The following is a 118,203-nucleotide window of genomic DNA, read 5'->3' on the forward strand; positions in this document are numbered from 1 at the left end:
ATATATATATATATATATATATATATATATATATATATATATATATATATATATATATATATATATATATATATATTAATACACCGATGCACGCATTGAATGTTTGTACAATATTTTTTATAATTAATTTGGTTATATTTAAATGATGATCAAAATGTAATCATAAGAAATAATGAGACACTACACTGCAATTTTGATATATGAATTAAAAAAATAAAAAAAAGACTCAAATTGAAATTAAACATATAATTCCATGATTGGAAAAACAAAACTCTGACCACCTAGCTACATGTGACTTACATTAAAATTTTAACACTTTATTAATATATATAACTATTATAACAGACAATGACACTAAAAATCAGATATTGTGTATATAACGTATATATATTATAGATTATTATATATATTACCTGTTTAAATTTTTTAAGGATTTGAACAAATTTCATCAATATTGTTTCCTTTTTTTGAATTTTTTTTTCTTTATATTTATATTTGGGCCAGACGACCTGGTACTTTACCCGGAACCGTTAATCCGCCACCAATCAAATTTCCGCCGTCGTCTACTGGCGCCTTTCTCCATTCTCCTGTGTTTCCCTTCTAATTATTCTCTAATCCGCCATTAGCTTGAGTTGGATTTACTACTTTCTTTCACTTAATTGTGAAAATTAAGGCCACAGTGCGACGAAATCAAGAATCGTTAAATTAAGTTTTTCGATGTGTAATTCTTGATAAACCCTAACTGACTCATGAGCAACGGGACCGCAGAATCAAAATCTACAACTCTCTCTGGTAATATATTTTTCCACAGAATTTTGATCACTGTCTTTGTTGAACTGTTTCTTTAATTCAATCTTGCTTACTTTCTGTTAATTGGTGTATCTCTGTTATCTGGAATCAATAAAAATTTCTTGTTCTTTCCCAATTTCGTCGTCAAATGGAGTAAAACTGATACTTTATTGCACTTAATTGCTGAAATAACACCAAACTAGAAGAATGGGGTAGTTGTATTAAAGGCTCTCAAATGTGATTCTTGGTACTCCTCAATTGGGTGATGAGACTCATGACGACCGAGACTGTTTATCAATTTTTATCTCTGTTTCTTGTAAGTTTTGTTCTAGCAGAATCTTGAAGACCACCCTTGTTTAAATTGTATCTTTAATGCACCTCATTAATCGGAATATTTCGTTCTCAAAACAAATAATAAATTGGAATGTATCGATTGACGGGAATTTTTCTTATCGCTTCCTGATTACTCATAAAATGTCGTAAGATTTTAACTGTTTCTCTTATCGTTAAAACTCAAAACAACCCCAACTTTAGAAGAACAGGGATTGTAATTCTTGATAAACCCTAATCTGGTCGGTTCAGACCGTAATGTGGATCATATACGTGTTTCTGGTGCTCGTGTACCGAATCTTCAGAACCATTCCTTTTGTTTCCATTATTTACCTCATGCTTGTGTAGTTCAATAAACTGGAAACTTTTGTTTACTGGAATTAGAAATTATTCTTGTTGCATTCAAAATTGATAGTTGTTTGGTCTGTTGATCTTACAAGGCTGGAAGTTGAAGGATAACGAGACACAAGACAACATTATGTCTGATAAGTACAACGCTGAAGCCGCTGAAGCTCTTGGAAATGAGGCATTGGTAAGATTGTTTGGTTTGTTTTTTCGTGGGTGCATGGATGTGTGTTTTTCCTCCCACTTGAGTTTGTTTATGATATATGGTATGTGACTTATTGTGTTATTAATTTTTCTTCAGCGTTTGCCAATCTCAGAAGCGGTGCCCATATATGAGCAACTCTTGACCACATTCCCCACAGCGGTAACCCCTTTCTCCATAATCTCATCCTCAAAGCTATATAACATCAATTGCATGGTGAATGTTATAAAATAATACCAGCATTATAATGTAAAATAAGTTTTAGGTGTGATATATATATTTTTTATAAGAAACGATATTTTATTAATAATAACATAAGAAAGAGTACATAAGTGGACTAGTGGTCCACTGTCATCATGAAGATCACAATATCAAATTTATCTTAATCATACACATATTCCCAATCTCTCAATAAATCTAAAATCGAAACATTCTTAAATTCTTGATGAGTTTCAATCCACATTGCAATGTTGATCTTGATTTTTTCCCAGAACTTTTCTGTAGTTTCTTCTTTGTCATAAAAAATTCTTCGATTTCTTTCCAACCACACCGTCCAGCATATGAAATGAACCACCACTTGCCAAAAAATTCTTCCCTTGGTACCAGTAAGCTGCCCCAAATCCATATAGAATAATTCCTTTGTTGACTTAGGCATCACCCAACCAATCGAAGCTCTTGCAAAGCTCTAGCCCACAATTTCTTTGTGAATAAACAGTGGATGAGCATATGATCCTGAGTGTCTGTTTCATTTCTACACAACACACACCAGTTTGGGCACAAAGCAATTGAGGGCCATCTTTTTTGAATCTTCTCCGAGGTCGGTAGCTTACCCTGAGTTGCTGTCCAAGAAAATAGCTGGATCTTTTTTGGGATTGGAACTTTCCAAATAACATGAAAAAGAGGAAAAACGGGAAAGCGAGTATGTGGAAAAAAAGAGTCATAGAAGGATCTAATAGAGAAAATACCCGAAGAATCCCCTCTCAACTCAAGAAAATCATCTACCCCTTCAACTAACCTAAAAGAATCTGAAACCCCTAATAACTTGGACAACTGAACAATCTCCTCATCTCTCACAGCCCTTCTAAAATGAAAATCCCAGGAATGAGTAGACGTGACATTATCAAAAAAGACAAAATGAACTATAGGTAGATTGTGAATTGTTGATAGTTGAAATAAAGCTGGAAAAATATCTTTAAAAGAAGAATCCCCAACCATCTATCTTCCCAAAATCTAACCTTGTTACCTCCTCTGACTCTAACTGAAGCTCTAAGCTTAAAAGTCAGGTATAATCGGGAAATAAACTTCCATGGGCACCTGAACGTGATGTTTCTTGCCAACTCCGCATCCCACCCATTTTCTTGTAACCCGTATTTACTTACGATTATTTTCTTCCACAATGTCCCTCCTTCTTCATAAAATCTCCACCACCACTTTCCCAGCAATGCCTTGTTTCTCAATATAATATTCCCAACACCAAATCCCCCTTTTCCCTTCGGTTTACACACATGGTTCCACGCGACCAAGTGGCTATGAACATCTCCATCCACTCCATCCCATAAAAAATTTCTTGAAATCTTCTCCATCGATTCCGCTATACCTTTAGGTGTGATATATGTTATATATCGTGCAGAAAATATAAAATGTGGATATGTGTATGCCTGATGTTTTCTGATGAATTTTTTGGTGAATATATAATTGAAAGTTCTATTCCATGAATAGCTAGAGGAAAGACGTAAAGAGTTGCACACATTCGATAGAGACTTTACTGTGTACATGTTATGCACTCCAACGTTAATACAGGACCTACTATATTGGGCCTAGACAAAAACAAGCCCGAGAATCATAAAAACAGGTCTACCAGAAGGCAAGCAATGTCTGTTGCAATTTCACAAAAAGTTCCTGTTTCCACAGTTACTGGTCATGGCTGTTTAATGCTTGATATCTTAGTTTTCTTTTTTCAATTCTCTATTATTATTGATGTACAACCTGTAGTCCCCTATTTCTACTGTGAATATCATCTATTTGTTTCTCTAATTAGAAATAGCTATTATGTATCTGGAAGTTTAAATGCTTTTAACCTTGTCGATATACTTTCTTCGTGTTGCATTATTTATTTCAAACTATTGAGATTCTTCCTAGCACACATTTGTTTTTGCTAGATAACACAGTAGGTGACCAAGTTTCCTACACTTACTTGCAGGCAAAATTTTGGAAGCAGTTTGTAGAAGCACACATGGCTGTGAATGATGATGAAGCAACCAGACAAGTATTTAGTCGTTGCCTTCTGAATTGTTTGCAAGTTCCTCTTTGGTATATATATGTTCTACTTTCTCTCTAGTTGATTGCTGTGTTGGCTTTGGGAGGGATCAATCGATAATAATTTTTGAGGATCTTGCTGTTATTCACTGATTTTGTACTCATTATAGTTGTAGCATTATACAATGTGCATCTTATTATTACTGTCTCCTAATTTGCTGCTTAGATTTTATTTACCTGTTTTTAAACTGACTTGATGATGATTACCATGCTTTCACGATGTCAATTTCAGGCGCTGCTACATCCGCTTCATTAGGAAAGTTAATGACAAGAGAGGAATAGACGGCCAGGAAGAGACAAAAAATGCATTTGATTTCATGCTTAATTATGTCGGTATGTTAAATTCCCAAAATCTTCCTGTGGTAATATTACAGTGAATCCACAAAGTAAAGTTCATCTAACTGCTCTAGTCCTGAGTCAATCTTTATCTGAACTGCCTGAAGGCCATTTCTTAAACTTCGTGATGGAATCAACTGATGTGTCCATACTTCTTGTTGTAGTGAGAATTCCTGGGTCTTGTCTAATTTTTTTCAAGGATAAAAATTGCCTGAAATTTCAGCAAGTTTGTTTGATATGACCTTGATGAATTGATTTCGTAAAACTTAGGCTGGACTTGTTTATGCTGTTATTTGATTGCAATTACATGTTGAATATTTTGGTAAAAAAATTGTAAAAAAAAGGTTTGTTTGATATTAGTGATTACAAAAGTTTGTTGACCTCTCAACCTGTTAAAAATGTTCTCTATTCCTATGTTTATTTCAGCGAAATTAAGCTCATTCTATTTGTTTCAGGGGCTGACATTGCATCTGGTCCTGTGTGGTTGGAATATATTGCATATTTAAAATCCTTGCCGGTACAATTATTATATGTCCATGCTCAAAAGTCAAAGTACTTAATTTGCTGTCTCTTCATGCAATAAATTCACTATTTTGTGTGCCCAATTGTATGATAATGGAGCAGGCACAAAGAACTCTAGAGGAATCGCAGAGGATGACTTTGATACGCAAGACATACCAAAGGGCTATCGTTTTGCCTACTCATCATGTTGAACAGCTCTGGAGGGACTATGAGAGTTTTGAAAATTCAGTTAGCCGTGCTCTGGTAGAATTAGTTTCTGACTTCAGCGTAAATGGTAGACTTACAACATGTGATAGTTTTCTTTGTAAAAGCTCCGATCAGAAGTCAGCAACAGGAAATAAGTTGTTTGCTGCTCTTCTGGGTACTCTGCTTGTTAAAAAGCTTACATATCACTATAAGATGATTATAGCATATTGAACTTTTTTTTATCATTCTGATATCATGTAATCATATTGACAGTGACCAGATGTGCACTTTGAGTCAATTTAATGTAATATATCGTGTTAATATTTTTAAAGATCTAATTTAATGTGTTAGTTTGGCAAGCGGTATTTTTTAATTGAAACATACAGAGAGATTACTAACAATTAGGCTTGTATTCGTGGATATAATTTACTTGTAATGCCTTTAATAATTATTTGAGGGTGATATTATCAAAAAAATACGAACACACATGAGTTGTCTCAATCCAAAGTCTTTATTATTGGAGATGATAAGACTACCTTAATGATCGCCATATATGTTTAGTTATAATCATTAAAAAGGAGTACATAGCAAAGAGATCAAGACAGTTAGTATGACAACTTATCCCGCAAATTATCATATCTTTTGGATGAGATTTCTTAGCAAGTTCATATTTTCGTTTTAGCAAACTCTAGGCATAATTATTGAAGAAAAAAGACTGCAAGGGATGTATATTAAAACAGAGTTTTACACACATGAGTATTTGGCAAACCTCTAGCTTTCAGAATCAGAAAATATTCTTAAGATTTTCTTCATTTTTCAGTGGAATCTGTTTAATTTTTTTTTATCTTGAGGTGCACAATGGTGTAAGAGGATCCATATAGCCAACCTGACTTAGTGGGATAAAGGATTATGTGTGTTGTTGTTGCTGTAATGGTATGTCATGCTTTTGAAAGTAATTGTGAAGGGAAGTTGTTACATCTCATGATTAATATATCTTGTAGGCAAAAGGGTTGTTGTCTGAATATCAACCAAAATATAACAGTGCAAAGGCTGTTTACAGGGAGCGGAAGAAGTATGTAGATGAAATTGATTGGAATATGCTAGCTGTTCCTCCTTCAGGTTCTCCTAAGGTATTATTTTACCCCAAATATATATCATGGATGGTTTTCCACCTTTCTTTCTTCTTATTAGAAAGATGGTCTTAGTTACTTGAGTGGTTCTTGGTCAGCGGGCTGAGAAAAATGTCGTCAAAAGGTTCAAACACTTCAACGTGTTGGGAATAGTAATGCATGTATTTATAACTATGTATTTGTGCACGAACCAGCTGATTACATATACATATGTAGAATTTGGTAATGTTTTGGATTGTGGTGTTCAGATTTTCATTCTCGTCAGTTTATTGTTTTTAAATTAAAAATTGGTGAAACTATACACTTTTCAGGAGGAAATGCAATGGATGGCATGGAATAAGTTATTAAGCTTTGAGAAGTAAGCCGACGCCTCTACTGTTGTTATGTTTGTCCTCGTAAATTGGAATTATTAGTAATTATATTGCAGTGTAAATGTGAGGGATTCAAATCTATGTACATTCATCCAATAAATTTAGAGGTTTTATATACATGCAGGGTGCTCAGATTTCACGTTTCCGATTATTTATTTTTTGGCATTGGCGATTGGTTTGTTTGTATCGTTGCCTCGATAGAGGATTATCTTCCCTGAATTTCTTGAACTTAGTATTTTTAAGATGATAATTCTGCAATCTGGCTGTACCAATGGTGTAAATGCTACTAAATACTTTACCCAATTACAGAGTCGTTCATGCTTGGTGACATTTGCGCCTTAGTATTGGATGGGTAGCTTCCTGATACCTTTAGTCAGGCAAAATTTATAGTTAATGGCTTGATTCCTTTGTTCTTGAGCATTTTGGCGTGGAAGAGGTTGAGTCTTTGATGTTTATGATTTATTGCTGTATCTTCTGTATATTTAGACACATGACATAATATTTTTCAGACTTTTATCATTGATTTCATGTTGAACCAGAATGTGCTTTTTGAATCTTTCATCTTTGTCAGTCGTCCTTTTCATCGTTATTAGTGTTTTTCTTTGCAGAAATTAGTTTTTGCTTGTTTTATGTCATTTACTTTCTTTTGTTGCTTGGGATCATTATACGTCTGGACAAATCAGGGTACTAACATCATGAAAGCTAAGTTTAGTTAAATTTGTGTGACTTTGTTTACAGAGGCAACCCCCAGAGGATTGATAATGCTTCTGCAAATAAAAGAATTGCATTTGCTTTTGAGCAGGTATCATGCTTAACCTCATTAAAGGAGGTGCTCATGCCTTCTAGCATTTTCTTTCTTTGTTAGAAATTTCGCATGCTCCATACTGAAAAAAAAAGAAAACAAAGAAGAAATTTCACATACTCTATGTTTGAGATAAATCTCACACTGAAACCTGCTAAATGTTTAGACTTTCTAACTTTTATTTGTTTACTACACAATGACACGTGTTTTAATATGTGCTTTGTTAGAACATCTCCCCAGCTCAAATATTCTATCAGACTACGATTCTGCTGTAATGATGCATGCTGATAAATGAAGAGTGTTTTTGGCTCGAGTCTTTTCATATTTGAATTTCATGATGACTCATGAATTGTTTCATAATTTTGTGTTCTTAACATGGATCTTGTATCACCTTCAAGCATATGAAATAGCATGGCTGTTCTTAATGTTTCGATATTTTCCTGATTTACTTTTACATGCCACTTAAGTGGACTGTGCTTTACACTATCTGTGTTGAGATCCAGTGATTAGCGTGCTTTCCGATTATGGTTTTTCAGTTTCGATTTATGTGTGCTTTTAAAAAAATTATAATTGTTTTTTTTTAAAATAATTTGTAAGTTATGGGCATAGCGAAAAGGGAAGACTACTAACTCGTTTGATTTCTAGTGCCTCATGTATTTATATCATTACCCTGATATATGGTACGACTATGCCCAATGGCATGCAAAAAGTGGTTCCACAGACTCTGCAGTTAAAGTTTTCCAGCGAGCACTGAAGGCTCTTCCTGGTATTTCTCTCAGTTTTAAAAAAAAATGCAATTGTGACTTTAATTTTGTACACGAGTCCAAGAATTTTTTTTTGTTTGGCTGTACGCATCTTGCAAAATTGTTTACATGTACATCTCTAGCTTGTCTCTCTTTCTTATCAAGACCACTTTATGCTATTTCTTATTCGGTATTTTCATTATTGTTTTCATTTTCAGATTCAGAAATGCTAAAGTATGCTTATGCTGAGCTAGAAGAATCTCATGGAGCAATTCAGGTTTGATATATGAGACATGCATTCGCTTGTTTGAAGACATTCAACTACATAATAAATTATAATTGGCATTCCATTTATTTCTTACCGTGGCGCTGCCTTGCAGGCTGCAAAGAAGGTTTATGAGCTCCTCCTTGGGGATGGTTTGAATGCAACAGCTTTATCACATATCCAGGCATGAGCATATCTTATTTCTTTTACTTTCCATTATGTGAAAATGGTGGAGGAAAGAGTCTTCTCCTACCTGTATGTCACTGAGATATGGGCTGATAACAAAACAAGACTCAAAAAGAACTGTCATTTGTTTGTGATTTGGAATCATTGATCAGGTCATATCTTATCTGGTTGACTTCAGTATATGATAGATACTAAGATCATGGATTTAAAAGTTTATATTGTATCTATATTTTAGAATACAGTGATTAACTTTATGTTCCCTTGCTATCGAAAGCCTTGAATCTTGATATGAGCAGAGGTAGGCCATTACATTTCAAACACCTATTAGTTGCCGACTGGTTCTATTTTCACAACTGACGCAAAAAAAAAGTCAGATTCCATATAATTGATTAGGTTGGACTCTGGACATTATTTTAGCTTCCTTGTGGTGAACTAGGTATCATTTTACTGTTACTGATTGTTTGCCAACTCCTAAGTACCCGAGCACGGCTTATCATCTATCAGTGTTTTGTATTTAGTAGCTAGTGCTAAAATGTCGACAGATTGAACTTCCTGAATTGGTTACAACTGACAATGTTTTACTTTGCAGTTCATACGATTTCTTAGAAGAACCGAAGGAGTGGAGGCAGCTCGCAAATACTTTCTGGAGGCTCGGAAATCTCCAAGTTGCAGTTACCATGTGTATGTTGCATATGCAATGATGGCCTTTTGTCTTGATAAGGACTCCAAGGTATACTTGATTTTAGCTTTAACATTTTTAAAATCAGCATTTTACCTTTATTAATTCCTTCGCCTGCATATGCTAGCGTATTTATTTCCTGTTAACTTCTTATTTCAAAGCTGGAGAAAATATTATCACTGAATAAGTTGCAATACATGCATTCAAATTGCCTGCTAGTTTTAGTCAGTTATCTACATTTTTTGCAGGTTGCACACAATATTTTTGAAGCAGGTTTAAAACGGTTTATGCATGAGCCTGGCTATATTCTTGAGTGAGTTCTTTTACAATTTACTCAGTAAGAAGTTAGTTTAACGGAGAACATGCTCTGTTTCAAAGAATGAATGATGTTTCTGCCCGAGTAAAATATGAACATTATACCCCTTTTCAAGTTTAAAGGAACATTATATATGTCGAGTTCTCTAGATAAGGATCGTGTAACGGGTCTCTTGGTAGCGGAAACCTGGAAATCCAGATTCCAATTAGTCTTGTTGGACTTCCGTCCTTGTCGACCTATTGTATGAACACGGGTGAGGCTCGATAGAGAGAACCTCGCGATCTCGGAATATTTGTTTATGCTGGAAAAAAAACGATGATCCTTTTATTCAACTTTGAATGAATATATATACAAAAGAGTCCTAGCTCCACCAAAACCCTAAAGATGATAACCAAATCCTATCCTAAAAATGAAAAGCTAACAAACCCGATCCTATCGAAAACAAATCAAACAGCTAAGGAAAAGATTCTAATCCCTGGGCTTAAATCGGCCGTGCGTGAATCTCTTGTAAATAAAATCTTTCGGCCTATCCTGTGGTGTTTGGCCTGCGGAAATGTTTGTGACATCACCCACCCCCTGAGATTGGTGTTTGTCCTCAAACACAAAAGCTGGAAAACGTCCGGTGAATAATGACACATCTTCCCATGAAGCTTCAGCTGGGGATAACCGATAACCCTTGCCAATGAATTAACAACTCCGTTCTGCCCTTGTGAACTCTCTGATCGAGGATAGCTTGAGGCGTAGGTAGTTGTTCTCCCGAAGGAAGGGCCGGAAGTGTGGACTCACATGTTTCTGCGCCCCGAAATGGTTTTAAAAATGATATATGGAAAACGGGATGCATTTTTGCGGAATTTGGGAGCTCGAGTTTGTATGCCACTGACCCAATACGCTCCAACACCTTAAAAGGTCCATAAAATCGCGGGGATAACTTCCGATTGGCTCGTGCTGATAGGCTTAAGTGGCGATACGGTTGGAGTTTTAACAATACCATATCGTTGATATTGAACTGTAATTCACGGTGGTTGTTGTCATATTGCACCTTCATCCGATTTTGTGCATGTAGTAGTCGTTCCCTGACGTTTTGGAGTACCCTGTCGCGAGACATCAGTGCCTGCTCTACAGCCTCGAGGCGAGCTACCCCTTGACAGTAAGATAAGAGTCTAGGCGGCTGCCGCCCATAAATGACTTCAAACGGAGTGGCACGCAATGACGAATGGAAGCTTGTATTGTAGCAATATTCAGCCCAGGCGAGCCATTCGCCCCACTTCTTCGGGTAGTCGCTTGTAAAACAACGTAAATACATCTCCAAAACTCGATTAACAGCCTCCGTTTGTCCATCCGATTGAGGGTGGTAAGAAGAACTGAAACAAAGTTTGGTCCCTTGTAAGCGAAACAACTCTTTCCAAAATGAACTCGTGAAGGTGACATCCCGATCACTGACAAATGGATTCGGGTAGGCCATGTAGTTTAAACACATGGTCAAAGAATATGCAGGCCACTGATACAGCAGTATAAGGATGAGCGATTGGAATAAAATGAGCGTACTTTGAGAAACGGTCTACCACCACGAATATCACACTTTTTCCATGCGAAGAGAGGAGTCCCTCCACAAAATCCATCGAGATATCTGCCCAGACCTGGTGAGGTATCGGTAGGGGTTGAAGGAGGCCTGCCGGTTGAAGATGTTCAACTTTATTCCGTTGGCAAACCAAGCAAGAGGCCACGAACTCCTTCACTTGGTGTCGCATGCCTGCCCAATAGAAGTCGCGATGCACTCGCTGGAAAGTCTTTTGATACCCTTCATGGTAAGAATTGTGCAGTGCCCCAATAATCCGAGAGATCAATGGGGAAGTCTGGGGTAAAAATATACGTGCCCTATACAGCAACAGCCCTTCCGCATAAGTCCAATTGGCCCGTGGAGTAGCGCCTGTATTGGATGTAATGAGTTGCTGAATTTCATCTGAGTGTGCGTGTTCGGCTTTAATATCGTCTAGAAAATCCCAAGATGGCATGGAGACAGCGGTAGCGCATATCGTCGTTGATTCCCGGCGTGACAAGGCGTCTGCTACGATATTAGAATTTCCCGACTTGTATTCGATGGTGAAATCAAACCCCAATAACTTGCAAAGCCAGCGTTGTTGGGATGGCGTTGCAATCCGTTGTTCTAGAAGATACTTGATGCTGTAGTGGTCGGTGCGAACGACAAAAGGTTGGCCCCAAAAATACGAGCGCCAATGAAGAATTGCACGTGTTAAACCCATGAGCTCTTTCTCGTAGGCTGGCAATTTTCGGTGGTGTTGGGCGAATGAATGGCTGAAGAAAGCAATAGGGCATCCGTCTTGCTGGAGTACGGCCCCAATACCCAAGTCCGACGCATCACACTCCACAACAAAGGTTTTGGAAAAATTCGGAAGGGTGAGAACCGGTGTTGTAGTGAGGGCGTTTTTGAGTTTCTCAAATGCCGTGGTGGACTCCGGGGACCATTTGAAGGAATTTTTCCGAAGTAGAGCGGTTAGCGGTGCAGCAATCAATCCATAGTCCCGGACAAAACGGCGATAATATCCTGTTAAACCAAGGAACCCACGTAAAGCTGTTGGTGAGGTTGGCTGTGGCCAATCTGCGATGGCCTCGATTTTGGACATATCAACTTTAGCCCCTGATTGTGAGATCACATGGCCCAAGTATGCAACTTCCGGTTGAGCAAAGAAACACTTGGAGAGTTTTAAGAACAACTGGTGTTGCTTGTAGCATAGTGAGAACTATGTGTAAATGATGTAGATGACTTTCCCATGTAGGGCTATAAATCAAAATATCGTCAAAAAATACGAGAACAAATTTCCGTAGATAGGCTTGGAACACATAGTTCATGAGAGCCTGGAATGTAGCTGGCGCGTTGGTGAGACCGAATGGCATAACCACAAATTCGTAGTGCCCATGATGTGTTCGGAATGCTGTTAAGGGAATGCTGCCGGCATCCATGCGAATTTGGTGATACCCTGCTCGTAAATCGAGTTTTGTAAAGAAAGAAGCGCCAAATAATTCGTCCAATAGTTCCTCGATGATGGGTATAGGAAACTTGTCTTTGACTGTCTTAGCGTTTAGAGCTCGGTAATCCACACAAAACCTCCAAGTTTTATCTGCCTTGGGAACTAGGATGACTGGTGAGGAAAACGACGAACTACTGTGGCGAATAAATCCCTTGGAAAGCATGTTGGTACATTGCCTTTCTATTTCATCCTTCTGGGAATGTGCATAACGATACGGGCGGACAGCAATGGGGCTCGTCCCGTGTTCGAGAATGATTTTGTGACCGAAGATACGGATGGGCGGTAGGTCCGAAGGTTCTTCAAAGACTGCTGAAAATCCTAGGAGAAGACCGTGGAGATCATGATCCAAATCCTTCTGCACTTGTATGGTGGTGAGCTGGCCACTTGATCTAGGCTGGTTCTTGGCATTTCCCTGAAGAGTAACTTGCTGTCCCTGGGACAAAAATTGCATACACTTTTTGCTGAAGTCCCATTGAATGGGTCCCAACAGTTGGAGCCAATTGACCCCTAGAATCGCCCCAAAACCACCCAAGGGAATAATAACGAAATCGATGCAAAATTTATGTTCTCCCAATCTTAAAACCACGTTATGACATATTTCTGCACATGGGATTCGTCGCCCATTTGCCACCAAGTCCCGGAGAGTGGATTTGGTTTCCATTGAGAGTCCCAGACTCTGAGCCAATGGTTTATCCAGGAAGCAATGCGTGCTGCCCGAATCAATTAAGACAAGGAGTGATTTGCGTGAGATTGATCCCTTGATTTGCATGGTTTGCGCCCCCTGTGGTCCTGTTAAAGCATGAATCGAAACCACTGGCTCTTCTTCATCAAAAGGAGGGTTCTGGTCATCCTTGTGTGTTTCATCCTCTACTGTTTCTATCCAAAATAACCTTTTACAGCGGTGCCCTAGGAGATATAATTCATCGCAATTATAACACAGCCCTTTTGCTTTGTGTTCCTCCATCTCGGAGCGATTTAATCGCCGGATAAATGGACCCGTTGGTGGTTGGGCAGTAGGACGTCGGGTAGTGGCTGTAGTGTTGGAAAAACGCGCACCAAAGCGCACATCATATAACCGCGCAAGGCGCATTGCCCTTGGTAAGTCCAGCGGCAGATGGATGAGGACCTCCGCTGCAATGCCCTCATGTAGTCCGCTAATAAAGAGTTCCACCAGCTGCTCTTGTGATAGGTTGGTCGTTCTCGCCATTAAGTGTTCGAACTTCTTCTGATAGTCTTCCACGGAACTCGTTTGTCTTAATTTAGATAGTTCTCCCAATTTGGTGCAGCGTAGGATTGGGCCGAAACGTAAGTGGCATTGCTCTTTGAATTCATTCCATGTCATGTTGGGGCTTGTTTTCTTCCACCTTCAGGAACCATAATTGCGCATCACCCTCCAAATGAAATGCTGCGATCCCTACTCGATCGTGGACCGGCGGGTTCTGATGTCTGAAGAGAAATTCACAGTGGGTGAGCCACCCGAGAGGATCGGCCAGCCCATCATATCGAGGGAGGTCCAGCCGTGTATAGTGCTGCCCTCCGAAAAAATTTTCTCCCCTCTCTGGTCCGCCGCGTCGAGAATCGCTTGAGCCCCTCGCGTTGCTGTCTATATCATTATTTTGCATGGATTCTGTTCGAACAGCTGCCAAGGAAAGGGATAGCTCTTCTAGTTGTGCTCGAAACCCTTGCTGAATCAGATCCTGTGCTTTCTTGTCCTCTATATACATTTTCATGAATGCATCCAATTGTTTTGAGATGGCCGAGTCACCCATTACAACCTGGCTCTGATACCACTTTGTCAAGTTCTCTAGATAAGGATCGTGTAACGGGTCTCTTGCTAGCGGAAACCTGGAAATCCAGATTCCAATTAGTCTTGTTGGACTTTCGTCCTTGTCGACCTATTGTATGAACACGGGTGAGGCTCGATAGAGAGAACCTCGCGATCTCGGAATATTTGTTTATGCTGGAAAAAAAACGATGATCCTTTTATTCAACTTTGAATGAATATATATACAAAAGAGTCCTAGCTCCACCAAATCCCTGAAGATGATAACCAAATCCTATCCTAAAAATGAAAAGCTAACAAACCCGATCCTAAGAACCAAATCCTATCGAAAACAAATCAAACAGCTAAGGAAAAGATTCTAATCCCTGGGCTTAAATCGGCCGTGCGTGAATCTCTTGTAAATAAAATCTTTCGGCCTATCCTGTGGTGTTTGGCCTGCGGAAATGTTTGTGACAATATCCTTGTTAAATTTAAGAAATCAAGCAAATAATTTTTATCAGCTCTGTTCATGGGCTGGTCTGATGTAGATCTGGCTACACCCAGTTATGTTCGGTCTATCTAGTCCAGGTTGACTTGCCTTCTTGGTAATCTTTGTCTCGGTGTTAAATAACGTTTGTTACTCATGTTATGTTGTTGATGGCACATTTGCCAACATGTCAAGTTGTGGTCATTTAGTTGTATATTAGAAGACACAACCAAGGTTCTAAAATTTGCTAAGAGTTAGTCAGACGCTAGATCAGCGCCTGCCGCCTTGGCGGAGACTAGGCGCCGCTAGGCGGATTCCACGGTATTGACTTGATAAGATGAATATTGGTGTGTTAGGGCAAGTCAACAAATCACATTATTTGTTGTACTTTTGGTTCAAGACCTATAAAAAAATTTCTTTTCATTTTTAAATTGAATTTTTAATTTAAATTAAAAGCCCAATTTTTTCTTTTAAAAAAAGTAATTTTTGGCCGCCTATGCCGATTTTTAGAACACTGTATGCAGCAGATTCAACACAATTAGAGCACTGAAAGTACTTAAAGAAATGTCAAATTTTCATGCTATTTAAACTGTTTGAACAAAATACAGGACAAGAAAAACGAAATATTTTGTATTCAACTGTTTTCTGAGCCCTTTAGGCTATTAGACCATTTTTACGTTATTTGTCATATATAATGATTGAGGCTTTATTTTGATGGTTTTATATTGCAGATATGCTGATTTCTTGTGCCGTTTGAATGATGATAGAAATATTCGTGCTTTGTTTGAAAGAGCTTTGAGCTCGCTCCCACCAGATGAAACTGTTGAGGTTCTGCTGCAGTTTCTATGATTTTCTGTTTTGTAATTTGATACTTTATTGTTGATTTTGAAAATATTCTCTCTAGCAATTTTGAATTAGTTTTAGGGCTGATTAACAAGCTGCTCAAATGTTAATCACAAAGTTGTTATTATAAAAATCTAACCTTCGGCTACAGCAATATGATCTCCACAGCCCAGATTTTCTTTAGTTCCCCACTCTTTTAAAACCAATAATACTGTCTTAAAGCAACCACAGTTCATATTGGATACCTTGCCATGATTTTTTTTTCTTTCTTTTTTTTTTTTTGGTTTTATACTACCGCCTTCAAAATGGATCACCATTGAGGAATTAGATGAAAAGAAATAATTGTTGATCATATTGTGTCAATAAAAGGATGTTATTTTGTTTTAGGTTTGGAAACGATTTAGCCAGTTTGAGCAAACGTATGGAGATCTTGCCAGCATGTTAAAGGTAATTTTATTCTTGTGCATCCTACATGTGAAGTTCTTGTTTCATTATTTCATATATTTATTTTTGTTTATTGGTGGGATGATTTAGCTTTGCATGGCTCAGTGCCATGTTTCGATTCACAAAATATAATCAGGTTTTTTTAGACTAAAGCAAAAAATGATCATTGTTGACTACTTTTATAAGACTGATAAAAAAATGTGAGTTATTATGTAGCCACATATATTTTTATCTGATCCGAGCTTTCATATAAACTGTTATAGGTTGAACAAAGAAGGAAAGAAGCATTGTCTCGTATGGGAGAGGATGGAGAATCCGTTTTGGAGAGTTCTCTGCAAGATGTTTTATCTCGTTATAGTTTTATGGATCTGTGGCCATGCTCAGCCAAAGACTTGGATCATTTAACTCGGCAAGAGGTACTTTGTGTAATCTCAATGATTTTAATATTTACCCTCGCTCCTGTCTCAAAAATACGGTGGAACAAATGAATTTTAATATTCACTTGCATTGGTTGAGAAAATAAGTCTTATCACCTTTTTTGTTCACATGTAAAGAATGATTAGAGTTGCATTCCTTTTCTTTTAGTGGCTCTCTAAGAATATCAAGAAGAAGATTGAAATTCATCTTCCTCCTAATGGAGCTAGTTCTTCAGGTGATGTAATTATTATACTCGTCTTGCTATTCATGGACTATCATTGCACACCTGATCTTGCATTCTTGCTACTGCAAATGCAGATAGGAGCATTTCGGGAACTCCAAATGTTTCAAACTACCTTGGGAAAATTGTGTATCCAGATACATCAAGAATGGTGATTTATGGTCCGACTCAAAGGCCTGGTAGATCATTTTCTTATCATTTTTAGGTCAACCATTTGTAGATCTGTTTGGTACAAAAGCTAGAAGTTTAAAGTGGCGATTTCCTGTTTCTATGATTCAAGTGATTCTGTGAAATCCTTTGTACTTTTCTGTAACAACCTTTACGTTCAGATAAGTGATTGAGTTCCTGACACCGAGTCCGTATTTTTTTCCTCCTTTACCAAAATTTTGGGTAATCTTCCCTTTGCTTTAAAATTGTATTAAAAAAATATGTATAAATATAATGTACATGTAAGATTCATCTTCTCTTAGATGGGGTTAAATTCCAAAATGATTACCAATATCGTGCCTCATTTTTTTAGAAGAATGACTTGTAACCGTGGAAAACTTTACTTTTGTGGATGTCCATGTTGGTAAACTTACTGTTTTAGATTTTAAATTTGATTGTAATCTTTGTTTCATTTTTCAAAAGTTAGTGGATTTCTCAGGAACTGCTGCCCCTGTGCTTCCTGGAGTCCCAAGCACGTTACTTGGTAATACGTTGAGTAATGGAGGAGCATTAAATCCGTTGAATGGCAGTATTAAAGTTTTGCCTCCGGCATTATTGAACTTTGCTGCAAATTTGCCAGCTGTTGATGGTATCTACTGAACTTATCCCTTGCAACTAATGTCACCGAAGGTTATCATCTATTGTTGATTAATCATGAATTGTTGGTGCTTCAATTCTAGGCCCATCTCCTGATGTTGACTTTGTGATATCCATATGTTTGCAAAGCGATCTAACTTCAGCAACTGCGGTATCTGTGGCGCGTCCACAGTTGCAAGTTGGATCTGCTCCAAGTACCAGCAACATATCTGGTTCGAACAATTATAAGCAGGGGGGCAGACTTTCTGGAAAAAGAAAAGATTCTGAGAGTGCGCTAACGATTTACTTCATTTGCTTTCATTCTTGAGGAGAAAAATGACGCAAAAGAATTGATCACAAATATTTCTTATGTTCACAGGGCAAGAAGATGATGACACTTCTACTACACAAAGCCAACCGTTGCCTAGAGATGCTTTCAAGATTCGGCAATTGCAGAAAGCTCGGGTAACCAGTTCACGAGGAGGTGGCGGATCTGTATCATATGGTGGTTCTGCTTCATATGGGAGTGGTTTTTCCGGTGACCTTTCTGCAAGCTCCGGTTAATGGATACTGTATTTTGTTTTACGAAATTGTTGTCTGTAATTTATAGTTAGCATGATTTCCTTTGTATCTGTATCCATGTAAAACATCTTTGGTCGATCAATAAAATAAAATCTTTTTTTTCCTTAATTACACGTTCTCGTTAAATGTCGAGGGATTGTCGAAATGGCCTTAAATTATTTAATTTATCAAATTATTCTGTGACTCACGTCAAATTCCAAATTCATCCTTTAAAATGGTATTTTCCTCTTGATTTGTAATTTGAATGCTCATTTCAATTCGCCTTTAAATCAATGACTTCCCATTATTTATCTCTGTCCACAAAATTTATTGCTCGTCTAACGTAATAGCAGTTGGGGTTGTGTTCATTTTGATGGCAGATTTTCGACAAACATAAAGTATCAATTTCAATTGAAAACTTTTAACCAAAAGAACTTGAAATAATTTGTTACTATCAAAGTTTTTTGAACAAGCGTGCGATGTATGATGTATAATTCATCTATGCTTTTTTTTTTAAGTATACTCATCTATGTTTTTTTTCCACCCTTGAATACTGTGAGCTGTGCAGAGAAAACTAGCAGTATTTGCAAAGTTTATTCAATAAAAAGAAAATGGTTTTCAAGATGAAACTCAAATTACAACAAAATGCAGCACTATAAATAGAAACTTAAAACTTCAGCCTCTCATAATAAAACTTCAACGGGGAGAACGGCATATTCGAACCAAATAAATTGGGCTTAAATTCAACCTTTAATGTGAGTAATATTAAGGCTCAAAGAGTCTCAATTGGCATAATTTGGTCAACCATCTTCTATCCTTAGATTAATGGCTTAAAGCATAATTTAATGATCAAATTATACTCACGAATGCGGCGCGGCGGGTGCAAGGATTAATGGAAATATCATTCTAAGGAAACAAAGGAACAGAAAGAAGTCCGGTATTCTCTGGAATTCCCATCATCAAGTTAAGATTTTGCAAGGCCTGACCAGATGCTCCTTTCACAAGATTATCAATCTGCAAATGGCATCGCACAGTTGAGCCAAAATAGAAGTTCCTAGCAGATCCAGGCTCAGCGATTATTTGACAAAGCTAATTGGAGAAACAAACTCAGAGACAAGATAACTTACAACAGAGATAATTATTGCTCTTCCAGGGATTCGATCAGGAAACACATTCATCAAGCAATAATTTGATCCTCTGACATGTCGAGTTTGAGGAACTTCATTCTTGTTTAACAAAATAACAAATTCTTCCTTCTGCAAAATAAAAACCCATGAAATTAATTTAAGGTGTCAGTCAGTTCAAACAGAGTAAAGGCACATTCTCACACTATATTGTAAGAGAAGAAAAAAGGCGGTTACAATCATCTAGGTATCTCATAAAAAAATTAATAATATTCAACGATTAGATGTTTAGAGGTGTCAAAACTCTTACCTCCTTCCAATTTTAATTTACTTTTCAATTGAAAGCTTGTTTCATATTATCATTCCCTAAAGGAGTCTTGGACTCTTGCAGCATCAGATGCAATCAGTCAAGAAAAGAAATTTTAGAGATGTATGTATGCAATTAATTTGTCATTATACACCTGATAAAGAGTTGGCCCGAGTTACAGTATAGGCATTTACCTCATAAAAGAGATTCAAATGCTCATATAAATCGTCCGTTGATACTCCAGATGCCATCTCCACGTATATAGTTGATTGCATACCACGACTCTTGAAGATAATACAAGTGAGAAATGAGGTCGATAACTCAATGCATCAAACTTTACTAATCAAGGGCAGTTAGTACCATGGAAATTAAATGAGGGGTAAAGCTGACTGTAACTTTGGATTTTGCAGCATCTGATAATCCTTGTTCGATTTCGGGCACTGGAAATCAAAATACGACCAAGTTTAATCTTTTCCGTATACGTGGGATAACAATTACCATGTTCAGCTGCTAAGTACAAATTTTTGTCACAATTGTTACTTGCGTTTTCAGTTACATGGTAGCAAGAGAATGTACAGTGTTTTTAATTTATATTTATCACCCAAAAAACAAAATTTATAAAATATAATGAATTGTGAAGGATTGACAATGCCCGACAATCTGCTGGCAGAACGTGCGGCCTTTGGCGGATTGGGTTACGGGTTGAGACGGGTTTTTACTAAAAAAGGTAAAATTTTATTAACTATTAAACAATTGATTTTCTTCTCCATTCCCAATTTTTGTTAATTATTTAAAATTAATTTTATTTACAAACTATAAAGTTATATTATTAATAGGACACTCAATATGTGAGTCTCTGCCTACTTTAATAATCCCAAGGCATCAGAATTACGACACTGCATACTAAGATAAACTACTTACCATGACGATGTCTTGTTAGACCATAAGAATGCATTCCGTCTGCTATTTCAGTGTACAAATTTGCCTCTTTCGCTCCTCGACCTGCGGCAATCAGGAGGGCATAAGTTAACTAACAACGCAAGTAACAACTTTTTAATGGCAAAGGCTGCAGAGAGCTCGTGATGAAATTCAAACCTGCTCCACTAGCACCAGATTTTGAGTCGATAATAATATTTTTAACTTCGATGAGATTAGCCTGCAGACGCATAAAGTGCAAGGTATGACTGTGGCTGTCTGTCGGAAAAATATAACGACATACAGTGGCATTTTGTAAAGTTAAATAATATCATGAAAGTAAAAACATAGTAAAACTAAAAACGGAACTGGGATTCAGTGGCATTTTTATGAAAAAACGACAAGATACTCTATTTTAATATTTTATTGATCTATAAACATAGTTTCTACCACTTGTTAAAAACATTGACCAGGTTAACAAACCATACCTTTATCAAGGGAATAAGTGGAAGCTGAATTGAAGTTGGATAGCAGCCAGGATTCGCAATTAGGCGTGCACTTTGGATATTGGACCTAGATATCTCAGTCAAGCCATATACGGCCTCTCTCTGTATTTTTCAGCACAAAAGATGTTGGTGAGCACAAAATATAGTATTATAAATCAACTTCTGAGCAGAAACATGAATATTTACACATGTTCAAAATGGAGCCTCGTCAGATAGCTTCACAATGGATGTCTATCCATTATTCATCACAAAAAAACAAACTTAACCTGCAATTCATGCGCCCTGTGAGGCTGACCGTACCATTCCTCATATTCACAAACATCTTGAAGTCGAAAGTCCTACACGACCACCGAATGTCTCTCATAAATGTAAATCAATGAAAAAATCACTAAATGATTATAACATAGGACAAGGTTTGTTATTCTTGAAATACAGATTCAGGAAATACCGCAGATAGGTCAACTATCTTTAAACTACTTGGGAGACCATTGATAATTTCCTGCCAAAAGAACAATTCATTCCACAAATGGCTGTGAACATAGATATCCACCTCAATTACAAAACATGGGGGGAAAGAGAGCTAAAAGTTGCCGCAAAATTGTGTTAAATTTTCATGTTCAGAAATCAGAAGATAGGAGGACACAAAGTGATCGACCTGTGTCGTCCCATGAGGCAAACAACAAAACACAGCATCCACATTGGAAAAATCTGCATCCTTAACAGCAACCATGTTGGGCAATTCCTTCAGAATCACATGAAAGAAAACCTTTAAGATGTAACTTAAGTATAACATAATAAAAAATACGACCATGATCTTTCCGAGTAATATTATGGTGAGAAATTTTTTCATAGAAGAATAATCTACATACTTGCTTGACCAAATGAGGAAAAACAGATCCAATTGATTGGCCAGCTTTTCTATCTGCTGTCATCAGAGTTATTTGGAAGTTTGGGTGATTCGAAAGTAGCCGAATTATCTGAAATCCGCGAAACCACACTCATGCAACAATCCAAGAAATGAGGAGAATCAAATTAGAACAGAAAATCTACAAAGTAAAATATAATCTCTCAATAAGTTAACAGAAATATTCCAAAATACAAAGATGAAAAATATTAAAAAGAACAAATCAATGATACCTCAGACCCAGTGTAGCCACTAGCCCCAAGCACACCAATTCGGAATTTTTCTAATTTCTGGGCCTCCGTTTCTTCGAACTGTGAGTTCCGTGGCGCCGCCGTGCAAACAGAAGCTGTAACACAAAGCTTCCTAACCTTTAAACATGAAATTTGTATTCCAATCAGAATAAATTTACAACCCGCAAACTGGAAACTCAAAACTACCTAGTTGTGAAATGCATAATGTAAAAAACAATACCAGAATGCTCAAAATACTGTCAACCTGAGCAAAATAGCAACATACTCTGTTCTCAAGCAGAAAGAATCAGACATTTGGGTATTTACCTGGTATTTAACAAAGTGGCCTCGATCCACATAAATGGAGTTTAAAGAGGATAAAGAACCCATCTTTACACTATTCTCTTATTCACAAAAAAAACCTGAGAGAAAACACGAAATCAAAACAGAACAGCTGAAATTTTAAATTTTACTACCGATTGACTACCGATTCCATAGTTTATTTTACTGTTCATTTTTGTTTTTTCCAGCGAACAGTTTTGTTTTTCCAGCGATTGAAAGAACTTAGTGCCTTGGGGTTTCATGTCATTATACGAACAGAAATCTGCAAATTTGAGACGAAAGCAGCCTACTTACCAACCAACGGCCCAATTTCGCGATTTGGTGTGCTGTGTCCTAGGTTCTTCAATTCGGGAGAAATGAGAAGGAGACAGCGTATCAGGAGATTAAGAAGAATTGAGTCGTCTGTTAATTTTTAATGGAGAGATGACAAAATAGATAACCTTACAGATCAATTAGGCGGTCCGAAAAGAAGATGGAAGATTTCGGGAAAAACAACAAACAAATGAGACCTAAATGGATATTAACCATATCATCAAACATAGAACATATCACGTGAATCATTGTCCTTGATAGTTGCTTGTCCGCTACTGATTGATACATTTATTCGTGAAATCGTCTCACATTAATTTTTATAGTAAAAAAAACTATAATTGATATAAAAAAATCATTACAAAACTATAATTGATTTAATTAAATATATAAAACTAAAAAATATCACAGATCAATACACGGAACACTAAATTACTCACTCATTAAAACTGGGTCGACCAAAGGATCTTTTATCAGATTATGACAATTTTTATTCTCCATTAACAATCTACGGTAATTTTCAAAAACTTATTAAAATATTGTAAAAAAAATAAAAAAAAAAAAAGTAAAACTTTTACTCCTCCGCCCTTCCAAATGGGGGGAGTAATTGTTTCTCCTCCTCTAGGATAGAAATTAATTTTAAATTCTCCCCCGCTTGTCGTAATGGGGGGAGTAATTGTTTCACCTTAAATTCTCCCCCGCCTGTCGTACAGGCAGGGGGAGAGTTAAAATATTGCCCGCCTCTGCAGGAGGTGGGACAGAAAAATTAATTTTAAATTTTACCCGATTGAGTCCTGATTGAGGTATGTAGCATTGCATTATTTTATAATCGTCAACTACATTTTTCACTATTACAATTTAGTGAATTATTTTTGACAAAAAACATTTGACCCATTTTATTCCCTAAAATTTCTCGAATAATAATTGAAATAAATATATTATATTACGTGATCTTTAATTTAACACTCAAAAATAATAAATATATAAAAGTTTATCTCGATGATTAAATTCATGTCTAATAAATTTTTTAGATTTTATTTTATTATTTATGTTTAATATTTTAATTAAATGATACTACTAAATCATAATTTTTTCTTATACATTTTACAAATTATTAATATTACAAAATATTAGATCTAATCTTAAAAAAAATGCTACTACGTACAAAGTAATAAATTTATTACGAAATATTACAAAATATTAGATCTAAATTTTAAATTCTTTAAGAATAGTTTGAATAGAATTGTGAAAATGATTATTTATATTAACAACGTATGTATTCATAAATCATAAAAACAATGTAAAAAGTTAATTAACATATTTAGCAATTAACATAATTAATATGTTAGTTTGATTAGTTATTTAATCTAATACCAAATTTAATTATGATGATAATAGGAAATAATCCCTCTTATTTGACTTAATTTAACGTGTTTTGTGTCATTATGAAAATGATTCAAAGGATATAATTGAAATTTAATTTAATTAAGTGCTAGTTTTAAAAATAACTTAAAGTTAAATTTGATCACAAACATACAAGTGTAGAAGGTCATTTTAAAATCCCTCTAAACAAATATATCATTTTACGTAAACATAATAAATAAAAACACTTCAATAATATTTATGATAACAAATTAAAAAATAAATATATCATAACAAAAATTAGGATAATAATTTTAACGAATTAAGATTAAAAATTTCTAAACATAGATTAAAACTAATATAATACAACCAACAAAAAAATTAATAGAATACAAATAATTTTAACAACACTTAGAAATATTACTTACCTTTTAATAAGATAGGCACGATTATAAAATAATGCAACGTTATATACCTAATCAGGACTCAATCGGATAAAATTTAAAATTAATTTTTCTGCCCCGCCTCCTGCAGAGGCGGGCAATATTTTAACTCTCTCCCGCCTGTACAGGCGGGGGAGAATTTAAAATTAATTTCTACCCTCCCCAGCCTCCCCTACAGGCGGGGGAGGTGAACAATTACTCCCCCGCATTTGGAAGGGCGGGGGAGTAAAAGTTTTACTTTTTTTAATTATTTTTTTACAATATTTTAATAAGTTTTTGAAAAATACCGTAGATTGTTAATGGAGAATAAAAATTACTATAATCTAGTAAAAGACCCGTCGACCAATCGTGAAGCATACTCCAAAAAGATGATGAGAGCCTAATGCAGCATATAATTTTGAAACTTTTCCACTTTCTAAAGTGTTCCATGCACACACTTTCAACCATTTAGTGGGAGACTGAGAATTTGCAAAACATTATCTTTTTTCAAAATTTAAATTTAAATGACTTAAATAAACATGATTTAAGTAACGTTTAAGCCCACGCCACCGGAAGTAATCTATTGTGTTATTTGAACTTTTGATTTAAGAATAACTATTGCCATTTCATTTGCATACCAAATAAATAATTTTGATTTTTAAAATTATTAATTATTGAGATTTTAAACTTTGTCATTTTTCGATTAGCAATATTTTGCACACTAGATAGATATGTTTAGTCAAACTCTCCATCGATCCGACTAAGATGTTGTACGCGTCTTGCAAAATTGTTTAGACAAAAACTTAGGTAAGACGGTCTCACGAGCTGAGTCGTATTTTGTTAGACGGTCTCACGAGTCGTATTTTGTGAGGCGAATCTCTTATTTGAGTCATCCATCAAAAATTATTATTTTTTATGCTAACAGTATTGCTTTTTATTGTGAATATCGATAGGATTGACCTGTCTCACAGATAAAGATTCGTGAGACCGTCTCACAATATACATACTCAATTGTTTATATGTACATCTCTAGCTTGTCTCTCTTTCTTATCAAGACCACTTTATGCTATTTCTTATTCGGTATTTTCATTAGTTCATGTTTTCATTTTCAGATTCAGAAATGCTAAAGTATGCTTATGGTGAGCTAGAAGAATCTCATGGAGCAATTCAGGTTTGATATATGAGACTTGCATTCGCTCGTTTGAAGACATTCAACTACATATAATTGGCATTCCATATATCCCGACCTTTGACCAGTCCGCCCGTGGCCGATTACAATCCAGGTCATGGAACTGGAGATCTGAGTTCGAATACGGTTAACCGCCGGTTCCAGATCCGGTTCGACTTTTTTATTTTAAACAAAATTAAAGAATAAAAAAATAAATTTAAAAGGAAGGCTTGCACAATTGAACTTATAAAAACTCATCAAATATTTCATCATCTAATAAAAATATATATTATATTATAAATATCATATAAATGAGTTTTATAATTAAACAAAATCAATTAGATATTAAGAATCGTTTGCGTAACACGGTCTAAAAATTCATAATATAATGTTAATATTTCTTTTAAATCATCTAATTTAAGTTTAGGGTCTAAAACAAAAGCACGTAAAAATATTTCAGCAATTTGTAAAAAATATATTTTCATTTTTCTATCAGGATATAAATACATTGAACTAAAGCATCATCATTATATTTAATATGTTCATTAAAAATTCATGTAATAATGCAACTATTTTAGTATGGTACCTGCTATTTTTGTACCTAACGACTTTTGATTCATAAACTATATAAATTTCTTTCTCTATAAAGGTGGACGATATTATAGGTGTGTGTTAAAATAAATGAGAAATATGATAGTAAACACATGATAATTGGTGACTAGCTAGCATCATTAAAAAAATTTAAAATTTCGCAAATACCATTGTATATGTTTCATTGATTTGAAAACTAATAAATATCATAAACTTGAACATGTTGAAAAAATATGCAAAATAAATCACGAAAATGAAACATGTGTGTTAATAGAAAAAAGAGTATTTTAAGATTTTTTTATTATATAAGACATAATGCAAAATGTGTAATAAAGAAGGTCATTTTGACAGTTATGACTTTAAAATAGACTAAAATAATCAATTTTCTTTTAAAATATTACATGTGCACCTAATATAAAAAAAATTATCATCTAGTGATGGTTTACATATTTCAATGAGCTCACTAATATTAGAAGTAAAACATCTATATACAAGTAATATTTTTTAAATGTTCCAAGAATTATCAATTTAACAACATGTAAATCCCATATATGAACAATTTTATCGATAATCGTTCCAAATATCGAAACACGAGAAACTTTATTATTTAACCTAGCAAAATCTTTAATTAATTTTTTTAATCAACGACAAATTTTTAAAATGTATGTCTGAGAGTATTTCGTGAGATACGTCAAATAGAAGGATTTGCAATTATATAAAGTTACTTTTCAAAAGATGATTTATCATTAAAACTAAAGAAAGTTGTTCAAAAGCACAAACTTTATTTGTTTCTTCTCTAAATTTAGATTCGTCGAATTTTAAAAGTTAAGAATCATTACCCGATTGAAAAGAAAATGTCGGAATTTGAGTTTAAAAACGATCAATACCAATTTTTACCGGATGACTTTTCTCCACGTGTCGCGTCAAAGTTCCATAACCACCTCCTTGTTGAACTTTATAAGTTTTTTAACAATATTTGCATTTGACTTGCATATCATTGAAGGGAAGCGTCATTTTTTCGAAATTTTTGGTGAAGATATATGATGTCGGGCGAGGCACCACTTAAGTTTTAATTTTAGGCGTCATCGGATTGTTCATACTTTATTGACTTTGATGATGACGTGTTTGTGGAACTACTCGTTCCACGTTCTTTAGGGGTGTCAAAATGCGACACGACCCGTCAACCCGACACGACCCAACGCGAAAAAAATCAGGTTCGGGTTGGGGTTTTTCGGGTTCGGGTTGGGTGGATACGGGTTAGTGTCACCCGCGAACTTTTTTTTTTGAAAATATTAACTATATTTCTATATAGTATGTTTGAACAAAATTTATTGTATATTTATATGATAAATTTTCATCATTGAATATTTATTTTGCATATTTTTATTTTTTTAACAACTTTTTATTTGATTTAGTAAATATACTTTTAATTTTCTACGATTAAACTTTCAAATCTAAATCGAAAATTTTGTTATTATATGTTTAAATTAAAACATTATTATTATTTTTTATTTTTTTGATTTTTTTCATTAATTTTTTTAAAAAAATAAATTGATAAAATTCGGATTAGACGGGTTGAGTCGGGTTATACGGATTCGTGTTCGGGTTGGGGGTTTTCAGGTTGCTTCGGGTTCGGGTTGGGTTCGGATTGAAAAAAAATAAAAAAAATTACGCGGGTTGACCCGAAACCCGACCCAACCCGCTCGATTGACACCCCAAACGTTCTTGATGTTCTGCATCGAAAGAATCAAGATCATAGTCATAGATATTGAATTAAGGAAAATCGCGATGCTCGAACTCGGGTGACATGATGTCATTTCCCTTGTCTTTGCCACCCCTACAACTTGATATATCTGGCATCGGCCATTGTATAAATATGAAATTGAAGTAACTATGAAAATAAACTAATAATCGAGACTTGATATTTTGATAATCAAGAAACAACTGAGAATTATAAATTGGGAGAAAATTATGAAGGGGAGGTGAGTTACTTATAGAAAAAAAAAAACCTGAACAATAAAAATTGTGCAACGGTCGACCGTCGGTCCGGATCCGAGCCACCCATTGCTCTACGGACACATCATCGTGGTTGTTGATCATCAACGATCGCAAAATCGTGGCAGCTGATTTCAAACGGATTTATGTACATATTAGTGAAACATCGACCCATTACTAGTCTTTGGGAACCATTACCAAAAGGATAACTCATTGCGCAATAAAAAAATTTCTTTACATAAAATTTGTATATATCGCTTGCTTGTGCTCAAAGGCATGCATGCCATGACTGGTAATCAAACAATAGCAAAATTTACGTACTAAAATTGTATACATAAAGTTTCGATATCAAACAAAACTCACAATCCAACTATATGATGTTCAGCTAAAGGAGTCAGACTTCTCAAAGTAGGCGGAATCATGTTACTTGGTGACGTCTGTCGCATGTTACATTGCATTCTAACGCAGGAAAGACAAGAATTTTAAGTCACTACTGCAGGTTAATAAAATTTTGTAAAGCAGCAGTACCACAACGAAGATATGTGCTTCTCACGACCCAACTTCTTCATGTATGGTAAACACGGAGGACTCTCCTCAAACTCGGAATAAATATGTTGAGATGGACGACGTTACACGGGCTAAACTGCTGCTACCGACCCTGCCAACCAGAAATTGATGATCCTACTGTGCTTGAATTTGAATGTCTTTCCAACCTGCAAAACATATGTGGTCAACATCAATTTTAGACAATCTATATTGATATTTACTTGTGTGTGTAACAGACACACACACACACAGAGCGGAAAAGAGACTTTAAAATTTCTTCAACTGCCTTCACAATTTCTGAAGAATTTGTCTCGAGAACTTGGCCGCCCAAAATAATTTCATCTAAAATTGTATGCATCTGCAAAACAGATCAAACAAAAAATATCAATCATGGTCACTAGCATGACTTCTCAGCTAGATAATAATCGATGAAGCTGAGCAAGTTCATATTTTAATAAGCCTCAGCTAAGGTGACATAGGTTTGATCAGCAATCACATATTCGACGTGATAGGCATGGTGTAAAGCGAACAAGTGCCAATTGCTTAGGCAGGCAGATATAATGAAGCAGGCCAGTTGGATAAATGCTTACAACTAGCTTAGAACTGAGATCGGGTATCCCCTTTCCCCTTCTCAACACTCAAGCCGCCAATTGTGATTTCCACCGTAATAAGCCCATTATAGCAATAAACAACAATCTATAACAATGTATTCCTACCAAATGACAATCAGTTCCCAATCTCATGGATAAATACAACTGCATTCTCAACCCAGGCAGTAGTCTTTTCATTCCTTGATGCTAAATATGATTCACTTTAGACATGAGACTTTCACGAGGTATTCAGAAACAAAGGTCGACAGAGCCACTTACGATAAAGGGGTTCAATCAAATTCCCTCAACTTTGAGTAATATAAATTTTAGCCCAAACATGTAGAATCCCACCAATCCAACCCAAAAAAAAAATTGAAGAATCTAACAGAATAAGCCTGACATAATATTTTTAAAACAAACTCTGAAACTTTAAGCCAAAAATCATAAATGTATAAATCTTATTATTGGGTTATAAAAGAAAGAATATCACAGGAGAGAATGTTAAATTCTTCTGACCAACTAATCATGTCAAACTTTTTGAAAAAAAATTAATAAACGCTTCACACAACATACTAGAATACAAAGATTTATGTACATATAATTAGACAACAAAAATTCAATAAATTAATTATAATAAGAACATAAACGTGTTCTTTTTAAATGCATATTCTTAAAATTTTGTTCTAACATAATCATTGCCTATTGTATTAAATAGATAATATTATATCATGATTTAATATTAGTGTTTAATTCTGAAGCACGATTACATGAAACTTTAAATGTGCAAATGATTACTTAATGTTTGTCATTGGGGATCAAATGAGCCTTCTCTCACTCATATCTTCATAAAAAAAACTATTGTCCTTGATAGAATAATATTTTTAACAGCATAAAACAATCGGTTTATTTTCAATGTTTATATAATATTACTGCATAACTGTTGTGAATTAAATGTATTGTTTACATTCTTCTAATGTTAATATCAATCGCAATTTTGCATCACCAAACTCCAAGGCTCTGGTTACACCAGGATCACCCCTTACAGATTACATGCATCTTGTGGTTAACTGGAGCAGTGGACAGTAGTTTGCTATATCATACGATAAAGTTTCTACATCAACTAACAAGTTGCTCTTAAAAGACCATTTTGATGTACAGACTACTATGATGATAAGCATAAAAGAGGTCTGACCTTGTTAAAATTGAAGACCACATCAAGCTCACACACATTGCTAAAACATCTGTCCATTGTCTCCACAAAAACTGTTAAAATAAATGAAGTAATCAAACAAAGCAAAAGGAATAGAGAAATTCCAAAAAATGTTTAGGTAAACTACAGTAATATATCAGAGTAATAGAAATAGAGAAAATCCTATTAAAACCAGCATCATAGGAACAGTTTTTAAAATGTAGGAGATAACATAGAGCAATTTATTAACCATCCTGTCGGTGGAAAATAAAAGTAGTTCCATCATTGAGTAAAAATGACAAAGATGAATTATAGACTGCATATTGAACCAATGAGAACAAACGAGAACTTGAAAAAGACGTTATTAATACCTAAAACTTAAGCATACATCTTATGCCATCCCAACAATCTCTTTTTATCAACTTGATAACATATTACCAAGGAATTATAAAGGTCGATGCCAAATACTATCAAGATTAAACCATCCAAGACTATGACATATGTTACCATTCAAGAGACAAATAAATAATGTTTAAATCCAAAATATGCTTCAGAAGCAATTGTCTGTATGAAACTCAAAAGAAATGTTAAGCATTAGCCCATTTAATACAATTGGCAGCAAAACAAAATTTTCAAATGAATAGCCAAGGATCAAGCTACTGATATTTCCCCTTCCACCACTTACAACGAAAATCTGCAAATGAAATATAGAAAATATTAATTTTTTGAAAACATTAATTTTTTTTGTTTTTTCAAAACAGTCGAGGGGCAAAGGAATAAAAGGGACCACACACCAACTCGTGTGTGTGTGTGTGTATAACATAGTAAACGGTATACATTGAACATTATCTCTGAGATAGTAGCACTACGAGTCTCAAAATATAAAAGAAAAACCATTGCACATGATCAAGAAAATCTATTTCAATAACCTCTAGATTCAAATCCAAAAAATTAAATCATCCAATGATCAATTAAAGATACCTTGCATGAGATCTAGCATAGCGAGCTCATTCTCAGAATTATCAAAAATGAAGACAACGTACAACGTAGCATATGTTTTATACACAAGCCGCACACCCTGCAAATCAAAAACTTAAAAATCACACACAGACCGACCATATGATATAAAACACAAATCCTCGTTGTAAACACTAAATAGACAGCATACCTTTCCAAAAAGAGAATCCACGTTAACAAAATTACTGACATTCTCAGCTCTACTGCACAAAACTGCAAGGAGAAGCTCAATAAATGAACTACTAGTCTACTACACAATTCAGACATCATTAAACCATGAAAAAACTGAACTGACTTCTGTAGATGCTCCGAATAAGCTCCTGCTGCTTCTCCACAGGCTAATCTTACAAATCAAATCAGAATCAAACAATCTTAATGAAAAAAATCAGACAAAAAGGGGGGTAAAAGAACACTAAATAACGAAAGCCCTTCGAGTTTAATTATCAATATTTTTTGTAAAGAATCTGATAACCTGGAATTCGTATAATTTGACGAGGCGTGGCTTGCCCTGATCGTTCATTATTATTACTCCTCGTATCATTTTTCTTCACCGATTCCTCAGAGAATCTCGTAGCTCCTTTCTGTTCTTAATTTTCTCTGGCGCTTTTGTTAAAATCGCGTTTGAACAAGAAGGCGATGTTAAAATCGCGTTTGGACGTCGATCGCATTGAGGAAGGCATTTTAACCGTGCGGTTCAACCCGGAATCGAACCAGCACCGCCCCGTTAAGAACCAGTTCAGAACCGGTTTTCAAAATCTAAAATCAGTCCGAACCAAAGTGGTTCGGTTGATTAAAAGAAATGGCACCGATTTAATTTAATCTGAAAAATTAAAAATATATACAGACAATCGTTTCCCCGTACAGTAGTTGGGCCCAACTGTGGTAATAAGTCTCTAACGACACTTTAATAAATAATTCTACATTTATTTTAATTGAATATTAGTCTAATTTTTTTTTTATTATTAATAGATTTTCATTTGTGACAAATTCTATCATTTTTTCAACTTCGATTATTCTCATGTTTTCTCATCAATTATCAATGTTATGGCTGTGCGCAATTTGTATTCAAACTTTATGACACATTATTTTTAGCTGTCGATTAATCATTGTTCTTTTTCTCGCTTTATTAATTATAATATATTGTTTCCTATACTGAACTAAGATCTTGGCTCCGCCTGTGTATCTAGCCATGTAAAATGAAGAAGATATTGGGTTCGAAATCCAATAAAAACAAAGTATCAATGATTTTTTCCCCATTTGTAAACTACGCAAAACATCTTTATACATGTAAACAGATGGTTTCAGTGGTAATCTCACATGTGCATTGTATATCGATTTTATTAGACCGGAGTCAAAGGAATGGATCACTAAAAATACTTTTTGGATATCATGGTAAATTTCTAAAGAAGAGTGTTGACGATCAGAATACGTCATCGATGCAATCTCTTCATAAAATATTTCAATTGTATTCTAGTGAACATGGATCGGAGGAGGAGCCAGAGTTGGAAGATATCTCGGTTGAGAAATCATCCGTCATTATCTTTCTACGGACTTTAAGACGACAGAAATATAATGCAAGAGTAACATCCACAAACTCGTCAAATGAACTACAATTATTATTGAATCAGGATTTTCAAATTACTTATTATTTCGATGTTTTTCAATTACGAAAAAAATTCAAGACAATATATGATCATGTCGTCAACTGCAAGAGACGTATCTGCAATTCAATGCTAAACTGTGGAGTCGGCATTTTCAATATGCGGCCGAGTAATTAGATATCTTAGATACGATCTTTGTTGAGAGTCGTTTGACATGCTTATATTACTATAAGAATGGTTTAGCGCTTGAAAAAATAGAACAACGGATGCTATCGATGAATTGCGAGTCAATAATGTGAAGTAGAAAAGAATATTCTAGAACTGATTTTATTGATTATGATGAAAATTGAAATATAATTTTTTTAACTAAAAGTTGAAATGTTATTTTAAGTTGAAAGTTCAATAAATGAATATTAAATTTTTTCGATATTGTTTGCAATTTTAAATATAATATTCTTTAATGTTCGAATAATCTATTAAAAAAATAACTAAATGTGAAGCAAAGGGACTCAAACGCCTACCTTTGGGCGCCTAAGTGTCTATTCTTTAATATCCAGAGATTAAATTTGAAGCATAGGCGCCCCACGCCTACCTTTGTGTAAAGATATAAACGATCTAAACCAAACCAAACAGTATCAGGCTTGAGCTGGGTTTGTTTAAGATTGTTTGCTTGAGCTCGATTCGAGCTTCTATTATCAGGCTCGAGCTTAGTTTGTATTGAAATTACTGAGCTCGAGAAAAGCTCGAGCTCGGCTCGTTAAAAGCTCGTTTAGCATGTTAATCAAGCCAGGCTCGAGCTTGATTCATTAATAGCTCGTTTAGCATGTTTAACAAGCATGTCTTGAGCTCGTCTCGTTTTCGAGCTCGATAAGGATAGAATGGAGCTCGAGTTTAAGTTTGAATCGAGCTTGTTAAAAATTAAATATATCTATAAACTAATTTTAAATGAGACATAAAAATGTAAATTCATTCATAAATAACCAAAACGACACAAATAAGAGCTAAACAAAATATAAATCAGTATATTATTTAACATTCCAAAATCATGTTTGCGAGGCACCTAAACGAGCCGAGCTCGAGCTCGAGCTCGCGAGCCTATTATCAAACATGTTTGGGAGCTAACGAGCCGAATATCCTTAGGCTTGAGCTTGGTTTGATTAAATTTTTGAGCTCAAATCGAGCTTGAGTTTGGTTTGTTATGATTAACAAACAAACTCAAACGAGCTTTTTATCGAGCCGAGCTTCGAATAGCTCGCAAACGGTTTGGTTCATTTACATCACTACCTTTGGGCGCCTAAAAACATGTGCATCAAGAGGAGAGGCGCCTCGCATCGGCGCTTAAGCCGCACATTCAATAAAAACGAGGGCTCATAACCGGCCTTATAATCTATACTATTTTATTAAGTTTGAGACACTTAACCTAACTAACTTTTGTTTTATGGTCTATTTTAATAATTATATATATTAATAAAATATTAAAATTTTAATGCAAGTTATATGTAGTTCAGCAGATAGAGTCATTGTTTCTTGAAGTTTAGGTTATATATTCAATTATCACTGATGTCATTTTTTTTATTTTTTTATTTATATATCAAAATTATAGGGTAGTCCCTCATTATTTCTTATAATTGTATTTTGATCCTCATTTAATAACAAACCAAATAATAAACTATAAAAAATATTATACGTTGCGTGCGTCGGTGCACTAGTACTGAATTAAACTTCCGGTTCAATTTTGTTCCAAGGTAAAAGAACCAGAATCAGACCGATTTTCAAACGGTTCTGTCGGGTTTTTAGACTTCCGGCAATAGAACGATAGGAATCAGACCAGAATCGAAACCTAAGAACCCTCAAGCATGCCTACTTTGGACTAAGCCGAAGTATAAGCAAAATTTGGTTTAAAAATTTACAAAAACATTGATTTTTTTTAAGTCACTAAATACTGCACACACTTTCTAAATCCACAAATAATACGAATGTTCTTACGAATTGGATAAAACATTTTTATGACAAAAATGAATAATAAACATTAATTTAAATAATAAAAAATATTGAACTTAAGCTAAGATAATTTAAATTAGAAACTAGTGAAAACGTTGCAAATTATTTTCTAACTTCCCTTAAATTTAAATTAAGATTAAACGAATCGAATCGAATCGAATACAAAAATAATATATTAAGGTTTGAATTAGAACTCAAATAATTAAATATATTTTGCTTGAATTAACTCAATTAGAATATTCGAACATATTTATGTGTTGTTTGAAGAATGAAAATAAATCCTAAAATGACTCAAAAACATTTATTTAATATATAGAATTATATTGTACTAATAAAATAAAATATCGAAAAAATAATTTAGATTTAAATTTGACTTGAATATTTTCAATTCGATAATGGTTTCGACTCTTCCAGACTATTAGATCTTGAGTAATAAAAAGTCATACTGCAATTTTAAACAATTATATATTGTTATTTGAATTAAATATATTTAAAATGAGGTAATATAAATATATATATATATATATATATATTTATATATCGGAGCCTATTACGTTTGATTCATATTGAATGCAAGCCTACCAACATGGTGACTCGGAGATGCATCGAAACTTGTGCTCACAATATCCTTTGTGCTGTTTTTAGTATAATTTATAATAGAATATGTATATTGTGAGACGGACTCACGAATCTTTATATGTGAGACGGATCAACTCTATCGATATTTAAAATAAAATTTAATACTGTTAGCATAAAAAATAATATTTTTTCATGGATGACCCGAATAAGAGATATATTTCACGAAATACGACCCGTGAGACCGTGTCACACAAATTTTTTGTCTTTATACTAATATAATAGAGAGTGGGTTTTCATTTAAAATATTTGTTTTATATAATGAATATTACATACCAATTTTTTTTTAAAAGTGTTTTTATTTATTCAAATTGAATAAATTGTGTTTTAGATTTATTAATAAACTTCATTTTTGGGTTTTTAAGTGCATGTCACGCCGTCGCGTGTTCGGATCGTATAAACGCGATTACACTAAATGGTTATAGCAACTACTTCAATACCTTGTGATCTTTACACTTACAAAAAAAATGATTACCTCAATTACTACGTGAACCTATTCTAGCCCGTTTTATATTAACCAACTGAAATATATTTTTCTAATTAATGTATGATATGTCACATTTATTTCTGTTTTGTTCCTATTGTTTAGATTATTACATTGAAAATATGCATATAATTAATTTTTTATATTATTTGTTGAATAATTCAATGCCTTTGATTTTGTAAATTCATTTTGGCTTTTTTATATAAAAATTTATGATTTTTCTCGTCAAAAAAGTATGATTTTTTAAATTATATTCAATATTCTGAGTGCATTAGACTCTAAAATTTCAACAAAAATTACATTTTTCGATTTTCATAACTCAGTTTTTTTAAACTTTACAATATATCAATTACGAAATTACAAAATTATCAAATTAATTAGCTAACAGCCTTTGTTTAATTAATAAGATGATAGGCATGAAAAATTTGGTAAAAATCTTTCACACTTGTTTAATTACCTAAAAATAAACATAAATATTATTTAAATTTGTTAAAATACATAATTTAATTTGTTGTAAAAAAAATGAGACCTTTATTTAATATTTAACGATGAGAACACATTAATGTGATCTACAAGTTACACGGTTCGAGTTGGTATGCACAATGCAGTTTATATTATCTATACTAGTTTAGTTTATGGTATTGTGTTATTTTGATAGTTTACCCCGTGCGCATCGAGAGACAAATGTTACGGTTACATCGTCATTTAAAAAACCTTTAAAAAATTATATATATAATAAGAACAGATTCTATATCAATCTAATATATTGATCGATGAGAGACAATATCGGAGTGCTAAATCCCGGTTCATTTCACCCTACCTTGTGAGGCACTGTCCCCATGAGATGATCAAAGGTCCAGATTTACACACACATACACCCCATGAAGTGATCAAAGGCCTAAATTTAATCACCATGTAAAATCAATGGCTGAGATCCTGTGGGGGCACTACCCCCATAAGTAGCATCGACATTACCCTAAATCCCGTACCCGAATCTAGTGGCAGAGCCACCACGTAGATATATACTCTTAAAAAAAATTATATGTAAATTTTGTATAATTTTAGAATAATATGATATTAGTCCGGATTAATCAATTTAAAATATTAAAAAAATTTAAAAATTTAAAATTTTAATCTGAGCAGAACTATATTTCTGGTTCCATCACTGCCCCGATCCATTGCAAGTTGTAATACCTGGGAAAATTCGACCCTGCCCCTGAAGGCAGTGCCTGCAGGGGCAGATCCAAGGGCCAGAATTTTTCTGGCCCTTGGTTCTAATACCTGATAGCGTGGGCGAAATTTGCATGTTTGTGTCAGCATTCCACGCGTTTGATGCCTGCATGTTGTGATGGCATGAAGAGGCCTAAGTGTCGTGCTTGTTCACGTGCTGTTTCCTTTAATCGCATTTTCCCAATAAAACATTAATATTTTTTTGTCACTTTTTTATTATTTTATATACTATAATATTATTATTATTATTATTATTATTATTATTATTATTATTATTATTATTATATAAGAATAAATTGACATTAATTAATTTCAAGGCCTCGACCCCACATCTTGCGTTGTGTTCTTTTGTCGTGCAGTAAATATAATTTTTTTAAGGTCATATAATTTTTAAATAATGATTTAACCACAACCGTTATTTTTGATTTATATTGAGTAGGCCTTCAAACTAATGCATTATCGCATATATTAAACTAGTAAGATAAACTACATTATGTATATTTTGTGCGACAGATATATCTGATATAAAGTTTTGTCGATAAGTGAAATCGAGCTCATGAATATTAGTTAAATATTCACTTACTCCACAAATTCGAATATCTTATTAACGAGATTTGGTGAAATTTGCAGGAGGGAGTCAAGTACCATATGTTTAATTTTGATGTTTTTATGGGATTTGGTTCATTTATTATTGAGTTGGTCTCATGTAAGATCGTCTCACGGGTCATAATATGTGAAACGGGTCAATCCAAGAAATTCTGAGGTTTTTACGCCAAGCGGCGCCATGCATGTGCTCGAAGCAATTCAAGAATTCACGATTTGTCTCGATATAATTCGGGAGAAATTTGGTATCGAACGCATAAATGTGGTTTTATTTGTTTTGATTCCGAATACAACAGTAAGCATGAAGCACACAGTTCACGTCTTGGGGGTGGGGGGTGGGCTCTGTGTGCTAGCGTGTCGTTGAATGAGAAGGGGTGGTGTCGCGTAGTGATGGCTATTTTGTTGGAGTCTGTGTTTTCTGATTTTCTTATCACATTTGTTTATGGCGCAGTAATGGGCTTTTATTTCATTCTTTCGTCATATTAAATTATGGTTCATGGTACTTTTTTTCAAGGTGGGGAATTTTTTCTTTGCACATAAAGCATCTGGGATTCTTGGTTCTGCATTTATTAGTGCTGGGTATTTTGTTGGAGTTTGTTTTCAATCATGTTTTCTGATATATAAATCACATTTTGTGGCGATTTCCGGGTTCTACATTTGTCATTAACGTCTTCATTCATCATGCGGCTCACGCGATTGTGCTCTAGTTTCTTCTTTACATCTCTAAATTCTAAGGAGCTTGATCGAAAAGATTTGGAGAATTTATACCTTGGCTTATAGGTCATCAATTTTGTTGGTTTTCTACTGTGCTTTTTGGAGTTTTCTTTTATTAAGAATTGCCACTGTTTCATATATATCTCTCGCTGATAGTAATACCTACTTTATATCCTTATTTTCGGGTTCTTTTTATCAGGCAAGTTGGTTGCTGATTCTTGGTTTGTTCTATGCTTAATAGATTTTTCTTACTTTCTGTTTAATGCAACAGTAAAAGCAAATTTTTTGCATCAGGCAACCATTTTTTCCATACTCAAACTCTAAACCTTTCAGTTTTTTTCTAGTTTCGAGTAGCGTTTATCACCTCTTTTGTTAAAGGGTTTTCCTTATGGTTCTCATGTCTGTGTTTCTTTCGTGCAAATTTGCGTATTTTTGTCTATCTAGACTCCTCCGTTAGTTTCTTGTAGGAGGAATTCGCTCATTTCCCACTTCATTCCTGTCCACAATTCTGTTCTTTCCACTGTCTTTCTTCGTTGTTTCTTGGAAAGTGTCTTCTTCTGTGTTTCCTTGTTTCTTGAAATGCGTAGAACACTTGTTTTATCTCTCTTTCATATTGCTCTATTGGCATTTTTACAGGTCATATTTATAGACACAAAAATCTTGGATCCCACTTCCATCAGTACTTCTCTCCATCCATTACATCGAGTGAGCTAAATGGATTTCAACGAAGAAGAGGAAATGTTATTTTCTTTGAGAGAAATGGAGGATTCTGATGAGGAACACCACGAAAACGGGGTTGTTGAAAATGGTAACACTATCACTAAGCATCCTTCTCACCAGCAAAGCAACATCAAGGCATCTCTAGCATGGCTTGATGTGAGGGTTTTTTATGTTGGATTCAGCAAATGTGTGATTCAAGATGATTCGACTCCTGAATGTCTTACACTAAACTACGTTCCGTTGAACCGGGATATTCTTTTAGAGATCAATGGAATTAGGACAAGCATATATGCTGATGGCGTGTCATCCCTTTTGAAAAGGGACAGATTAGATAAACGATCGGAGGAGGTTACATTCGTGAGTACAGATAGTATCAGGATGGCAGGGAGTGTCAAATTTGAGGTTTTTTGTAAAGATGTGCTGGTTCTATCTGGGATATTAGAGTTCTGTCCTAGCAATGGATTAATCGTTGATTCGAAAAACCATTGGCAGGGTTGGAGTATGAATTGTGAGTCAGATGTACATGTTGGGGCTGGATTTTTGGAGGGGAATCAAAATCGTCACACGAGTTTGGATTCAATTTCGCCGGCCATAGAGGTCTATGTTGCTGGTTGCTATTCAAGTAGTCCTATCATATTGACTAAAACTTTGCAGATTGGTCACGGGAAGAAGCAAAAGAGGACAGGGAAGTTGGATTCTATACCAGAATATGAGGAAATTTTAAGTAAGAAAGATAATTCATCGATCTCCTTCGGAATCCAGGTACCTGTCATCAGATTAATGGATTCATAAAAATTGTTGCTTTAATGGAATTTGGTTTACCCTTTTGATTTGTTTGCTTGTTAGAATGTGGGATTTTCTTGTTTAGCAATTCATGGCCTTTGCATGGTTGCTGAACAAAAATGAACAATTCTCGAAGAAAATCTTCTCGGTACCACAAATCTTGGTACATATTTAAAAGCATGTTCTGGAATTTTCAGGATAGTGAAATTGTTGATGGCACATGTTTCAAGGCAGAATAATCATAATTATTGCCTTTATATTTTTGTCACGTGGTTTGCAATTTTCAACAGGTCTCCTAGTGCAGATGATAGATAACATATATGTAAACATAAGTATCACCTTGCAGTAGCACTTGAGTCGAAATGAGATTTTTAAAGAAATTACGTATAAATTAGTAAAAAAAATTAATTGAGGGAACTTGGGGATGCTCCCTCTTTGGACATTGACACGGGGCTTGCGTTTATGGTGACTTACATGATTCGAGTCGATGCAACCTCTGCTTGTGTTCGCTTTTGCATAACAGGATATATGGCTTCCGAGTAGTTAACGTCGTTGCTTTCTCCATGCATGTGTCCATCTATCATTAACTGTTTCCACATCCTAATGGCATGATGAACTGATGCGGTTCTTGGTTTCGCTTGGTTATAAACTACTTTAACTCGAAGAAGCAAAACAAAAAGTGAACGTGACCAAGTTTTATCGACCTGTTTGCTTTAATGAACTAATTCATGTTTTCTGAATGTTTTTCCTATTATGATTTGTTCAAAAACAAAAAGATAACAAAACTAGAAGTTCCGACTGACTTCTTTTCTTGCATCGTGAATTTTGCAGTCCCGGAATTGCCTTGAGTACAAACTGGAAGAGGAAGGTAACTGCAGTCCATGTTCAGGAATGGTGTATTTCGAAGGTGAAGATGGAGAATTATCGTGGTTCAATGCTGGACTAAGAGTAGGTGTGGGCATTGGCCTTAGTGTATGCCTTGGCGTCGGTATAGGAGTTGGATTGCTAGCTCGAACTTACCAAGGAACCGCCAGAAACTTCGTGAGGCGCCTAATGTGATTTCTTTCTTTGTCTCAACTCCCAACATTTTGGTTTGGTCGTTCTCCTGTAGGATTCTGTGCCCTCAGCTGAGATAAAGGAAAAAGATCACTGATCCTGTTAACCTAATGTAGGTGTAGAAAGCTGACAATAAAAACTCTAATTTCGTAACGATGGAGAGTTCGCCATATATCATAAAAACTTGACGTCCTAAGTCCAACCTGTCTAGCTTTATGTTTTTGTTGATGAGTCGTTCTTTCTGATGAAGCTTGTGGAGTCTGATGAAACTATATTTCCTCTAATGCCTAGTTAATGTTCTGTGGAATAAGATTTTGGAACTTTTTGATGATTCACCAATCTAGAAACCTTCCATCGTTTAGCTTTCTTGTTGCATCTTTTATGGTCGCTTCTTGTAATAGTCGCTACATGTTCCATTACATTGACAGAATCAGGTCAGATTGGCCGAAAACATTATATTTGTTGCCCAAGTATTGTCACACCGAGCTTATGGATTCATGTTAAGCCAGTTTTTTCGATAGGTAGCGTCGACAGCCAGAATCTGAGCATATGTGTCAAATCACTATATGGTCAGTTCTAGCCCCTCCATACTAGGAGGAGGTCGGTCTATGCTAGCATCGAAGTAGTTTGTTGAGCCAGTTTATGCATAGTGGCCTGAAGTAGCAACAAATATTCCTCGCACCAACTTATGAAGCTATTCCTCCCAATCTACTAATCGGTCTTGTAGTATTCACATAGATGGCAAAAAAGTCTCTGAACCATACAACCAAAGCACAGCTCTAGAATACGACATGGAACGATTGCTACATTATTCACATACATAGATGCTATGAAACATCAACCTAAACAAAGCACTGGAATCCAAAATGGAACGGGTATTACAGTATTCACATAGGCTCCAAAAGCACAAAATACTATACATTCATGATTAAAACAAAAAGCTATCTGAACTCTACAACTCAAATTTCTAGAACAGAAACAACACGCGAGTTGGCAACCAGTCAATAATCATGAAATGGTTGCCTTCGAGTTGATATATAGGTGGTCATTATTGCAGAAAATATACAAACTGCTCGCTTTGCAGAAGATTTATGCACCATACAAGCAGGAACAAGCTTTTATATACACATTGCAGCATCACTCACATAATTCAAACTGTTGGGGTCTGTTTGCACGATGAAACCAAGTAGTAAAAGCAGCAACCAAATGAGGGCAGTCATCACCGACACGAGTTGAAAAGCGAAGACACTGCTGTAGCAAGTCTTGAGAATCTGACATAGGAAGAGTTGATATAATTCTCAAGAATGTTTCTTCCAGCTCGAGGTAGAGTGTTTTGTGATTCGGCCCCAAAGGCGATGACACACTTTCTCTGTCTTTGTCTTTGCATATTATCAACACTGGGAGCCAATCTCTTACAAGATTCATTCTCACCTGTTGTACGCACTTTAGGTGTAAATTTACAGGTTCTATAAAAAGTCCAGGAACAGCATGCTATGATGGATTTTCTAGCACATAAAGAACATGAAACCAAACTAGGAAAAAAGTACAACACAATGTATAATTGCATTGGGACTTCTACCCCAATCAATGTACAGTTCCCAGAAACCGAATAGACAATATGAGTATTGATTGAGGATATCCTGTAAAACATTGATAAATACCTGAAGATTAAACGCAACTATATTTGGGAGCAAACCTGTCTAGTGGCCAACACACTGCCCATTGCAACAGCGTTAGCAAGCTTGCTAGTGCACCGAAGCACGACAGAAGGAAGTCCCGGAAGCATACTTCTCCAAGGACCTTCATTAAACGCCTTGTGCAAGTCTGCAGTAAAGGAAGCAAGCTCGCTCCAAGACTTCACAGCCGAGTCCGCAACTTTCAGCTCAAGCATCCTCTCCACCAACCACAACAAGTGTTTCCCATAATTCATTGCAGTGTACAAATTCACCTTCTGAATCGCCTCCGGTGCAAGACGATTTGCTCTAAAGTCGGGACTCGAGTACTCCTCCATGGCCTGCTTCACAATCCTCAAATTCTTCTCAAACTCCTCATATAAAACCCGTCTTGCTAACTCCTTAGAGGAAAAATCCTTCAACAGCTTCACAACAAACGCTTTGCCGGATGCCATGCTAGGGCTATTGTAGATTGCAGTACGTACTAACCCGTGAAGCATTTCCTCTGATGAATCACTCTTCGCCGGAGAAACCCTAGCAAGAAGCTCTTTGGATTCTTGATTACTCAGTAAAGGAATCAAATCCAATATTTTTTCTTCCTCGTCTTCATTCCACGGGACTGCCTCCAGGAATTTAACACATGCCTTAATGCAATCCTCGAATAGTAATTCAAGCGCAATCGGAAGTATACTAAGCACAGTGGATACGCTACCAATAGAGGACAACAAATCATCAGAGTAAAGCAGCTGGAGAACTTTCAGGTAATTGTCGATGGAATCAGCGGTTTTCGGAACGGAGAGACTAAATCGATAATGCTTTCGCAAATTTTCCGAATTATCAGAACAAAAATCATCATGGTGCTGCCACCGTTCCGACAGGAACGCAGCGAAATACTTCGAGCGGCGAAGAACGAGCGAATGAAGGTGTACCAGAATCTCGGCTCGATCGGCTGTCGCGGCGGCGCCGTGCTCGGTGTCGGATGAGGCGTCGACGCGATCGGGGTGAAGGCGGAGGATGACGTCAGCGGTTGCTGCGTCGTTGAATCCGCCACCGCAGGCGGAAGCGACGGGGAGGAGAGAATGGGTAGACGATTCGATGGTGGAGGAGAAGCAGGGGTTGGCATCCACGCGCTGCCTCTTCTTGGGCACGTCGGAGATGGCTCCGTCGCAATTGTTGCCACGTCCAACACTGGACATCAGAAGCTTCAAGAGAGTGAAATGAAATGGGGGAGGTTTTGGAAGGGAGATGATTACTTAATAAGTTTAAAACTTTTACCTGTGTGTCATGTGAGTCCGTTTCACGGATCTTAATCTGTAAGATGAGTCAACCTTACACATATTCACAATAAAAAGTAATACTCTTAGCATAAAAATAATATTTTTCATGAATGATCCAAATAAGAGATGCGTCTCACGAAAACGATCCGTGATATCGTGTTACACGAGTTTTTGCCAATTTTTATTTCCCTAAAAAAAATTAATAATATTTTATTTACAAAATATCTAATTATTTTGGATGTCGATTATTTTTCTTTGTTAACTATTTTGTAATTTGATTTATTCAAATTAAAGCATTAAGATAGTATTTGTAAATATTTAAAAAAATTATTATAATTTTTTTTCCATAAAATTGTGCAATTTTATAAAAGAAAAGCCTATAATAACATTACCTAAGGTCATCTCCAACCCATATCATCTATTTTTCATCCTCTATCCTCTAAAATAGAGATTCATTGATCTCTATTTTCAAAAACCTTCTCCAACCCATATCCTCTAAATATTACCAAATACTGTATTTCTTTAATTTATTTCATTTTCAACCCGTTTCTTTTAAATATTAAGAAATACTCTATTTTTTTAATTTATTTCATTTTCAACCGATATATTTTAAATCTTACCAAATATTTCATTTCTCTAATTTATTTCATTTCAAATACACACACATATATATAATTACTTAATTTCATAATGTATTATTTAACTAAACTTAATTAATTCGCTAAACATAACACAACTACATGTGTATTCGACTCGTTTATTTAAAACAATACATTTATTTTGTCATCAAATTGCAAACAAAAGACAACATTCATCAAACAGACATAAAATATAAATCAAGACAAACATAAACGACACATGATTTAAAGAACAACACACAAATTGACCATTAAAAATATTAATATTCCGAATTACTGTACTCCTCCCACAAATGGTCAATAAGAGCATCTCGGAGTGCATAGTGAGCCGATTTATCTTTTATTTTACGATGGCGTGCAAGAAACTCTTGAAATCAGACATGTTCATCACGTGTCATTTCAACATCTGGGATGAGTGACTCGCGATAATCTGTGACTGACACATTCAATTCTCTTTCGTCTTCAATAATCATATTATGCATTATAATGCATGTTGTCATGATATCATACAACACTTGTTTGCTCCAAACTCGTGCAGGTCCAGTGATTATCGCTCACTTTGATTGCAATACTCCAAATGCTCGTTCAACATCTTTTCTACAACTTTCTTGTCGTGCTGCAAAATATTTCTTCTTTGGACCTCGTGGACTGTGGATTGTTTGCACTAGAGTAGCCCACTTTGGATATATACCATCTGCTAGGTAGTATCCCATGGTGTATTCTTTTCCTTGTATGACATAGTTAGCAGGGGGAGCTACACCATTGGCCAAATTAACAAAAAAATGAGATTTTGATAACACATTAATGTCATTGTTTGAACCTGGCAAACCAAAGTATGCATGCCATATCCACAACTCGTAATCTGCGACGGTCTCCAAAATGATGGTTGGTTTTCCGCTACGACCAGTATATTGTCTAGCCCAACCTGTTGGAGAGTTTTTCCACTTCCAATGCATACAATCTAGGCTTCCTAGCATCCCCGGGAATCCACGTTGTTTTCCAATAAGGAGAATCCTTTCAATGTCCTCAGCATTTGGAGACCGAAGATACCAGACACCAAAAACCTCCACCACAGCCCGACAAAATCTTTTTAAACTTTCAATCGCAGTAGACTCCCCGATTTTAATATACTCATCCGTTGAATCTGCCGCCATACCGTATGCTAAGATACGCATTGCAGCTGTTATCTTCTGGTATGGGGACAACCCGGGCCTCCCCAACGCATCTACTTTCTGTACGAAGTAATTGTCATGTTGTTGAACTGATTCCATAATTCTCAAGAATAACCGACGAGACATTCGAAAACGTCTCTTGAACATTGATTCATTGTACATTGGAGACTCAGAAAAATAGTCATTGTACAAGCGTTGTTCGGCAGCTAATCTGTCTCGATTAATCACAATATGGCCAGTGATCGAGCCTCGACGGTGCAAATTATCACTTTCTTCGTAGTAATTGGAGACAACGGTAGCACTGTTTATGAGCTGGCTTAAAACCATTTGTTGTTCGTCAATGCGATTCAACTCATTCTGTATGTTGGCACTAGGTTGATCTTCGTCGTCAGATGACGACGAGGACGCATAGAAAGAAAAACTTGAAGGACCTCCTTCATGAAAATTCATTTTTGAGCAAGTTGAGTAAATTATCAAGAAGTCACTGGTCTTTAAATAAGTGGTGACACTTATTAGTTTAGTTATGTTAGATATTTTAATTTAATTTTAATATTATATGGAATAAAAGCCAACTCATTTTTTTTTGTCACGGATTGTGTATTTCAATAAAGCCAACTGAGATACATTTCAAATAAAAGCCATGTGATGGGTTGTCTAGTGGTGTCTAGTCACAATCAGAGACAACTCAATAGCCCACTCTTGTCTATATACTAGCTGTCATGGGTTGTGCATTTCAAATCAAAGTCATGTGATGGGTTGTCTAGTTGCTGTCATCTAATAAAGAAACTCTATAATATGTCAGAGATGCATTGTACATTTAAAATAAAGTTCTTTCAATACACACCTTTAGATCAGATTTAATTTTAATTGAGACCGTTGATCCAGATTTTTTATCAAAATGTTTTGGCTATAAATTGAAGCATCATACGAATCATTGAGACCACTCCTACAAATTGAATAATTATTTACAATCAAATGACTTCATCTAAATGTGGTGCTGCCTTCTCAATCGAGGAGGACAAATTACTTGTGATGGCTTATCTTGATGTCTCCCAAAATCCAATAATTGGTATAAACCAATCACGCGATAGATTATGGTCACGAGTGGCAGCTACATACAACGAACAACTCGTTGGTAACTCAACAGAGCCTCGAAGTACTAAGGCCCTCCAATGTCGCTGGTTCAACATAAACAAGATTGTCCAAAACTTTAGTTCATGTGTTAGCCAGGTAGAACTTAGCCGTCCAAGTGGTGCTTCTGAGAAAGACATTGTGATAATTAATTTTTTTGATCATATTTCTGTGAAACTATATTTTTTTACTTTATGTGACTAAGATACAATTCATACCTTATTATAGTTGGATCAAGCAAAAGCCTTATTTAAGCAATCAGCTGGGTCGACTTGGCGGTTGGATCGTGTATGGTCTTTGTTTAAGGACCAAGAGAAGTTTAGGTCATCAAACGCTATTTTACCTAATTTCATACCAAACCACGGGAGTATCGACTCATCCCAGTTTGACTATTCTCCCAACACCGAATCACCGACACCTGATTCTCCAGGGCTATCTGGGTTTGCTATAAACCTGGAAGAAGATAATCCGTCAGGAGAGAGTTCTCAGTGTCCAATTGGCATAAAAAAAGGCCAAGGCCAAAAGAAAAGCTACTGAAGAACACTTGAAGGACATCTCCACCATGGCCAAATGTACTGAGAAAATGGTGGCTGTGATGGAGAATGCTGAGGTACATCGACAACAGCTCATTGATATTGAGAAACAAAGGAATGCGATAATGGCTTTTAAAGAAGAAAATAAAATACTAAGGATGAACCCTATGTGCGTTGATGAATCAGTCCGTGCATACTTGATAAAAGAACAACAAAAAATTTGGCAGAAAAGAATGGAGACGGCGGATGGCTCTGACGGGAATTCTACACCGTTTGGGGAGTTCCTCGGAGGAACTTCACCATCCGAGTCCGACCTTCCACCGCACTAATTTACTCTCATGATTGCAATGAACTAAAAATATGTTTATCTTTATTGTTGTTGTGTGTGTGCTTTTTTTTTTATTGTTGGTGATACGTCACTTTTAGTATTGTCTACGTTTTTATGTCTAAAAATATCACATGTTTATCAATTTAAATTAAGTCGATAATAAGTGTTTGTACTAAATTGTGTTATGTATTTCTTTGTCATTAAATTGTTCACTAGTTCCATTTGATAAGTATTATAAATAATAAATTATAATTAATTCATTAAAAAATTAAAACAACATTTGATCAACAAAACCGACTCACTTCCAAGCTTTATCTTGGTCGACCAAAGCAAGATACTTTGTATCTTGCTAAAGTATCTTGCTTTGGTCGACCATAGTATGCTTTGGTCGACCAAAACACACATGTGTGTGCTTTGGTCGACCATGCATGTGCTTTGGTGACCGAAGCACATCGTGTGCTTTGGTCGACCAAAGCATGTCACATGCTTTGGTCCACCAAAGCACACATGTGTTGTGTTTTGGTTGGTGTTTTGGTCGACTTAACTGTGGGTGTATGAGTCGACCAAGTTTGTGTGTTGGTCGATCTTTTATTTTTCAAGTCATCAGTCGATCAAGAACAATGATACTTTCTTATTTTTTTTTCCAAAAGTACTATATTGCAATTGTTATGATGACATTTCAGTGATTTGGTGGAATCTCTATATTGATCTTCAAATGAATAGTGATCCTCCAAAAATAGAGGATCACTGTTGCAGTCTCTAAAATAGAGATTGCATTTGGAGTTGGGTTGGATCACCAACCCATACTCTATTTTGGAGATTTCATCCAAAATAGAGATGGGTTGGAGATGCCCTAAATACATAGATCAATCAATCACTTGTTGCGATGGACACCGAAGAACTAAAGTTAAAGTGGCTGAGATTATGTTAAATTGGATGTAATTAGTGTATCTCTTCTGGAGAATTGGGAAAACCCGCGGACGATGATCTTTGATTTTTCAGGTTTCAGTTCGGTGATTTATTAAAATATTTTAAGTAGTTCGAGACAGGTGTGTGGATATTATTCTCATCCTCGAACCCACCCAAAAATAATATTAATGATAAAAATAATAATATTTATTAATATTAATAATAATAGATAATAATAAATTTTGGTTCGTATAATCTACATACTCGTCTCCGTACTGTCCCATTAATATTTGGAAAAAACTTGTGTGAGACGGTCTCATGGGTCGTATTTGTGAGACTGATCTTTTATTTGGGTCACTCATGGAAAATTATTACTTTTTATGCTAAGAGTATTACTTTTTATTGTAAATATGGATATGATTGACCCGTCTCATAAATTATAATCTGTGAGACAATCTCACATGACACCCACTCTTAATATTTTTGAAATAGAGATGAGAACGAGGATCTGAACATCGCGATTTCGTGATCGGTGATTTCTCGAACTCAAAAAAATGAGGATTGAGATGAGTATATGGATAAAGATTGAATTCGAGAAGGAAGATTAGGATGAGAAATCGGCCCAGTTGTCCCTCCATTGTCATCTTCATTTTAAATATAATATAATATAAATTAATGATTAGACAAGTTGGTGAAGTTGTTTTCGTATTTTATATTAAGGGCACCCACAGTAGTGGGTATTGTGGATGTCATGTCATCCAAATATTTGACACCACCGAATATTCATAATTGTGACCTCTTGATTTGTGTGCAAAGTGAATAACCGGTTACAAATTTGTAACCGGTTATTCATATTTTTTTTTTCATTTTTTAATATTTTTAATTAAACTTTCTAATTTTAATAATCATTTAAATATTTTTTTAAATATTCAAAAATATTTTTAATATTCAAAAATATTCAAAAATATTTTTAATATTTTTTATAAAATTGTAAGTTATTTTATTTAAATGAAAATAAACTATTAATTAAAGTGGCAATGAGACCCATAAATATTTGATTGGTTAAATATTTGATTGTGAAATGTAAGATATTTGAATAGTGAAATATTTGATTGATGATGTGGACTATGAGACCCACAAATATTTGGAGAAAATACATCTACTACTGTGGATGGCCTAATATTGTCAAGCTTGCATTGGCAACGTGGAATTTGTTTCGAAAAACAAAAAAATTTGTATGAGACGATCTTACGTATCGTATTTTACGAGACAGATTTTTTATTTGGGTCATCCATTAAAAATATTATTTTTTATGCTAAGAGTATTATTTTTTATTGTAAATATAGATATGATTGACTCGTCTCACAGATAAATATTCATGAGACCGTCTCACCAGAGACCTACTTATTTTGAAAAGCTCCTCCCTATGCATTAAATTCTTTTTGGAAGAACTTTAAATATACAAATTATTTCTTTGATTATTGTGATACGATAATGATATTTTTCAATTGCGTAATGCACTAAATGAATATATTGACTTTGATTTATAGGAAAATTAATTTTTTTTCATTTTTAATTATGTGAGTTTCCAAGTTGCATTTTTATATTGTAAGTTGATTATCAATTTTCACTTTTAGCCATTTAATCAGAATGCTAATATAATATAGAGTGCTCTCATAAGTTAATGATGTGCTCTCGAAAATTATTGATAGGACGTATTAAGTTGTTGATGAGTATAATAATGTTCTGTTAAATCTAAAAGTGAAAATAAATAATGATTTATATGATTAAAATTACGACTTAAAACTTACATAACTAAAAATAAAATAATACCAAGTTATAAGATTTTGTCCATAATTTATAGTCTATTTTGTTTTCCATACAATTTAGAATGTTATCAAGAAAATAAATCAATGAAATTGAATACAATTATACACATTAGATATGAGTATTAGTAAAAAAAAATATTAAATATCAATAGTGGACTATATACTTAAGATAAACCAACAGGAAAATGCATAATCTATTATTATTTATTAAGTTTTCCCATAATATAGCTAAAATATTTACTTTTTAGTGTACTTGTTTGTTTTTTTATTTATATATAAAATGAAGTTGTGAATTTTGTGTTAAAAAATACCTGTAGCCCAGTGGACACAGATTAAAGTTTGTGTACTAACAAGTGTTGAGATAATTAAGACATAGGTGTGTAGATAATAAATATTATAAAAGATACAAACATGATGTAGCTTTATATTTTAATTTGATCAAATAATAATAAATAATTAATATGAAATTATTTTCAATTTATAAGAGGACAAATACTTATGTGAGACGGTCTCACGGATCGTATTTGTTAGACATATATTTTATTTGAGTTATCTATGAAAAAATATTATTTTTTATGCTAAAAATATTATTTTTTATTGTGAATATCGCTAGAGTTGACCGATTTCACATATAAAGATTCGTGAAACCGTCACAACTCACAAGAGACCTACTCTTAGAAAAATTGTTCGATTTTAAAAAAAAATTGTTAATTTTTTTAATATAAAATATGGAGTGATTTGAATAAATTTTTAATAGATTAAAAAAAATAATTATGTAATTAAATATTTTAATGTCATGTATATTTGGAAGAAATGAGAAATCCATGTGATATTTATGTACATAAAACATATGACACGTGTACTCCGTCTATTCATCCGACACGTGTAACCGTACGTTACCTTCTTTTTAATTAATTAATTAAAGGGGAAAAAAGGAATAACTGTGCTCAGCACACATCAAATCACAGTTGTATCTTTCACCTTTCTGCCTAAAGGAAATTGCTTAAATGTACGAACAGTGATTCGCGACCACTGATTCCAGATCTATCCTCTTTCAAATTGTTACTAAATTTTTTCGAAGACTGAAATTCGGGCAAGTATGGATGAAAATCTGATAAAAAGGTTGGAATCCGCGGTTTCACGGTTGGAGGCGCTGTCCGCCACCGGATTTAGATCGGGCGGTGTGGCGGAGGGAGCTGGGGATGCGGCGACGGATCCGTCGATCGTGGCGTATGGCGATCTGGAGTCGCAATATCTGAGTAGAGTTGTGAGCGCTGGGGAGAAGATTGAGGGACAGGTTTTGGATATTTCGAAGGTTATAGAGGAGGCATTTTCTGTGCAGAAGGAGCTTTTGGTTAGAATCAAGTTTACGCAGGTTAGTGAATTTTAATCGTCTCGATTTTGATTTGGTTTGTTTGGTTTTAGTTTGTTTCTTATCGGAGCATGTAATGTGATGAAATGTTGAACAAAGTGAAACAATTTGCGTTATTATCGGGACTAATTCATCCTTGTGTTGTAAAGTGGTATGGCTACGGTCTGGATAATGGTGGAAGATTAAAGTCGTGATGGTTAAATGTAAGGCGTTCATTGGACAATTTTAGTCGATAATGATTGTTCTGCTGGGGTCTTTTGTTATGTTACACTGCTATACTTGGCCAATTTTGTTCGATAACTTTTGTTATGGTGTTCTGTGTCCTGCTATAACATCGCTTTCTGATATTTCGCTGCTAGATGCTGTAGCTTCCACCTGTGAATGGATCCCTAATACCTTCTTTTGATCATTCTTAATTTTGTACTCTTTTTTCTATTTTGTACTGTGATGCTAAGCCTGATCATGGCACTTCCAGAAACCTGACACAGCAGGATTGATGGAATTCATAAAGCCGTTGAATGAGGTGATGGCAAAAGCTCACGCATTGACAGAGGGAAGGAGATCTGAATTTTTCCATCACTTAAAAACTGGTTCTGACAGTCTCGGAGCTCTGGCATGGATTGCATATACAGGAAAAGACTGTGGTAAGAGGAATTTAGAAATAGATGTACCATTGATTGTTTATTTAGCTCAAAGCATTCTCTTTTTCATTTCTAGTTGATCTATTTTCGTCATCTTAGGAATGAGCATGCCTATTGCACATGTTGAAGAGAGCTGGCAAACGGCTGAGTTTTACTGTAACAAGGTAATATTTCTGACTCTTTGCATTAGAACTCCAAAGGGTTCACACACCACCAGTGAGAGAAACAAAAAGAAAGCAGAAAAAAGGACAAGAAATTAGGCAAACTTTGGTTCCCCTCATCCTTGAATATGTACCGTATTTATATTGGTATCCCTCCGATGTTTTTATTGGAGCTGAATGATTATGTGGTGATGATTGAATATACTTTTGCCACATCACTGAAGGATTGAGAAAATGTATGTGTGCTAGTAAGATGTGTTTTTTGAATAGGGGCTGATTTTTGCTCTTAAGAAGGTGATTCTGTACTATACATGTTGTCAATTTTCTTGCATAAACGGATAGGGAAATGGGGTCCGTATCAATCGTGGAGTGCAAAAATGGTAGACCAATATTGGAGTGCAAATATCAACCATCTAATCGCCATTACGGGTTTTCAAATTTGCAGAACATGTTGATATTTCATGGTACATAGTATATCTTTAGTACAACCAGAACTTGAAGAGTTTATTCACATGCTGATATTTAAGTTAGTAAAGAAAGCCAGTTGATCTGAGTATAAATGTCTTGGGTTGAGTCCTGAATACTCGTGTCTTTGAGACCTTAAAATTTCATCATCATCCAATTGTCTGAGTTATTTCTTAAAAAAATTCTTCTTGTTGCCATCTTTTATGTGGGAAGGATTCTTCAAGTTTTAAAGTTTGATGTGTACCCAATGATTGCACAGATTCTTATGGAGTACCGAAACAAAGATGCCAATCATGTTGAGTGGGCAAAGGCTTTAAAGGAGCTCTATGTACCTGGGTTAAGGGATTATGTCAAGTCTCACTACCCATTGGGCCCTGTTTGGAGTGCCACTGGAAAAACTGCAGCACCTGCCCAGACAAAAGCTCCAGCTCCTGGTGCACCTGCTCCTCCCTGTCCCCCCCCTGCTTCACTATTCAGTTCTGAGAAGACCCAGCCTTCATCGTCAGGTCCCAAACAAGGCATGTCTGCAGTTTTCCAGGAAATTAATTCTGGAAAGTCAGTTACTGCTGGTGATTAACTCTTTATGATTTATTTATGTTTTTTAACTTTCCATGGATTTATTATGTTCTCATCTCTGGCTTTTTGTTATTTTCTTAAAGGTTTGAAGAAGGTCACTGCTGATATGAAAACCAAGAACCGTGCAGATAAAGCTGGTGTCGTTACTGTTGCTGAAAAAGAAGGCCGTACTGGCTCACCATCATTTTCAAAGTCAGGACCTCCGAAGTTAGAGCTTCAAATGGGTCGCAAGTAAGTAAAAATGTTTATTTTCGTAAGCATAATGATAGGTTTGATTCCTTTGTCAACCAAGTTAAACATGGCTTACAGATGGGTGGTTGAGAATCAAATTGGACGAAACAATTTAGTAATTGATGATTGTGATGCAAGGCAGTCTGTTTATGTCTTCGGGTGCAAGAATTCCGTTCTTCAGATACAAGGTATATCTTCTTTGGTAGTAAACTAAATCAGAATCCAACTATACTTCATCATTTTTTGTTGGCTTCTCTCGTTAGGAGTTCTGAAAAGCTTTGTACGGGCATATCTATTTACAGGTAAAGTGAACAACATTACAGTGGACAAGTGCACTAAGATGGGGGTGGTATTCAAGGTCAGTTTAAGAACTTGTGTTAACCGGCTTTCTGTATATTAGAAGCCATCAGGCTGTAGATTAACTAACTCATTTTCTTTTTGATACTTGGGGAACTAGGATGTTGTAGCAGCTTGCGAGATTGTTAATTGCAATGGTGTGGAAGTGCAATGTCAGGTAATGATTCTTTATGATGTTGGAGTAAGGCTTTCCTTCTCCCTTTGTGCCTATAAAAATAGGCTTCAACTTAGTGGTGACTCTTGGGAACTATTCATAGCAGCTGCCTTGGTTTAAATAAGAATCAGATTTTATTAAATATTTTATGATATAAATTGTTACCTTTCAAAAATAATCCGACCCGCTATCTTCATTAAATGTCTAGCATGCCCGTACCTTAAGAATCACGAAAGAGAATCAGCTGGAGCAGCATTGTGGTTTAAGATACCTTCTGTTCTTTGTAAATCTTTCTTTACAGGGCTCTGCTCCAACAATTTCAGTCGATAATACATCAGGATGCCAATTATACTTGAGTAAAGATTCTTTGGAGGCTTCTATTACGACTGCAAAGTCGAGTGAAATCAATGTGCTGGTACCCGCATCTGAATCGGATGGTGATTGGGTATGTATCCCTTCCTATATACAGAATGCTTATAGCCCTTACCTTCCTAGTCTATGCTGATTTATAAAATCCCTTTTAACACGTGTAGTTTATTCGGTAAAATTCATTTTCATTGCCAATTTTCGAGCATAACTTAAAATCTTCTGGGCTTTCTCATAATATTCAGTTTTGTCAAATCCCAGATTATCATTATGATTTTTCAACGATAAACAAGCTAAGTATTTTAGATAAGGTTGATCCCTTTTATTTCAGGGAGAGCATGCTTTACCCCAACAATACATTCACGTTTACAAGGATGGCCAATTCGTGACAACCCCCGTGTCCCACTCCGGAAACTAACTTGCCGGATGGAAAATCATCAGATTTCATCGGTCCTTTTTTGACACTTCTCTTTTTTGATGATGAAAGGCTTAAGATCGCCTATTTTTTGATTTATTATGGTTATAACTCTTTTGTGTTTCTTTATTCATTGTACGGTTTGTGTTTGGCTCTTTGCTCCGTTTTTTGTATCCATTTGTAACGGAAACTGTCCGCCGTCACCGTCTAATTTGGCAAAAATGTATGGCTTTTGTTTTTGAATGGAATCTCAACATTATTTATTTATGCCTATTAGTGGGTTTTACTTGTGGAGGTGGATGACAAATCGAGAACTCAATTCTTCAATGGGTTTAAACGAATTTTGAATTATGCCCATAAGCAGGGATCATAATCTATAATCATTTTTCGGATTAGAAAAGGACCATGAGATAAAATAATGGACGTTATTGAGTATTTTAATAAGACAAAAATTTGTGTGAGACAGTCTCACGAGTTGTATTTTGTGAGACAAATCTCTTATTCTATTCGGGTCATCTATGAAAAAATATTATTTTTTATGTTAAGAGCATTACTTTTTATTGTGAATATATATGTAAGGTTGACCCGTCTCGCAGATAAAGACTTATTTTTTTTAATAATTGGTTAGTTTGTTAATTATGTTTATAACTGGTAATAATGAATAAAATTAACCCTGTGAGTGCCTATTGATGCATTAAAACATATTTCGATATCCGATTAGAATACAAGCGAGACATGGGAATTTATCTAAAGTTGAACGCTCTAGAGGTATGGTTTTCATGTGGACGGACATCTCTTTTTCTATTTCTCAGGAAAAAAGTAAGATATTTTAATAAATTTATCATTCCTTTTTTTATTTCCTCTCTTGCTCATCTTATTTCCTCATAATCTCATATGGAGATGTAAACGATCCAAATTAAATCAAACCAAACAATATCAGGTTTGAATTTGGTTCGTTTAAAATTGTTTGAAGAGCTCGAGCTCGATTCGAACTTCTATTACCAGGCTCGAGTTCAGTTTGCTCAGTTTGTCTTGAAATTACAAAACTCGCGGCTCCTTAAAATCTCGTTTATTATGTTAATCAAGTCGAGCTCGAGTTTGATTCATTAATAGCTCGTTTATCATGTTTAACAAGTATATCTTGAGCTCGGCTCGTTTTTTAGCTCGTAAAGCATAGAATTGAGCTCGAGTTTGAGCTTGATTCGAGCTTATTAAAAATTAAAAATATCAAATATCTAATTTCAAATCAAACATAAAAATGTAAATTCATTCATAAATAACCGAAACAACAAAAAAACAACTAAAAAAACATAAACTCAGTATACTATTGAACGTCCCAAAATAATACATTTAGCATCCAGATAACAAATATTCGTCATACACTGATATCACAATATAAATAACATTGCAATAATTTCACTCATTTAATACTTCAATTCCTTCCATTAATATTAATACTAATATTTTTATTTGTAACTCAACAAATAAGCCAAGTTCGAGCTTACGAGCCACCTAAACAAGTCGAGCGCGAGCCCGCAAGCATATTATTGAACATGTTTGTGAGCTCATGAGAAGAATATCCTTAAACTTGAGCTTGATTTGATTAATTTTTCGAGTTTGAAATCGAACTTCGGCTTGATTTGATATGAATAACAAACAAACTCCTTTGCACTAATATATATATAGTACTAAATAACTATTTTTCTAAAAAACTAATAATCGTTATCATGCTTCATTTTATACTTTATTTATAATTAGCTAGTTAAACTTTAAATATAACTGAATTAGTATCTAATATATATTTAATGACATATATTTTCTTGAAGTATTGATATGTTTAAATAAAGATGATCATGAGTTGTTATATATATGTTGTGTGTGCGCGTGCGCGCCCGTGCGTGTGTATATATATTCCCGTGCGTGTGTATATATATTCACATCTATATAAATAATGTCATTTTAACAAATAAATTGAGAAAACCAATAATCTTACACAATGAAAATTGTATAAAAACATTAATTAAGAAGTACAAATATTTCAAGTTCTTCCCGTATTAATTAGCAACTGATCTTTAGTTAGTTGTGGATGCTTGTAGAATATATCAGGGGCTGCGAGAGTGGCTACCTGGGTTAGACCTGATTTCTTGCGACTGCGCAAGCTCTCCGGTGTAGCCGTGCTCGCTGCTGGAGAATTCCTGGCTCGACGTCCCCGCCCCGCCTTTCCTGAACCTCTTCAAATCTGGGTATGAGCCCGAGTCCGATTCCGAGGTGCCGCCTGAACTGAACAGCGCATTGTGGCCTGGCTTGACTCCCTCGTTTAGGTCATCTAACGAAACATCTCCTTCCAATGCACGCACAATCTGCACAAATGCATGCATGATACCAATGATTAACCACTAAAGATGTGTTCTAGAACATATATAAGGTTGCATTTAGATGGATGAATTTAAAATTCATGGACTGAAGAGCTAAACCTGGCTCATTTTGGGGCGTCTCCTGGCAGAATGCCTAATGCAAGCTGCAGCACAAGCCACCATGCAAAGCATCTCCTGCGGATCATAGTTGTTTTCCAGCTTTGGATCCACCAGCTCCTCGTACCCTCCTCCTTCCGACACCTTCGAAAGAATCGGCCTAGCCTGCATATATGCCATACAACATTCCAGCCATCACCATACTAAATCCGAGTATTATTAACAAACTCGAATTCGACGTACCCAATCAACTAAGCCGTCGTCATCACTGGTGATGTCGATAGGGCGACGTCCAGTTATTAGCTCCAGAAGCATGATCCCGAACGAGTACACATCTGATTTCTCTGTGAGCTTTCCACTTGAGGCGTATTCAGGTGCCAGATACCTGTGTTTTTCGAACTGATTAACTCGTTTTCTCGAATCTATAGAGTTCGAGTCACACCGAATACATGAAAAGTAAAATAAAAATCGAGTTTACGTTGAGTTGTTTCGACACTATGGGATGAGATATTCGTACCCGAATGTTCCCATGATCCTAGTCGAAACATGAGTGTAGTTGTCTGAAGAAAGCTTCGCCAACCCGAAGTCAGCCACCTAAATAATTTCATACAAAAACGACTGAACATCGAAAAATATTACATATGCGAATTATTTTATAAGCACGCAACGAGTGCCACGGATCACTGGTATAGCAGTACCTTGGCCTCAAAGTTGTTGTCCAGCAAAATGTTTGCTGCTTTAATGTCTCGATGGATAATGCGAGGATGACCTGTATAAATATATTAGATAATTAATGTTGTTATTATTATATAAAAGTGGACAAATTTTAATAATTAAGAAAACAATTAAACAAAAGAAGAAAATTGGAGAAAGTTACAGTCTTCATGAAGGTAAGAAAAGCCTTTTGCTGAGCCCAAAGCAATCTTAAGTCTCGTACTCCAATTCATTGTTGGCTGTCCATTTCCTACACAAAGGATATATATGTACATCTTTTGCATCAAAACCTTAAACTTGTAAGTTGTTTTTCAAAAAAAACTTTCTGATTCGTTTTTTTCCTCTTGCAACACATGGTAATAGTGTACAGATTGACAAAAATCCAGTCTTGGGAATGATTTTTTGAATTTTTTTTTCCCGTGAAATTTGATGCAAAATAAGTGTTATATATAGCTATAGAACATGAGGGGGAAGCATACCATGGAGGTGATGTTCAAGGGTTCCATTAGAGACAAATTCATAAACCAACATCCTCTGAGAACCTGAGATGCAATATCCAACCAAAGACACCAAGTGCCGATGATGCACTCGGCTGATTATATCCACTTCCGCCTGGAATTCGCGTTCGCCCTGCCCGCTGTTGGCTTTCAGGCTCTTCACCGCGATCTCCTTCCCGTTGGGCAGCACACCCTTGTGCACGAATCCGAATCCGCCTTGCCCCAGCAGGTTCGACTGCGTGAAGCCGCCTGTAGCTACTGCCAAGTCGTTGTAAGTGAAGTTACTCTGGTTGAAGCCGAGGGCCACGGCTGGGTGCGGAGGCGGCAATGCAGCCTGGTGCGGTCCGGAAAAGCCGGCCGAGCTTAGCTCGCTGCTGCTCATCATTGGTGGAGGGGGTGGTGGCGCCAAAGGCCAGCCGTGTTCGGAGCTTATGCCGGGGCTGGTGTAGGGTTGCGGGATCTTCATTACGTGGTCTGTGGAAGGGCGACCGCCCTTTGCATGCCAGTTTCCGCCACTGTTGAAGTAGTCACTACCTGCGATCAAAACATTGATTCAACGGATCTTGGTGAGATAATTACGTGAAAAATGAGTAGAAATTGTGCTGACATACTCCTGTTTCCATGAGAATTATCTCTGTAGTAGTTCATATTGTCATGCGGCTTTCGTTTCTTCCTTCTAGCACAAGATATCAAGAAAACAACCATCATAAGGAGCAGTAATCCTGCGCCCGCCGCTGCTCCTGCTATGATTGCCTTCTCATTAGAGGCTGAATCATTTGACTGGGAGTCGATCGATGGTGCCGAGTTGTTCCTCGAAGGAGAAAGTGTTCCCGAGCGAGGCGGGGGCGGTGGAGGCGGAGGTGGAGGCGGAGGTGGTGGGGGTGGGGATGGTGAATTCCCATTCTCATTCCCATTCCCACCTGAATTTGATTTCGGTGGTGGTGGAGATTTGTTTTTATCGTTAGACGGCGGAGAGTCTTCGTTGTTATTGTTGTCGTTGGAAGGCGGGGAACCGTTGTCTCCAGAAGGAGAGCCTTTTTCGGGCGGCGGCGGCGGCGGTGGCGAGCTATTCGGCGGAGGAGGAGACTTGGAATCTGAATTGTCCGAAGGTGGTGGAGGTGAAGATGAAGAGTCGTCGTCCGGTGACGACGATGACGATGAGGAGGAGGATGAAGGCGGTGTTGGAGAGTCTGACGATTTAGAATCCGGCGGAGGAGATTTCTCCGACGACATTGTCACAGATTCTTATACAACTATGTAATCCGTCAAAATATAAGCATTCCCCGCCGCTCTCCAAGTAACGACCCTGATCAAGATTCATGAAACCACGTACTTTGAAGAAATTATCAACGAAAAATCCATCATTTGAAAAATTAACCATCAAGATCAAACATGCACCTACATTTACTCATGTTTATTTTCTTTGAAATTTTGAAGTCCACCAACTTCATTTGAATTAAAACACAATATAAATATCATTTCTTTGACAGATTGTGATCCAAGAAATGCAAATGAACAAACCAACATTCACATAATATAAATTAATTATGTTCAAGAAAATAATATCTATAGCTATTCAGAAAATCTTGAGAAGAAAAGGTGAAAGGGAGAGAAGTGTGGGGGAGAATCTACCTTTAGGAGAAGGGGCAGGGAGGATTCTCAAAGCAAGGATGCAAAAGAGATGGTGCATCATTATAGTTTCCAAAAAAACAAAACCATGTGTGCCTCTTCATTTCTCTCCCCCTAAATCTCCTATAAATTAGGAAATTGAACTAAATTTCTATTTTTAGATTTTAAATTAAATTAAATATTTTTTTAATGGAGATTATTCTTGCTTCAAATGTAGTTATTTCCCATTTTGATACAACATATTTTAATCATGATGATTTCATAGTTCAATTTTGTAAGATTGATTTTCGGTTCGACCCGATTTATGACAAAATGTTATTTTTTATATTGAAAGTATTACTTTTTATTACAAATATGGATCGGTTAGACCCATATCACATATATACATTTGTGAGATCGTATATTCTCCGTATTAATTTATTCCAAAGGTTTTATGTTATTAAAGTTAGAACCATTACTAGAGATTCAAAGTTATCAACATTAGAGCCACTACTAGAGATACATACCTTGATTATGACTAATTTAGGATTAGAAGTTGTACAAATATCATATGTATTACAAAAGTTTTAAGGTTTGATGTATAAAAACTAAAGAATACATTAACTTAACGTTTGGCTCCTTAGATATGATGACAAATGAAGTATGATATCTAAATGATATATTAATGTTTATAAATAATATAATCATTTATAACAAATTTAATTTTTTCTGTAAAAGTTGAGGGAAAAGTTAAATAAAACGAATATATGTAATGAGTTAATATCTCATTTTTCGCACCAAACAATGTTTAATTCATCGTTTAGTTCGTGAGATGAGATTATGTAATATATATATGAATGATATATCATTATGTAGTATAATGATTTATAATTCCGATCGATTGTAAAACTTGATCCAAACATTTATTGATCACCTAGTACCTCGTCGTTTCTCACCAACGGATGCCAAATTGTTTGTGAACTAAAAACATAATTGCATTGATCTAGATAAAGTTCTTTAAATGCAAAAAAAAACAAAAATTTGCGTTAGACGATATCACGGATTATATTTTATGATTCAAATATCTTATTTGAGTCATTTCATGACCGTCTCAGAGACCGTCTCAGAATATACCTACACAATTCTAGAATTTGGAACTCTCTGTGTAATGCGTGTATATATAGTTGTGGTTAATAGGAAAAGTTGGTTGTCGACTGTGGTGTTTTCCATAGAGAGGAGAATTTAGGGGACAAAAAAACAATCGTCCAACCAAATCCCTAAATTGAATCTCTCTCTCGACAATCACACCTCAGAGAACAAAGCCCGTTCGCTGTTGCGATACAGATCGGTTCAAACGATGCCGTCTCGCAGAAGAGCGCTCCTCAAGGTCATCATCCTCGGTGACAGCGGGTAAGGCGTTTTTTTTGCTGTTGCGCTTAATTTGGCTCGATTCTTTGAGGAAATTGTTGATTTGTTGTTGTTAGGGGTTCATTTTCGATGTTTTTCATTTGATTGTGGTGCCGGCGGGATTTGGGGCTTCGTATCTTTCATTCTCTTACTCTATCGTTCGAATAAGGGTCTATTTTATTTTATTTCGTTTTTTCTAATGTAGTTGAGTAGATGACATAGGTAACTTAATTAATATATTTGATGTTACTGTTTTTCTTCTTCAATTCCATGTTTTGGCCTGAGATTTTAATAAAGAAAATGTGATGGAAAAAATTTTGGTTATCAAGAGTTGCACCACAAATCATTTTGAACATTGAAATGGAGGGTGGAGCCAAAGAAATGACAACATTTTAAGTTTTAATCTTTGTTGTTATGTCACTGAAATATAATGTCCAAATGATTTCTATGCCATCACTTTAGATTGATTTGAGTGTAGGTTGTAAGATTTGTATCACCCTATTTGTATGTGTTGATACTTATGGTAACTGTTCTCTTTCTGCGATTTTCAGGGTGGGAAAGACCTCATTGATGAATCAGTATCCTTGATAGTTGTTCATGTTCATTAAGACAATACTCAGGCATATCTGAGAATTTTTTCTGTACATAATTTACTACTATGAGAAAAGATTCTTGTTTAGTTATTTGTATAATGTTTCCATCATCTGTTGATTAAAGATATGTAAACAAGAAATTCAGCAACCAATACAAGGCGACAATTGGGGCCGATTTCTTGACTAAGGAAGTGCAATTTGAGGATAGACTCTTCACTTTGCAGGTATGTCCGGGATAGATTTGTTTTTTCACGGTTTATGAGAGAAAATGCAGGGTTCATTGGCCAAAAAAACTCATGTTTACATAAAAAAAACCCTCCTCATCTCAAACTTTTCCTGGGTCAGATAAGTCATATCCAAGGACACACTTTTTTTAATACTTGATATAGGATATCAAGTAATATGTCTGGTTCATTGTATTATCAGAAAGTAGAATGCTGACATATTACTGTTTACAGTGATACTCATTAGGTGCCTTTGAAAACGCAATGGAAAAATGAAATTTATGTGATATTTTGTCTTTTCATCGACCCTTGTTATTTTTAGTAGTGTCTCTCGACCTTGGATGTTATGTTGAGTTTTTATGCCTTAAGATTGATTTTTGTTCTAGTAGATATGGGATACAGCTGGCCAAGAGAGGTTTCAAAGTCTTGGGGTTGCTTTTTACCGCGGTGCTGATTGCTGTGTGCTTGTCTACGATGTCAATGTGATGAAATCATTTGATAATCTTAACAACTGGAGAGAAGAATTCCTAATTCAGGTATCTATTTCAGGTTTCTTTTCTTAGTTATCTTCTTCCATCAAACTGAATTAAGCACAACCGTCTCGCAGTGCCTTTCAATTTACCTATTTATTTCTCACACTTCAGACTTTTGATATGATTTATCCAGTATATTATATTTCCTTCTAATGTATATATAATTTAAATAAATCTGCCAAGTCCCCCTTTTCCATGAATTGTAAGAGCTCAGGTCCTCCATGGGCCCAACCCTTGCAGATGTGAAATATGAAGTAATAAGTTTAATTCTTAGCATTGTCATCCTCCGGCTGGGGTATTTGCTGTTTTAGCAAAATAGTAGTTTGTATTTTTCAAGTGCTTTTATTATTATTTTTAATCGATTTTGTATGCAATTCATTTGGTTAATAGTAGCTATGATGCATTTGATAAAGAAAGATTCTTCATCCTGATGATATTTCTGTTCTCGTTCACTTAACTGAAGAGATGGAAAATACTAACAAAACTGGAAAATGTCTACAGGCAAGTCCGTCAGACCCAGAAAATTTTCCATTTGTTGTGATCGGTAACAAGATCGATGTGGATGGAGGAAATAGTAGAGTGGTATTCATCTCTCTCTCTCTCTCTCCTTAAATTAACTGTATTGTTTTACAAGAATTCTTGCTCTTTCATGTTTATATATGTGCATCTATCTTATTCGTTTTATTCTTTTGAGGATGACTGGGAGTTTGCATTTGTGGGGTGATGGGTAGGGTTGGAGATGAGAGGTAGCAAGCCTGATAAACCAATATAGTTGTACTATACTGATGCTTATCACTATTTTATTGTTGAAGCTGTAAACGTTTATTTTGGATTGAAAATGTTTGTGCTGTCTTATTTGAATCCCCACAGGTATCTGAGAAAAAAGCTCGGGCTTGGTGTGCCTCGAAAGGGAATATTCCCTACTTTGAGACTTCTGCCAAGGAAGGCACCAATATTGAAGAAGCTTTTCAGGTTATTGCAAAGAATGCTCTGAAGACTGGAGAAGAAGAAGAAATGTAAGTGCATTAAATTTCATGTGAAATCTGGTTATTTTTTCAAACATGACCGTTCACCGAGAGGGAGTTATGTGTATTAGTTAATGTTCTTGCACGTAGTCATTCATCTGTTGTTCCAGAAAAGTACTTGAACCATGTGGTGCACATAATGATCCTTTAAGTTTGACACTCACGCACGTTAGCTTCTTTCTCTTGATTGTATTAATCTTTTGAAAATTTGTTCATGCTGGTGAAGATATTTGCCGGACACAATAGACGTTGGAAGCAACAGTCAGCAAAGGTCGAGCGGATGCGAGTGTTGAATGGATTTATATTATTGAAAAAAGTTTCCAGAACTTCAAAGATGAATTGGTGATTCTTGTGTCTTTCCGTAGTGACAATGTTTCGTTGTGGAGGGAACTGGTCTCAAGTGTTTATCTTGTCCAATATCTATCTATGTTCTATTTTCAATTTGGCAAGAACCGGATAGGGCTCTCTGCAAAGATTGTGTAAAATTATTGTTTCTCAACACCATTTTTTCAAGTTGCTCTTCCCCTTTTTTTTGCATTGCAATATAAACCGACCAAATTCTGATGATATATAGCTGTTTATTTTGTTCTCTTGTGTTCGTTTTTGAGTTTTGTTTGAATAAAATCTTTTTTCATTTGGGTTACATTTGTATTCTCTCTACATAGCCAATTGAGCCTTCTTGAATGAACATCTCTTCTAGGGGAGTATTTATTCTATACTTTCAAAGACTTTTGATGATTTTTTTTAAAATGATGGACTTTTGTGGAGTTGAAGGATTTTTATCGACTTTTATGGAATCTCATAGAATTGTAAAACAAATTTCATAGACTCTTATAGAATTTTTTTCAAGATTTTTGTAAATTTTTGTAAACTTTTTCATAGAATTATGTGAATTTTGTAGTTTATAATTGTGATTTATTTTTAATTAATTTTTTTAAAATAATTATTAGACATAAATAACTTCTTCAATTTTAAATTATTATTTTTATTTATGAATGTAAATGAATTTTACTTATTTAAAAGTTAAATCAATTTAATTTGTGAAAAACGACAAATGAACTGTCCAATTTATTGAAATCAAAAAATTTCAATTTTTTATGTAAATTCAACATATTAATGAATAATATTTTTATAAGTTCATAATAAAATTTTATTAAAAGAACACTCAAAATAATGAGTAGTCTTTTATAAAAAAAATCTAATCATTACTGACAATTTGATCAACATCGTTCTACATTCCATTGGCTATGATATCCCTCCATGCATTAGTATTTGTTCGTTGTTGTTTTTGAGTATTAAATAACTGATCAAAGTCGTCATCTTCATAAACTTGTGTTGATGAAGACAATTGAGTTTCATTATCTAATTCAATTTGAAATTCATCAAATTGACACTTCTTTCAAAGAAAATTGTGTAATATAGCATATGCCAATATAAGCCCTGTTAGGGGTGGGAAAAAATACCGAATGTTCGGTATACCGAGATTACCGTAACAAAAAAAAATATCGAATTTACCGAATTTTAAGTATACCGAAGATTTCGATACGGTACGATAACAATATCGAATTTTTCGGTACGGTAACGATATCCAATTTGAAAATTTTGATATATACCGAAATACCGAAAAATATTCAAAAATTTTAAAATATATAATATTTTAAAACAATAAATTATAATTTTTTTTAAAATGTAAGGTTTTTTTGTTCAATATACCAAAATTTTGATATATCGATATGAATTTGCTTATACAATAATCTAAGATATAGATTAACTAAAATTAAAGAAAATAATTAAAAATAAAATGCTATATAATAATTAATAAAAAAATTAAATTTTAATTATGTTTTTAAAAAGTACAAATAAAAGGAAAAATAAATAGATGATAAAAGAATGAAAGTTTGTATTGAATTTGGGAGATTTATCAATTAAATGTACATCCAAATCTTTAGGTTGAATCAAAGACTTTTGTTGACATTTTATTGTTGTACCTTAAGCTATAATTCTTGTACTTAATAGAATTCATAGAGTCATTAAAAATCTATTGACATTTTGAATTCCTATAGACTTTTGTAGAGTTTTTAAAAGTCAAGTTTGAATACCACATGACTTTTTAAAATTCCACAAAAGTTTACATTGAATACCACTAAACTTTTATGGAGTATATAAAAGTCTAGTTTGAATACCTCTAGACTTTTAAACTCCATAAAAGTCATTAAAAGTCTATAACCAATACACCCCCTTTTAGAATATTATGTGACACCTTTAGTGGAAAAAAAAAACACAGTACTCGCAGTAAGCACTAGGTTCGTGTATTTCATTCACTTTTTATTATATTAAATTGTTTTTAAAAAATTGCGAGTAACCTCAAGCTCTTGCATCTTACAGACCAGACGAAAAACAAATTCATTGCATAAACTAATCAATTAACAAAAAGAAAACAGAACATTCCATGTTTCTGTCCCATCCAACATGGCTCTGCTGTAAAAACTTAAGAACTCGAACCACATCAAATACCACCAGATGATTCACTAACAGATTGATTTTTCTTTGATCTTTTACGTTTTCTGCTCCTGTTTCTTACACTGTTATCTACCGTTTTGCTTTCCTGCAATCAAAATTGGAGTCTCAGCAACAGATACTACAAAGGAAACACCACAAATTATAACCGCTTAGTACACTCCAAAAAAAGGCTCAGTTACATGAGGATATCAAAAGATGGATAGAGACTACAACCAGTAATTTTAAGCTAAATTGCTATTTTACTCTCAAATTTAATTATATTTATTTGATTTAATCCATTTAAATCATTCAGGTATGGAGCCTCAGAGAAGTTCTTACGTCGATCAAAACCACTAACTATTTGTTTTAGGGCACTGGAACATGTTTTTCAGGCTCCAAAATCTATTCTTTACGCATAGAAAAATAAAATTCTGGTAATTTCAAGGTTCACCGGAATTAAACTTAAAATAATCTGAGTTCATGTCAGTATCTATACACCAATTATATATTAATTTATCATTAATCATGGCTGAACACACTTTCCATAAAGGTATATGATAAGCATGGATGGAATAAAATTATTGGAAATACTACAAAAATCCACACCTTTCCTGCCGCAGAATTTTCATTCATCTTTGTCTTTTTCTTCTTGCATGACAGTGGGTTTGGACCCTGCAATCAAAACAAGCATATCCTTGGTAACATTAAAAAAAATCCTGATTGAACAAGACTGTGTTGCGTAATTCTGCTATAATTTGTGTTTCAAGATGGTGGACAGAAGCAATATTAACTTTCATACAATGAATGTCACATCTTCAGCAACCAAATGTCCGCAAAATTATGAAATAAGAGAAAATCTTGTGACTTCCCATGTGAGAGCAAACTATTTGGACATTGGGCTACAATCACATCGAAAGAAGTGATTTCTCCACAATATATTTAAATATTGAAAACAATTGAGAAAGTAAAAGCTACGTGAAGGGATTCCACAGGAATGGCGAAAAGAAAAAAGATGACATGAAATTGATGTTAACCTTTGCTCTCTTTCGCTTGAACTGAGCTTTATCATTCAGCACTATCCTACTTGGTTTATCATTTTTGTTGGGATCCTGATGATTTTCGTTATCGCCATTCACATCCAAAGTGTTGCACGCTTCTTCACTGTCTGCTCTGTTTTTCTTTCCTAACATCTTGTATTCCAACTCAGTCATATGTGAGCGCCCTTCTTCAGCAGTCTTGGCAAACTCATGCTGAACTGCTGATGGACGTTCGAGAAACAGAGCATTTCGAAGGGCATATACGATTGGCACTCCTGGTATCTGCAAATGGCAGCCTTAAAAAGTTGAATGTCTAACAAAAATGTGGTTTTTGCTACTCAACATACAAACAGCATGAAAATTTGATTTTGCACATAAAAAAAGCAGGAACCTCTTGGAACTTCTTCCTCAGCTCAGCATCCTGTGTTGCAACAAAAAAGTGCTCGGAGTTGTTTTCACCAATAATTTCCGTCATGCACGCTGCAGCAGTTTTTCTCTTCTCATGGTCACATCTAGAAATCCGCTTATTGAAAGTTAAACTCACATTTGAATATCCATAGGCCAACCTAACTAACAACATGAGCGAGAGTATTGCAATGAAAAATCACAGCATGATCAAAGCAGGTTGTTCAATCTTGTTTACATTGATCCTCAAATTTCGAAACTCTATCTCCTATAGAGACATTCGGCGCAGACTAAAGCATATAGCAGCATAGTTCCACCACCAAAATAAAAAATTTATCCAAACCACAAACCATTTTCAGAGTCTAGAATGAAGCAAACATCAAATACAATGATGAAGCGAACATGCCCAATAATACATAAAAATCAAAATGACTAACCTTGCAGTTATCAGGTTTCGGGCAGCATTAAGAGAATCAGAAAACGATTCACCAAGGCTTCTCAACTCTGCAATAACACATCTGTCGCCAAATATTTCCTAACCCAATTAACAATCAATTAACTATGATTTACCCAAAAAGTTCAGAATAAATCGAAAATCATCAAACCTGGTAGTGAAGATTTTGACAGCAACGCCAAGAATATTGGCCAATGCAGTATCAGCGGGAGTGATTCCATTCGACAGAACATGGTGCACAAAGGTCCCATCACATAGGATTTTGAACGGCTCTCGGAATCCATAGCAAGCCGTGTAGAATCTCACAGCTCTTCGATGCCGCTTCTGCTTTTTCACCCTCATTTATCTAATTCAACCAAAAAAACATTTCAATTATAAGGTAAGAAACCAAATCTTGAAAACGAAGATCTAAATTCATCTACATCAATAACAGCAATTTCAGAAGAATATAAAATTACTTGAAAACCGAATCGACAGCAGCGAGGCGAGGACGGGTGAATTGTGCAGCCGAGCTAGGGTTTATGATTTTTTTTGAAACAGGGGTTTATGAAATTTTTTTAGTATGATATATTAAATTTTAAATTGAGTAATATATTTATTCAATAAATAATAAAAATTGAATTTTAAATCAATAGTATTATTGTTTCAATTAGTTGTTTAAATAAATTATAAAACAAAAAAAAAAATCACAATCCACTTTTAGGTATGAACCAATTGTAATTTTTTAAAGAAAAACACAGGCCGATCGAGCTTAAGCAAGAAAGGAGATGGATCCATGTGTTTTATATATCGTTTCTGTTTAAATATGTTCGAGTTTGAATTCAAGTTGATTTGTAATGAATATATGAATTGTTTGAATGCATTTGAATTTATGGGACTTCATTTTGTGTTTAAGTCGTATAAAAGACATTGTCGAAGATATTTTTCTCAATATGGATGACATCCAAGTTATGTCTTATAAAGTTCGTACTCCCACTTGAACAAGATCACCACAAGGATTGAAGCTCGGCAATTAACGACGGAAGGAATACGTCCAGTTTGTCTTTTGGGTTACTCGGTCCAGGTCTAATCACAGACAAGAATATGTATTCGTCTTTCATACACATCTAAGGTGGTAAATTGTATGGAATAACAATGATAGGCCATGACGAATACTGCTAGCCACTTTGTCCAAATGGTTGGAATTCATCTGTTAATAGTCTTAGGGGTGTATTCAATGTATGAGATTTATTGACTTTAATCACTTTTGTAGATTTTAAAGTCTAGAGGTATTCAATCAAAGATGATACAAAACGTCAAAATGACGCAACGCTGCACAATCAGAAGGGTTATCATAATGTCACCGTCAAAATGGTGGTCATTATGCCAATGCATATGTGACGTTGTAGCTTTCAAAGCATACAACCTAAGCAAACGTGGAGTGATCGGAAAATAATATATCAACTTGTATGGAATTCTCTTCTTCTCAGGATTTTGAGATCGATTTCTACTACGTTTGTACCGAGGATGTTCACATATCTTACACTCTACCAAAACATCGTCAACACCCCAGTATATCATACAATTATTCTTACATGCATCAATCTTCTCAACCGGAAGCCCTAGATCTTTGATAATTTTTTTGGTCGCGCAAAAACTCTCGGGGACGTAGTTATCAGACGGACATAACTCTGACATGAGTTGACACATGTCATTGTAATTGCGCTCGGACATGTTGTGTTCATGTTTCATCTTCAGTAACCGAGCGAGCACAGACAACATAGAATGATCGTGTAGATTTTCATCCCAAATTTCTTAGTCGACTGATTTAATACATTCATACAATGATTTAATATAACTGTTTGGACTTTCAGGATCTTCGGGAACATTATTTATTGTAGGATTTTCTTCACCAAAATTCTCATTATCATTTTCAAGATTTTCTTCAAAGTTAATATTTTCTTCAATAGTATCAAAAAAATCCGGAAATGTAGTTTGAGCAATTCGTGGTGCAATACGATACGAAGATGACGAATGAGCTTCCATATTAAGATTAGAATAGAACGGATGAATGTATTCCTCTCAATCAAAAAAACAATTGTAGTAATTCGGTACAAATCCATAACGATCGAGATATATCTTAACGGTATTTTCACCAAAATATATTTTGTTCTGACATTTTTTTCGATTGCAAAGACAACATATATTTCTATTTAATAAACACTCAGGATGACTAAGTGCAAATATTACAAACAACTCTATACCAACACAATATTCATTCGTTAGAAATTCATTCTCCAACCGCCGTTACATTCAATTTCTATCGTTATTCAATTTATCCTACAAGAAAATAAATAAGATGTATTCTATTTAATATATATCATTTCCTTATTGATTAAAAAAATTAATATATGTAATAATTTTAATGTTGACAATTTATATAAATTAAATTCAACCACATAAGTGGACAGATTTAATAATTTCAATGTTGACCATTTATATAAATTAAATTATATAATATTTTAATAACAAATTAAACATGCAATTATATTATTTAATTTCTAAATAACATGCCATAAAAACAAATTAAACTACATATAAATCTACAACAAACTTACAATATGATCGTAAAAGACGTCGGAGCACTGTGCACGCGCAAAAAAATCAGCTGGAAGACGACCTACAAGCTAACAAAATTCATGCTCTTAATCAACACTAAGAAATTTACAACGAATTGAATCCAAAAAACTTACCCCAACTCGAAAATGGACCGAAGAGAAAATTTTATCGCAGAAGGGAAGTGGTGCGGAAAAAATGGACCGAGCAGGGGCATATTTGTAGAAAAATGAGAACCGTCGCTAATAGCGACGGTTTATTAGAAAACGGTTGCTATTGGCGACGGTTTTATTTAAACCGTTGCCATTTTGCGACGGTTTACAAACGTCGCCGATCTGTATCGGCGATGCTTTAAAACGTCGCTGATAGCGACGGTTTTAAATGCGTCGCTAATTTTATAATTGGCGACGGTTTCTTTATTAGCGAACAGTTTGGCTTAATTAGCTATGATTTTGCGCAGCAATTTTCCAAATACCAAACCGTCGGCTAGTCGTCAAAGAACAATTTAGCATCGTTTTATATAAAACTTGATGCCACATAATTACTCAGAGTGAAAGTTCAGTATCGTTGTGTATCTTAGTCATTTCATTGGAGTTGATTTTTCATATACTAATAAGCGATTTTTAATAAGATTGTGACTTTATCTATTGAATTTATAATTTAAGAGAATAAACACATCCTCCACTTTGATTAATTTCATATAACACAAGAGCATTGATTAGTTAACATCCTTCTAATAAAAAACTAGTCTACGTGATAATGAACCGCACTCAAGCATGTTATAACACAATTTGATCTAGTTCGCCTGCTAACCTCGACATAGTTTGTTGATATATAATTGATCTTATATGATAAGTATGTTGGTCAAACGTGAAGCACACTCCAAAAAGATAATGAGAGCCTTATGCAACATATAATTTTGAAACTTTTCCACTTTCTAGAAATGTTCCATGCATACAATTTCGGTCATTTAGTGGGAGACTGAGAACTTGCGAAACAATTATCTTCTTTCAAAATTTAAATTTAAATATTTCTTCAATCTCCTATGTCTATTGAGTAATATAATAAAGCCAAAATGTCTGCCCAATTAATTTCAAGTATTTACACCACTAATTTACATTACTTTTTGCCATTATCCACTTTTCATCGAGAAAACCCGAACCCGCCGCTGTGGGTCGGGGGACGAACTCGGAACAGATCATCAAACCCGCAGGAAAAGCTCGGAGTGAAGGGACTCGGGTTTCCAGGAAATAATCTGTAATTTGTATACTTTCGTATATTGTTCGAGAGTTCAACTCTTGCATCGACTATCTTTTTTCCTATTTACAAGTCACATTTGTTACCCCAAAAAAATACATACATCTACTCAGATACAAAATTTTAAAGACGCATATTACGACGTATATTGCACAAAACACTTCCAAGAATCCATGATCATACAACTTTATGCGATCTAAACACGCACGAAACGAAGTTCCACAAATTCAAATCCGTTCCAACAATTCATTACAAATCAACTTAAACTCGAACTCGAACATATTTAAACAGAAACGACAAAACACATGGATCCATCTCCCTTCTTGCTTCTACTTGGTATTATTTCAACTATTCACAATAGTAGGCTATGGTTCTTCAGGATGAAGCTGATCCTGACTGTGATATACTATAAAAGTTCGCTTGGCTTCGAAATTTCGAGCAAACCGGTCGGTTTTCATTCCGGAGGAAGGGTTCTGATTGAAGAGGTCTTGGATTGCCTTAGGCATCGGCTCACCATTCATCTTACTCTTCCAATAGTTTCCTCCATCTTTTCTTCCATTAGCAATATAAGCAAACTGAAATATGAATCATCAAGGAATAATTAAAAAATAATTAATCATATTTTAAATAAAAATTGATTCATATGGAATCAATAAATATTTGATTGCAGAAAAAATATAGATGTGTATGTATTTTTTGACCACCCCAGAAAACTTGAAGATGAAAGAATTGAAATCCACTAAAATTTTCACAATTACTCGAGCATGGAAATAATATATATACACGAAATCCTGAAAATTTTAAGAAATAAATCAGAAAAAAACCTTCTGATTTAAATTTAAATTTTTACAAACAAGATCACACCATGATCATAAATTAGAAATTAATAAAAAAAATCACAACACTGTAATTTTTTAAAGAAAAACACAGGCCGATCGAGCAATTGTTCGAAGGAAAGAAAACATACTTACGAATATTCTGAATTTTGGTAAGCATATATAAAACATATAAGCGTAAGATTATACCAATAGAATCGAGAGGAGGAAGAAGACTGAAAAATCTCTCGTTCTCATCTTCAAAACTTGGTGTACTTTTTTTTTATCGTAAAGTTTATAGCCTCTGACTTTAGTATATTATATAGAGATTAGGCATACACCTAAAAAAAGATTTGATTCAAATTTCTATATATTTTTCAACAAGGAAATAATTATTTTCATAGTCAACTCCCCACGTTATGAGATTGGGAGCCATCACTTTTTTACTATGGACAAAATCGAGCAATCAAAAAGGTTAGTGCTACCTATGTATTACATATGCATGCATGACTATTGTTTTGGTACGGTGGATTTGATTGATTGGTTGATTGATTACCATTAATTGCACAATTCTTGTGATGATATATATATAATCAGTGTGTTGTATGTGATACGGTGTCATGAATCTTTATCTGTGAGATGCGTCCATCATATTGATATTCACAATAAAAAAGTAATACTCTTAGCATAAAAAATAATAATTTTCCATGGATCACTCAAATAAGATACATGTCTCACAAAATATGACTCGTGAGATCGTCGCACAAAAGTTTGTACCATATATAATAAGTATATATAGTTTTGATAAATTGTATATGTATCGTGCTCATTTATATCAGCATTGATGAAATATTATTCAAATATTGAATGCGATTAAATATAGAAAAATTACACATTCAATATGTGAGTGACACTTTATCGGTGTTCATACAAATTTGATATCGATGATATTTACGTTCAAACTTTGACCAAATGATTCAGAATTAAAAAGTATTTATTGGATTTATTAAATGCAAATTATTACTAATTAAAACCTCCATTCGATACCATATTTCGATTTTTTCCGAAAGTGAACAAATTATATGCCCTTTTCACCTTTTTCTAGATGAGATTGTGCTACTTTGACTTCCATTTAATTTTATATCTAAAGTAATAATAATCTTTTTGAGCTAAAAAAGTAATAATATTTTCATGTATCAATCACGTGTAATAAATATATATTAAACGTCGGACCCATTATTATTTTATGAATAAAATTTCCTAATCACTAAAATAATCAACTAAATTGGCCAATAGTTTCCAAAATCTTGTAATTATTAGCCATTAATCTTGGCCACATGTGAAGCAAATAGTCAACCAAGGCAAAAACATTAAAATGTCCTTTGATTTTTCTCAACTTGCAAATGTACATTATATCAAATTTCAAGTTGATGAAAAATCTACTAATTGAATATTGCATGCAACCAATTTGCAGCCAAAAAAATAAAATGACAAATAGTGCCTAATTATTTTGTTTGTTTAAGAGTTAATTGGTTGAAAATGAGTCAAATTGGATCAAATGTAAGAGAATTGAATTTTTCACCATTTCTAGAAATAATTGGGGTGAAAAATGTTGGAAATACATGGATACTAATTTTGATAGCTAGCCAAAAAAATGGTCTAGAAATAGAATGATAGTGAAGTTGGAGCTCGAAATCTTTGTCGTTAAAACAAATTACCAAACTATGTTGGTCGGATTTAATAAGATTCTGGCTTTATCTATTTAATTTATAATTTAAGAGAATAAACACATCCTCCACTTTGATTAATTTCATATAACACAAGAGAATTGGTTAGTTAACATCCTTGTAATCAAATACTAGTCTCCGTGAGAACGATCCGAACTCAAGCATGTTATAACTTATAACACAATTTGATCTAGTTCATCTGCTAATCTCGACATAGTTTATTGATATATAAATGATCTTACATGGTAAGTAGGTTGACCAAACGTGAAGCATACTCCAAAAATATGATGAGAGCCTTGTGCATCATATAATTTTGAAACTTTTCCACTTTCTAAAAGTGTTTCATGCATACACTTTCGGCCATTTAGTGAGAGACTGAGAATTAACATAACATTTTAATCTTCTTTCAAAATTTAATTTTAAATTTTATTCTAAAATTTTGTACATAACCTTGATAAAATAATTGGGTATAAGGTATTAAAAAGCAGGTCCAAGTACTATAAGTTGGCCGTTGGAGCTTCTTACCCGACTCACCCATTTCAGCGAGATCACACGGTTCGTATTCAATTCATAATTTTTCAAACTCTTGATTAAATAATGACAATATGCAATCAATATTTGTTTAAATTTGGTGACGAGATTTCGTGCATATAGAAGCTTTCTAATGCTTATATTATGATGCTAAAGTATTGATTGCGATATACGGACTTTTGGAGAAGAAAACGTCGTATTGTTCATTGCAGCAACAAGGTTCTGATGGTGTACCACTATATCATTATGATTTTGAGAGCTTCACATACTCAAAGCTTTGTGATTCATTTATCGTGAGAGGAAAGTGGCATTCTCGGGAGATAACAATCAGCGGTTTCGAAAGGAGTTCGAGTTGGCGGATATTGAAGACGAGTAGTGTTCGTCAAGTGAAGTCTACCGAATGTGTTCGTCCAAGAGGCATCATTAGAAAAGAATGAGTCTTTTATTTATATAAGTTCTTATATGATCATAACATTTTATATTTATTGGATTCACTGGATAGCATTGTGTGGCCGCATAGATGTTAGTCAGTTGACCGAACCACATTAAAATCCCGGTGTTCTCGTGTTCTTTATTTTATTATTAACTCACTTAATAAACAACAATAAGAACAAATCGCTAATATTTCAAGATAATACAATTTTCAATATATATCGGTTTTGATATATTGCCCATCCACCTACTCATTTCCGTGCACATTATTGTGATGACATTCATTTACTAGATATAATAAAATATATACAAATTATATATCCAATAAGTGAGTAGGGATGGCAATTTCCTCCGAACCTGTTGGAGGATCCGATACCCGACCCGAATAGAAGAGGGTATGGAGGGATTTGTAGACCCGATTAAATAATCGGGTAATCGGGTATGGGGATTTTCGGGTTTGGGTATTGAGACGGGTTTGATGTAATCCGACCCACACCCGACCCGAATACTCGTTTAAATTAAATATAAATATATATATATATATATATGTATATATATAGTAATTATATTTATTTATATTAAATATTAATTTTCTATAATCCAAGTAAATCATACATATATAATAATTATATTTATTTATATTAAATATTCATTTTCTCAAACTCAAGTAAATCGATACTTTTTTTTCTCTCTTCCCTTTCGCTTTCACTTTTACGTTTCAAGGTTTTACCGCTCTTTTATTTTTCATTCAATTTTTCATCTTCTCCATTGGTAAGTTTATTCCATGTTTGACTTCAAAAATTGAAAAATATTTTATTTTTGTTGAATTGCGTACTTTTATTCAACTAATATAAACTATTTTTAATATTTTGTTATTTTTTCTATAAAATTTATTTTGCAAATTTTTATCATTAATAATTTTTCATATTGTTCATTTAAATAATTTTTTAAATATTCATAACTTCATTGAAACAATTTAAATTTGAAAAAATTCAATTGTATATGATAATAGGGTATTTGGGTAGGGTATGGGTATCCGATAATCCGATGAGTATGAGGATGCGGATGAAATTCAATACCGGATGGGTATGAGGATGAATTTAATAAATGGGTATGGGGATGAATGTATGAAATCCGACTCATACCCTACTCATTGTCATCCCTATAAGTGAGTGTGATTGATGAATATAATAGATGAACATAATATCAAAACTATGATGCGTTTTCTACTTGATAGAGAAAACTTGAAAGTTGACTGAGAAGCCAACATGACATATAAAATTAGGTTCTATGTTTTTCTGAACAGTTTCACCCTTTTTTTAATGGTGGGGTGGGGGAGTCACACCCTTTTCAAACACTATAAAAATGTATTAATTAAATATGTGTCTCAATCTATGGTGGCATCACATACACGCAAAGTCAAACGAATACTAAATTTGCAAAAACTATATCTTTTAATGTGGTCAGGAATATTGGCCTGCAGTGCAGTATATCTCAAACATATTTTTTCCCAAACTTTTTTATATAATTTTTTGACAGATTCAATGTGGCCTAGGTATGGTTTTTCAATTTTTTAATTTAATATTGCTTATGAATTTAATCTTTTATTTTGAGTTATTATCTTGAAAATAGAGTGATTTTTTAAGAAAATTATTTTTTCATTGATTTACAACAATATCGAGCCAAATAATGGATGAGGCAAATACGTTGAGTAAAAACTTGTGTGAGACAGTCTCATGGATGAGTCGTATTTTGTGAGACAGATCTCTTATTTGAGTCATCCATGAAAAATATTATTTTTTATGCTAAAATATTATTTTTTATCGTGAATATCGGTAGGGTTACTGTCTCACAAATAAAGATTCGTGAGACCGTCTCACAAGAGACCTACTCAAGACATAAAATCTCTTCTTTCGTAAAAAAAAAAAAAAATTGATTCGAATAAAAAATTATAAATATAATATCCATTATATATATTTTCTGGGATATTTGATTGTTGTAAAAAAAAAAGGGGGGTATATATGATTAATTTGGGGGTAAATTAGAGAAAAATACATCTGTGCATGATTTGTTTAAGATTCAATACCCAACAGAATTTTTTTGTATTTTAGTACCTGACAAAAGACCACCTTAGTTTTTACTACATGTTTAATGTATTTTGACATTTTTACCCTTTTAATTAATAAAAAATATATAAATACTTATTTTTGTTGGACATATTCTCTTTCCACTCATCAATCCCGATGCATTTGGATGACATATATATTAAATTTAAATATTTTTTTATTAAAAAAACAAATTCACAACTAATTGAATTTTTTGAAATACTTAGTTTTGCTTGTAAAATACTTAATTTCAATTTTAAAATACTTGATTCAGTAAATGAAATACTCAGAATGTTTATTAAAAACTGGATATTCGAATATGCATTTAAAAAAAAAACAAATTCGCAACTAATTGAATTTTTTGAAATACTTAGTTTTACTTGTGAAATACTTAATTTCAATTTTAAAATACTTGATTTAGTAAATGAAATACTCAGAATGTGTATTTAAAAACTGGATATTCGAGTATGCATTTAAAAAAAAATAAGTTCGCAACTAATTGATTTTTTTGAAATACTTAGTTTTACTTCTGAAATACTTGATTTAAATATTAAAATACTTGATTTAGTAAATGAAATACTCGAAATGTGTATTAAAAAGCTGGATATTCGAACATGCATTTAAAAAAAACAAATTCGCAACTAATTGAATTTTTTGAAATACTTAGTTTTACTTGTGAAATACCTAATTTCAATTTTAAAATACTTGATTTAGTAAATGAAATACTCAGAATGTGTATTAAAAAACTGGATATTCGAGTATGCATATAAAAAAAAACAAGTTCGCAACTAATTGAATTTTTTGAAATACTTAGTTTTACCTCAGAATGTGTATTAAAAAGCTAGATATTCGAATATGCATTTAAAAAAAAAAACAAATTCGTAACTAATTAAATTTTTTGAAATACTTAGTTTTACTTATGAAATACTTACTTTTAATTTTAAAATATTTGATTTAGTAAATAAAATACTCAGAATGTGTATTAAAAATTGAATATTCGAATATTCATTTTAAAAAAAACAAATTCGCAACTAATTGAATTTTTTGAAATACTTAGTTTTACTTGTGAAATAATTAATTTTAATTTTAAAATACTTGATTTAGTAAATGAAATACTCAGAACGTGTATTAAAAAAACTGGATATTCGAATATGCATTTAAAAAAAATCTCAACTAATTGAATTTTTTGAAATACTTAGTTTTACTTATGAAATACTTAATTTTAATTTTAAAATACTTGATTTAGTAAATGAAATAATTAGAATGTGTATTAAAAAACTGGATATTCGAATATGCATTTAAAAAAAATCGCAACTAATTGATTTTTTTGAAATACTTAGTTTTTCTTATGAAATACTTAATTTTAATTTTAAAATACTTGATTTAGTAAATGAAATACTCAGAATGTGTATTAAAAAACTGGATATTGGAATATCCAACGCAAGTTCACCAAATGCTCGCATTTCCATCCAAGATCCATTTGGATGACATGTTCATTTCATTTAATTATTTTTTTATTGTTAAAAAACAATTTCGCAACTAAGCATTGAACTTTTTCAAGTACTTAGTTTTACTTGCGAAATACCTAATTTCGATTTTAAAATAGTTGATTTGGTAAATGAGATACTCAGAATGGGTATTAAAATACTGGAAATTCGAATATGCAACATAAGTTCACCAAATGCTCGCATTCTATCCAAGATGCATTTGGATGACATGTTCATTTTATTTAGAAATTTTCTTTATTTTTTTTGAAAAAAATCGCAACTAAGCAATTAACATTTTGAAATACTTACTTTTATTTGCGAAATACCTAATTTCAATTTTAAATACTTGATTTGGTAATTGAGATACTAATAAAAGTTAATAAAATACTGGATATTCTAGTAGGCAATGTAAGTTCACCAAGGGCTCTCATTTCTATCCAAGATGCATTTAGATTACATGTACATTTCATTTAAATAATTTTTTTTAATTTTTAACAGAAAAACAAATTCGCAACCAAGCATTGAACTTTTTGAAGCACTTAGTTTTACTTGCCAAATACCTAATTTCAATTTTAAAATACTTGATTTGGTAAATGAAATACTTAGAATGTTGTATTAAAATACTGGATATCGAATATGTAACGTAAGTTCACCAAATGCTCACATTTCCTTCCAAGATGCATTTGGATGACATGTTCATTTCATTTTAAAATACTTGATTTGGTAAATGAGATACTCAGAATATGTGTTAAAATACTGGATATTCTAGTAGGCAATGTAAGTTCACCAAGTACTCGCATTTCCATCCAAGATCCATTTGGATGACATGTACATTTCATTTAAATATTTTTTTTATTTTTAAAAGAAAAACAAATTCGCAACTAAGCATTGAACTTTTTCAAGTACTTAGTTTTACTTGCGAAATAATTAATTTCAGTTTTAAAATACTTGATTTGGTAAATGAGATACTCATAATGAGTATTAAAATACTGGATATTTGAATATGTAACGTAAGTTCACCAAGTACTCACGTTTCCATCCAAGATGCATTTGGATGACATGTTCAAGGACTTTTCAGCAGCCAAAAAGCTTTGAAAAAGAAAAAAGGCTTAGAGCGAAGATTTAAAGATTTCCGGACAATGTTCTTCGAGAGAATATCTCGTGATAGGAACGAGTAACTTAATCCGTGGATTTACAATTTACAGAGAAATATGAAGTCGGATATACGTCGATAGTCATAGTTCAGTAGGTCGAAAGCTAGTGGATTTAATAAAACGACATGCAATTCATCCTTGATAAATAATTAAAGAGATTTAATTACTTCACTGAGTTGAATTAGTTTGACATAGCTTGAGAGGCGTGTTCAATTGGATATGAAATCTCGTCGAAAGCATAGATCATTGTCGAACGAATTAAGTAGATTAGCGAGAGGTATGTGAACCGAGATTCTCAATAAATTCATTTCTCAATTGAACTTTAATCAATCATTCTAGCTTATTTATTTCATCATTTAATCCTTGAACCATTTCATTGAGTTTTTATTTAATAATCGTAGTAGTAAACAATCATCTGAAGTATCGCTGCTAAAAATTGAATAACTGAGAATAATAATTGAGAAATACAGTCCTTAGAGGAACGATAATCGTACTCTTTTACGCTATATTATTACTTGACATCGTACACTTATGATTAATTCGAGCTTGAATATTATTAATTTTTACTAAGAATTTTACAATGAAAGTTTTGCTCGATCACAAAGCATGAAACATTTTGAAGTACTTACTTTTACTTGCGAAATACCTAATTTTAATTTTAAAATACTTGATTTGGTAAATGAGATACTCATAATATGTGATAGAATATTGGATATTCGAATATGCAACGTAAATTTAGTCATGATTGGTTTTTTCAACTAAGATTCATTAGAATACTTATTAATGTCATTTAAAGAAATGAAACAGTTCATTACTGATCGTGGAGTAAGAGTAAGTTGTTTGTAGATCAAAATAAGCACTTACTTTTAACAAAAATATAGTAGCATACTTGTCCCGGAGTAAAACTAAGTTTTTTATTTGTATACCGAAATAAATTGTTATTTTTATTTCATGAGAAGTGATGAGCAATGTATTTGTTAAAATTTCATTTGCATTGAAATTGCATCATAATGCATATTCGAATATCCAGTATTTTATTATCTATTTTAAGTATCTCATTTATAAAATCAAGTATTTTGAAACTAAAATTAGGTACTTATCAAGTAAACTAAGTATTTTAAAAGTTTCATGCTTAGTTGGGAATTTGATATTTTTTTTTTACAAAATAGATATCACATGAGAAGAATATGTCATCCAAATGTATCTTCTGAGGAAAGACTAACACTTGGTGAACTTACGTCGAATATTCGAATATCCAGTATTTTAATACTCATTCTGAGTATGTCATTTACCAAATCAAGTATTTTAAAATTGAAATTAGATATTTCGCAAGTAAAACTAAGTACTTCAAAAAGTTCAATGCTTAGTTACAAATTTATTTTTTTAACAATAAAAAAATAATTAAATGAAATGAACATGTCATCCAAATGCATCTTGGATAGAAATGCGAGCATTTGGTGAACTTACGTTGCATATTCGAATATCCAGTATTTTAATACAACATTCTAAGTATTTTATTTACCAAATCAAGTATTTTAAATTGAAATGAACATTTCATCCAAATGCATTTTGGATGGAAATGCGAGAATTTGGTGAACTTACGTTACATATTCGAATATTCAGTATTTTAATACAACATTCTAAATATTTCATTTACCAAATCAAGTATTTTAAAATTGAAATTAAGTATTTGGCAAGTAAAATTAAGTACTTCAAAAAATTCAATGCTTAGTTGCAAATTTCTTTTTCTTTTAAAAAATAAAAAAATATATTTAAATGAAAAGTACATGTAATCTAAATGCATCTTGGATAGAAATGCGAGCACTTGGTGAACTTACATTGCTTACTAGAATATCCATTATTTTATTAACTTTTATGAGTATCTCAATTAGCAAATCAAGTATTTAAAATTGAAATTTGGTATTTCGCAAATAAAAGTAAGTACTTCAAAATGTTCAATGCTTGGTTGCAATTTTTTTAAAAAAAAATAAAGAAAATATCTAAATAAAACGAACATGTCATCCAAATGCATCTTGGATAGAATGCGAGCATTTGGTGAACTTACGTTGCATATTCGAATTTTCAGTATTTTAATACCCATTCTGAGTATCTTATTTACCAAATCAACTATTTTAAAATCGAAATTAGGTATTTCGCAAGTAAACTAAGTACTTGAAAAAGTTCAATACTTAGTTGCGAATTTGTTTTTTAAACAATAAAAAAAATAATTAAATGAAATGAACATGTCATACAAATGGATCTTGGATGGAAATGCGAACATTTAGAGAACTTGCGTTGGATATTCCAATATCCAGTTTTTTAATACACATTCTGAGTATTTCATTTACTAAATCAAGTATTTTAAAATTAAAATTAAGTATTTCATAAGAAAAACTAAGTATTTCAAAAAAAGTCAATTAGTTGGGATTTTTTTTAATGCATATTCGAATATCTAGTTTTTTAATACACATTTTGATTATTTCATTTACTAAATCAAGTATTTTAAAATTAAAATTAAGTATTTCATAAGTAAAACTAAGTATTTCAAAAAATTCAATTAGTTGCGATTTTTTTTAAATGCATATTCGAATATCCAGTTTTTTAATACACATTCTGAGTATTTCATTTACTAAATCAAGTATTTTAAAATTAAAAGTAATTATTTCACAAGTAAAACTAAGTATTTCAAAAAATTCAATTAGTTGCGAATTTGTTTTTTTTTTAAAATGAATATTCGAATATCCAGTTTTTAATACATATTCTGAGTATTTCATTTACTAAATCAAGTATTTTAAAATTAAAAGTAAGTATTTCACAAGTAAAACTAAGTATTTCAAAAAATTCAATTAGTTGCGAATTTATTTTTTTAAATGCATATTCGAATATCCAGTTTTTAATACACATTCTGAGGTAAAAACTAAGTATTTCAAAAAATTCAATTAGTTGCGAACTTGTTTTTTTTTAAATGCATACTCGAATATCCAGTTTTTTAATACACATTCTGAGTATTTCATTTACTAAATCAAGTATTTCAGAAGTAAAACTAAATATTTCAAAAAAATCAATTAGTTGTGAACTTGTTTTTTTTTTTTTAAATGCATACTCGAATATCCAGTTTTTTAATACACATTCTGAGTATTTTATTTACTAAATCAAGTATTTTAATATTTAAATTAAGTATTTCATAAGTAAAACAAAGTATTTCAAAAAATTCAATTAGTTGCGAACTTGTTTTTTTTTAAATGCATACTCGAATATCCAGTTTTTTAATACACATTCTGAGTATTTCATTTACTAAATCAAGTATTTTAAAATTGAAATTAAGTATTTCACAAGTAAAACTAAGTATTTCAAAAAATTCAATTAGTTCCGAATTTGTTTTTTTTTTAAATGCATATTCGAATATCCAGTTTTTAATAAACATTCTGAGTATTTCATTTACTGAATCAAGTATTTTAAAATTGAAACTAAGTATTTCACAAGCAAAACTAAGTATTTCAAAAAATTCAATTAGTTGTGAATTTGTTTTTTTAATAAAAAAATATTTAAATTAAATATACATGTCATCCAAATGCATCGGGATTGATGAGTGGAAAGAGAAAATGTCCAACAAAAATAAGTATTTATATATTTTTTATTAATTAAAAGGGTAAAAATGTAAAAATACATTAAACATGTAGTAAAAACTAAGGTGGTCTTTTGTCAGGTACTAAAATACAAAAAAATTCTGTTGGGTACTGAATCTTAAACAAATCATGCACAGATGTATTTTTCTCTAATTTACCGTTGTTTTAACTGTATAATAATTCAAACGTTATAGTTTGATTGATATCCTAAAAAAATGATTATTGCATAAAAAATAATAATATAGATAAAAATTAATGTTTTTATTAAAAAAATGTAAACTTAATTTAATAGTACTTTTTGGCACTATATTTTGGAGCTAAAAAATATGATCCAAGTAAATAAAACAAAAGCAATCAAATTGTTTGAATTATTTTTGTCAATATTGTCACATCCAAATTCAAAATATAGATTAAAATTTGAATTTCATACTGATTTATTATGTCAAAACTTGATATTGATTACTACCAAGTAAAATATCGAATTATAATTTTTCAAAAAATATATCGAATTATAATTGTAGTTCAAAAGTTAAGAGTATTGCATCATTAAGAAAATAGTTAAAAAAAATACTAAATTATTAAATAATATATTATATATTATTCGTAGTAAAATTATGGGTAAATTTAAAAAAAATACATATGTCAATGTTTAAATTAAAATTCAGTACCTAGCTATATTTTTTTAGAAATCAGTACCTGACACATTTATACATTTAGTTTTAACTACCCATAAAGTAAACTTTACATTTTTACCCTCTTTTATTTAAATAAATATATTATTTTATCCACAAAAATTATATCATTTTTCTTCATTTAAAATATAATTTTAACAAAATATTCTTTCTCAATTATCATGGAATAAAAATAAATACTTATTTTGACATACAAAATACCTATTATGGGGTTTAGATACTTGATTTCGCTCTTTGAATACTCCAAATATATAAGAAAATACTATATTTTCGAGCATTCATCATAAATCAAGTCATTGTTGGTCTTTTCATGAAAAATGCATTATGATGACTTATTCATGTCATTTTATTTTTTTAAAAAAAACATAGGTCATCATTCATCATGAAATCAGATTAAGTATTTATTTTGACCAACAAAATACCTATTTTGGAGTTCCAAATGCTTGATTTTACTCTTTGAATACTCCAAATTTGTAAGAAAATACTGAATCTTCAAGCTATCACAATAAATTCAATAATTGTTGTCATCTAATTTTTGAAAAAACACAGCTTCTCACTCATTGTTGAATTAGAAAAATTACTCATTTTGATCGATAAAATACCTATTTTCGGGTTCCAAATATTTGATTTGACTATTTAAATACTTCAAATGTGTAAAAAAATACTAAAGTTTCAAGTAATATTAATTGACTTTTGATTGTGTTATTTGTGAAGTTAAAATGTGATACTCAAATTGGTACACAGAGTAACTAATTAGAGTATATAAATAAATGATTTTACCCCCTAAATACTCATATCCAATTATTTGATGATGCCAAAATATAATTTGAAGTTAATATTAAGTGACACCGATGATGATATTCGTGAAGCAAAAATGTGATACTTAAATTAATACAAATAATACATAATTCGAGTTCACAAACACCTGATTTTACTTTTTAAATACTCAAATTCGATTGAGTGTCAAAATATATAATTTGAAGATAATATTAAATATTTTTATGATTGGATTTGTGAATAAAAAACGTGCTACTTAAATTGGTACAAATAGTACCTAATTTGATTTCACATATACTTGATTTACCCACTCAATTTTGATTATTTTGGGATATAAAAAATATAGTTTCAAATAATATTGAGTGACTTTTGATGTGTCATTTGTGAAGTTAAAATGTGATACTTAAATTAGTGCAAAAAATATCTAAGTCGAGTCTACCGATACTTTATTTTACTCCCTAGATGAGAAGTATTTTAATTTGAGTTTGCAAATACTTGATTTCGTAAATGAGATATTCACAATATGTATTAAAATACTGGATATTCGAATAAGCAACGTAAGTTCACCAAATGTTGGTATTTTTATAAAAGATACATTTGGATGACATATTCATCTCATTTAATAATTAAAAACAAAAAAAATTCTCAACTAAGCATGAAAATTTTAAAGTATTTAGTTTTACTTGAGAAGTACTTAATTTGAGTTTGCAAATACTTAATTTCGTAAATAGATGGTCATAATATGTATTAAAATACTAGGTATTCGAATAGACAACGTAAGTTCACCAAGTATTGATATTTCCATGGAATAATCATTTAGATGACATATATCATTTAATATTTTTTCTGTAAAAGAAAAAACAGATTCCCAACTAAGCATAAAAATTTTAAAGTATTTGTTTTTATTTGAGAAGTACCTAATTTGAGATTGTAAATATTTAATTTGGTACATGAGATACTCATAATATGTAATAAAATACTGTATATTCGAGTATGCAACGTAAGCTCACCAAGTGTTTATATTTCTTTGATAGATGCATTTGGATAACATATTCATCTCATTTAATATATTTTTTTGTAAAAAAAAAAACAAATTCTCAACTAAGTATTGAATTTTTAAAATACTTATTTTTACTTGAGAAGTATCTAATGTGATACCTAAATTAATACTAATAATGCCTAATACGAGTCCACAAATATTTGATTTTACCATTTAAATACTCAAATTCGATTATTTGATGGTGTCAAAATATATAATTTGAAGTCAATATTGAGTTGCCTTTGATGATGAGATCCGTGAAATAAAAATGTGATACATAAATTGTTACAAGTATTATATAATTAGATTCTGCTGATAATTGATTTTAGCCTTTAAAAACTCAAATTTGATAATAAGTATAATGAAAGAATATTGATGCATTACCAATAAATATTATGAAAGAATACTAATGAGGATGATATCAAATAAAATATTGCATTGTCATTTAATGAATACCAACAAGTATTGTGAATGAATATTAATGATATTACAAATTAATACTCATAAGTATACAAAAAAATACTAATAAGTATAATGAATAATTACCAATAAGTATTATGTCAAATAAGTATAATTGTCAAATAAGTCATTCAATGAATATAAAAAATTATTGTCATGATATTTATGAGTATTTTATAAATCATTGATCCAAGAATCGATATATATGCTTAAAGTGCAAACTTCAAGCTCATTTACGAACTATGTTCATAATGCATCTTTCAATTACTCCATGATGAATAATGAACTATTTTTATTTATTTAAATGATATGAATAAGTATCATAATGAATTTTCCATGAAAATATTGTATATTCGAATATCCAATATTTTAATGCATATTGTAAGTATCTCATTTACGAAATCAAATATTTGCAAACTCAAATTAGGTACTTCTCAAGTAAAATTAAGTACTTTAAAATTTTCATGCTTATTTGAGAATTTTTTTACTAAAAAATATTAAATAAGATTAATATGTAATCCATGCTCACTGATCGAGCAAAATTTTCATTGTAAAATATTCAAGCTCGAAATAAGCGTAAGTGCACAATGTCAAGTAATAATATAGTCATGGACCTTCAATAATCGCAAGTGCACCATGTCAAAATGTTCCATGCTTAGTGATTGAGCAAAACTTTCATTGTCTAACGATTGTATTTCTCAATTATTATTCTCAATTATTCAATTTAAAGCAGCGATACTTCAGATGATTGTTTATTACTACGATTATTAAATAAAAACTCAATGAAATGGTTCAAGGATTAAATGATGAAATAAATAAGTTATAATGATTGATTAAAGTTCAATGAGAAATGAATTTGTTGGGAATCTCGGTTCACATACCCCTCGCTAATCTACTTAATTCGTTCGACAATTATCTATGCTTTCGATGAGATTTCTTATCCAATTGAACACGCCATCTCAAACTATGTCAAACTAATTCAACTCAGTGAAGTAATTAAATCTCTTTAATTATTTATCAATGGTGAATTGCATGTCGTTTTATTAAATCTCATAGCTTTCGACCTACTGAACTATGACTATCGACGTGTATCCGACTTCATATTTCTCTGTAAATTGTAAATCCACAGATTATGTTACTCGTTCCTAATACAGGCTATTCTCTCAAACAACATTGTCCGAAAATCTTCAAATCTTCCCTCTAAGCTTTTTTTCTCTTTCAAAGCTTTGTGGTTGCTGAAAAGTCTTTGAACATGTCATCCAATTGCATCTTGGATGGAAATGCGAGCACTTTGTTAACTTACGTTACATATTCGAATATCCAGTAATTTAATACTCATTATGAGTATCTCATTTACCAAATCAAGTATTTTAAAACTGAAATTAGGTATTTTGCAATTAAAACTAAGTACTTGAAAAAGTTCAATACTTATTTGCGAATTTGTTTTTTTTAACAATTTTAAAAACTCTTAAATGAAATGAACATGTCATCCAAATGTATCTTGGATGGAAATACGAGCACTTGGTAAACTTATATTGCATATTCGAATATCCAGTATTTTAATAATCATTCTAAGTATCTCATTTACCAAATCAAGTATTTTAAAATAGAAATTAGCTATTTCACAAGTAAAACTAAGTACTTGAAAAAGTTCAATGCTTAGTTGCGAATTTGTTTTTTTTAACAATAAAAAAATAATTTAAATAAAATGAACATGTCGTTCAAATATATCTTGGATGGAAATGCGAGCACTTGGTGAACTTGCGTGCATATTCGAATATCCAGTATTTTAATACTCATTATGAGCATTTCATTTACTAAATCAAGTATTTTAAAATTGAAATTAGGTATTTTGCAAGTAAAACTAAGTATTTAAAAAAGTTCAATGCTTTGTTACAATTTTTTTTTTTTACAACAAAAAATAATTAAATGAAATGAACATGTCATCCAAATGCATCTTGGATGGAAATGCGATCACTTTGTGAAGTTACGTTGCATATTCGAATATCCAGTAATTTAATACTCATTCTGAGTATCTCATTTACCAAATCAAGTATTTTAAAATTGAAATTAGGTATTTCACATGTAAAACTAAGTACTTGAAAAAGTTCAATAATTAGTTATGAATTTGTTTTTTTTAACAATTAAAAAATAATAATGAAATGAACATGTCATCTAAATGCATCTTGGATACAAATGTGAGAATTTGGTGAACTTACGTTAATATTCTAATATCCAGTATTTTAATACTCATTCTGAGTATTTCATTTACCAAATAAAGTATTTTAAAATTGAAATTAAATATTTCGCAAGTAAAACTAATTACTTTAAAAAGTTCAATGCTTAGTTGCGAATTTATTTTTAAATTAAAAAAATATTTAAATGAAATATACATGTCATCTAAATGCATCTTGGATAGAAACGCGAGCACTTGGTGAATTCGCATTGCCTACTAGAATATCCAGTATTTTATTAACTTTTATGAATATTTCATTTACCAAATCAAGTATGTAAAATTTAAATTAGGTATTTCGGAAATAAAAGTAAGTACTTCAAAATGTTCAATGCTTAGTTGCGATTTTTTGTAAAAAAAATAAAAAAAATAATTAAATGAAATGAACATGTCATCCAAATGCATCTTGGATGGAATGCGAGCATTTGGTGAACTTACATTGCATATTAGAATATCCAATATTTTAATACCTATTATGAGTATCTCATTTACCAAATTAAGTATTTTAAAATTGAAATTGGTTATTTCACAAGTAAAACTAAGTATTTGAAAAAATTCAATGTTTAGTTGCGAATTTGTTTTTTTAACAATAAAAAAAATAATTAAATGAAACGAGCATTTAGGGGTGGGAAAAAATACCGAAATACCGAAAAACCGTACCGAAAAAATACTGAACTTACCGAAAAAATCGGTATACCGAAAATTTCACATTGTACCGAAAATTTTCGGTATCATACCGTACCGAAATTTTCGGTATCGGTATCAGTACCGAATATTTTTTTTCCGGTATTTCGGTATATACCGAAATACCGAAATACTTTTTTATTATTACTTTTTTTAAAATTTAAGTTCGGTATACCGAAAAAAATTTTGGTGTCGGTACGATACCAGTATGAACTTTTTTCATATCGAAAATTCGGTATACCGAATGTGCGGTATACCGCGGTATCGGTATCGGTATAGTAAAATTCCATACCGATATTTTTGGTACGGTATACGGTACCGTAGTTCGGTACGGTATACCGTACCGTACCCACCCCTATGAACATGTTATCCAAATGGATCTTGGATAGAAATGCAAGCTTTTGGTGAACTTGTGTTTGATATTCGAATATTCAGTATTTTAATACACATTCTGAGTATTTTATTTACTAAATCAAGTATTTTAAAATTGAAATTAAGTATTCTCAAGTAAAACTAAGTGTTTCAAAAAGTTCAATTAATTGATAATTTGTTTTTTTTAATAAAAAATATTTAAATTCAATTATATGTCATCCAAATGTACCGAGAATGATGATTGGAAAGAGAAGATGACAAAAAAAAGGTATTTATATATTTTTTTTATTAATTAAAAGGGTAAAAAAGTAAAAAAGCATGAAACATGTACTAAAAACTAAGTTAGTCTTTTGTCAGGTACTAAAATACAAAAAAAAACTTATGGATACTGAATCTTAAATAAATTATGGACAGAGGTATTTTTCTTCAAATTACCCTTAATTTGGGAAGCAGATCATGAAAATAAAGAGAAATAAATATATTCTGGAAATCAGTTTAATTAATTTCTCTGATAGAGTTGAAAAGAATACCATATATGATGCCATCTTTTGAAAGGCAAACAAAATCCTTATTAAAAGCGTGTGGGTATCAGAAAATTTTTTATGATAAAATAATAAAATAAATAATCTTTAAAAAAATTAAATTCTATATTGGTGTCATCTCTCATGTCCTCTTTCCACTTGCCATATATTTTTTAGTTGACTTTCACGAGAAAACATCTCTCTCTCAAAATCCAGAACCTAAAGTAAAGACTACTCAGAATTGCAAAAGAGCTTCAGGAAATTACAGAAGACATGGCTTCCCTGTTCGGTTCGCTCATCTTCCTCCTCTGTTCCCTGCTTTCGCTTCAGGTAATATAAATATAAAATCATGATTATTTCATGGCTGATTCTCAGATTCCAGGCCTAATTCTTACCTGTTTCATGAATTTTACTGGAACTCTTTTGCAGCGCTGTCTCCAATTATCCGAAGCACACGTGAAAGATTTGCACAAACATGTACCTTTTGATCACATGAGAGCTGCGACGGATCATGGAGATAACCATCTTCAATCACGGGTCGAAAACGGAGACGAAAATCAAGGCGTGGATCCTGAGATGAACGTGTTTTTTCACCACGATGATCTCGTGATCGGGAAAAGGATTCCCATCTATTTTCCAAGAAAAGACCCCCCGTCAGCTTCTCCCCGTTTTCTTTCCAGGGAGGAATCCGACTCCATTCCTTTCTCCACAGCCCAATTCCCCGAAATTCTCGAATTTTTCTCGTTCCCATCGGATTCCAAACAAGCGAAAGCCATGAAGATGACTCTTCACCACTGTGAAGCTAAACCGATCAGAGGCGAGACTAAAATCTGCGCCACTTCTCTAGAATCCATGTTGGATTTCGTTAACTCCGTGTTCGGGCCCGGTTCGAAGTTCAAGGTATTGAATACCGAGTACCTGAATGAATCGATCTCCACTTTGCAGAACTACACAGTCCATGACGACCCGTCGGAGATTCCGGCTTCGGAACTGGTTTCGTGCCACAGATTGCCGTACCCTTACGCGGTTTTCTACTGCCATGCTCAGGTCGGAGACAACGTGCTTTACAAGGTCCTGGTGGAAGGGGACGACGGTGGAAAAGTGGAAGCTGGGGCGATCTGCCATATGGATACCTCGCAGTGGGATCCGAAGCATGCCGGCTTTCGGGTTCTGAAAACTCGGCCGGGTGCGGCGCCTGTGTGCCATTTCTTCCCGATCGATAGTCTTGTATTTATTCCTAAGTCAAGTTGATCTTGGACCAGTTATTACATGACAATGTCCCCCCAAATATGTGCAAACTTTTGCAAGTGAATAATGAGAAAATGCCAAACCATTAATTATTGAAGCTTTGATTTCTAAATTATGGAAGCTTTGATTTCTATGTATTCATCATGCTTGTACGTGAAGTTGTAGTAGATTATAAAAGTTGATGCCTCCCTTGTTGATAAACCAGTGTGCGGGATTGTTGGAAATATGATATATTGGATCGTTCAAATTTTTAAATTTTTTTTTTTATCATTTTTCGTAACATTCTTAATCAATGAGTTGTAACTTAACAAAGAATTAATATTGCTTTTGATTTCGATAGAAACTCGAAAAATAGATTTTAAATAACATAGTGAAGGAGATATGCATTTTTCAAATTCATCAAAATCACCTTATATTTATGTTTATGAGTAGGACTCTTGTGAGACGGTCTCATGAATCTTTATCTGTAAGACGAGTCAATTTTACCGATGACCCAAATAAGAGACATGTCTCACAAAATACGACTCGTGAGACCGTCTCACACAAGTTTTTGTCTATGTTTATATATATACTAACAAATAAATGAATTTGAACTTAACCTAATATCCAAGAAAATGGTTGACATTTATAGAACCTCTTGAGCTTAAGAACGATTTCACATTTCTTTCGAATTTAAACAGCTTTTTACTATAATTTTGAACCTTTTCCCAAAAATGCAGATACTTTCTTCTTGTAGTAGTATTGTTACAAATCACAAGATGTTTAAATTAAAAAAAAATGTGTTATGAATAAAAAACAGTAGTAAGTTTTAGATACACAGGGAAACTCATATGAGTCGGTTTTATGGGTTAATTTTGTGAGAGGAATCTCCAATCCGATTGATTTGATTCATGAAAAATATTATATTTATGCTAAAATTAATTTTCACTTTTAAATATGAACATGTTGTCTCACGGACGAAAAAGGATGATATGTCAGACCGTCTCACAAAAGTTGGTTTTATATAAAATAATGTGAATTTTGGTCTTATGTGTTTCCTATATTTTGTGAAATTGATCAGGTTATATTAAATTAAAATTTTGAGTAATTAATATCGTAGATAATTTTGTTTAGAACGTATGTTATAATAATAATTGCAAATATAAAAGTTCGATGGATTTGATCCACGATTTATTTTATGGTAAAAATTAAGAGAAAATGGATGTAAATGATTTTCAGTTCATATAGTATAGAAAGAAGGCAAAAACTTGTGTGAGACGGTCTCACGGTTCGTATTTGTGAGACGGATCTCTTATTTGGATCATCCATTAAAAAGTATTACTTTTTGTTGTGAATATAGGTAGAGTTGACCCGTCTCACGAATTAAAATCCGTGAGACGGTCTCACATGAGACTCACTCAAATAGGCAAAAACTTGTGTGAGACGGTCTGACGGGTCATATTTGTGAGACGGATCTCTTATTTGGGTTATCCATGAAAAAGTATTATTTTTTATGCTAAAAGTATTACTTTTTATTGTGAATATAGGTATGGTTGACCCGTCTCACGGATTAAGATCCGTGACACGGTCTCACATGAGACCTACTCCCATAAATAAGATCAATCATAGTAATTTTAGATCAAAACGAGTATAAATGTAAACAAAAAAAAAATTAGATTTTGATCACACTCAATTTTTTTTTTTTTTTTTTTTTCCGGTTTTTAACTTTTCATAATTATATTGTGACAATGTTATCTCACATCAATAATTTTGATACTTTCTTTTTTTATTTAATCCTATTTTTTGTCATAGAACTAATATGATATTAAAAAATGAGAAATGTTATATGTATAATGAAGGTTATATACGGCTTGATAGACGCTATCTATATGAGTAATGCTCTCGACCACTCAACACATGTGTTATGTGTTGAGTGATAAATCATGGTCACTAATCTATAAGTCATGTTTGAATGAATAATCATGGTTTATCCAATCGTTCAACACACACATGTGATGAGTGAAACGTGTTGAGTGATAAATCATGGTCAGTGATGTATAGGTCATGTTTGAAAGTAATAATCATGGTTTATCCACTCATCACATGTGTGGCTCATTCAATGCACACATGTGATGAGTGGATAAAGACGTCACTCATGTTAATAAAATGAATAAAATCGATACCCAGAGTTAATTTTTTATAATCTAAAAAACAAAGTATAATCATATATAATTCTCATTGTACATGTAACACAACTCTTATAAAATATTGATGTAATAACACCTAAAATTGTTTGAATTGAAATGAAAAAGGGACATATTGTTCTTTTAAATTAAAATTTATGCAAAATCTATCAAAAGAAACCAAAAAGCCGGTATTCGCTTTGCGTTCGGATCCTCCGATCCCCTCAGAAACCTCGCGACGTGGAGGTATCGGCAATTGCGACGCCATTAAATTTAGCTGTAGCTTCTGTTCGTCATAGAAGTTCGTCCTCGCCATCATGTTATCAGAGGTATTCATGTCTTGGCAAGTTCACTTAAAAGTTAAGACACCCACAAATACATGAATATAGATTATATACGTATCTAAATAAATCATGCTGGTTTTTTGTGGGTGTATTTTCATAATCCTATGGATACATATTTTGCTGTTTACATAACAAAATCGGTACATCCTTAGCGGGTAAAAAGAGTTTATAAACAATAACTCTAGCACCATGTTCATGGGTATTAATTGTCTGTCGATTTTTAGTTAAACCCGAACCGTGTCTTATGAATTTGATATCCACGACATTACTTACACTGTTTTTTATTAGATAAAAGTTTAAAATAAGCATTTTTTTATTCAGTAATGGGGTTATAGAAGCCAAAAAGGGGAACCCACCCATCATGCCCGTGGTAATAAACCCCAGGTGGACCTTTGGATCTTTATACAGTATTGTTCAGAAATCGTATAATCTTCATTGGGCAGCCAGTTAACTCGCAGGTGGCTCAACGAGTTATATCACAACTAGTAACTTTGGCGACAATCGATGAACTATCAGATATTTTGGTGCGTGCATATTTTCTCACATTTTAGAACCTTTAATCATTTTCTGAGTAAATATTTATGTGCCTTGTTTCTGACTGTTGTTCACATTCATTGAAATTTCTTCTTGTTAGATTTATCTGAATTGCCCGGGTGGCAGCACCTACTCTATCTTAGCAATATATGACTGCATGTCCTGGGTAAGATTCATTTGATTTAGTAATTTGTTTGCAGTTTCTGTTTAAATCTATGTGAGATTTTTTTGCCTCCATGAGCCTAAATGCTTCAGTTTCCCGAACGGAATGCTGAATAGGTTTCCTCTTTAAGTAGGAGCATACATTTTTCCACTTGTTGCTTGATTTTTCTGAAACTATGTCTGGCTCTAATTGTTGCTTTAGATTAAGCCCAAGGTTGGTACAGTATGTTTTGGAGTAGCTGCAAGTACAGGTGCGCTTCTTCTTGCTGGTGGAGAAAAGGGAATGCGGTATGCGATGCCAAATGCCCGTATTATGGTACATCAACCCCAAAGTGGGTGTGGGGTATGGACTAACTCTCTTATGCATACAATTTTAAAGCAAAATATTAGATCATAGAGTGGGATTGCGACACTCCATTCCACGATCAAAATTCCTTTTTCTCTCCGTCCGGACCGTATCTACTGTCCTACTGTTCTGCTCTTCTCGATGCTTTGTTTGGCCCAACATTCATTTGCATTAATAGTTTCAAGAATGTTGCTTTGTGAAACTTATAAACCTTAGATTAAGTTATATGAAACACGATGAGATTTTCATTTGGTATGTAGTTGAAATGATGTTGTTCAACTTCAGGACACCGGTAATTAAAGGTCCCTAATGTTGCTTCAGATTGAGCTGGCATCCCTCCCTGCCATCATCATTTGCATAAATGAACCCTGGTAAACACACAACTTGCCTACATTATTTTTTTTGGGATTAACTCTAATTATTCTCTGTAGTGTCATGTGGAAGATGCACGTCGCCAAGTAAATGAAGCAGTTCAATCCCGCCTTGTCAGTTTCCTCATTGTTTGTGTACATAGCTACTCTTTTCTGAATAATTATTACGCGTGACTTGATTTTTAAAACTATAAATATTTCAAATGTGATCACTGTTTTGGTCTGTTTTATGGGGCTACTAATTTCTTATGATAGTAAGTGAAAAACCTTTGGGTCTATTTAGAGGGGCTACTCATATATCCGGTGATAGTAAGTGAAAAACCTTACTCTGATCCATAAATTTTTTATTTTAGGAACAACAAGAGATGTTTTAGTTTATATGGGACTCGACTCTTGAATTCACTAAACTTGGTGGTTAAATCTTCTCTTTCTTATTTTAGTGGATGTATATTTCTTGCTTATCATCACTTGATTATAAGGTTTAATTAGTTGAGATTAGTTGAATCTTAAGTTTAATCCTTTCTGTTGGGGCTTAGTGGATGCGGTGATGTTAAAGGTTTGCATTTATTTGATGCAGAAACTTGACAAAGTGTATGCTGCATTTACTGGGCGAACTCTTGATCTTATTTTTATCGCTTTAATTCATTTGTTGTTTCATATATTTAGATAAGCAGCAGATGACTATTAGACCATCAGCTTATTCGACGCCGACGCGTCACTCATCTATGTAATTGGAACCTGGGATAGAACATCCATTTCTCAAAAAATATTTGATTCTCATTTAGAACAATGATGATGTGAAATGGCATCAATGTCCTCGCCCGACCTCTGTTCTTCCTTACAGGCTTCGGAGTTTGGGCTAATTGACGGGGTGCTGGAAACTGTAATACTAAATTTACGGGCATCCTGAAAGCTGCTAACCACTCGTGACTTAAAGTTTACATGGCAATGACACCAAAATTGAGAAAGTGATTTCTACATTTCTTTATGCGGCCGGGTTGGTTTTGTTGTAAGAATGTGGCTATTCTTCTGAGATACGTCTGGATATTATTATCACAGAGAGCCAAAATAGAATGGCATTCCGATGTTGGTGAAATGGTTCAAGGGTCTTGTTTTTCAAAATTCTGGATAAATGTATATTTTGAAATTTGAATCATAAATACTTTTTTAGGGAGTTGTGTGTCGAATGTGTTAATAGTCTTCTTCAAAGCAACTGAATTGCCGAACTTTCTCATAACTACGTAGATAAGGTAATTGAGCAGCAGCAGATTGGTTTGCTAGTCATGTAATTTTGAATACAGCAAATGACCATCCATCCACTAACTATTTCCGGTAGACATATCAGTAGTTTCAAAATATAAGTTACGTTTTCGAGGTAAATATCTGAGACTTTTTTATACAGTAACAAGTCTGTTTACAGCTGGTTAACTTCATCAGCTCACAACACAGAATAAATCAACAACACTGGATTATTTGAAGCATTCCCCACCCAAAGGTATCTCCACAGCAAATGTATAATTCTTGCCTGTGTTGGGACACCATTCATTTACCTGGAGAGCAAAAGATGAAAATGAACAGGCGAGAAGAAAAAAATCACTCTATTTCATTATCATTTCCAAGTAAGAATGGGGCATCGTATCAACTAAAAAAGATGTTTCCTTTACCGATTGACTTTAACGATGCATGCTTTTCGCGTATACGCTTATATATTTGAGACTGAGTTTTATACAATTTGGAACAAGAGATCAATATGGTATATGATATAACCATAATATGAGATGCTTATAAATCATCTTTTGTATAAAGCGAAAGACTATACGCAAATGGGATGCAGTGGGTAAATTAACCAAACCCCATCAAATACCCACCACGAATCATGTCTTTACAGTTAATTTTTTGTCATGACTGTGATAACACTACGTAATCTTTATTAAATGCATAAATCGTGTTGCTAACTTCATTTACGGTGTGAGTGTCAAAATATGTAAGAATAATAACTTCAAAAGATATACTCTTTCACCTCTCAAATTATAAAAACCAGAAAACAAAGTTCGTAAATGTATTCCAGAATCCATAAAGCTCACGGAAGTTGGTCCAATAATTGATTATCTATGATCTGTCATTAAACATCTAGTTACTACCCGGAGTGGAGTAATCACAGGTATAACAATGTTAATTAAAATTCGCAGAATTAAAATGCATATGCGTGCATACCGTAGTTTTGACGGACCCTTGTGAACCTATAAATGGCTTTTATGAGGGAACCGAATTTCATAGACTTCAATGGTCCCATGTACCTGCAATCAAAAAATAAAGTACAACATCCAGTGTTCAAGAACTGAATGAGTGCGATATTTGTCAAGATTAAAAGGAGAGACTCAACAAAACAAATAGATTGTCCAGGTTTAGCAGAGGTTCACTTTGGCTGCTGCAAGAGATGGTAAAAACGTGTATATAATATGGCAGATGGACTTCTGATTTTCCTCAAGCTTTAGCAAAAGGGTGAAAAAACAGGTTGAAGCGCAATTCTATTACTCACACCATCTCAGCATAACGAATTCTCCAAGCTGGAAATCCCAGGTGACATCTTGCGGGCCCATAAATCAACATGAGATCAGGTTCTGGTTCCCCATAACCTGATTTCACCAAAAGATTGACATGTTATAAATCAGAAACATAAAATTGGAGGAACAAGCAAACAAACAAACCTATCGCTCCAAGAGCAACGGTCATATCAGATTCCGTCAATTTTGGCTTCTCAGTACCGGGACTCGAATAATACTTCTCTAGAAGAAAATTAGCAGCTTTGGCAACTGCATGTTTCCCATCTGAAAAAGAAATGACTTCCAAACTCATATATTTCTGCTCAAGAAGTGGGTCACTCGTAGTTTCCTGTGCAAGGATGGTTCAGTTTTCATTAAAGGGCTATGTGTGGTGGGATTTAAGAGACAGAAAAACTACAAACTATCTTCGTGTAAGGCAGTACAGTACCTTGGAGATCTTTTCACTTTTCAACCACAGAGTGAGGGCTTCTTTAGATTCCTTCAGCACTCCTACAGCATGAAAGGATTTGTAATCACAATGCTCTAAGGTCAACAAAATGTTAGCAATAGACCATCATGGATTAATTTACAGCAGGGATTTTACCTTCTGTATCATATAGACAAACTTTCTTTATTCCAATAGCTTCAAGCCACCTCAATAGGTGCAGAACTTTTGTAGTGTGAGCGGCTTCTTCACTATCTATTACAATTGCCAGGTACTGAACTTTACTGATGTCAAGATCTCTATAACTCTTCAGGAAGCCACTGGAGATAAGAAAACTCTCGAGTGCGTTGACCAGACTCAACAAGAAGTACCATATACTCACGATCTGATGCATAACGAGCCAGAGAAAACGTAGCCCGATAATGTGACACTGAGAGAATTTTAGATCTGATAAATACCACAATTATTTTTCGAAAAAATGGAGATTTTTAACATCCTGAAACATTAAAGTTGATTGCATTCAGGGGCTTGTTTCCCTTGTGTACGACAACCGTTTTTACATCACATTGACGGCATAGTTCCACCAGCGACCAGAACTTAAATCAAATACACAATCGGTTTCTCATTAAAGAATATGCTGCATTAGGTCTCTCAACAAAGTGACTTATGAAGACCTAACCAATATCAGTCTCAAAAGAATGTACTATTAGAACAAATTTTTTATTATTCAGTAAATGCAATGTGTGAAGTTACGGAGCAACCCCACATAAAAATGTAACGAAAATTAAAAAACGAAAACCCCCATCGAGCAACAATTATGCCAGCCATAACATTCGAAAAGAACCAAGATATGCAGTTACTCACCGAGCCAATCCGGAAGCATACCTTCTGCATTTCATCCCCTAAGTCCAAGATTCTGCAAATACCCCAACCTGCAAGTTAGTCGACAACAAATTCCTTGAATTTTAAACACACAATATGCAAAGCACTCGCAGAAAACAGAATGATGCTAATAAGTCAAAACTACAACCAGAAACATTACACACTAAATCAATAATCAACTACAGATCAAATCAAATACGCAGAAATAGAAAAAAAATCACTGACGCCGATTCAATCCACCGAAGGAACACGACCAAACGAACGAAGTCAACCTTCAGCATATCTGTTCAGAGGGACAAAAAAGAGACACTTGAAATCGGTCGATTCTAAGTGACAGATACCATTTTTCATCGACAAATTTCACTAAAACAATCAATAAATTCGCCGAAATTGCACAGAGCAACCATCAACTACAGATGATTATGTAAAAAAACCAGAGCTCACCTGTGATTTCCTCTTGCTTGAATCCGAAGTAGAGTACACTTCCTGGAGAATTCGAAGGGAGACTAGTGAAAATCCACCGACCAATCCTCGCTTAATTCAAGAACATCAGCATTGGATGACTTCAGTTGCGACCAGTTTTAAACGTCTTCTCGTGTGTTCCTAAGCGTTGGCACCGCGTGTGCGAGAGAGAGAGAGAAGTTATAGCTGATAGCCAATCCGCACTTGACACGTCATTTTTAGCAACAGAATACGCTTTCTATTTTGACACGTGAATCTGTTTTGGGCCATTGAAATGCTGGGCCCGGTTTTATCTGGTTCCTCTCTCATCTCTGCCCCAAACAGACCCATCAAGATTTGGGCCACAAATGGCCCAGTACACTTCAATAACTGGTAGCCAATCAGCACTGAACACGTCATTGATAGTCGTCTACATTTTTCGTGTTATTATGCAATTCCTGTGGACGGGGGAGCATGGATAACAATGTGGGCGAATTTTAACGAATATTTTTAGAAGGTGTTTCGAATTCCATACGATGCTGATAATGATAAGGGAGTGCGGATAAGTCGGGTTTTCGAAATTTTAAGATCGACTACTTACGAGATATTTTAGATCAGAGTCGGGTCATCCTTACTTATTTTCACGACATTTTTATTTTAATATGCTTAATATATACGATAAATTTATGATATGACAATTATAGAATCTTAAAATACAATTACACAAATCCTATTTTATACTTCGGGAATGAGCCCATCAAAACTAGGTTAAAACAAGACTTTGGACCTCGGGCCTATTCCTAACCTAGTTAAATGGCCCATGTTGGATTTCTTATACGCTCCTATAAATACCAGGTTTGAGTGCTTAATTCATTCATTCAATATATCGATTCTCAGCAGTGTCTCCAATTGCTCTATCATTTTATTCTCATTACTTAACTTGAGCGTCGGAGGGACTACGTCGGGACAACCTCCCGGCCTCATTCTAACGGTCTTCTTTGTGATTTTAAGTCTAGAATAAATTCGAGGTATGCATTCGGACTAGTCTTACCTACTGGACCTGAACCCTATATATCTAGTGAGTATCACTTAGCGCCCTTCGTTGGAAACTTCAGCTAAGACGTAGAGATGGTAGACCGGAGAGGGAGCAGAAGAACTAACTCAGTATCGTCACGTCCTCAGATGAGACCCGAACAACCTCGTCCTGAGACGAGACCTGGACAACCTCGTCCGAATGAGAATGTGGAGAACTTAACCCTGGAATAGTTAAGCTAATTCATTAGCAAGACAGTAGAGGAAACCATGAAAAAAAACCAAGAATCCCTGTTTACCGAGCTCTTCGCTAGGAACAAGAGGAGAAGAGTTGGGGAGAAGAAAAGTTAAATTTTACCTACTTGTGCTATGCCTAATAGGAGAGAAGAGTTGAAGAGAAGAAAAATTAAATTTTACCTACTTGGGCTGTGCCTAGTAGAGGAGAAGAGTTAGGAAAAAGAAAAATTAAATTTTACATACTTGGGTTGCGCCTAGTAGATGAGAAGATTTGGGGAGAAGAAAAATTAAATTTTACCAACTTGGGCTATTCCTAGTCGAGGAGAAAAGTTGAAGAGAAGAAAATTTTAATTTTATCTACTTGGGCTACGCCTAGAGGAGAAGAAAAATTAAATTTTACCTACTTGAGTTAGACCTAATAGAGGAGAAGAGTTGATGAGAAGAAAAATTAAATTTTACCAACTTGGGCTAGGTCTAGTAGAGGAGAAGAGTTGTTTACCTACTTGGACTACGCCTAGTAGAGGAGAAGAGTTGGGGAGAATAAAAATAAAATTTTACCAACTTGAGCTATGCCTAGTAAAAGAGAAGAGGTGGTAGAAACAAAAGTTAGATTATACTTATTAAAGTTGAGCATGGCAGAAGAAAAGATGTTAGGAGAAGAAGGGAGCTTGGTTAAGCTCGCACCTTAGTTGATGAGCTTCGGCAAGCTCGTACCCTAGTGGTTCCAAAAGGTCGAAGAAAAACTCAGAAGAAACAATATATTCAAATGCAAGATACTCGATATAGCATAAAAGTGGGTTTCATACATACCAAAAGTGCGCAAAAGTAGATAACCGAATATAAGCGTCAATAATCGCATAATATTACGGAAAGTAAAACAATGCAGTAAGTGACAAGATACGGCCCGAAGGCATACATCGTCTGCGTCAATGATAAAATAGCATAAGTAAAGGAACGTGGTCTAAAGGTCAGGATGGAGAGTCGCTACGAAGTCCCCAAGGCTGATGAAGTCAGTGGAAGCGCCTGTCGGAGGGTAGCCATGAGCCTTGAAGAGGTCGACTGCACCCTCGAAACCCACCTCCAAGTGATTGAAAGCTTTCAGACCACAAATCTCGTTAAATTCTTCAGACTAGAGGAATTCTTCCTTGAATGAGGAGGCTTCCTTCACATGTTGCTCATTGGCGTCTTTAAGGTCTCTGCGAGCTTGTGCTGATTCAGCTCGAGAAATCTTCGACTCATCCTTCAATTTATGGATCTCCTTCGTGTGATCTTCTATCAGCCGCTGAAGCTCCTCCTCTTTCTCCTCTTTCTTCTTCAGAAGCTTATCGTATCGATCTTGAGACTCTGAAAGCTCTTTAGCATGTGTCGCCTTCGCCTCGTCGATAGTCGCCTGGAGCTGGTCGCGAAGAGCCCTACCCTCACATGAATCGTGGCAGGCGTTCGACCTTATAATGTCGGCTCGCTCGACCAACTCTCCTAGATACATGATGTCTTGAATAAATAAGACGAGAATGAAAAAACGAGAAGAAAATCAATCGTATATTGAACAACAAGTTAAGGTTTAAAAGGAGAAATATACCTCAGTGAGACTGCTGCATGTCCGGCGGGAAAGATCACACCATCCCAGTGAATTCAAGAACGCTGCATATGCGTTGGAAGAGAGCTGAAATAATAGTTTCTGTGCTATGTGAGTAGGACCTCGTCAAACAATATCTGATTTCGGGGTATATAAAGGATGTATCCCCGACCTAGAAAGATACTCATCATCTGATCCAGACACCTCTTGAGAAAAAGCCGATGTGATCGAGATCTAGGACAGTTTTCGCATTCCCTTCTGTTGGATTGATGGGCTGGGATCAGTAGACGTCTTCTTCTTGACAGAGTGAGAAGGAGACTCTGACTGAGGAGGCGAGGAGAAGACTCGTCTCTGGGTAGAGGAGGACGAGCCAGATGAGAATATCATCAAAGAGCAGAATAAGTAGAAACAAAACAAGAAGTGTAAAAAGATGAGAATATCTATCAGCATCCTCTTTCAATTTAATTTTTGATGGACTTAACCAGACATTGCACAAGAGATCTTCAGATATATGAGACCTTAATATTTTATGGTAGGAATCATTTGCTCCACTTTGTGATATATTGTTTGCAAAAAATTGTACTATATGTTTAATATAGCATGAAAATGTGGCGAAAACTTTAGCAAAGGATCTCATTCTTATTTTATGAGGCTCATCTTATATGTAGGGAATTCAAAACCAACAAAAAGTGTTTAAACACAAGGAAGGGGTTGGGTGAGGGTATCTATCAATTAAGGGGAGAGCCACTCACAATAACCATTTTTTTAATGGTGAAATCTTTCTTCTTCTTCTTTTTTTCCCTAAAACACTCATTTTTTGTCAACAATCTTTTGGTTTAATGGTAAGAGTATGCCCCAAAAACTAAACAATCTTGAGTTATCTCACTTGTATGAGTTTAGGTAGATTTTAAAAAAAAAAAAACCATTATTTTTAAGTTATCTCTCCTATATTAGAATAAAAACTAATAATTATTTTCAAATCTATTTAAAATAATCCGATATTAATATTTTTTTACTTATTTCTAACATATATATTTTTAGATAATCAATTTTTTTAATGAGTTTAGATTACTAAAAACAAAAAATATGAATTAAGATATATAATTGTTAGATCTTCTAATCTTGGTGATGACAAAAAATAACTTATTGTATTATATTAATCTACCGTTTGCTCTGTATATAGGCACTAAACTGTTTCAATATAATCCTTTCAACCGATCTCGCAATATTAAGCTACTCGATAGTCTCTTGCGTATTAGTATAGGATAAACTACTCGACCGTTCATTGTATACAAAAATATTTATAAACGTTTAAGTCAACACATCTTACAAGGATTTTACTTAATTTTTCATAAGCGTTGATAGACTGATCATACCCAAGAAACAAGGTGTGAGAAGATCAGAATGTTTTTCACAAAAATCTACGTGTAGAGCTAGTTAATTTATATTGTCAGTGGTCGTTTCTATCACGTTTGGTAAATATCAATATGCTTATTAAATAAAAGGTTATGATAAAGCAAGAAATGACAGAAACATCAATTCCTTTGCATTAATGCTCATTTAATGAGTTACAATCGAACATTAATCAGAAAAATATATAAGGTAATATAAATAAAGAATGAAAATAAGAGCAATCTGACGGACAATTCAAACTTTCATTCTTAAAAAAACTTCTGAGCACTTATCACTGATTATCAGCCCTCGTTCCAAAGAATATTTATTCAGATCATCAAAGATCTTCAAGGGTTTTTATCAAACTACTCGACCGTTTCTTGCGAAGATCGATTGAGAAGTTTCTCGAAAGTTTGAGTCAGATGATTCATCATATTACTTTTATATTGGTTGTTAGACAGCGTGTCTCAACCGTGGTAAGAAAGTTACTAAGAGTTTCAATTTAGATGGCGGATAATTTCAAAAGTTGAAGCGGGTTGTTATAAGTTTTGTAACACCAAAGTCTTCTAGTAAAATCCTTCCATAAGTGGAAGAAGATGTGACATAGGAGCTTGAGACTCCGAACATCCATAAAAAAATAATTGTGTTATTTTTTTACTGTATTTATTGATCTTATTTAAATTTCCTTATTTCATTATAAATTAGTCATAATCGTTTCTGCGCAATCTGTGGTCCGTGTAAGGAATTGTTGTTGTGCAGGAAATAAATATAAAAACATTATTATAATATGTGTATCAGAAGTTAGTGTTGTGTCCGGTGTTGTCAACACTGTACGCAACACAGCAGCGGAAGTTAAGTATTTAACACACAAATATAACTTTAATAAATTAACACCAGATTTAAATTATGCACAAGTACGAATACTTGTGCGATGCCTCATGGCAAAAAATTCATTAGAAAAATTATGTAAATCGTTTACACCAAAACAATACTAGTGAGAAAACAAAACCAAATTCCTTGACACTCCAAGGATTAAAAATGCATCAAAACAAACCACATAAAGACTAGATGCATTAAATAAAAAAAGTATGTTGCTTAAACCAAACGAAACCACTCTTTGATCAACACTCTGCGTCAGTGTTGTTCTTGAGTGTTGGCAACACCAATCGACAACACTGTATATGCGAATCAATCACACAAAATCTTCAACACGAAAATCTTCAATATCTGAACTCTGTGTGTGTTCAAAAAATGCTCCAGCAGCTTTCTGCGTTGCAAAGTGATCAATCGATCACACGAAAACTTCTCATCAAAAATAGGCTCGGCTTTCGTATATTCTTCTATGTAAGAACTCCTCTGCCGACCTTCCCGAAGACTCCCAAAAACTCCAGCAGCTTCTCTTCACAACAAAGTGATCCACAATCACACAAAACTTCAGCACCTACACAATAAAGTGACAACCCGATCACATAAAAATGTAGAGCAAATATATGTTGAACTTTTATAATTTCTTCTATGTGAAAAGCTTCCTAGTCCAACTCTCTCCTCTCCAAAAACCCCACTGTACGGCTGCAAGGGTATCCATATTTATATCAATAGTTTGACCTAAAATTTATTCCATAAAAATGTCCTACAAAATATGGAAACAAGATTTTCATTAGATAAAAAACACTTTCAAATAAAGATAAAATATCTTGGAGATACAAATCATATTAAAAACAAATACTATAATATCTATAGATAAATAAAGCAAGATCTCATAGTCTACAAATAAGTAAACCAAGATATTATCATTTAAATTAAATCAAGCAAGATTTAATAATCTAGAAAGGCAAAATCATAAATTGATAATATCAATTTAGCAAAATAATAAAGGAATAAAATATTCCTTTCAGTCCGACTGTTTATCAAGAAATTAAGAAATGTGTTATTGATATTTAACACCATCAAGACTGGTCGCACTATTTGACATAGTTTAGAAGAAAATTTTAAAATAGTTTATTTACCCTCTTTCTAAACTCTAACCTGATCATAACACATAACATATGTGCAAAATAAGGCATGGTAGGTGCTACCTTTATAGATAGTGTCCTCCTCATCCACTCAGCACATCACACTTGTGCTAGCACATCACACTTGTGCTAAGTGATGAATCATGATCATTCATTCATACATCATAGTTGAATGAGTGGTCATGACCATGATTTATCTACTCAGTACACGTATAATGTGATGAGTAGGTAAGGACACTGCTCATGTAGATTGCATGAACAAAACCGCAAAATACTAGTATATATCAAACACAGAGTTTGTATCAGGTTCCAATATATATTAGTGTAAAAAATATGATATTTTAAATTTAGCAAACAATATTATCTTAGTGCATGGTAACACGTAATCTGAAGTTACGCGGATTAAAATTCTTACCCTCGGTTTGTATTTTTATATATTTTTGGTTTAAAACTATATTTATTTTGAAAAATATATGAATTTCATAATTTTTATTTGGATTGTCGCCTGCCCAACTCGTATCACAATAGAGTTATCTAGTTAATGATAAATAAATACATAATCTAAGTCACAAAAAATTATAAAATAAGAAGAAACCATATAAAAAAATAGAGCTCATAAAATGAAGAAGAAGAAGAAGGAAAAAAATTACCTTGAGAAAATGGGAATGGCGCGAATGGGTTGCGCACTGCTGCAGTGTTGAATTAGGGTTTCCTTTAAGGATAACAAGAAATTAAAATATAAAATGAAAAAGATAAAAAAAAAAATTACATACTTTTAAAGCCCAATTAAACATCCCATTAATTTTCATTTTTCTAAACTCCTTTTTGACAAATTTGTATAATCCACTATCAAATTTCGTTTAATTTAGATATTTTATTCGTAAATAATTGTACACTTTTGATAAAACTGAAAATCCTACTAAAATTCTTCCTGTCTTTAAAAACCAATTATGTGAAATATTCATACAAAAAATTATATCCTTACATTTTTTTAAAAAAAAATTACTTTTGATTCTTGTGTTAAAGATTTATTTGATTATTGTCGAGTAACAATAATTGGTCATATATGTTAATTCGACCAATATACGGTTTAAAATTTTAAGTTACATAACTGACATCAGTGTAGTACTGTTCGATATAATTCCATTTTAAAGCTTGATTACAATATCATGAAAGCCTTCATCAACTTCTTAGAGGAAATAAAACATCTTTTTTACTAAACAAACATACATATATACTCCTATTTCTGATAACTATTCTCCATCTGAATTTGTCCGTTAGCCTCGTCTTTCTTTTGATTTAATGCCCTCCTCGTCGTCCTCCACCGGAAGAAAGTCCCGAACAACGACTCCATTTCCTCCAGTGTTTTCCCTCGAGTCTCGGGGAGTAAGGTGTAAAAGAACACCCATGCCAGGCATGCGATCCCCGCATACAAAAAGAATGCCCCTCCAATAGTCACAGCGTGGCTCAAGGATAAAAATGTCATTGAAATCACACCACTGGTGACCCGATTCACTGCTACCCCCATACTGCACCCTTGGGCCCTCAACTTTAAAGGGAAAATCTCCGAGCTGTAAACCCATGTGATTGGGCCCATCCCGATCGAGAAAAGGGCCACATAAGCTAAAACCGAGCCTATACACAAAGCTATGGCCCAAATCATTCTATGGTCCGAGTTCGAAATAATAGTCAGCCCAGTGGCGAGGCCCACCAGGCTCAAAATCATTCCCGCCACACTCGATAGAAGCAACGGTCGACGCCCTATCTTGTCCAACATAAACGTTGCCACCAAGATGAACATCGTTTTGGTGAATCCGACAGCCATCGTCGCGAGTAGCTTATCCGTATCTTTCTTAATCCCCGCCTTCTCGAATATATCCGGGCTGTAAAGCACCACGGAGTCGATCCCGCTCGCCTGCTGGAAGAAGTGTATCCCCACGCCGCACATCAGGATGTGGCGAACGGCGGGCGTGGGGTGGAGGAGGAGCTCGCGCCAAACACCTTCTCCATGGTGCTTTTTGGGGACTGAAACGATGTCGTCGTTGCAGTTCTCAGGTATTCCAGCTGCTTGTTTGATGTCATCTAGTCTTAATTTGGATTCTTCCGGCGAATCGGAGGTTTTGTCGAGCACTCGTTTAGCGTCGCTGAGTCGGCCTTGCATTACGAGCCAACGCGGCGACTCGGCATGGCGAGGACGGCTGCGGCAATGAATACAGAGGGGATCGCGCCGACTCCAAGCATGAATCGCCACCCTATGTTCGTTGGGAGCTTTGAGAATCCATAATTAGAGACGTAGCCAAGAAGTATACCTGTGAAACATGAAACGAGTCATCATGTAATTCAAATCTACTTAAAGCAAGCATACTAATATAAAAACTCATGCATTTCATATCTAAGAAAATATAAAATTATAATTTAAAAAATAATTCTATAAAATTATCATGAAGAAATATATATATTTGCTTGAGTTTATTATAACTAAAATGTGTGTTTTCAAGCTAAAAACGAAGATTAGATCGGTACATTTTAATGATTTAGAGGACTTTTAATTAAGTTTATTACAAACAACTTCTAAGCTGGTTGGCCGCTCATAACTTGTTTGACCAAATTAGTATCAAACAACAAGAGTAGGTATCTTGTGAGACGGTCTCGAAAATCTTTATCTGTGAGACATGTCAACCCTACTGAGATTCACAATAAAAAGAAGGCAAAAACTTGTGTGAGACGGTCTAACGGGTCGTATTTGTGAGACGAATCTTTTATTTGGGTCACCCATGAAAAAGTATTACTTTTTATGCTAAGAGTATTACTTTTTATTGTGAATATGGGTAGGGTTGACCCGTCTCACAAATTATGATCCGTGATACGGTCTCACATGAGACCCACTCTAAAAAGAAATATTTTAGCATAAAAAATAATATTTTTTCATTGATGACCCAAATAAGAGACTTATCTCACAAAATACAACTCGTGAGACCGTTTCACATAAGTTTTTGTCATCAAAACAAAGTTAAAGAGTTTAGAAAACGTTTTGTAAAACTTCAACCAACATCTCTCAGAAAATAAATGGACGTTTTCGACAACCTTATCATATGACTTTTATTTAAATTATTTTACTACAAAATAATGTAAAAATAATTTTATTATATTTCCATAATTTACTTTATATTATCAAATCGTGAACAACTTTATTTGACGTAACGTCAAGTTATGTAAGTTTCAGCACGAAAACATAACATTTTGTTAAGTCACGATCAGTGTATGGGTACGAAAAAGGGGAACCATTCATTTAAACAAGTTGTGGGCACACATTTTGTAACCAATCAATAAAATTCAAATATTAAAAAATAATTATTGTTTTTTATAAAATATTTATATGTATGTCACATAAAAAAATTAAAATAAAATAAGAGGATATTGACAAAAACTTATGTGATACGTTCTCACGAATCGTATTTTGTGACACCGATATCATATTTGGGTCATCCATAAAAAAATATTACTTTTTATGCTAATAATATTACCTTTTATTGTGAATATCGGTAGGGTTGACTCGTCTCACAGATAAAAATTCGTGAGACTGTCTCAAAAGAGATCTTCTCAAGGGTAACATACAGTCCAAATAATAGTGTGTCTAATTAATTTTAGAGATTTTTTAAATTAATATTGTGGTTTTTTTATTTTAGATTAATCTATTTCTCTTACTCTAAATGTAAAATTTAGCTCATTTAATAAAATAATTATATTTAAATTCAGACTTTGAATAATTTGATTCTTTATTATATGCACGCAGGTACACACAATCTTTATTATATTATATTGTAAAAATTATTCTTATTATTTCTGACAGCAAAGCTCAAAATTTTCCACACCTACCAATCATATATGTCCTTCACGCCTCTTGGACAAGCTCTCACTTATTTTTTTTTCACGGGGACTACAAGTATTTGGCTTCTTCCTAAAAAAGAAAAAAATTATTTTGCCCCCTCTATTTTTAATTAAATGCCAAAATATTTTCTATTTATAAATATAAATTTTAAATAAATTGTGTCTCCTATTTTAATTCATCGTTGAAAGCTAAAATAAATTGGATTAGACATAATCAGACTAAAAGTAATAGTTGTTAAGAGTTGTATATCAAGGTTTGTGTTATTAGACTCGTGAGTTCGGACAAGTGTTTGTCAATATGTTAACAAGTCTTACCATTTCTTAATTGTTGGTTCTGTTCCCGAAGAGACAGTATTATATGTGTAACGAAACTCTTTTACGAGACACGTAATCAACAAGATCAAATGACACAACGTCAACAAAACTTTTCAATAAGTCCTATATTTGAGTACTACTATTACTTATATACGATTAACCCAACAAAATTAATCTTAATTTTAAATAATATATAGGATATTTTTAGCATATCATGAATAATAATCAAAATTAAGATGAATTATATTTATATATATATATATATATATATATATATATATATATATATATATATATATATATATATATATATATATTCAAAAAAAGAGAGAACAAAAACCACGTAAAACACGAGTGAAGCACAGAAAACTAAGACGGAAGGTAGAAAATTATAGCATACCAAAATTGATGAACACTTCCGGGAAAGAAGTGAGGAAGCCCCGGGAGGATGCCGGCGCAACCTCCGCCGTGTACACCGGTGCAATCATCAAGGCGTAGCCGACACCTATGCCAGCCACAAACCGACCCACCATGAGGAAGGCGTAGTTGGTGGCAAATCCCATGAGCAGGGCGCCGGCGAAGAATATTGCTCCGGCGAATATTATGGTGTAGCGACGGCCGATCCAGTCGGAAGTGCGGCCGGCTGCGGCAGAGCCGAGGAGAGAGTACAGGTTCAGAATCCCCATTATCACTTCTTTTTGCACGTCACTCATGGGAATGGTCTTCCGGATGTAGAGTATGGCTCCACTCATCACTCCTATATCTGAAATATATATATACACACAGAAATATGAATACATACACAACAAAAGTTGAATATATTTTCGGGTAGCAATCTACCAAAATTTCCCGCAAAAACTTTAATTTTTAGGTAAGTTTTTTTATATATAATAATATCAGTAATATATTCCCAAAACTTGGGGTGTAAAAATGAGAGAGACAAGAATCATATGTACCATATCCAAGTAAGATGGAGGTCATGGAGGCTAAGAAAGAGCATGCCAAAGCATACTTGTTTCTCTTCGGTTTCGCTGGTGGGTCGAAAGCCGGGATGGGTTGAACATGGCCGGAGGAGACACCATGTTTACCGTCGGCCATCATGTTGGTGGCGACGGCGACGGCGACGGCGGTTGTTTGGACTGGGAGAACGAGTTACTTGAATAGAACTAGTTAGTTAAAATGCACGCATGGAGTTGAGTGAATTGGGTATAAATAGAAGAATGACGTTGCCTTGGGATAAAATCAATATTTTGACCCGGACCGAACCTGTCGATTTTAAAATAGTATTTTACAGATTGAAATATGGTTATATCATAACTACTACCTGAACTACGTTGATGAAAGATAAATAAAATAATTAAACTTATATAAAAATATTTATACATAATCCATAAAATATATTAAAAATTGAATTACAAGCTAGGACACGTGCTTGTTTGTATTTGTTTGAAAAGTGACTACGACAAGAACGTTTCGAATAATAATACGTAAGGTAGCATCAAAGTGTATACATCGTATTTATTTATAGTTATAATTATTGGAAAAATTTGGACTTGTGAATGAAAATTGTGACTTGAACTAAAAAGAGAGATAAAGGGAATAATGCATAAATTAAAGGTTCGATTTGAAATTAAAGGAGACCATTCACCATTTACCTCCTCGTGAACATCGTTTTAATGGTGTGTTTAGTGATGATCATCAATATATGGTAACGGAGTAGTGAGCTTTAAGTGTGGCGGAGCCAGGAATATGGCGCTATCCGGGTTAAAATTTTAAACTCTAACTTCCTTTAATATTTTAAATTGATCTACCGGCTAATATCAAATTTAACCAAAATTATACAAAAAAAAAATTTAAAAAATGGACCGCCCGGGCTAAAGCCCGGGTACAAGAGGCTGTAGCTCCGCCTCTGCCTTGAATGTTAGTTAATTGAGGTGTTGATGTCTCACTTTCAAACTATAAATAACGAGTCTATTTTCACAATCTAAATGCTTGATTTTTTCTAATCAATCGACTTATATTCTCTCAAAATTTGTTATAATGTTTCTATGCTTTTAATTGTTATTGATTTTGAACCGTTGAATCCTATCGCGAGTGATAATTTATTTTGATTCGAGTTTTTGTTTTTGTTTTTTTTATTAAAGTGCTGGTTCATGTCGTTGGACTGATAATTGGAACTAAACTTCTGCCTTTGTTGTATAGTGAATCAGGTTAGATGTTTCGGAGTTTCTTGACTAGAAATACAAAAGTGTCGTAGGTGTCACAGATCTTTATCTGTAAAAAAAGATCTGCGAGTTCGGTCAACTGTACTAATATTTATAATAATAAATAATATTTTTTGCAACAAAATATTCATAAATTACACAAATAAAATATCTGTATCACAAAATTAACTCGTGATATCGTCTCACACAACATTTTGTGACAACAATGAGGTATAGGTTCCAGAAAATTTCTGGTAGGAGATTTTTTTGGATTCAGATATGATCGTTCATACAAATCGTATAGAGCTCTCTTCGACTTAAATTAATTATATGTATTTTTCCTTTATTACTTTTTTTTTAAAAAAAATGTTCCATTAATTAAATTTTTTTGGGACGAACCTTATCCTAATTATATCCCATTTCTCATTTCCAAAAATATGAGAAATATTTAAAATCTTAATAGGTCTCTTGTGATACGGTCTTACGGATCTTTATCCGTGAGACTGATTAATAATGTCTATATATATAATAATAAGTCATAGTTTTGGCATATAAAATAATATTTTTAATGGTTGACACAAAATTGACACGTAAGACAGTCTCACGTAATTTTTTAACATTAGATTCTCCAATTCAGTCAATATAATGCTTAATTTTCAACATCCAACTTCACATTTTGGTATGATTAGATTAAATAATCATGTACGCATGTGCACTTAGTACGTACGTGTACAGATATGAGATTTCAAATTTGTTCTGGTATGACTATATTAAATAATATTAATTTTTTAAGAAATATGTAATTTATTTAAATAAATGAAACGATGTGGAATATACCGTCGTAATGTGTGCACAAATATTAAATTAATTAATTAAGCTGCAACGTAGGATGATTCTTCTTTACAAAATTAATATTCAACTTGTCTCAAATACATATAATATATTGACAAAAACTTGTGTGAGACAGTTTTACGGATCGTATTTTTCGAGACAGATCCCTTAATTAGATCATCCATGAAAAAATATTACTTTTTACACTAAGAGTAATATTTTTTATTGTGAATATCAGTGGAGTTGAACCGTCTCACAGATAAAGATTCATGAGACCGTCTCACAATAAACTTACTCTCGTTAGAAATAACAACAATAAGTTACCAAACAAAATATTCATTTAACTTACTCAATTCCCAACAAATAGAACGGATCTGGATCCTATCCAAACCTAATCGTCCACGACTCAACTCAAATGTTCGCAAGCTTGTTTAATAGGCCGAAACATGTCTCATGCGCACCTTGACAATAGTTCGAGAATTCGGGTGCTCGGGAATTCCGAACTAATACTCGAGACTCTGCTGTTCGATATCAATCATTTTTTTTACTATTAAAATATTATATCTCCATTGTATCCGAAGAAACAATCACAATTGGTGATTTTGTGAACGTTTTCATAAAAAAAAAAATAAGTTGATCATAGTTATTTTAAAAAAATCCCGGATTTTCAGAAGTTAAAAGTGACCAAACATATTAAAGTCAATGTATGATAAATTAAATAGAGAGAGGTCAACAACGATGGGCTGAGAATTGAAATTGATGGATTGGTACAATGAAGCCCCACGCCTCACTGTTTTCTACGTTTGTTATTTTGTGCAGCTGTAATAATGCGATGGACACCCACTTCTCCTATAGCAATTTTAATTTAAAATTATAATTTTTCTTCTTTTTTTAAATATTATTTTTATTATATTTATTTAAAAAATAGTTTGTTTTAGACACGTCTTCCATTTATCTGTTTGTAGAAAAGTGTTTGGCTCGTCTCATTCGTTGACTTAAGGAGGAGTCCTGTTCTCACATTAGTCGACCGGCTAAATCAAGAAATTGTGGTTGCAATAATTAATAATTATTAACCTCATATGCTCGTGTGTGATTCAGTCGGTTAGTATTAATAATTATTAATTATTGCAACCACAATTTCTTGATTTAGCCGGTCGACTAATGTGTTATATGTGTATATATATATATATATATATATATATATATATATATATATATATATAATGTGTTAAAAGATCAATTAATTATTACTAGATAAAAAACTATAACTTATGATATTGGTGTAATTCAAATATTTGTGAGACGGTCTCACGAATTTATGAATGAGACGGATCAACACTACCGATATTCACGATAAAAAGTAATATTTTTTAATGGATTACCCAAATAAGAGATCTGTCTCACAAAATACGACCTGTGAGACCGTTTAACACAAGTTTTTGTCATCTTTTAAATTGTATAACATCTTAAACATTTAAATTGATATTGTAACGCCCCAGAATTCGACGACTGTCCTCAATGTATCAAGGCGGGTCTTTCCAGCGTGTTTATGTACTCACTCACACGCACCTTGGGAAACTTCCCAGGAGGTCAATCATCCCAAAATTGCCCCAAGTCAAGCATGCTTAACTTTGGAGTTCTTATGTGATGAGCTACCGAAAAGAAGATGCACCTTCTTGATATGAGTAGTACCAATCAAATCTTTTAAGCCTCCTCAACTATACGTCCATTACATTGAACAATCTCGGAATCCTCTCATTCCGGTGTGAGATCGGTTCATTCATGTTCCCTCCACCTAGAAGCCTGTCAGGAGCCGCTCATTGTCCGTGCAACCTCATGGCACCGACGATCACCCCCCGTCCTCTTCGGCCCCGGGCCTCACAAATATCCTGCAAGGATAATTATTACGACTCAACAATCTTCATCCCAATAATTAAATTACTTCCAATCAATGATAATCGAACATGTAACATTGGCTTTGATATCAATCGTTATGATCAAACACTTAACACTAATTCGAAATATATAGTTTGTGATTACGGTATAACTCAAATATTTTAAATTGTATAAGAAATGAAACATCACGTTTTGCTGCCTCTCTTGCAAAATCAATTATTGCACTCCAACCGAGTGAACAAATTTCAATAATTTAATTGATTCAATCATTAATTTTAAAAATTTAGCAACTGCCGTGAATTCACAAACAAAAGAAAACAAAAAAAGAGGTATAGTGTTTGTTATTGGTAACGAGTTGTGAATAAAGTTACGAGGCGATTGTTTTGTGAGGGAAGCAGACAAGGAGATATAATTTTTACCGTTGAGAGAAAATTGTTGATAAGATGGAGGTTATTTTAGGCAAATCCAAAATTATTCAGTGATTCTATTCAGTCAATATATTGTATTATATAATATTTGGGTACAAATCATCATATAAATAATATTATAACGTTTGTTAGAATACAAAAATTTGTGTGAGACAGTTTCACATGTCGTATTTTATTAGACGAGTCTCTTATTTGGGCCATAATGAAAAATATTATTTTTTATGCTAAAAGTATTATTTTTTATTGTGAATATCGATATGGTTGATCTGTCCAACAGATAAAGATTCGTGAGATCGTCTTACAAGAGACCTACTCTTATTAGAGATGCTCACGATGTGGTTTGGGCGATATTTTTTCTTAAACGCAAACTGAATTCACATGTTGGGATCGGTTTAATTTTTTTTTCTTCCCTAAATTAAGGTTTTTTAAGTAAAATTTAAGGCAAAAACTTGTGTGAGACGGTCTCACTGGTCGTATTCGTGAGACGGATCTCTTATTTGGGTTATCCATGAAAAAGTATTACTATTTATGCTAAGAGTATTACTTTTTATTGTGATTATGGGTAGGGTTGACCCGTCTCACAGATTAAGATCCGTGAGACGGTCTCACATGAGACTAACTCAAAATTTAATGTGCGGTTTCGAAAGGTGTCAGACAATTATACGATTTTAATTTTTTATAGTTATATAATGTATTAACTAAAAAAAAATCATAATCGATTGACATAAGAACCAGTTAAACGCCACGTTTTCCATTCTTTGTTTAAAGAAAAATGTTTGGATTGTCTCATTCATTGACTTGACGACTCCCATTCGGCGGGCTAGATCAGAAATTGTGATCCCGATATTTGACAATTACTAACATAATTTTGGTATTATATTAATTTTATAAGATAAATTTACACTTGGTTCGAGACATGAAAATGTTTTATTTTTAATTAAAAATATTAATTTTGACTCTAATTATAGATCAGATCAACCCGTATAATCGTATGACGAATATAAATTTGTGAGGTTGTCTTATAACAGATCTGCCCGTTTTATTTAAATAATATTATTGTTTCCGCTATAATAAATCATCATATTCTATGGAATATAATCCTTTAAAATAAGTTTCATCTTTATTTTTATTTTTTTTTATAAAAAGTATAGTACAATTTTTTTAAAGTAAAATAAGTTTCATCTTTTTAGTTTTTACAAATCGTTCGCGCTTCTAAATCCAAATCCGTATTTTATACCATATATTATATTATATAATAAATAATG

At 33.6% G+C, this 118,203-nt stretch overlaps 15 protein-coding genes, 2 long non-coding RNA genes and 1 pseudogene across 25 annotated transcripts; 7 read left to right on the forward strand and 11 right to left on the reverse strand.

Moving 5' to 3' along the window:
• Positions 1 to 467: 467 nt before the first annotated feature.
• Positions 468 to 18,232, forward strand: LOC140810594 (cleavage stimulation factor subunit 77-like). Of its 2 annotated transcripts, XM_073168437.1 has the most exons (23): positions 468 to 792; positions 1,560 to 1,651; positions 1,766 to 1,828; positions 3,867 to 3,976; positions 4,215 to 4,315; positions 4,774 to 4,835; positions 4,943 to 5,083; positions 6,028 to 6,156; positions 6,468 to 6,514; positions 7,266 to 7,329; positions 7,975 to 8,095; positions 8,291 to 8,349; positions 8,453 to 8,521; positions 9,113 to 9,253; positions 9,451 to 9,515; positions 15,546 to 15,642; positions 16,045 to 16,104; positions 16,365 to 16,517; positions 16,687 to 16,753; positions 16,837 to 16,938; positions 17,406 to 17,555; positions 17,647 to 17,832; positions 17,922 to 18,232. In XM_073168437.1, exons 1-23 carry the CDS (start codon positions 750 to 752, stop codon positions 18,104 to 18,106), a joined length of 2,307 nt encoding a protein of 768 aa, XP_073024538.1. In that variant the 5' UTR covers positions 468 to 749; the 3' UTR covers positions 18,107 to 18,232. The 2 variants fall into 2 exon arrangements, with proteins under 2 accessions (XP_073024538.1, XP_073024539.1); XM_073168438.1 differs by lacking the exons at positions 468 to 792; positions 1,560 to 1,651 and having other exon boundaries at positions 1,765 to 1,828; positions 3,867 to 3,932.
• On the reverse strand, positions 12,334 to 13,907 carry LOC140810595 (uncharacterized). The gene is made up of 2 exons (XM_073168439.1): positions 12,638 to 13,907; positions 12,334 to 12,593 (listed from the first exon to the last, which is right to left on the reverse strand). Exons 1-2 carry the CDS (start codon positions 13,905 to 13,907, stop codon positions 12,334 to 12,336), a joined length of 1,530 nt encoding a protein of 509 aa, XP_073024540.1.
• A 434-nt stretch (positions 18,233 to 18,666) lies between the features above and the next one.
• On the reverse strand, positions 18,667 to 22,924 carry LOC140810007 (probable N-acetyl-gamma-glutamyl-phosphate reductase, chloroplastic). Of its 3 annotated transcripts, none has more exons than XM_073167795.1 (14): positions 22,726 to 22,924; positions 22,417 to 22,511; positions 22,093 to 22,227; positions 21,825 to 21,932; positions 21,611 to 21,697; positions 21,404 to 21,454; positions 21,222 to 21,293; positions 20,938 to 21,057; positions 20,630 to 20,690; positions 20,456 to 20,536; positions 19,895 to 19,974; positions 19,729 to 19,818; positions 19,231 to 19,359; positions 18,667 to 19,117 (listed from the first exon to the last, which is right to left on the reverse strand). In XM_073167795.1, exons 2-14 carry the CDS (start codon positions 22,477 to 22,479, stop codon positions 19,010 to 19,012), a joined length of 1,185 nt encoding a protein of 394 aa, XP_073023896.1. In that variant the 5' UTR covers positions 22,480 to 22,511; positions 22,726 to 22,924; the 3' UTR covers positions 18,667 to 19,009. The 3 variants fall into 3 exon arrangements, with proteins under 3 accessions (XP_073023896.1, XP_073023898.1, XP_073023897.1); XM_073167797.1 differs by having other exon boundaries at positions 22,417 to 22,508; positions 22,724 to 22,924; XM_073167796.1 differs by having other exon boundaries at positions 22,722 to 22,924.
• A 5,647-nt stretch (positions 22,925 to 28,571) lies between these two features.
• LOC140809913 (AP-3 complex subunit sigma) lies at positions 28,572 to 32,257 on the reverse strand. 2 transcript variants are annotated; one of them, XM_073167695.1, is made up of 7 exons: positions 32,093 to 32,257; positions 31,916 to 31,958; positions 31,772 to 31,833; positions 31,585 to 31,681; positions 30,607 to 30,677; positions 29,111 to 29,182; positions 28,572 to 28,991 (listed from the first exon to the last, which is right to left on the reverse strand). In XM_073167695.1, exons 1-7 carry the CDS (start codon positions 32,159 to 32,161, stop codon positions 28,917 to 28,919), a joined length of 489 nt encoding a protein of 162 aa, XP_073023796.1. In that variant the 5' UTR covers positions 32,162 to 32,257; the 3' UTR covers positions 28,572 to 28,916. The 2 variants fall into 2 exon arrangements, with proteins under 2 accessions (XP_073023796.1, XP_073023795.1); XM_073167694.1 differs by having other exon boundaries at positions 29,091 to 29,182; positions 32,093 to 32,253.
• A 6,074-nt stretch (positions 32,258 to 38,331) lies between these two features.
• Positions 38,332 to 41,659, forward strand: LOC140808988 (uncharacterized protein At1g01500-like). Of its 2 annotated transcripts, none has more exons than XM_073166414.1 (3): positions 38,332 to 38,955; positions 39,526 to 40,371; positions 41,224 to 41,659. In XM_073166414.1, exons 2-3 carry the CDS (start codon positions 39,604 to 39,606, stop codon positions 41,449 to 41,451), a joined length of 996 nt encoding a protein of 331 aa, XP_073022515.1. In that variant the 5' UTR covers positions 38,332 to 38,955; positions 39,526 to 39,603; the 3' UTR covers positions 41,452 to 41,659. The 2 variants fall into 2 exon arrangements, with proteins under 2 accessions (XP_073022515.1, XP_073022516.1); XM_073166415.1 differs by having other exon boundaries at positions 38,332 to 38,689.
• LOC140808989 (uncharacterized) lies at positions 41,471 to 41,961 on the reverse strand. The gene is made up of 2 exons (XR_012113072.1): positions 41,652 to 41,961; positions 41,471 to 41,519 (listed from the first exon to the last, which is right to left on the reverse strand). It is a non-coding gene; the product is annotated as an uncharacterized lncRNA (long non-coding RNA).
• A 312-nt stretch (positions 41,962 to 42,273) lies between these two features.
• Positions 42,274 to 44,365, reverse strand: LOC140808990 (BTB/POZ domain-containing protein At3g05675-like). Its single transcript, XM_073166416.1, has 2 exons — positions 43,145 to 44,365; positions 42,274 to 42,879 (listed from the first exon to the last, which is right to left on the reverse strand). The coding sequence occupies exons 1-2, from the start codon at positions 44,315 to 44,317 to the stop codon at positions 42,586 to 42,588; spliced, it is 1,467 nt and encodes a 488-aa protein (XP_073022517.1). The 5' UTR covers positions 44,318 to 44,365; the 3' UTR covers positions 42,274 to 42,585.
• A 755-nt stretch (positions 44,366 to 45,120) lies between these two features.
• LOC140810796 (uncharacterized) lies at positions 45,121 to 46,865 on the reverse strand (annotated as a pseudogene).
• A 318-nt stretch (positions 46,866 to 47,183) lies between these two features.
• On the forward strand, positions 47,184 to 47,876 carry LOC140809111 (glutathione S-transferase T3-like). The gene is made up of 2 exons (XM_073166592.1): positions 47,184 to 47,480; positions 47,568 to 47,876. Exons 1-2 carry the CDS (start codon positions 47,184 to 47,186, stop codon positions 47,874 to 47,876), a joined length of 606 nt encoding a protein of 201 aa, XP_073022693.1.
• Positions 47,877 to 51,879: 4,003 nt separating this feature from the next.
• On the forward strand, positions 51,880 to 55,960 carry LOC140808947 (cyclase-associated protein 1-like). The gene is made up of 10 exons (XM_073166340.1): positions 51,880 to 52,313; positions 52,786 to 52,954; positions 53,051 to 53,115; positions 53,837 to 54,146; positions 54,237 to 54,384; positions 54,463 to 54,572; positions 54,687 to 54,742; positions 54,842 to 54,898; positions 55,197 to 55,340; positions 55,593 to 55,960. Exons 1-10 carry the CDS (start codon positions 52,038 to 52,040, stop codon positions 55,677 to 55,679), a joined length of 1,422 nt encoding a protein of 473 aa, XP_073022441.1. The 5' UTR covers positions 51,880 to 52,037; the 3' UTR covers positions 55,680 to 55,960.
• A 1,659-nt stretch (positions 55,961 to 57,619) lies between these two features.
• On the reverse strand, positions 57,620 to 61,103 carry LOC140808946 (proline-rich receptor-like protein kinase PERK15). The gene is made up of 9 exons (XM_073166339.1): positions 60,991 to 61,103; positions 59,970 to 60,664; positions 59,341 to 59,892; positions 59,025 to 59,111; positions 58,846 to 58,916; positions 58,665 to 58,741; positions 58,391 to 58,532; positions 58,151 to 58,312; positions 57,620 to 58,036 (listed from the first exon to the last, which is right to left on the reverse strand). The coding sequence occupies exons 2-9, from the start codon at positions 60,589 to 60,591 to the stop codon at positions 57,779 to 57,781; spliced, it is 1,971 nt and encodes a 656-aa protein (XP_073022440.1). The 5' UTR covers positions 60,592 to 60,664; positions 60,991 to 61,103; the 3' UTR covers positions 57,620 to 57,778.
• Positions 61,104 to 62,158: 1,055 nt separating this feature from the next.
• LOC140809680 (ras-related protein Rab7-like) lies at positions 62,159 to 65,391 on the forward strand. Its single transcript, XM_073167379.1, has 7 exons — positions 62,159 to 62,376; positions 62,925 to 62,951; positions 63,091 to 63,190; positions 63,580 to 63,726; positions 64,225 to 64,305; positions 64,594 to 64,739; positions 64,975 to 65,391. The coding sequence occupies exons 1-7, from the start codon at positions 62,324 to 62,326 to the stop codon at positions 65,039 to 65,041; spliced, it is 621 nt and encodes a 206-aa protein (XP_073023480.1). The 5' UTR covers positions 62,159 to 62,323; the 3' UTR covers positions 65,042 to 65,391.
• A 1,644-nt stretch (positions 65,392 to 67,035) lies between these two features.
• LOC140810637 (uncharacterized) lies at positions 67,036 to 71,944 on the reverse strand. Of its 3 annotated transcripts, XM_073168490.1 has the most exons (8): positions 71,876 to 71,944; positions 71,741 to 71,802; positions 69,295 to 69,489; positions 69,127 to 69,207; positions 68,676 to 68,796; positions 68,282 to 68,566; positions 67,854 to 67,919; positions 67,036 to 67,353 (listed from the first exon to the last, which is right to left on the reverse strand). In XM_073168490.1, the coding sequence occupies exons 3-8, from the start codon at positions 69,483 to 69,485 to the stop codon at positions 67,255 to 67,257; spliced, it is 843 nt and encodes a 280-aa protein (XP_073024591.1). In that variant the 5' UTR covers positions 69,486 to 69,489; positions 71,741 to 71,802; positions 71,876 to 71,944; the 3' UTR covers positions 67,036 to 67,254. The 3 variants fall into 3 exon arrangements, with proteins under 3 accessions (XP_073024591.1, XP_073024590.1, XP_073024592.1); XM_073168489.1 differs by lacking the exons at positions 71,741 to 71,802; positions 71,876 to 71,944 and adding an exon at positions 69,602 to 69,719; XM_073168491.1 differs by lacking the exons at positions 71,741 to 71,802; positions 71,876 to 71,944 and adding an exon at positions 69,610 to 69,679.
• A 1,349-nt stretch (positions 71,945 to 73,293) lies between these two features.
• On the reverse strand, positions 73,294 to 74,153 carry LOC140809934 (uncharacterized). The gene is made up of 2 exons (XR_012113201.1): positions 74,021 to 74,153; positions 73,294 to 73,570 (listed from the first exon to the last, which is right to left on the reverse strand). It is a non-coding gene; the product is annotated as an uncharacterized lncRNA (long non-coding RNA).
• A 17,644-nt stretch (positions 74,154 to 91,797) lies between these two features.
• On the forward strand, positions 91,798 to 92,994 carry LOC140809258 (BURP domain protein USPL1-like). Its single transcript, XM_073166815.1, has 2 exons — positions 91,798 to 91,979; positions 92,079 to 92,994. The coding sequence occupies exons 1-2, from the start codon at positions 91,923 to 91,925 to the stop codon at positions 92,898 to 92,900; spliced, it is 879 nt and encodes a 292-aa protein (XP_073022916.1). The 5' UTR covers positions 91,798 to 91,922; the 3' UTR covers positions 92,901 to 92,994.
• A 1,100-nt stretch (positions 92,995 to 94,094) lies between these two features.
• On the forward strand, positions 94,095 to 98,387 carry LOC140809112 (ATP-dependent Clp protease proteolytic subunit 6, chloroplastic-like). The gene is given in 7 exon segments (XM_073166593.1): positions 94,095 to 94,123; positions 95,725 to 95,779; positions 95,781 to 95,927; positions 96,038 to 96,103; positions 96,302 to 96,442; positions 96,877 to 96,930; positions 97,394 to 98,387. Coding segments are annotated over 7 exon segments (585 nt in total). The 3' UTR covers positions 97,487 to 98,387.
• On the reverse strand, positions 98,162 to 101,318 carry LOC140808914 (uncharacterized). 2 transcript variants are annotated; one of them, XM_073166261.1, is made up of 9 exons: positions 101,131 to 101,318; positions 100,912 to 100,969; positions 100,669 to 100,720; positions 99,964 to 100,251; positions 99,808 to 99,869; positions 99,525 to 99,708; positions 99,356 to 99,452; positions 99,031 to 99,113; positions 98,162 to 98,366 (listed from the first exon to the last, which is right to left on the reverse strand). In XM_073166261.1, the coding sequence occupies exons 3-9, from the start codon at positions 100,685 to 100,687 to the stop codon at positions 98,359 to 98,361; spliced, it is 741 nt and encodes a 246-aa protein (XP_073022362.1). In that variant the 5' UTR covers positions 100,688 to 100,720; positions 100,912 to 100,969; positions 101,131 to 101,318; the 3' UTR covers positions 98,162 to 98,358. The 2 variants fall into 2 exon arrangements, with proteins under 2 accessions (XP_073022362.1, XP_073022361.1); XM_073166260.1 differs by having other exon boundaries at positions 99,964 to 100,234; positions 101,131 to 101,315.
• Positions 101,319 to 108,493: 7,175 nt separating this feature from the next.
• On the reverse strand, positions 108,494 to 112,779 carry LOC140809034 (polyol transporter 5-like). The gene is given in 4 exon segments (XM_073166488.1): positions 108,494 to 109,557; positions 109,560 to 109,685; positions 111,980 to 112,342; positions 112,536 to 112,779. Coding segments are annotated over 4 exon segments (1,575 nt in total). The 5' UTR covers positions 112,681 to 112,779; the 3' UTR covers positions 108,494 to 108,616.
• Positions 112,780 to 118,203: the final 5,424 nt, after the last annotated feature.

The sequence above is a fragment of the Primulina eburnea genome, chromosome 13 (genome assembly GCF_022965805.1).
Source record: "Primulina eburnea isolate SZY01 chromosome 13, ASM2296580v1, whole genome shotgun sequence".
NCBI classification, from domain to species: Eukaryota; Viridiplantae; Streptophyta; class Magnoliopsida; order Lamiales; family Gesneriaceae; genus Primulina; species Primulina eburnea.

What these genes read in the sequence shown, in the direction of transcription:
- LOC140810594 (XM_073168437.1), top strand. Translation starts at nt 750, where the DNA reads ATGAGCAACGGGACCGCAGAATCAAAATCTACAACTCTCTCTG. An exon ending in CTCTTGGAAATGAGGCATTG is followed by an intron (nt 1,652 to 1,765) that starts GTAAGATTGTTT and finishes ATTTTTCTTCAG; the next exon opens with CGTTTGCCAATCTCAGAAGC. An exon ending in TGACCACATTCCCCACAGCG is followed by an intron (nt 1,829 to 3,866) that starts GTAACCCCTTTC and finishes ACTTACTTGCAG; the next exon opens with GCAAAATTTTGGAAGCAGTT.
- LOC140810595 (XM_073168439.1), bottom strand. Translation starts at nt 13,907, where the DNA reads ATGACATGGAATGAATTCAAAGAGCAATGCCACTTACGTTTCGGCCCA. An exon ending in AGATAAAACTTGGAGGTTTT is followed by an intron (nt 12,594 to 12,637) that starts GTGTGGATTACC and finishes GTCAAAGACAAG; the next exon opens with TTTCCTATACCCATCATCGA.
- LOC140810007 (XM_073167795.1), bottom strand. Translation starts at nt 22,479, where the DNA reads ATGGGTTCTTTATCCTCTTTAAACTCCATTTATGTGGATCGAGGCCAC. An exon ending in TGCCTCATGGGACGACACAG is followed by an intron (nt 21,455 to 21,610) that starts GTCGATCACTTT and finishes TTCTTTTGGCAG; the next exon opens with GAAATTATCAATGGTCTCCC. An exon ending in ATCTGGTGCTAGTGGAGCAG is followed by an intron (nt 20,537 to 20,629) that starts GTTTGAATTTCA and finishes TGATTGCCGCAG; the next exon opens with GTCGAGGAGCGAAAGAGGCA.
- LOC140809913 (XM_073167694.1), bottom strand. Translation starts at nt 32,161, where the DNA reads ATGATACGAGGAGTAATAATAATGAACGATCAGGGCAAGCCACGCCTC. An exon ending in TATTCGGAGCATCTACAGAA is followed by an intron (nt 31,834 to 31,915) that starts GTCAGTTCAGTT and finishes TTCTCCTTGCAG; the next exon opens with TTTTGTGCAGTAGAGCTGAG. An exon ending in TGGTCTTCAATTTTAACAAG is followed by an intron (nt 29,183 to 30,606) that starts GTCAGACCTCTT and finishes TCTGTTTTGCAG; the next exon opens with ATGCATACAATTTTAGATGA.
- LOC140808988 (XM_073166414.1), top strand. Translation starts at nt 39,604, where the DNA reads ATGGATTTCAACGAAGAAGAGGAAATGTTATTTTCTTTGAGAGAAATG. An exon ending in CGATCTCCTTCGGAATCCAG is followed by an intron (nt 40,372 to 41,223) that starts GTACCTGTCATC and finishes TGAATTTTGCAG; the next exon opens with TCCCGGAATTGCCTTGAGTA.
- LOC140808990 (XM_073166416.1), bottom strand. Translation starts at nt 44,317, where the DNA reads ATGTCCAGTGTTGGACGTGGCAACAATTGCGACGGAGCCATCTCCGAC. An exon ending in GTGTGTTGGCCACTAGACAG is followed by an intron (nt 42,880 to 43,144) that starts GTTTGCTCCCAA and finishes TGCGTACAACAG; the next exon opens with GTGAGAATGAATCTTGTAAG.
- LOC140809111 (XM_073166592.1), top strand. Translation starts at nt 47,184, where the DNA reads ATGACTTCATCTAAATGTGGTGCTGCCTTCTCAATCGAGGAGGACAAA. An exon ending in GTGCTTCTGAGAAAGACATT is followed by an intron (nt 47,481 to 47,567) that starts GTGATAATTAAT and finishes ACCTTATTATAG; the next exon opens with TTGGATCAAGCAAAAGCCTT.
- LOC140808947 (XM_073166340.1), top strand. Translation starts at nt 52,038, where the DNA reads ATGGATGAAAATCTGATAAAAAGGTTGGAATCCGCGGTTTCACGGTTG. An exon ending in CTGAGTTTTACTGTAACAAG is followed by an intron (nt 53,116 to 53,836) that starts GTAATATTTCTG and finishes ATGATTGCACAG; the next exon opens with ATTCTTATGGAGTACCGAAA. An exon ending in TGGAAAGTCAGTTACTGCTG is followed by an intron (nt 54,147 to 54,236) that starts GTGATTAACTCT and finishes ATTTTCTTAAAG; the next exon opens with GTTTGAAGAAGGTCACTGCT.
- LOC140808946 (XM_073166339.1), bottom strand. Translation starts at nt 60,591, where the DNA reads ATGTCGTCGGAGAAATCTCCTCCGCCGGATTCTAAATCGTCAGACTCT. An exon ending in TAATTCTCATGGAAACAGGA is followed by an intron (nt 59,893 to 59,969) that starts GTATGTCAGCAC and finishes TTTTGATCGCAG; the next exon opens with GTAGTGACTACTTCAACAGT. An exon ending in ACGACGGCTTAGTTGATTGG is followed by an intron (nt 58,313 to 58,390) that starts GTACGTCGAATT and finishes GCATATATGCAG; the next exon opens with GCTAGGCCGATTCTTTCGAA.
- LOC140809680 (XM_073167379.1), top strand. Translation starts at nt 62,324, where the DNA reads ATGCCGTCTCGCAGAAGAGCGCTCCTCAAGGTCATCATCCTCGGTGAC. An exon ending in ATAGACTCTTCACTTTGCAG is followed by an intron (nt 63,191 to 63,579) that starts GTATGTCCGGGA and finishes TTGTTCTAGTAG; the next exon opens with ATATGGGATACAGCTGGCCA. An exon ending in ATGGAGGAAATAGTAGAGTG is followed by an intron (nt 64,306 to 64,593) that starts GTATTCATCTCT and finishes GAATCCCCACAG; the next exon opens with GTATCTGAGAAAAAAGCTCG.
- LOC140810637 (XM_073168490.1), bottom strand. Translation starts at nt 69,485, where the DNA reads ATGAGGGTGAAAAAGCAGAAGCGGCATCGAAGAGCTGTGAGATTCTAC. An exon ending in GTCAAAATCTTCACTACCAG is followed by an intron (nt 69,208 to 69,294) that starts GTTTGATGATTT and finishes ATTTGGCGACAG; the next exon opens with ATGTGTTATTGCAGAGTTGA. An exon ending in TCAAGCGAAAGAGAGCAAAG is followed by an intron (nt 67,920 to 68,281) that starts GTTAACATCAAT and finishes TTTTGATTGCAG; the next exon opens with GGTCCAAACCCACTGTCATG.
- LOC140809258 (XM_073166815.1), top strand. Translation starts at nt 91,923, where the DNA reads ATGGCTTCCCTGTTCGGTTCGCTCATCTTCCTCCTCTGTTCCCTGCTT. An exon ending in GTTCCCTGCTTTCGCTTCAG is followed by an intron (nt 91,980 to 92,078) that starts GTAATATAAATA and finishes ACTCTTTTGCAG; the next exon opens with CGCTGTCTCCAATTATCCGA.
- LOC140808914 (XM_073166260.1), bottom strand. Translation starts at nt 100,967, where the DNA reads ATGCTGAAGGTTGACTTCGTTCGTTTGGTCGTGTTCCTTCGGTGGATT. An exon ending in TATGCTTCCGGATTGGCTCG is followed by an intron (nt 100,235 to 100,668) that starts GTGAGTAACTGC and finishes AAATTCTCTCAG; the next exon opens with TGTCACATTATCGGGCTACG. An exon ending in AAAGTGAAAAGATCTCCAAG is followed by an intron (nt 99,709 to 99,807) that starts GTACTGTACTGC and finishes ATCCTTGCACAG; the next exon opens with GAAACTACGAGTGACCCACT.